The sequence below is a fragment of the Ambystoma mexicanum genome, chromosome 5q (genome assembly GCF_040938575.1).
Source record: "Ambystoma mexicanum isolate Mex_15411 chromosome 5q, UKY_AmexF1_1, whole genome shotgun sequence".
Lineage (NCBI taxonomy): Eukaryota > Metazoa > Chordata > Amphibia > Caudata > Ambystomatidae > Ambystoma > Ambystoma mexicanum.
In genome coordinates this window covers 1,143,319,444-1,143,463,622 of record NC_090933.1, presented here as the reverse complement: position 1 = coordinate 1,143,463,622, position 144,179 = coordinate 1,143,319,444, and positions in this window count along the sequence as shown.

Genomic DNA, 144,179 nt, shown 5'->3' with positions numbered 1-144,179 from the left:
CCCTCACAACACACCAATTTAATGTGTTTCTTGCATAATAGTTTTCTGTTTTATTGATTATGGCAGCCACTAATTACAAATGCATGCCATTCCTCAATTTAAGTTCAGGTCTTCAGAGATCCCACATTGCTTGAGAAAAGCCTTATTATGGTGAAAAGACCCAGGGGTTCAGTTTATGTTATCAATCCCAAAACACACATTCTTTGCAGTGTATCTCCCATTTTGGTTACATAGTTTGTAAACAGTGTTCCCTCAAAACACTATTAATTGCTTTCTAGGATTTTTAATTCTTGGGTTTTTTTAAAATGCTCTGTGATTTTTGTTCTCACTTTTGAAAGTCAGCTGCACTCAGTCACATCTGGAAAAAACATTTTAGAAATAATTTCTATTTGGATTAGACAGAGCTTATGATTGTTTCCCCTCACTTACTCACACACACTAAGATCCACCTCTTTGCTTTTATTGTCCAATTGAATTATCTGTGTCATAAGGGAAAGTGCCAGCAATGATCTAGCCCACCCCTGAGCAATGTAAAATGAAAACAAACTCGCAACATTTATTTTCTTTGCAACTCCCAGTATGGACATGTGTTTTTAATAGAACATATGCGTTAATATGTGCAAGAATATTCTGAATCCAGAGACATCATTTAATAAAGAAGAACACATTCAATCAAATAACTTACTATAAAAGCCCCATGCCCAGTGTGCCCTTAATTCTGGAATTAAAAACATTAGGGACATAGGGATTTCTAAGATCTCTGTTTTTATAAGATTCCCAGTTGAACTATGGATACAATTAAGACTTAATTGAATTAATGTTTTTTTAAAAAAAAAAGGAAATACTGTCCATATTCTTGAAGAGATTCCTTTTAAATGTTCTCTTGTAGTAGTGATGAGCAGTTTTTCTCCGGGTCAGGGTGTCTTCATCCTGGGTCCTCTTTATTGCTTTTTTGTTTTCTTTTTTGTTGACTCCTTTTGATCAGTCTTTGGTTTCCTTTTAACAAAGTAACTCCCCAGAGTCAACCTGGATCAGTCTCCAATCTAGAAACAAGCCCTTATTATTTCGCTAAGAGCGAGGAATAGAACACTGTTTGTTTAAAATAGGGCATGGATACAAAGCATATATTTGCTTCCTATTAAACATTGTTACATTACATTCTCATAAAATTCCATTTCACTGTTCCCCCTGATCGTATTCAAATCTTATTAATAACCAGCACAACTAAAGGTGCAATTTATTCCACTATTTGCCAGCCAGTTGAACAGGGATGACAGGTCTTCACTTAGTTAAAATGTATCTAACATTCTTCTATCTGATCCCCTTTCAGTATTGTAATTTTATAGGCAAACATAGATCTGTAATCTATAATTTAAAAACCTCCTTTCCAAGAAGCAGAAACATTCACTTCTTAGATTGCTTACTTAAGAATATAGAGGTAGACTCAGTCACCTAATTCGTGTTCCCTATTTGACACCTTCCGGACATAGTTTATCTTGGTACTGACTGTAGATATCTCCAGGTTTCATTGCATGTTGAAAGTGTTAACGCAGATTGAGTAGTAGAGGCAAAGGTTCAAAAGGACACATTTAGGTGGCTGAAGTTGAGTAGATCTCAGAGCCTTCAGGTAATCTTAAAACCCAATTGTGTCCAGAATCCAAATTTCTTTTTTTTAAAAAAACACAATTGTCTTGTTATATTGCTCTACCCATCATTAAATGTTGGACAGTGGGTGATAGGTAGTTTGACTCAGAGAATTTTCCACAACTTACTCATCAGCTCCCTTGTAGACTGACTATCACAGTTGGGCTCAGTCCTTTGAGGAAAGCTGAAAGAGTTAAGATGGTGTTGATCAATAAAGTTCCAATAGTTTTTGCCTTAGATTTTGGGGTCGGGGAGACATTGAATCCTCTTTTTAAATAGACAAGTTACAAGGAGCATGTACGTGTTACTATGCATGAAACAAATCATGTGCCTAATGAAGGCACCCTAGAAAATCTGACAATGGTAATGTCACCCTGCCATTTTGCAGAGGTGCCCTGTGTGAGTCAGCACTCAGTTGGAACTGAGCACATGCCAGATACATCCTTGAATATAGGTTTAGGTGGGGGCTCACAAGAGCCCAGCCAAGATGGCCAACTCTGAGTGAGCTCCCACTCTACTCTCAACTATCCAGCCAAATTCCTGCAGCTCTAATGCAGTGCTTATTTGGCAGGGTGGCCTCCTTGCAGAGGAACATACCAGGCAACTTCTGAGCCCTTTTGTATCTCGGATTAACACCAGATTCAGCTGCTGCTCCATGTGATACACGCTTTTCTGAGTGCGGCCTGCCGCCTTTTAATCCAGCAGCCATGCTTGAGCTAGGACCTGCCGGGGGCCAGAATCACAGGACATGGAGAAGAGGTGATTCTCACGACCAGGCAGCTGATCCTCTATGACTGCTGTCATAATGCAGACCAACTGAAAATGAAGACCCGAGCATGGGAGAGGCCTGCTCTCCCATTTGTTAGTCGCCGGAGAGAACCGCGGTGCGGTGAGGTGAGCGGCAAAGCTCATTAGGGCTTGAATCATCACTGGAGACAACATAGTGACTCGTTACTCATGTTGAGCCTCAGAAGTAGGTCATGCTGTAATCCATGGAGTGGTACATGAAGAAGAGATGCCTGGGAACACATTCAGCAGTGGTGTCTACTGCTGCAAAGTAGGGAAACCGGCACACTGCAGCTACAATCTTGACTCCCAGGTCAACAATGTACTGGTCTCTCATGCTGCAGTGCGGTCAGGTCTCTAGACACACTCCTGTTTGCTCGCCGTTCCTCACCCCGCATCTACTTGGATTGGGGTGACCATGGGCACTGCTGATTGGCAGTCTCATGCTGGTACTGTTGTGACTGCGCTGGGGGCAGATATTACGGCACCTCAGTTTTCTGGGGCGCGTGCCAACTTCGTGGGAAGGAGAGATACTATTGCAGTGTTTCAACAGCGATTTGCCAATTGCACTTCAATCAACCCAGAGTTGTGTCACAGAGAGAAAGATCTCAACCAGACGAGTTGTTGGCTGGTGTATCAGTATGTCAAGCAGATGTGACTTGTTCATGTCTTGATAATGACCTGATGATAAAATTGCAAACTCATTGTGATATTATGGCCCCTTGTAGGATTATTAAAAAAACTCTTATGAGAAAGAATCAGTAGTACAATGATGAACTGAAGACCCTTAAGGGCCATTTTATGGGAAGTATGAAAAAAGGTGGTTTAAGACCAGCAAAAATAAGTGACCATATCAAGGTGAAATATGCTTTGAAGATGTGTAAGGCCGAGATTCTTAAACCTAAATCTACATGTCTCCAAAAGCAGATACATCTGACTGATAACAGACCCAACGCTCTGTTTAGCTTAAACAAAAATTGTATCAACCCTTTGTGTATCAACACTAGTCTTCAGATGTCCCAAAAAGTGGTTAGTGATTTTAATATTTTCTTTTCAGAAAGAATTGGGTTGATAATAATGAATATAGATGCTCAATGTGGAAGGTTATGCCCCAATCCAACCTCTAAAGTTGCATCCCTGGGAAATCAGGAGTCATTGCCTAAACATATATTTTCACCAGTCAGATTAGATACTGTGACCAACTTGATTTGTAAGTTGAAATCTACTAATCATGTGTTGGATCCAGTCCCTACTTATCTGGCGAGGCAAGATGCATTGCCCTAACCAATGCTTCATTAACACAAAGTTGTGTACCACTAGAATTAAAGAGATCTATTCTCGCTCCTTTGCTAAAACAACCTTAGACTTTACAATACTGTTAAGTTACTGTCCTATTGCTGGCCTTCTGTCGCCTGCCATGGTTTTGGAAGAAGTTGTGACTGAACAATTCCAGAAGCTTCGTGAGGAGAACAACATTCTTGATCACTAGCAGTCTGCATTCAGGCAGGGCCATAGTACCGAGACGGTTTTAACTGCCGTGGGGGATGACCTTCTTGTGGCTGCCGATGATGATGATATCAGCATGCTTGTCATGCTGGACCTATCATCAGCATTCGACACATCAGATTTTAATGTCCTGAGATCTAGATTGTCATCAGTGGCTTGAGTATCTGATGAGGCATTAAATTGGTTTATCTCTTTAACTTACTGAGTGAGTTCAACAAGTAAAAGTCAGTATATACCTGTCTGACACTTTGTTGGTTACCTGCAGATTTCCTCAGGGTTCTTCCCAGTTCGATCTTTTTTATCATTCCTAGGCTGATGATACTCAGATCTTTGCTAGGCTAAAATATCCTCTGAAAGCATTAGAGTGAATTGTGCTTTGTGCTGAAAAATTTAAAATTGGATGCTGGAAAACAAGCTCCAACTGAATCTGTTAAAAACAGAGATTATTGTTTTTGGCTCCAAAACTAAGGTGGTGCATGCTCTAAATACTGTTCATGTCCAAACCTATTTGTGGTCTCAACCAACTATAATAAGAAAGTGAAAAATCTAGGCTACATTTGGCAGTCTAGCCTGACCTGCAACCTACATGTTAATCAGATTGTGAAGTCAGTCTATTTTCAGCTCAAACTATTAAAACCGTTGATGCCTCTGATCTTGGAGAACGATCGACCGAAAGTGATCGGAACATTAGTCAATGCCAGGATACACTACTCTAATGCCCTTCTGATGGGTATTTCTAAATATCAGCTTCAGAGCCAAAACATGGCAGTTCGATTGGTTTTCTACCGGTGAAAGTTGCTATTTGCTGCCTTTTTGAAAGAGCCTTCATGGTCTCCCATTGCAACAAAGGGTTGTGTTTGAGGTCTTCTGTATGGTCATTAAATGTATTCATGGCCTGGCCCCAGCTTATTTGCCATCTAAGATCAAAACGTACTGTCCTAAGTGTATGTTGCAATCAGCAAGACATGGTCCTTTGGCGGTTCCTTCCTCTGAAACGTCTACTTGGGGAGATAAAAGTTTCACCCTTACAGGTCCTCGAACAAGGAACTTACTCCCAGACAACTTAATACAAACTGATTCCTTGAGCATATTCAGGGTAAAATTGAAGACGCATCTGTTTCTGTAGAGTTGTTACGTTTTAGTACCTTTGCAATTTCGGTCCAATCTTTTGTTGAGTTATCATCTGCACCCAGATGCAGGATTCTGCTGGGTCCCTGTGGGGTAAACGCTATTTAAATTTACAAATCGAATCAAATTTATAAATCATAACCCTGTGATCTGGACCTGAGCCCCATCATTGAGCTTGTCAGCATGTGGTGAGTCAGACGACTGGCCCCATTCACATTAAGTGCCAGTTGTGATGGGCAAACTGTAGCGGTGTCAGACCAAGCTTCATTTTGCAGACTCTGCCCAGAGTAAGAAGGTTGGGGCACCAGTTCCCTTTTTTAAAATGTATTTGTATATTTATATAGCGCCGAAAGCCCTCGGGCATCAGGGTGCGTAACACAAATCATACATCTGACAAAGACCAGAACATAATACCAACCAACAACTGAAACAAATAGAAACGGAAAAAACACAACATTACAATGATATAATGACATAGTGTCCAGGCCTAACTGGGAAGGGCGAATCAAAGAGCAGTGCCACTGGGAGAGTAGAGTCCGTCTAAGGGAGCAAAGCAATTAGGCACTATTTCAATTCAATACAATTTTCAGGGCGGTAGTTGAACCTGCTTAATGTGAGCGAGAAATTCTATTTAACTACATTGGCAGGCTGCTAAACCCACATCCCAAGATGATACAGTCAGTGTTGCCACTCCGACACCAGTTAACAGTTAGTCCCTAGTTTGTATTTAAACCATGGCAAGATTATATTTTTCAGGGCTTCCCTGGATTCGTATTGATTGGTTTTAGGAACATTGGTGATAATCACATTTCGCGGGTCCAAGACAAAATTCCTTAATATTGTATCCGTAATATTGGCCATTTTCGCTTTCCTTTGTCGGCAGTCCTTACCAAGTGAAGACGTAGCCAGCAAAGCTGACTTGTTCAGTGGCGTGGAAACCGCACGTGATATGTTTTCCACTTGGCCAATTGCTGTGGAGAAAGTCTTCACCTGCAGAGGTACACCTTTATAACTTGACTCAATAGGGGCTGTTTGACATCACTTTTGCTGGTTATTCTTAGATGATGGGGAAGTTTGTGTGGAGTTTTCCTTACTCTCAGTTTCCAACATGTTGGACCTCTCTGGGTCAGGCAAATAGGAGGTGATACCATTGGAGCTCACTAATGCCACCCATCTCTGGAAATCCATAATGTTCAAACAAGCCCCGAGCTTCTGCATTAACTGTTCTTGAAGAAGGCGCCAGGGCTCTAAAACCTTGGCTGTCAAGAGCTGTGTGGACCTGGGCATTAATGCCAAAGAGGCAACAACATGTTCTTAAGAATTAGGCTCATTCTGGGAATCTTTGCTGATATTCAAAGGTTTAGAGCAGACAAGCTGTTCTTATTGCAGCTTCAGTCTGCGTTTAGCACTCATTGTTAAAAGGTCAGGCAGACAGTTGTTACTCCTACGGGGTGTCCGTACTGGTGACTGCATCAGGGGCACCACCCTGCCCAAAACAGTGGGCAGGGGACTAGAGGGACCTGTCCCTGTATCAAGCCTGTGTCCCCTCCAATGGGCAAAGCATTACCCTTATTAATGCCTGCCTCTACTCGGGGCTGTAGCCTGGTAACCGGCATGACTTGAAATGAAAAGCACATGAAAAAGTAAGAGGGAAAAGAAAAAGCTCCTCGGCTCCAAGTACCGAGCCGTAAATATGAACCTAATAGTGCACCTGTGAAAACACACCAGCATTAGCGGTTTACCCGTGATTCCATTGCCAGTGCCAAGTGGAAAAGGCTTGTGCACTGATACGGATGGCTGAGGGAAACCGAAATGCTCGGAGCGCTACAGGTCGTTGTCTGCTTACCACCCCAAGGAACAGGCCATCAGCAGAGAGAGCTGCAGCTCTAAGGGTCTCCCAGCGCAGGTGGGTCGAGGTTGGTTTGCAGACTAAATTAAAGCCCAGCTTCCAGCTCCCAGCAACGCTGGAGGCTGACCTCGCCGCCTGATTCCACACTTAGCTGTGGTCCACCGCAGCTGCATCCCTCGTCTCTGTGACTGCCATGACTGCTTCAGAGGAAAGCACCCTACATGGGGAGGGAGGACATCAAGCCGCTCCGCCTAGCACGGCCGCTTCCTACGCCCTCACTGGCCCTCATTGTTGCCCCCACAGGCATTGTTTGGGCGGCAACAATGAGAGCATTCAAGGGCTGTTGACAGTTTGGAACCACCTCCCGAGAACTCACCTGAAGCTATTCTGGACATCAAGGATATGTTTGCCCAACTACAGACTGGAATCTAGGCGTTAGATGCCAAGTTGGACACACTGACCTGCAATGTTGATCATATGCAGTTAGGCTTAACAAACACAGCGACAGACTGGACGAGGCAGAACATTATTTGTCTACTGTGGAAGATGAATCCTCAGCATGATCAAGAAAAATATCAAAACTAGCGAAAACACTCCAGGAAATATCTGAGATGCAGGAAGACTTTGAATCACGATCCTGTAGGAATAATCTCAGGATAATTGAAATTCCTGAATCGAAGGACCATGAAACTCCTTGTGGAATCTATCCTTCGCAAGACTTTAGGTCAAAATGGATTTTCAACCTCATTCATTGTGGAGAGGTCTCATTGGATCCCAGCAAAAGAAAACCTATCCCTGGAGCTCCAGCCCGACCTATCGTTGATTGGTTGCTTAATTACCCAGACAGTGACTTTGCTGTGCATCGTTCTAGGGTTTTTGGGGATCGTACGTATATAGGTGATGCAGTGAGTTTGTTCCCAGACTTCTCTAACAGGGTCCAAGCTACTAAGAAAACTTTCCTGGATGTCAAGAGGAGGCTGCGTGAGAAAGGCCACAAATATGCCATGTTCTTCCCCACCAGTCTCTGGGTAGAATATAGAGGGATGGCAATGATTTTTCATTCTCTGGAGGAAGTTGCTGATTTTCTGGATTTGTCACTTCAAGTTCAAAATCTTCCAAGGCTGGCAAACATCTGGGAGGATACTGTGCAAGATGCAGTGACTGATGATGAAAAGTATACCTCAAGCTTAGGGGCTGCTGATTCTATGATGCATTGTATCAAGCTTGTGGGCGGGGTGGTATTGGCTGGACCTCTATGTGGTCCTCATGCGATGATGCACTGGGGGTATTGTGTCCAGGGGATGGGAATTTAACTGCAGGTTGGGGTTGCCAGTGAGGGATGGGGGTGGTGAGCACCATGGTGATTAGCTTAGACATACATTTAGCAATGCAGGTGCTAGAAGGAGTGACCAAACTGTTTTCCCTTATTATTCCTCATGTGCTATGGAGCAGTTGAGCAGTGTTTGTAGATCTACTTTAACAATTATCTGTTGGGTCCTAAATGGCCAGTAGCAGGGTTCAGTGTATGACGTGGAATGTCAGTGGTCTTATTTGTCCCTCCAAAAATTGGAAAGTGCTGTTATATATGCAGAGACAAGATGTAGACATGTCTTTTTTGCAGGAGACAGACATCTCTCCCTCGTACGAAGCTAAATTTGCCAAATCCTGGGTATGCCATAGATATTTCTATTCTTTTTCCCTTTACTCAAGGGGTGTCTGCATTGCCATTTGTAGAGCACTGGGGTTCACTTATCTGACCCTGTAAAGGATACAGAGTGGAGGGTGCTTATCCTTTCTGGGGCGTTGCATGGTCCGGGAGTTACTTTGGTCAATTACTATGGTTCCAATACTGTCTCACTTAACACATTGGAGTGGGCTGAGACTTGCCTTTGGAAGTAGCAACATTATCATTTGGGGGGTGATTTCAATGCCGTTTTGGTCCCTGACCTGGCTAGATCAGTGGGAATGACCAGATCAGATACTAAGGCCACCCACAATATTCAGCAGATGTGCACCAAGAGTGAACTTGTTGATGTGTGGAGAGATCGGCATCGACTTGATAGAGGTTCTAAGTTTAGGTCTACTGTACATCACTCAGCATCTAGATTGGATTATATAATGGTTTCACAGAGGGGTGCTGGTAGGGTGACAGAATGCACTATATTGTTGCACCAAGGTTTTTTGCCTCGCAGGAAGGCGCAGTGAGAGGGCCCAATGAGGGCTGCCAGAATGAAAGAGGGAAAATGGGAGCAAAGGTCCCAATGAGAAGGATCTCTGTCTTACTGGCATTAAGGCAGAGAATGTATTGCGGATAGACAATTTAAGTATGGAGATTAAGCTGGCATTGGATTGGGATTTATCCCACGGAATTCAAGGTATTGAGACCTTCATATATGATGAGGAACCATTCTTTCAGACTGGCCACATGCCCCATTTAATCATTTATCCATGCATTTGAGCCCTGCAATGAGACGGCATAAAACAGTGATTTATGATAAAGGCACCATTTTTCAAGCGAATTACCAAATCCTTTCACTTAAGAAGTTCTACAAAGACTAATTAGGGATTCATCCCCAGATTCAACTAACTGCCTTGAGAACGACTGATGGGCGAAACAAGCGTCGGCTGTGCTTTCAATAAATCACCTTTCACATATCCAACAGCTTTATCCATATATATTTTCTGATAATGTCATGTGTTTTGAAATTCAACTTTAAGTATTGATTACTGCAATCTTGATCCATTTGACCAGTATAAGTACACAAGCCAACTGTTATTGTTCCATACCTTTGAGGCATTCAGGGGAACCTGAAGTGTATTTTCTGCTGCATTTATTACAAAACTCGAGGAAGATGAGCGTACTACTCATAGTTACTTCGCCACATTTTTTGGTATTTGGGTTTAAGCTGGGAGATGGCCAGCTTTTGCAGGAGTTTGCCCAGGAAAGGAGTGATATAGATCGGGCTGTAGTTAGCCAGAGAGGAAGTATTGGCAGAGAGCTTTTTAAGGAGAGGCTGCACAAGGGAGTGCTTAAAGAGAGAGGGAGAAGTTCCAGTGGCAAAGTGTGATTGCAGAAATTGGCCAAGGCTGGAGCGAGGCTGTCAATGTGGTCTTTGATGGTTCTGGAGGAGCAGGGGAGCACCTGCTTGGATGACACTTTCATAGATCGGACTTGTCTAGAAACAACGTCAGGAGTGAAAATGGGGAAAGAGGAGAAAGGAGGAGGATGGGAGAGGTGGCCAGAGAGTGCCAAGAGAGGCAGAGGGAGAGGAGGAGGAGAGAGAGGACATGATGTCCTGAGTTGTAGTGATGAAGTGAGAAGCCAGTGCTGTGCAGAGGACCTGGGAGGGAAGAGGAGAAGTGAAGACTGCCATAGGATTGGCCAGTTCCTTGCAGATTTTAAAGAGTTTGGCTGTGTTATTAGAGGCCGCAGAGAGGCACCCTTGGATGTATGATCTCTTCTTGGACAGGACAGAGAGTCTGTACTGTCTTTGGAGCAGGCGGCAGGGCAGTTTGTCAGAGGATCTGCCTGATGCCCTCCACTTCCTCTGAGCCACCCTGCACTTGCGTTTTAGAGTAGTAAGGTCAGAATCATACCAAGAGTTGCACTTGGAAGTAGGCTTCAGACGGATCCTCATGGCAGGGGAAAGTACTTCAAGAGTGTTAGAGATAGAGAGATGCAGATTAGAGAGGGCTGTGACAGAGTGTGAGTCAGCTGCAGGTATAGGAGTAGGAGAGAAAGTAGCAACGAAAGCCTCCACTGACACACGCTTCATGGGCCGGATGACGGAGAAGGTAGGTGGCAGTGCTGTGGTCGGCTTCACCTAGGGGACAGAGAGCGTCAGGTGGGAGGAAAGCAGAAAGTGGTCAATCCAAGAGAGAGGAATGGTGAGAGTATTAGAAAGAGGGATATCTGAGGAGATGAGAACATCGAGGGAGTACCCCGCAGAGTGTGTCGGGCCCGAAGGTAGAATAGGATGAGAGAGTTGCAGAGATTGCGAAAGAACACTGAGGAAGGGTCAGGAGCATCTAGTTGGATGTTGAGGTCTCCGAGGAGAAGTTGAGAGGTAGAGGCAAGGAGAGGAGAGGTCAGCCAACTCAGAGAGGAAGAGGGTGACCTGATCCAGAGGCCTGTAGATGGTGGCCACAGTCAGAGAGAGGCCAGGAGAGAATGAGAGCCTGCAGACCAGGCATTTGAAAGAGGAGTAGTCCTGCATAGGAATGACAGAAGCAGGGATCCACTCCTGAACGATCAGGGCTACTCCACCCCTGGGACGGTTGGTTCTGGGTTTGGAGAGGATCTTTTACCCGTCAGGGAGGAGAGTGTCAAAAGTCATGCCAGAGCTGGGTGTGTACCATGTCTCGTGAGACTGAGGACATCCGGATCAAGTTTTTGAGGAGTCCGCAGATGTCAGAGGAGTGTTTGACAGCAGAGCGAGAGTTGAGAGTAGAGACATGGAGCAGATTGCCACATTTTAAAGACTTCCATGGAGGGGTACAGGCTTGAGGTATGCCCTGCACAAGTGGTAGAAGGGCCCAAGATTGGGCAGAGGAGGAGGTGAGGGAGGTGGCAGTGGAGCCAGAGAGGTGTTGGTAGGAGTAGCAGGAGAAGGAAGGAAGGAAGGATGTTGATAAGACATGGGAAGTGCCTATCGAAAATGAGGAGATTGGGCTATGGGTCCTGGACCAAGAAGGTGCAGTTCAGGCAGACATAAATGATGGTCTTGGAGGAGTGGAAGAGGCTAAGAGGACCTCCCACCGAGTGCCACCATTAATGGGAGAGAACGAAAAAGGGGAGAGAACAGAGACAGTATGAGGGGTCCATAGGCCTGGAGAAGGAACAACAAAGAGGATGTTGTGAGGGTCTGTCTGGAGGGAGCACTGGTGTAGGTATCAGTGATAGGGAGGCCTGGGTTGGAGACCAGAATGTCCCTCTTGAACCTCTTCCTACCAGACTTAGTGAGAGGGATAGGATAGGAGATAGAGTAGCAGTTAGAGAATTTAGGGGAGAGTGAGAGCACCATAGAGGGTTTTGTGGAGGAGATAAGAGGAGGAAGCAGCACAAGTAGGAGGGGTGACACTAGGGATAGACAAAGGGGGGAGAATAGACGGAGAGAACAAGTACACTCAACAGAGAAAACCATAACACAATTAAGGGAGGACCAGAAGTGGGAGACAGTACAATAATACAATACTGTAGTAATCACTGGGGACCTAGTGAAGAAGAGGAGAAAAACATGCAAGGCAATACAGTAGTTTATACTACAAAAGTAACCCCTGGGGAGGACCTCACAGGCATCAGCCAGAATGATTTATTCTTTTGTCATCTAACTGAAACCTGGGAATGTTTCTGGATTATCAATTTATGAAGTTTCTTCAAGTTGGGTGGAGAGACTTCTATTTATAGTATCTACCTTAATGAATGATTCCCTAGTACTGAGGTAGTAACTGGTAACTTGGGAAGTGTAGAGAGTTGCTGGTCTGATACCATCAACATTATTTTAAAAATCTTCAGAAATTTTACGAATGGTATGATGTGTTAGGTCCATTGAAAAATGTTTTCAATTGGCCGCCATTTCTAATAAAGGTTTCTTGAGACAAAAAGCCACTTTGGCGATCATTATTGTCAACCAATATTCGAATGGTGTGATCTTTGAAAACTGATAATGGAGGCGGATGTAGATGAAATCCTTGTTACTGAAAAGTAATATTTAAGCTAATGAAAGCATCTTCATTAAGCAAGGTTTGTCCTTTTCTAATCTTGATCTTCAGAGTATATTGTTGGGTATTTCAAGCAATACTTACTTCTTCTTTTACTTGTACTTCGGCACCATATGGTAGCTGTTGAGCAGACTAAAATGCTTTATCAAGAACATTGAAACCCATTGGTTTTCCTCAATTCTGGACCAGACTTTGTTAATAAATGTAAATCAATGTAGTATGTCATTATGGATATAACAATTGTCATAAATATCCCCCCGTCTCACCTGTGATCGGGATCTCCCTTGTTCAGCCGCAGGACTCTTCCTGTGGGTGGTTTGGGTCTTGAATAGGCTCGCCCGAGCCTCGTCAGGTTGCAGAGCGTGTTCAGAGTTCCGGGAAGTTTGTGGTTCCAGGATGTCCAGGATTAGCGATAAACAAGCAATGTAGGGGGGAAGTCCAGGAACAGGAAAAAAGGCAAGGAAGGAAGTATGAGGATCAAGGAAGCAAATGTAGAGAGAAAACACACGTCGGTTCACTATCAAAGATAGCGTTGAGACGCACGGACCCGCAGGGGCGTGACCAATTTATAGTAGGTGCTACGACGTGAAAGCTAGTGCATAGCACGGAGCTTGGTATGCCCATGTTGGGAGGAACAAGGAGTACAAGCCCTTCGTGACAATGACCATGAGGTCCAGAAAGGGCAATTTTGCCGGGTCATGACAGCATGCCCCCTCCGAAGACTGGTTCCTCCAGGCTTGCCTGGGTGAATAAGATGGAATCTTCTGAGCAAACAAGGGGTCTTTAAATTAGAAACTGGTTCCCATGTTCTCTCGCTAGGGGGGTAGCCTTTCAACTCGACCAGATATTGTAATCAACCCCTTCTATACCTGGAATCACATATCCTGGACACCTCATATTCCAACTGGTCGTCCACAACAACAGGTGTGGGTTTGAAGGGTTTTCGAGTAGAACTAACGTAGGGTTTCAACAGGGAAGTATGGAAGACTGGATGTATCTTCTTCCAGGAATCCGGGAGCTTAAGTCGGAAGGAGACAGGATTGATGATCTCCTTTATAGAAAATGGACCATAATAGCGAGGAGCCAATTTGTTTGGTCGTGGATGTCGAGGTAACAGTTTCGAGGCTAGCCAGACTTGATCGCCAACTGAATAGGAAGGTGAAGGTCTTCCCTTAGAGTCCGCATATCTTTTGGTTCGAGTCTGGGCCTGTTCTAACTGATCCTTGGCCTCTCTTTGTAAGTCGATCAGCGTCTGAATCCAAGAGTCAAGGGTATGTACCGGAGTAGATTCTGGAAGAACTGATGGTAAAACAGACGGATGATAACCTTGACTGCAATTGAAAGGGCTGATCTTGAGAGCTGAATGATCTGAGTTATTGTAGGAGAATTCGGCTAAAGGTATAAGGAGAGACCAATCGTCTTGAACCTTGGTGGCAAAACAACGAAGATATTGTTCCAGGGTTTGATTTACTTGTTCTGTTGCCCCATTGGTTTGTGGATGATAGCCTGAAGAAAGGACACGTTGGATTCCTAGAACACGACAGAGATGTTTCCAGAATTGTGAAATATATTGAGGTCCCCGATCCGAAATAATCTTGGAAGGGTGGCCATGAAGACGAAAAATATGTTCCAGGAAAATTCCAGCAAGTTCTGAGGAAGATGGTAGTTTATACAATGGTGTAAAATGAGCTAGATGAGTGAACAAGTGAATGGTTACCATGATGGTTGTATATCCTCTGGAAGTGGTAATTCAACAATGAAGTCAGTGGCAATAACTTCCCAGGGTCTGGTTGGCAACGTAGGTTGTAGAAGCAGACCCGCCGGCCTCTGATTATCGTATTTGTTCTGACTACAAATTGCACAGGTCTTGATGTATTGAACTACACTGGACTTCATCCCTGGCCACCAGAACTGTCTTTGTATAAGACAGAAGGTGTTGGTTACCCCTCGATGGCCGGAGTGAAGAATCATGGCATAGATTAATTACCTTCTGTTGACGTTCTTTTGTCGGAATGACCACTGAATTGCTCTTGAATATATATCCTTCCTTGATTGTCAAACGCCAGGGATTTTTCTCGGATATGTCCTTCCAGAGTTCAGATGATTGAGTCTGTACTCTGATTTCTTCCAGGAGATTGATCGCTTGAGCTACAAAGATTGTAGGTGGAAATATTTTAGGATAGATCTTATCCTCCAAGGGAACGTAGTAGGGACGCCGAGATTTGAAATTGAGATTGAGCAAAGAAGTAGGCCCATCGAGCTTGTCTACTGTTCCTGCACTCCATGGATTGTACGACCTGAAGATTTTGATGATCAGTACAGACTTGAACTGGATATTTAGCACCCAGGGGTAGATGTCTCCATTCAGTGAAGGCATGACGAATGGCCAATAACTCCTTCTCCAGAACTGAGTAGTGAGTCTCACTGGTAGTCAGGGTCCGTGAAAGGTAAGCAATGGGATGTTCCAACTTATCATCAGATTCTTGTTTTAAAACTGCTCCTATGGCGTAATTGGAGGCATCTGTTTCCACTAGAAAAGGACGATTTATGTCAGGTTGGGCCAGGATGGGGGCCTGAGTGAATTATTTTTTCAAGTGTTGGAATGCCTTGTCTTGTGGTATAGACCAGTTGAATGGAACGTCTTTCTTCAGGAGATTAACAATGGGTTGAACGATCTCGGAAAAGGTGGGAATGAATTTCCGGTAGAAGTTGGCAAGTCCCAGGAAGGACTGTATTTGCTTTACAGATGTTGGGGCGGACCAAGCCAGTATGGCCTTCACCTTTGAAGGATCCATACTAATTCCTTCTGAACTAAGGACAAACCCCAGATAGTGAACTGATGTAGCATGAAACAAACATTTTTCTGGTTTGGCTAAGAGTTGATTTTCATGGAGACGTTGAAGTACTGCCTTTACATGCTCTTCATGTTTCAAGGAATCCTTTGAGAAGATCAATATGTCATCCCATCCAGATAGACGATAACATTGAGAAATAACATGTCAGAGAACACCCTATCCATAAAACGCTGGAAGACTGCGGAAGCATTAGTCAGACCAAAGGGCATGACTAGGTATTCAAAGTGACCAAAGGGTGTTCTAAAGGCTGTTTTCCATTCGTCTCCTTCCCGGATACGGATCAAATGGTAAGCACCTCGGAGATCCAGTTTCGTGAATATCACTGCACCTCTCACAGCTTCAAGGATATCCAAGATCAGGGGTAGTGGGTATCTGTCTTTCAGGGTGTGTTGATTTAGGCCCCGATAGTCCAGGCAAGGTCTGAGCTCTTTGGTATCCTTTTTAGGAACGAAGAACAATGAAGCACCAGCTGGTGATTTTGAAGGTCTTATGGTGCCATTCTCAAGATTAGTGTCTAGGTATTCCCGGAGGGCTCTCTTTTCAGGTTCTGAAAGGATAAACATCCTGCCAAAGGGAATCACTGCTGAGGGTTCAGTATCTATGGCACAGTCTTCGGGTCTATGTGGAGGTAAGGCTTGAACGATGGCAGTAGAGAATACATCAGCATACCCTTGATAGATCTCTGGAACTTGTACAATATTGGAAACCATGAGTGGTGTCTCTGGACACCTTGGTGGACTTTTAGGGGCTGTGACTGAGGCATCCAGGTTTAAACAATGGTTCATACAGAACTCTGAGCCCAGGAATAAGGATCCGGCCGCCAGTTGATATATGGATTGTGCCTTTGTAACCAGGGCATTCCCAAAACCAAGGGGTAATGGGCTGATTTTATAATGTCAAACACAATTCTTTCTTGATGATGATTTATGGAAAGATGGATCTCCCTTGTTTGCAGACTTATGGGTCCTGAGGAAAGAGGTCTTCCGTCAATCGCTTCCACTGGCTGTGAAAAACTTCTTGCTTCATACGGAATGTTATGACTTCTGACCCAATCTTGATCAATGAAGACTCCCATTGATCCGCAATCCACCAAGGCCAGTATGGGGTAGACCTTGTCCTTGGATGGCGATAAAAAGGCCTGTAATATCACCAATTTGTTTTGTCCAGGAGAGTTCAAGGACGGAATTGATGTGGAGCAAACATCGCTCTCCCGAAACCTTGCTCCATTTAGGATCGGGAGCTGGTGTTTCCCGAGCGTCGGGGAGGAGCCAGAGGACATTCTTTAACTAGATGTTTATCCGAGGCACAATACATGCATAAGCCTGTGTGTATTCTTCTTAACCTTTCCTGCGGGGAAATTGGTCCACGAAAGGCTCCAAGTTGCATGGGTTCGGAATCAGTGCTCGGTCTCTTGGCAGATTCTGTCCTTGTAGTATTCTCTAGGGAGTATCTTTGAATTGATACTTTATTCTTTTTCTTTTCGGCCTTTCTTTCTTGGATTCAAAAGTCTATTTGCATAGACAAGTCCAGGAGGGCCTGGAATGAACCAGGACGTGCCACCCTGGCTAGCTTGTCCTTAATCTCTTCATTTAGACCTCTGCAAAACAAAGTAAAACTGGCTTCCAGGGGCCAGTCCGCCTCTTTGGCTAGCTGTTTGAATCTGGTAACATAGGTCAACATGTCTTGGGATCCTTGTTGGAAGTCAAGTAGCTTTTCTTGAGCACTGTGAACCAGCTCTGGTTGTTCGAACATGGTCTTGAGTTCCGCGATGAACCCTTCATAATCATCCAGGAGAGCATCCCCTGAATTGAGTAATGGAGTGACCCATGTAAGGGCATTACCGGAAAGATGCGATATTTTGAAGCCCACCTTAGCCCTGGGAGTTGTGAAATAGTAGGGCTTAAAGGTAAAATGTACCAAACAAGAATCCAGGAATCCACGTAAGGTCTTTGTTGAACCGTCGTATTTATCAACCACTCCTCCCAATAATACGCGGTCCTTGTTCGCGGAGTCGCGTGACAAGACGAGCTGTCTTAGCGCCGCATTCTCGGCTTTTATATTCTGCATCTCTGTGGAAAGTTCTTGCATTCCGCGCATCAGGTCCTGAATAGCATTCTCCATGGTAGAATCCGTATTGATCGTTCGGCGTCTCAAACTGTCATAAATCTCCCCCCCGTCTCACCTGTGATCGGAATCCCCCTTGTTCGGCCGCAGTACTCTTCCTGTGGGTGGTTCGGGTCTTGAATAGGCTCTCCCGAGCCTCGTCAGGTTGCAGAGCGCGTTCAGAGTTCCGGGAAGTTCGTGGTTCCAGGGTGTCCAGGATTAGCGATAAACAAGCAATGTAGGGGGGAAGTCCAGGAACAGGAAAAAAGGCAAGGAAGGAAGTATGAGGATCAAGGAAGCAAATGTAGAGAGAAAACACATGTCGGTTCACTATCGAAGATAGCGTTGAGACGTGCGGACCCGCAGGGGCGTGACCAGCTTATAGTACGTGCTACGACGTGAAAGCTAGTGCGTAGCACGGAGCTTGCTACGGCCATGTTGGGAGGAACAAGGAGTACAAGCCCTTCGTGACAATGACCATGAGGTCCAGAAAGGGCAATTTTGCCGGGTCATGACAACAATCCAAAATAACATCTCTTACAACCCAGCAATTATGTGTATTTGTTTTGGTTTTCGTTGTGTGCGGAAGGCATGGTATCACAAGTAGACAATGACACAGGAGCTGCAAGTTTCAAAACCTTTATGGATCTTTTAAAAGGGGTTGGAAAACTCCTATCTTGCTGTGTACCTAAGATGGGAGTATTCTCGACCATCAAACAGAAAGAAAATACAGTCCTAGTCAGTCCTTAGTAAAAAATAAAATGGCCTATACTAATAAACCTAATGCCTGCCCTCTGTCTAATACAATACATGTATAAAGGGAATATGAAATGCAAAAAGGCAAATCAGTGTTCGAAAGAAATGTCAGTATGGCTGAGTAAACTCCCTTCCCCACTTTCAGGAGCACGGGGTAAGGTGGCACACTTGGACCTTGCGACACACTCAGGCTTTGGACACAAGGATGCAGTTTGTTTTGTGGACCAGGGCCCACTTGGCCTTCCATGAAAAGTCCCTAGTTTTTCTGCTGAACCTCTCAGCTTTCTCTAATTCCAGTCCAGGTTACCTTCTAGCTTGTAATACAGTTCAACAAAACTTTGTTTCCTTCTGGTTACCACAATTAAGTACAGGTTTCCCTCCGATGGGCTCAAATCTTTCAATCATAATTTGTGAGGGTTCCCTTCCCCAAGCTTCAATCACACCTTCATAGGCCTCCCTCTTTCGGGCTCAACCCTCCTTTCACTTTCCTTCCGCTGTCGAAGACTTTCGAAACTTTGAGGCTTTTGCTCTTACCTCGGCATGACCGGTTCAACCTTCTTTTCTCAAGCGTCACTTTTTCTCTCCTACACCAAGCCCTCTTGGTAAATGTAGTTTTAAGCACAGTACTTATTTCAAAGTTCAAAGATATTTCTCACATCCAGGTTTCCCTCTGCCAGGATCAAGCCTAACAACAGCTCAAATCCTGCATCTCAGTTTCTTTCTCTTCCCGCCACTTCTACGGCATCAGACATTTTACAGAGACTTTCGATTGGGCAATCTTCTTTCGCCAGACCACTCTGTTAGTTTGTATCTTTAATTTACAGTTCATTACAATGGTTTGCTTTCTCTCGCGTCTTATCGGCACATGCGCAACCTTCATTCATCGGATACTGTTGCCATCAATCAACAAAGATTTAATTTAACACAGACTGGACTTTCGTTGCTTTCATCAACTCACTGGCTGTGTTAATTCATTTTTTTCTTTCGCGGGCTTGATCCTAAAGTCAAAGCTGATACCACAACTACCACTGCACCTCCCCAACTCTGCCGTTCACCCGGGAAGGTGGCTGGTATCCTTGAAACACAAAAGCGGTTTTTCTCTTCTCTCTAGCTGGGCTTCTTTTCTTTAATATCAGAGTTTGTTCACTTAACTTCTCATGGGCCTCCCTCGGTCGGGCTTGGATGCCTCTTTTAGCTTCTCACACGGGTCTCCCTCAGTCAGGCTCGGACCCCTCCTTTACTTCTCTCATGTGTCTCCCTCAGCCAGGCTCTGACGCCTCCTTTACTTCTCACACAGGTCTCCCTCAGCCCAGACTCGAACCCTCCTTTTACTTTGTACTTGGGTCTCCCGCAGCCAAGCTCAGACACTCTCGCTTTGCACAAAAAGTTCATCTTTAAAAGATTTCTCTGGACTTCAAGTCCCATAATGCAATGTTTTTATTTCGATCCCACTCCGCCAGCTCCCCTAAAACAACATACTAGCGGTTTTGGGAGCTGCCGGTTTTAAATAGGATGATTCCTGATGTCAAGGTCCCACCACCTCCCACTCAAAGGCCTGGGCATCAGAATCTGACCCCAGCTGCCCCTGGTTTGGCTCCCTGTAGACAGAGTTCCCTTGCCATGCTGCAGTCTTCCCTGTAGTCACAGGCTCAATATTTTGGCAATCTTTCTTCCTCCAGACCCTCCATGGTCCCTTTAGCTGCAGTTCCTTCCTCATGGCCTCTGTGCTTCCTCCAGCATCCCCAGCTCGCTCAAAGTGTGCCTTTGTGCTCCACCTATTATAATGGCTGTGAGAATTAACAGGAGTCAGGTATGAGTGGTTTCCAAGCCCTGCCTGATTCTGTCTGACCTTGTTAACAGGAAGAAATGGAGGCTAACCATAGGAATCCATGATACAGTGTTATTAATGTGTAATCTTCATGGCTCTGACTTGCCGCTTCTTCGTCTAAGTGATTTTGGGAAAAAACAGTTGGGAGGAATTATGGGAGTTGTAGGAGTGTCTATCTCCTCAACACCACCCATAGTGTGATCGGACCACTTTCTGGTTCCCTTTGTGATCCATCAGGCCAAGCACATTACTCCTCCCCCGCACTGTTCCTCGACACAGCTGGAATAGGTCACTAACCACTAACATCCTACTGCAAGTCAGATTCCCCCTGCTCCCTGGCATCTATTGAAGCCTCCTTTATTGGTAAACAAAAAAATCTCCCTTCTGAGCCCTGGTTTTCAGAAAAGCTTAAAGCTTCTAAACTTAGATGTAGAAAAGCCGAGGGGAAGTGGCGCATTGACTAATCCCCGGAAGCCAGGCATATTTTTCGCCTTACCCTATCAGCTTATCGTAAATCTGTCCCTGAGGCTACAAAAGCATACTTTTCCCACAAGGTGGAATCAGCTATAAACCAGCCTAGGGCCCTGTTCGAGCTGGTACAGTCTCTCTCTGCCCCAACCAAAACCGGCCTCCAGGCTCCACCTTCTCAAGACCTGTGGGACTCCCTTTCTTCCTTTTTTCTCACCAAGATCAAGGACATTCGTAAGAACATTCAGGTGGGTGCCGGTCCTCCTGCCGCATCCCCTACCCCTATAGACTCTGTTCCGCCTAGCGACAACTGGTCTGATTTTACAGTTTTCTCTGAGCCTGATCTGCTAGCTGCAATTGGGCACCTCAAATCAGCCTCTCCGGCTGACCCCATCCCCTTGACCCTTCTCAAAGAAATCTCAGCTGATCTAATCCCTATGCTCACCACCGCTGTTAACACCTCTTTCCGGGAAGGCGTTATTCCTGGGACTCTTAAACATGCACTGGTGATCCCTCTTCTGAAGAAGCCCTCTCTTGATCCTGCTATACTTGCAAACTTCCATCCCCTTTCGCTCCTCCCGTTTAGTTTAGTTTAGTTTATTATTTGATAATGCGCTCCAAACTCTGGGGTAGCCGGGCGCAGCGGGAACAAGAATACTTACGCTTGGTTACATTCAGTGGATACATGTAGTGGATACATTGCATGTTATTACAATATTTACAGTACAAATATACGAAATGTAGCTATATTGCATCACAAAGGATGCGGTGAGATAGTCTATAGTACAGATTTCCGGAATATCATGGTAGTTGCATGCAGTGATCCAAGGACCTAATGCAGGGGAGCAGTTTGATGGGCGTCATTAGTCCAGAGCCAGCTTTTCAAGTTACATCTGAATCTAGAGTAGGGTTGATCAACTCTCAATGCAGAAGGGAGTGCATTCCAGGCACGGGCAGCTCTAACAGGGAAGCTTGCTCCACCTGCTTTTGTGAGTCTGAATCTGGGAATTTCTAGTAAGAGATGGTTGGAGGCTCTGGTGTGGTGACTAGAGGATTTTCTAGTCAGTCTAGCCAAGATATATTAGGGCGCAGTATTGTTCAGTCCTTTATGGGTGAGAGATAGCGCCTTGAGGAGAATTCTGTCGCTAATTTTTAACCAGTGGTGGTCTTTCCTAATATTGGATATATGCACTCTGCGGGGTATGTCCATGGCTGCTCTAAGAGCATTATTCTGCAGGATTTGCATTTTGTTAATGACAGTTTTGTTGGCACCTGTATATGGGGCATTGCAGTAGTCCAACTTGGACATTACTAAAGCGTTGGCTAGTGTGATACAGTTAGTTTTGGAAAGGTAGGGTCTATAGGCCCTGATTAATTTGCATGTGTAGGCTTTGGAGGAAGCCAAAGAATTTACTTGTTTTTTTAAAGATAATGTAGAATCAAGATAAAAACCTAGTATTTTTAGCTTGGTTAGCTCCTTGATTATGTTGCCATCTATATTGAAGGCAGTATAACTGGGGCTAAGTTTTTTGAGGTTAGAGTCGGAACCCAGGATCAGTATCTCTGTTTTGTCGTCATTCAGGCAGAGGGTGTGAGAGGCCATCCATGCCTGAATGAGGAGGTAAATCTTGTTTACTAGAGCTATGTCTTCGACAAAGTTGCCAGATAGTGGTATGAGGATCTGCGTATCGTCCGCATAATTAGTATAGGTGACCCCCAGTCTGTCAAGTTTATCAAAGAGTGGCTTAGTGAAGATGTTCCTCATGAAGTTGTTGGGAGCCTTGGTATCCCCACTTCTTTCCACCTTCCTTGAGACATCTGGGTTCTTTGACCTTTTTCAATTCGGCTTCCGCCCGGGAAGAGGAACTGAGTCTGTCCTTAACTCTGTAATGGACGACCTGGCTCGTCTGGTGGATCAGGGGGTAGTTGGAGCAATGTTGCTTCTGAATCTGTCTGCCGCGTTTGACACGGTGGACCACCCCACCCTGAACTCCCGCCTTCCCTCGGCTGGTCTGTCCGGACAGGTGCTGAGATGGTTCATGCCGTTTCTCTCTGACCGCTCTCAATCCATCTCCCTCCCTCCCGTTCGGTCCAAACTGATGGGGCTTGACTGCGGTGTCACTCAGGCGTCCGCTCTGTCTCCAATACTTTTTAATGTTTACATTCAACCCCTCCTGTCTTTCATTTGTTCTCATGGCTTCCGCTATTATTCTTACGCAGTCATTACTCAGATTCTGCTGCGTCTGGATCTTACTCACCCTGACACAGCCGCCCGCCTTAAGAAGTGCTGCCAAGATCTGGGGGCGTGGATGACAGCTAATTGGCTCAAGCTAAATGGAAACAAAACAGAGGTTCTGGTTGTGGGTACTCACACCACCTTTTTGTTTTAGACAAGTGATTTTTGGCCCACATCTCTGGGCCCTTTTCCCCCTCCGTCTCCCTCGGTCTGAAATTTGGGTGTACTTATCACATCTGCAAAGGCGGTCACTTTAAATTATGCATCCTGTGTAAGGTGCTCCCTTACATCCAGAAAAAACTTCAGGCACCTGTGGTAGCTGCCATGGTGCTGAGTGCAGTGGATTACTGCAACTCGTTATACTTAGCTCAGCCGTAGTTTATTGTAAAATGTCACCAGCTTCTGCAGAACGCAGCCGCCAAGGCTGTGCTGCGCCCCTCCTATGGGGCACACATGACCCCTCTGCTTAGACCGCTACACTGGCTTCCAGTGGAGAAGCGGGTGTTGTTTAAATCACTCTTTCTTGTTCACCACTCTTTCTCTGGCATAGGGGCATCTCGCTGCCTCCAATCTCAGTCAACTTACGTAGTGGCAGTACCCCGGGTGAGACTCTCTCATGTCAGCGGACAGGCTTTTTTGGTGGCCGCCACCAAAGCATGGAATGCCCTGCCTGCTGCCCTCCGGACCACCGCAGACTATCTTGTATTCCTCCGCCTTCTGAAAACTCACCTCTTTTAGCTCACCTTGACATGCCTTAACTTTACTACCAGCGCCATGATGCCTCTGGCGTACGTGCGCTCTAGAAATTCTGATAACATAACATAACAAGTGCAAGGGTTGCCAGGAGGCAGTGCAGATATGCCGCTGGGTGTGCAGGGATCTGGGCCCGAAGTCAGAGGGAAGCCAGATGCCCAGTGCAGAAACAGACAGAGATCAGCAGGGGAGAGGAAGGGAGAAGCCAGAAGCAAACAGAAAGGTCTTGAGGTGCTTCTGGAACCTTAGATGGTTCTCCTAAAGTTTCAGAGAGGCAGGAAGGCTGTTCCAGAGGGAGGCCCCAGCCGAGGAGAGAAATCTACCACCAACTCGTTGCTTCAAGACGTGACTGACCCTGAGGGTGTTGGAGGTGGAGGAGCTAAGAGCTTGAGTAGGAAGGTATTTCAGAAGAGAGAGTTGAAGGTATTGAGGACCCAGGCCCCAGAAGGAAAATGCAATGCAAAGGGTCTTGAACTTAATCCAGCAAGCCACTGAGTGCCAATGGAGAGATTTCATGGCTGGTGAGATACAATCCATGTGCTTGAGGCCAAGGACAAGTCTTGCAGTCCTGTTCTGGATAATTTACATAGGGTGGTGAGTAGTAGCAGGTAGATTTAGAAAGATGCTGTTGCAGTAGTCCAGCCTAGAGAGAACCAGAGCTCTAGGGACAGTGATCTTCTGGGCGAAGAAAAGGAAAGGAAGAATACCCCTGAGGAGGTGCAGTTGGTAGTTTGACTTCTTACAGATGTCGGAGATGTGTGGAGAAACAAAAAGCGTAGATTTGAAGATGACCATGAGCTTCTTAGCCTCACAGGTGTTAGCGGGGAGAGGACCAAGGGAGGCCAGCCAGAGAGTAACAGGAAAGGAAGGTGGAGGATTGCCGATAAGGAGGATCTCTGTCTTACTGGTATTAAGGCAGAGGTCGTTGGCGGCACACCACTCTTGGATTACGGACAGACAGTCAGATATGAGAGAGGGAGAGGTGGTGGCAGAGGGGAGTCTGAAAACGAGCTGAGTGTCATCCACATAGCACTGAAAATTGGAGCAGAGAGCAGCACTGCGCAGGGCGAGGGTTGCCAGGTATTGGTTGAAAAGCCAGGGATAGAGATTAGATCCCTCAGGAACACAACAAGTGGAGAGTGAGATAGAGGAAAGGAAGGACCCCAGTTGGGCTTGGGAGGGTCGGTTGGAGAGGAAGGCGGTCAGCCAGGCCAGGGCCTGATTGGTGATACCCAGGTTATCAGGGAGGCGGTTGAGCAGAATGGCATGGTTGACTGTGTCAAAGGAAGAAGAGCGATCCAGTAGGATGAGGATAGAGGGGAAATTAGAATCAAGGTTGGAGAACAGGTCTTCATGGATGTTCAGGAGAGCAGTTTCCATGCTTCTGGCTGCTCTGAAGCCAGACTGATGGTCATGGAGACAACCAAAAGAATCAGTATGAAGATTAAGCTGAGCGATGGCCAGTTTTTCCAGGAGTTTTCCCAGGAAAGGAGTGATAGAGATTGGGCGATAGCCTGGCAGGAGGGGCCATCTGTGGGTTTCTTGAGAAGAGGGTGCACAAGAGAATGCTTCAGAGGGGAAGGGAAGACTCCAGTGGTGAAGGAGTGGTTGCAGAAGTTGGCCAGGGCAGAATCGAGGGTTAGATAGTAAGGTTTATTTTTAAGTGTTCACTCTAAGACATTTCACTGTCATCTTATGCCTTCACAGATATGATAGTGATGTCAGAGACTTGAATGTGTTCGAGATGAATTTCCACTCAGCCAGGATTCTTTTAAGTCAGGTTACCAGTACCATTCAAAATTATATAATTAGCACTTCTTTTTAATGTAAGTGACAGCAGGTTTTTTACCCGAATACCTAATTTCAATAAGAGGCAAAAGCCTTCAAAGTAAATCGTTCCCCAGTAAGAAAGGTATACCCTAAGATGCCACGATTATCACTCGATTGGGAGTTGAACCTTGTTTCTATGAGAGTCAATAACTCACACTTCTCTGGCCTTGGGTAGGTGCAGAAAACCTCCTATCGTTTACTTCCAATTTACAGAGAAAGTGCAAATTAGTAGACAGTTCTGAATGGACCATCCACATGTTTGGGGTTTCATGAACTTGACCTTGCACCAACACCATGGAAGGTATCTTCCTCAAGTTAAAGTGGGTTGGTCAAGAGTTCTATAGTAGTGAAAATAAACCTTGAAATCACAAATGGAACAGTGGATTTTCACCTCTCCACATGTTTCAGGTCACTTCCTCTGCTTGGAGTGCGGACTCTAGAATAATTTGGAGATTAAGGAACATCTGTTTTTTTTCACTGTTTCAATTAGATTTACTATATTTTCTTTTTATTTTGTTAAATCTTTCTTTTGGATGTGGCAATCCGTATTGAAGACTTCTGGCTCTATCTACTCTTTCTCAAATCTGATTGTGAAGTAAGTGCAGTTGGCTGAAGAGTCAACCGAACAGCTTGCGGTGTGCTTGAAGCCTATCCACCTGGCTTTGGTTTCTACTTGACCCGACCGAGACAGGGGGGAAGAAGAAATCCTTGAAAATCACCAGGCTTTTCACTGATCCACAGGTAACTGCACAGGGGCCAAAGGAATCAGGCTAGTATTGGGCATTCCAAAGGTTATCAGCCCTTAGTTGACCGAACACCAACCCCTCAAGACAATCCTGGAGTTTTCCGGGAGGGTCAGTCTGAGGGAAGTCTAGCTGAAACAGTAACTCTGTATCATCAGCATTAGTATAGAAGAGGACTCCAAATTAAGTAATAAGATTGGCAAGGAGGCGGACATACAGATTGAAAAGAAGGGGAGAGAGGGCCGAGCCCTGCGGAACACCACGTCAGACCCCGAGTGGGCGTGAGGCAGCCCTGAAAAGAAATGGCCTGAGGCCGCCCTTCCAGGAATAAATCAAACCAGGCCAACAGGGAACTTGCTACCCTTGATTGCTCTATTTGGTTTAGCAAAGTGTGATGATCCACTGTGTCGAGAGCCACAGAGAGATCAAGGAGAATAAGAACTCCTGACCCTCTGCAGTCCTGGCAGAGATCTAAGTCATCCAGTAATGCTATCATAACAGATTTGGTATCCATAGTGGAACAGAAACCAGACTGAAAAGGATGTAAGCAGTGGTTGACTTCCAAAAATCTAAAAAACTGAGGAGTAATCACTGCCTCCATTAGTTCCATGATAGCAGGGAAAAGGGAGATGGGGCGATAGTTTGCAGCCTCCTGGTGGTTTAGATTAGCTTTTTTCAAAAGGGCGGCGACAGCAGCTTGCTTTAAGGAAGCAGGGATAATCCCTGTGGCAAAGGAGTATTAAAGGGCATTTTTAAATATAAAGACTGCTCTTTGCAGGAGAGTTTTTAGAATCAGAAGGGGAACAGCATCATATGGTGAGGCTGATTTATGGCCGCCCAGAGCTCTCACTACAGCTTCATCATTCACATGGTCAAGGTAGAATTTGCTTAGCTGTTTTTCGATGGTTGTTTCATTACTTGAGGAGCAAAATTGACAAAATTAAGAGTATGACTCTGCGGTGTTAAAGGAATAGTGCACTCAAAAATATTATTGTCCCGAGGGTTCGGGCATGTGTTTTTAAGCATACGTTGATCGATCGCACAAACATTTCCTATGCGCCTTACCGTAGTTTTACTCATTTTTAAACATGCAAAATGTGTGCTAATCTTATCCGTTGCTGCATCGCCCTAAACTGAACTGCCCTGGTGGCACTAAATCATATCCCCCGCCCCTGAGGCTGACATCACCAAATCTAGTGATATTCTCCGCCTATCTCCATGACGTTACTGGGCAGCATAGCCAAACGCACCCAGTCATCACCTACGTGTTAAAGGAATAGTGCGCTCAAAAATATTATTGTCCTGAGGGTTCGGGCATGTGTTTTTAAGCATACGTTGATCGATCGATCGTACAAACCTTTCCTATGCACCTTACCGTAGTTTTCCTCATTTTTACACATGCGAAATCAGGCAGCAGAGCGCAGCCATCTTGTGCTAATCTTATCCGTTGCTGCATTGCCCTGAGGTGAACTGCCCTGGCAGCACTAAATCATATCCCCACCCCTGAGGTTGAGATCACTAGACGTGTACCGCCCATTTCACAACGCCAATGCATGTCTCGTGTCAAAATTCTCTGCACTTCAGCTAATGACGTGTCTCCATGGAAATGGCAGGACACCTCTTTCCTCAATAAGTATAAAAAGACCGCTTCTCATCAGTCAACATGTGGGATGTTCTTACCCATGCATCCGAGCCCTACCTCAAAAACTGTGCAGTACTGGCATTGAAAACATCATGACGGCCAGAGCTTCCCAGAAAATGCCCAGGGAAGTGCATGAAGAATAGGCTGCCACTCATTTTTGCCGATGTTATGGGCACAGAAGGGCACTGCCTAAAACCACCATTGGACTACCCACACAGTAGTCTGAAACCATTGGGAATGGCAATGCTGATTGCCAAAAGCAACCTAGAATTTTGGGGAATTCATTTTCTTAAATCCCAAAAATGGTTGCATTACCAGTACTCACCACTATCAGAAAGCTGGCGTTTTAAAACAACACCAGATTTTTTTTTTGGGGTAAAACTGAATAGATGAACCCAAAGCAGGCCAAAGAAAGACTTACTGAGAGGTGGATACAATGTAAAGTTATATTCTGAAGTGACTTGAAGGTTTATAACAAGACTGGCTGAGCTGTGGATTTCAGCAGTTTAAGTAAATTTGGACTGAAAGACACTAAAAATCTAAATGTTTAAAAGAAATGAGTGACCTACTTTTGAGTGTCACATAGGTTGCAATTGTTTAAATGTCATAGTTAAACTTAGAATCAGCATTCTAGCTGCATATGTAAAATGGTTAGTTTTATTTGAATGCAGGAAACTGGGTAACTAAAAGTGACATTAGCTGGGGCCTGGCTTAAGGAACTAAAGTCTGCCCACCAGCTACCCCCGACAGGAGTTGAGACTTGCACAACAGCTGTGTTCCCAGGCCGACCTGCATTTTGCTGCTCCCACCAAAAGGGATATGACACTTCTCTGATTGAATTACCTGGGCTCTGCAGGAAATTGAACAAAGCCCTGTCCTGACTCAGGCAAATGTTTTATTATGGGGGCCATAAATGGCTTCCTCTTGAACAATGGGCCTTCCAGGGCCCAGGCAGATGGTTTATTGCAGGGGTAATAAAAATGGCTTCCTCTTGGCAGAAACTGGGAGGGGGAGAAACTGGAGACAGAGGCTGAGCTTGAAGAAAGTGGAAAGACTGGTTTCTGTACCATGTGACCTGAAAAGACACACCCCTGTAGCCAGAATATGGTCTTAGAAAAAGATGAATAGCTCATAGTACGGACTTGCCATAATTATTTAAATGATATCATAATTCTTGTGATTTTTCTGCCCACATTTTAAGAGGTTTTTAGAACCGGTGGCATGATCTGGGGGCAAGCTAGCAGTTAAGAGGGTATTACTTAAAATGTATGCAAGTTAAAAGTCTGATACTTCATCAAGTAATGTCCATACTCCTTGCGCACATGTGTATAAATTTGGGGTAAAGTCCGATATTACGAAACCAGTTAAAAAGTGCAAATGTTGCCATTTCTGAATGCAAGCTCCCAGGAAGAGCAGATTTGGACAGGGTATACCTCCTGTGATATGTGATGGGTGCATGTAATTTTAAACAAATGTGTACCTGTGCAAATATGTCTTTTGGGTCGAAATATAGATTGTGTGTAATTTGACAGGGGTGGGTCCTCTGTACCATAAACAGACCTCATCATGATGACACTTCATTTCATTCCCCCAATCAAGGGGAAGAGGAGGAAGTGGCCAATGACAAGTGGAGAGTGGTAGGGCCTAGGAAGCTAGCCTCTCCACCCATTTTCAAAACACATAAAAGCAGACAGTCAGGACAGATAGGGACCTTCAAATCCATTTGCTGCGGGACACTCTGCCGGGAAAATCCATACTTTACCTCCATCAACCTTCAGAGAGCCAACATAGAGACTTCAATCTATCCACATCCAGAGATCCAGACTTCAAATCTATCAATATCCAGAACCAGAGGCAGAGCAGAGCTGACCCAGACCACTGTTAGCAGAACCAGAGAGCTGACCCAGATCACTGTGAAGTGCCGAGACCAGACCAGAGTCCAGTCTAAAACCTGACCAGATCCGTGGCGAGGCCCATTTATTTCAAAAATATATTGTGAGTACCCAGCAGAACTGTGCAGAACCAATCTCTTAGTTAAAATAACATAATTCAATCTATTTTAATCTAAGTAGAACTGCCTCCTAACTGTCACCTGTCATTTGTAAAGCTGTCACCTGTCATTTTCTAGTTGCTAGCTGTCACTTGTCTTTTTGAAATTTCAAATCTGAAAAACGACCTTTATTTAATCGCTCATATCTCCGTGACCGTTTGTCCTAGAGACTTGCAGTAACTTTCCTCTGAAAGCTTTGAATCTTGGCTTTTCAACGAACCTAGAACCGCATTCCCTATAGTTTTGCCGCAATCGCGAAAAACGCACTCGCGAATTTGCCGCGATTTGCAAATTTCTCCACGTGTGAAAACAGAAGTTTTCTTGCTTTCCTTGCTAAAAATTCGTTTGTCTCTTAAGAACCATCCCTGAATCATTGCTAGAGTGAGCCTGGACTAATATTAACTAGATACCACTCACCCTGAACCTCTAGGGGGAATTAAAAGCATTTTAGCATATTTTTCACTTCATTGCCAGCACATGTAAAAGCATTTTGGGCCTGTGTTTAAAACTCCATTCTGTAGTCTAAGCTTGCTGGGGTGAACTGAATTACATTTGATTGCATTTCTGAGAACTGTGTGCTTTCCTTCCATTTCCTTGCATTGCATAAAAGGGGGGAGGGGATTGCCAGAGAAAAATGATTACATTGTTTTGTTGAAATCATATTGAGTATTTTCTGTATTGCATGTCATTCAACATTACATCCATCTGAACTTATATAAAGCATTCTCTACCACCTTATTCTTCTGTTCCTATTCACAAGTGTGCTAGTGCCAGACTATCCATTATTGATTACTGATCATATTAAGTGTGATATCCAAGTATTAAATTATTATAAAGTGTGATATATATATCTATTGTTTAAATTATCAAATAAACCTTTTAACTTGCAAAACAGAACTACTTCTTGGCTCAGTGGGGTCAGGGGGATTCCAAGAGAGGGGTGTTATATAGGGGTAGTCATCCAGAACGCATGAACTGCACATAAAGATATATCAATAAGGGTTTCCATTCAGTATCCCAGACTAGGCATTGACTTAGCTGTAGTGTTGAATTGAATCCTCTTACAAATTGGGGGCTCGAGCGGGACGTTTGGGTTAGATCTACCATTTGTGCAGATTAATACAGTGTGCCAGCTGACCAGATACACATATCCGGTCGGATCACCACGCTGTGTTACGCTGTAAAGCTCTCCTCAAAGGAACGCTCTAAGGAAAAGGTCTGTTTTGCAAAAATAAAATACAAACTTCTGTAAGTCAGGAAGGAACTCAAATTCCAGAATGACGACCTTAGTAGACATGAAAATAGCCAGAGAGCACTTCTTACATAAGTTATTTGTGAGAGGTGAGTGGACTCACCAGGACCGCATGGTCTGGTTGCAGGCCATCACGCAACAGGTCACGGAAACAGGGTCAGATATATGGAGAGATCAGGGTCCCTTACATGTGGCCCTGAGTGAACTATACATGGCTCCTAAAGCTAAGGATGAACAAGACAAGATGGTTAGGATAGCGGCATACCTGTACCTATATATGGGAGACATGCAGGATAAATGTACTGAAAGCCAAGTTCTGGCGAATAAGCGACAGATGGCGTTAGAGAAGGTCCAATCTGACCTGGTCTCTTCTGAGCAGAGGCTGCAGGGGAGCCAGGAGTCAGAAAATGAGAGTAGACAGCACATCATTAAAATAAAGAGGGATATGGACATCCTGCAACAGGAAAAGGCTGACCAGGATACCAGACTTCTGGCATTGCAGAAGGAGTACCAAGAAGGTTTGGACTCCCTACTGCAGAGCCAGAAAAAGCTGGAGCAACAGTTAGACTTCAATAGGGCATGTGCTGAGCAGGTAGTCACCCTGCAAAGCCACCTAGATAGGGAGACGGCAGAGAGCAATAAACTGATTTTGAAAGACCTGGATACCCAGGCAGAATTTGACCAGGAGCACCAGAAAGCTGGTGCCTTCCAAAGGCCAAGGGACGACCTGGCGGCACAGATGCAGGCTCTTAGTCAGGAAAGGGATACCTTAGGCCAGGAAGTCTGCCACTTAAAAAGGAAAATGGAAGAAAATCACCTGGCCCTCCAGGGACTGGGTGACCTCCAAAAAGAACACCAGAACTTGTTAGAGCACACCAGGAAGGTGGAGGATGCTCTGGCAAGAAAGGAGCAGGCCAATAGGGACACAGCTCAGGAGGTAACCCTCCTGCAGCAAAGACTGGCCCAGTGCTCCAGGACCAATCAGGAAACGCAGAGAGAGAATGAGGCTCTCTGCCAGCACAATGATAGACTCCAACAACAGGTAGCGATGCAGGAGAGACTGATAGAGTCTAGTAAGGCCTTAACTGAGGAACTGAAGGCGCAGGCTCTTGCATTGCAACAGGGAGCAGGGGCGGATAGAGATGAGGTTCGCTGGGAAAGAGAAACTCCTGAGCATAACCCCAGGAGCCCTAGTACCAGAGGCCTTTATTTCTCTCAGTCCCTGGACTCTGCCACCCCCATGTCCCCTGGCGCACATGAGCACAGGGCCACAGGGATGGCAGATTACTATCCAGCCAGAAGCATGGGGCTCATAGGCCAGTACCACCCAGGAATGGAGGGGCGGGCATCCGGGTATGGGCACCCAAGCACGGTGCAATTTGATGGGGAACCCCAGGTGAGTAGGCCCATTAAGGGCATCCTGAAAACCTCTGCCCAGTTAGGTCAGTGGGGGGGATACCCATCAAATCCTGGCAGCAAGGAGGGATCTGAAGACTCCTCTGAGCGGTACAGGACACAGGAGACCAGGTCCCCACATTCTGCCAGCCATTCCCAGGCTCGCAGAATCCGGGAAAACCTGGAAGAACAGACGGGAACCTCTGGGAGCAGTGCCTCTGAGTCAGAAGATGAATGGACCAGGGTTACCCGGACCAAAAGGGCCAATAAGACAAAAAGGGCCTTGCTTAAGGACCCCTTAAAGCAGATTAAGGCAATCAGGAGCGTCATCACGCCTTATCATAAGAACGCCAAGTATTCTGTTTGGGAGCACTTAGAGTTGTTTGAGCAAATGATGGAGACTTTCCATTTGAAGGACAGCCAAAGCTGTATTCAATATGTAAAGTGGACCTTCTCCCCGGAATACTCCAGTTTCTTTGCGGGGCTGGAGGACCAAAATCATTTAAGATGGTCCACCTATAAGGCGGCCATCTTGAAACATTTTTCTACTCATAGAAATCCTCAAGAGGCTCGCAAGGCAGCCTACAATTTACAATGTGGGGAGGATCAGGCCCCACAAGAATTTGTGCAGGAGTTAAAGCGTGCTTTTGCACAGACCACAAGAAGGGTGCGCACGGATAGCAGAGAATTTATTAATACGTTTTTCCATGCCTTGCCCAAATACATGATGACCCAGCTCGTGAGGGATTTTCACGAGAAAAGATCTTTAGACTGGGTCATTGAACAGGCGACCCGGATCTATGAGGTGCAGAAGCCAATAGAAAATGAAAATAATGCGCCCAAAAACCCCAAAGCCAACAGCACCCCTGCTGCTGCCAAGGTGGCAGAGGTAAAGGTCACCCCCGTTTTGGATTTGGAGATGGGGGGGCCTAAAAACCTACCTGCACCTAATAATGCTAGGCCCAGAAGGTCCTCGGGCCAGTCACAGACAGGGAGCCAGGGAGGCAGCCCCACAAATGGGGTCCCTCGCTCTCCTGATTATGTAAGCCCCCGTTACAAGGAAAACAGACCCATCCTGGGTTATGTGTGGACTCCTCCAGCCCAAGGGGGGGATCCAGCCAAGCACCTAACCCAGGGAACTTCCCTCCTAACTTCCCACTGGATGGCAGAAATTCTCCAAACCCTGGGCAGAACTTCTTCCCCAGGTATCCACCCAACTTCCAGCCCCAAAATCCTCCACCCTTCTTTCCCCAATTCCCTGAGCCCAGACAACCGAATCCGGGAGAGGGGAGGCCAAGGGTGGAGGGGTATCCAAATCTTCCCAACCAGGGGTACTACCAAAGAAGGGATAGCTACCCTTCCCGGGATCAGCCCAGGGGAGAAAACAGGGCCCCGTATCAGCCTGAGCGGGTTTCCCAGTTAGAGCGCCAGGTTCAAAACATGGCGCGGGATCTGGGTCACATACTGAGGGCTCAGCAGAACCCTCAGATCGGCATGCCGGCGCAGCACGCACCCAACTCTGGACCTGGTGCCCCAGAACAATGACGGGGGCAGCACCCCGATAACTCACCGGTTCCCAGGGAGGAGGCACAAAGGGAAGGGGGTGTAAAGCCTTGGAGGAAGCTTCCTTCCTCACTTGTAAACAGCCCCTGGAAACCCAGGAACCGGAAACAAAATCTCTTGCCCCTGAAAGTCTGCCTCCTAAGGAGCAGAGGGGGGGGGTAGGAGAAACAAAAGACCCAAACAGACTCAGTTTGAGGAGGAGGTACAGATCTTCCAATTTGAGGGAGAGGGATCCTCAGAGGATCCTGGGAAAAGGATCTTCTCCTTCAGAGAGGGGGGAACTCCTCCAAGAGAAAAATGGGTCCCTAGGGATGTAAATCCAGACTGGGGAGATGTGGAGACTGAGCTACCGCCGCCCACCATCTCATCCCAGAACCAACAGCAAGAAAATCCCCTGGTTCGAACCCATCCTGGTGACTGCCTCCAAAAAGGGGGGGGTGGCCCGGAACCGGAGCCAGGGGAACCCACAATGGCTCTGATCTCCAGTTGCCAACTTTTTCTTTCAGATTCCCAAGGCTCTCCACAGAATTCTGCCCAAATCTCTTCGCTAGCGATGTCCAAAACCAGAAAGTTAGCCCACCAGTTGTCCAAAAATGTGCATTATCTGTGCCCCCTTGAGGAGAAGGAGGGAAGATACTATGCCCCGGTACAAGTACAGGGGCAGGGTACAATTTTGGCACTGGTGGACACTGGATCTCAAGCTACCCTTCTGTCCAGAAGGGCCTTTGATGAACTGAATGCAGGAAGGGGAGGGAATTACCAAATTCCTCTCACCTCACTTCCTGGACAACTCCAGAACTTTGACAGGAAGGAAATTCCCGTCAAGGGGACGGCAGACTTGGACATTAAAATTGGGCGACACAAGTTGAAACACCCAGTCATAGTTGTGACTCCAGAGGGCACCCCTTGTTTACTAGGGAATGACCTCCTGAGAAGGTTGTCACCCCTAATAGATTGCGTAAACAAGGTCCTCTGGACCCAGACTAGCCGACCAATAAAATTAAAACAGAGTGTCAACCATGTTAGTTTAAACGGCACCTGCCACATGGTTGAACAAAAATCTGACCAAGTAGAATTCCACTTCCAGAATAGCCAAATTCCAGACGTGACAGTAATAGCAGTAGGACAACAGACTGGTGATGGAGGGTCCTCTCTATTTCTGAAAATCAACCTTCCTTCCAGTCTAAAGTGGTACTCCACGCTGGAAGGAAACACCCTGAGATTCTATACTAATCCACAATCAGAAACTCCCACTCCTATAGTCCAGAAAGATGTGAAATCAGCTCAGAGCCTGGCTGATATTCAGCAAATTGGAGAGCAGTTGTTCATCCCTGTTCAGTTAAATGATGGGAAGGACTCTGTTCTCACTCGAGTGTGCGTGAACAATGGTAAGAGCTTCATCAGCAAAGCCATGTTTCGCCAACTCCCAAAAGATCCAGCCATTCCCACATTCAAACTGATAGAAAAATGGGAAATGGACCTGGAAGCACCTAATTCCAAACATCTCCTGCCAAGCAGGTGTATGCTCAAAATCTCCATTGGCAACAAGAGCATAGTCCACAATTGTTGGGTCGTGCGAGACGTCCCTGCCGCCTTTTACTTAGGCAGTGACATTCTCAATCGCTTTGCCATTAGTTTGGACCTAATAAACTTCAAAGCTTGGTCCCGGTTAGCGGATAATCCCATGGGCTTTGATGATCCAGAAAAAGCATTTAGGTCAGCTCAATTGCTACCTTATGCAGTTGAAATTCAGATCAAAGAGGAAGTCACCATCCCAGAAAGGACCCGACAATTCTCCCTGGAAGTGAAAGTTAAAAGAGGACAATATTTGCAAAACCCTGATGCTTACATACATCTAAACGCTTCTCTCCAACAGCAAGGGTTGGGGGTAAACCCAACACCATTAGTCAACATAGAACATGACACCATTCCAATAGAGGTGGATAACAGCGACTTAAAGAGTATTACTCTAGCCGCAGGCACCATTATTGGAATGGCGGTTGATGACCGACATTTTTCCATCGATTTAGGTAATGAACTGTTAGGGCCAATCCCCAAGGATTGCTTTGACAGTGACAGTGATGACAATACAACACCAGACAGGATTTTTACCCGGCATGGGGGGAACTTCCTGGTGTACACTTCCTGCCCCTATGGTAAGGAAGATGTGACTTGTGACTTCAGGAGGGATGAGGTGATTTTCCAGGTCCATGAGGGCTGCCTTTCCCACCTGAAGCCTCCGGTCCAAATCAGCACTCTGACCAGGGACTTCTCCACCCAGCTGGAGGAGGCCGCTGAGATAGCCAAACCAGAAGTTTTTCCAGGCTTCAGGCAGATGGTGGAAGAGAGAGTCAACCTAGCTGATGCCTGTGTGACTCTGGAACAAAAGCAAAAGTTGAAACAAGTTTTCTTGGATTTCCAAGATCTCTTTGCGGTAGACTCATATGACTGTGGTCGCACTGACATCCACACAACAACAATCCCCACGGACCCTGGCATGACTCCAGTGTTTGTGAAGCAATATCGCTTGCCTCTCGCATCAATGGAGTCCCTTACTGAAATAATTAAGAACCTTGAGTCCCGGGGAATAATCCGTCCAGTTCACAGCACCTTCAATAATCCGGTGCTGGGAATATTGAAGCCAAACGGCCAGTGGAGACTCTGCGCCGACCTCAGGGAGCTCAACAAACGGGTCCATACTTCCCGATGGCCTCTGCCCTACATTGACCAAGGGCTGGCCCAGATCCAGGGGTCACAGGTATTCACTGCAATAGACCTGACCAATGGATACTGGACTGTGCCTGTCAGCAGGGAGGACCAATACAAACTGGCTTTTACCTTTGGGGGCCAGCAGTACACATGGACCCGGACTCCCTTCGGATACCTTAACTCCGGTAATGAGTTCAATATTTTCCTACATAAGGCCATGCCCGACCTGGGTGCGAGGGGTAACCTGGCTTATGTAGACGATGTCCTCATCAAAAGCTCAACTGTTGAGGAACACATAGCGGAGATCCGTTATGTTCTGACACAGTTGAGGGCCGCCGGAGCAAAACTTTCCTTTCAGAAAGCACAGTGGTGTAGAACCCGTGTTAATTTCTTGGGGCATGAGATTACTCCTCAGGGTCTCTGTCCCCAGGAAAAGAAAGTGGAAGCACTTCAGAAACTGCGGGAACTAAGGAGCCTCCTTGGACTGACTAATTACAGCAGAAAGTTCATTGAGGGCTACGCAGAGATCACCAGACCCCTGATTCATCTCCTGAAGGGGGGGTCAAGTGGGAATGGGGTCCAGAACAAGCCGAGGCGGTAAAACAACTCAAAAGAAGCCTCTCAAAAGCGCCTTGCCTAGCGTACCCTGTCAGAAACAAGGAGTTCTTCCTGGAGACGGGGTTCTCTAATATGTGCTTGACAGCAGTATTATACCAAAAGCATGACAAGGTCAATAAAGTAATCTCCTATGCGAGCAAAACTTTATCCTCTGTGGAGGAAAAATTCAACGATTGTGAGAAGGCACTCCTGGCAACGGTGTGGGCATTGAAGAATTACCGCCCGTTTATCCAGGGGGAACACATCATAGTGGAGACTCCACACCAGCCTCTGCAATATCTCCAAAGTGATAGAATCCGGGCCGGAAATGTGAGTAATTCCCGAATTACTTCCTGGATTCTGTCAATGCAAGGCTTTCCTGTGGAGGTCAGATATGGCCAAAACAAGAAGAGTCCCCTCGCGCAAGGTCTGGCTGACTTGCATGATTGTGCCAGAGAAAACTGTCTCGAGGACGAAAGTCTAAAAATAAAGGACAACATGGAGGCATACCTTAATTCCCCCCACAAAGTCTTTGAAGAGGACAAGTGTGAGGGAATGCCCACTGTCTATGTGGATGGATGCTCTTACCATGTTGACAACGACGGGGAGAAAGAACTGGTGGCCGGCGTAGGGAATGCATGGGTGAATGAGTCCCCAGAACACTCCGCTGGATACAAAATTGGTCCCCGAAGTAGTCAGGTGGCAGAATTGATGGCTGTGCATCAGGCCATCCTCACTGCTGTCCAGCATCAACTCCACGAACTGGTCATAATCACAGATTCGGATTATGTACGGAACGGGTTCGTGGAGCACCTGGTTAATTGGAAAACCAGAGGCATGTTATGTGCTAACAACAAACCCTTGAAACATGGGAAGTTGGTCCAAAACATTGATGATCTGGTCACCTCGAATGAATGACCATCTATTGGAAAAAGATCAAGGGTCATTCCAAAGTAGAGGGACCAGACAAAACTGGAAATGACTTAGCTGATCAGCTGGCCAAAACCGGGGCCATCCAAGGGGATCTAATTGAGATTGAGTCCCTGTTTGGGGAAATCCAGGTCACTGCTATCACTAGGTCCCAGACAAATGCTCACAACGACCTTTCAATTGCACAAAGGAGTAAGGAGACCCCTGATGCTGATTTAATTACAGCTCAGAAGGGGGATCCAATAATTGGTAAATTTTACCAGCACCTTGAGGACCCTGAGAACTTCCCCTGACGGATACCGATTACATTGGGAAAGAGGACCTAAGGGTGTTGATGAAATGTCCAAAAATGTTCCGGATCCAAGACGGTTTGCTGGTAAGGAAATCCAAAGCTGGCCACGATCAGTGGGTGGTTCCTACCTCATTCCGAAACCTGATGTTAAGTCACGCCCATGATGCGGCCACCGCCGGTCATAGGGGGTTTCACACAACATTGGAAATCTTAAGAGAGGTTGCATACTGGCCACACATGGGGCAGGACCTCGACCAATACTTGAAGGGGTGTCTGGTGTGTGCACAATTTCAGCCATCATCCCTCACGCACCGTGCGCCTCTCCAAAAGAGGGGGATGACACTGCCATGGTCAGATTTACAAATCGACTTTGTAGGCCCCGTGATTCGCTCTGCTAGGGGGAATAAATACATGTTGACTGTGACATGCTTGTTTACCAAGTGGGTGGAATGTCTCCCAGCCCCAAATTGCAAGGCAGATACTGCAGCTGCCCTGATGATTAACCACATCTTTTCCCGTTTTGGTCTACCTCAAAGGATTGAGTCAGACAGGGGTAGCCACTTCACCAGTGAAGTAATGACAAAGATGTGGGAGATACTGGGGGTCAAAAGGAAGTTACATATTGCTTACAGGCCAGCTTCTTCTGGGGCAGTAGAGAGATATAACCGAACTATTTTGAGCATATTAAAGAAGTTTGTGGCAGATTCTGGGCCAAGTTGGGATATCCGATTACCTCTGGTCCTAATGGCCATCCGATCTACCCCGTCATCTGCAACCAAAATGTCACCATTCGAGTTGATGACTGGACGCAAGATGGTGCTTCCTCAGCATTTGCTCTACAGGACCCAAGAGCAGACACTGTTAAATGCCTCCACAACTCATGAGTATGTGGAGAATTTAAGGAAACACCTTCAACATGCTTTTGCTTATGCTCAGCGGAATCTAGAAAGATCAGCTGATAGCATGAAGACCCTCTATGACCTGAAGACTTCCAGGAAGGAATATCAGGTGGGGGACCGGGTCTATCTATACAATTTCCAAAGGAACCAGGCCAAACAGCGAAAATTTTTGCCTACATGGAAGGGACCCTTTGAGATTATAGACAAAATCTCCCCTGTGGCCTACAAGATCCGCATCCCCAAAGGCGGTTTGGCAGAGGGGGAAGACAAGTGGGTCCACATAAACCAGTTGAAGTGTTGCCATCCCAGGCACACTCTGCAACAACTGGAGGAATCCTCTGGAATCCTAGAGGGTACTGTCTCAGATTAATTCAGTGGTGGGGAGAAATGTCCATGAATAGGTATTGCCGCTCTTCCTTTGTCGTCCTAGGAGAAAGAAAACCTGGAGACGGGCCAAGGAGGACGATCCGGAGACCGAGAGCAGAGACGCAAGGGGCCCGGGGTACCGCCCAATATTCCCATCAGGACCGGCAAGGAGAACCGATCGATCAGTACCGGATGGAGAAAAAGATGCTGAACTGTGCCATCTATTGGAAGAAGATGAGGAAACATCCCAGGTCTTGCGAGTTCCATCATTGAAACAGAATGGCCATCGCAAGAGGGGGGCTTGTGGGATGTTCTTACCCATGCATCCGAGCCCTACCTCAAAAACTGTGCAGTACTGGCATTGAAAACATCATGACGGCCAGAGCTTCCCAGAAAATGCCCAGGGAAGTGCATGAAGAATAGGCTGCCACTCATTTTTGCCGATGTTATGGGCACAGAAGGGCACTGCCTAAAACCACCATTGGACTACCCACACAGTAGTCTGAAACCATTGGGAATGGCAATGCTGATTGACAAAAGCAACCTAGAATTTTGGGGAATTCATTTTCTTAAATCCCAAAAATGGTTGCATTACCAGTACTCACCACTATCAGAAAGCCGGCGTTTTAAAACAACACCAGATTTTTATTTTTGGGTAAAACTGAATAGATGAACCCAAAGCAGGCCAAAGAAAGACTTACTGAGAGGTGGATACAATGTAAAGTTATATTCTGAAGTGACTTGAAGGTTTATAACAAGACTGGCTGAGCTGTGGATTTCAGCAGTTTAAGTAAATTTGGACTGAAAGACACTAAAAATCTAAATGTTTAAAAGAAATGAGTGACCTACTTTTGAGTGTCACATAGGTTGCAATTGTTTAAATGTCATAGTTAAACTTAGAATCAGCATTCTAGCTGCATATGTAAAATGGTTAGTTTTATTTGAATGCAGGAAACTGGGTAACTAAAAGTGACATTAGCTGGGGCCTGGCTTAAGGAACTAAAGTCTGCCCACCAGCTACCCCCGACAGGAGTTGAGACTTGCACAACAGCTGTGTTCCCAGGCCGACCTGCATTTTGCTGCTCCCACCAAAAGGGATATGACACTTCTCTGATTGAATTACCTGGGCTCTGCAGGAAATTGAACAAAGCCCTGTCCTGACTCAGGCAAATGTTTTATTATGGGGGCCATAAATGGCTTCCTCTTGAACAATGGGCCTTCCAGGGCGCAGGCAGATGGTTTATTGCAGGGGTAATAAAAATGGCTTCCTCTTGGCAGAAACTGGGAGGGTGAGAAACTGGAGACAGAGGCTGAGCTCGAAGAAAGTGGAAAGACTGGTTTCTGTACCATGTGACCTGAAAAGACACACCCCTGTAGCCAGAATATGGTCTTAGAAAAAGATGGATAACTCATAGTACGGACTTGCCATAATTATATAAATGATACCATAATTCTTGTGATTTTTCTGCCCACATTTTAAGAGGATTTTAGAACCGGTGGCATGATCTGGGGGCAAGCTAGCAGTTAAGAGGGTATTACTTAAAATGTATGCAAGTTAAAAGTCTGATATTTCATCAAGTAATGTCCATACTCCTTGCGCACATGTGTATAAATTTGGGGTAATGTCCGATATTACGAAACCAGTTAAAAAGTGCAAATGTTGCCATTTCTGAATGCAAGCTCCCAGGAAGAGCAGATTTGGACAGGGTATACCTCCTGTGATATGTGATGGGTGCATGCAATTTTAAACAAATGTGTACCTGTGCAAATATGTCTTTTGGGTCAAAATATAGATTGTGAGTAATTTCACAGGGGTGGGTCCTCTGTACCATAAACAGACCTCATCATGATGACACTTCATTTCATTCCCCCAATCAAGGGGAAGAGGAGGAAGTGGCCAATGACAAGTGGAGAGTGGTAGGGCCTAGGAAGCTAGCCTCTCCACCCATTTTCAAAACACATAAAAGCAGACAGTCAGGACAGATAGGGACCTTCAAATCCATTTGCTGCGGGACGCTCTGCCGGGAAAATCCATACTTTACCTCCATCAACCTTCAGAGAGCCAACATAGAGACTTCAATCTATCCACATCCAGAGATCCAGACTTCAAATCTATCAATATCCAGAACCAGAGGCAGAGCAGAGCTGACCCAGACCACTGTTAGCAGAACCAGAGAGCTGACCCAGATCACTGTGAAGTGCCGAGACCAGACCAGAGTCCAGTCTAAAACCTGACCAGATCCGTGGCGAGGCCCATTTATTTCAAAAATATATTGTGAGTACCCAGCGGAACTGTGCAGAACCAATCTCTTAGGTAAAATAATATAATTGAATCTATTTTAATCTAAGTAGAACTGCCTCCTAACTGTCACCTGTCATTTGTAAAGCTGTCACCTGTCATTTTCTAGTTGCTAGCTGTCACTTGTCTTTTTGAACTTTAAAATTTCAAATCTGAAAAACGACCTTTATTTAATCGCTCATATCTCCGTGACCGTTTGTCCTAGAGACTTGCAGTAACTTTCCTCTGAAAGCTTAGAATCTTGGCTTTTCAACGAACCTAGAACCGATTCCCTATAGTTTTGCCGCAATCGCGAAAAACGCACTCGCGGATTTGCCGCGATTTGCAAATTTCTCCACGTGTGAAAACAGAGGTTTTCTTGCTTTCCTTGCTAAAAATTTGTTTACCTCTTAAGAACCATCCCTGAATCATTGCTAGAGTGAGCCTGGACTAATATTAACTAGATACCACTCACCCTGAACCTCTAGGGGGAATTAAAAGCATTTTAGCATATTTTTCACTTCATTGCCAGCACATGTAAAAGCATTTTGGGCCCGTGTTTAAAACTCCGTTCTGTAGTCTAAGCTTGCTGGGGTGAACTGAATTACATTTGATTGCATTTCTGAGAACTGTGTGCTTTCCTTCCATTTCCTTGCATTGCATAAAAGGGGGGAGGGGATTGCCAGAGAAAAGTGATTACATTGTTTTGTTGAAATCATATTGAGTATTTTCTGTATTGCATGTCATTCAACATTACATCCATTTGAACTTATATAAAGCATTCTCTACCACCTTATTCTTCTGTTCCTATTCACAAGTGTGCTAGTGCCAGACTATCCATTATTGATTACTGATCAGATTAAGTGTGATATTCAATTATTAAATTATTATAAAGTGTGATATATATATCTATTGCTTAAATTATCAAATAAACCTTTTAACTTGCAAAACAGAACTACTTCTTGGCTCAGTGGGGTCAGGGGGATTCCAAGAGAGGGGTGTTATATAGGGGCAGTCATCCAGAACGCATGAACTGGACATAAAGATATATCAATAAGGGTTTCCATTCAGTATCCCAGACTAGGCATTGACTTAGCTGTAGTGTTGAATTGAATCCTCTTACAAACATCAGATTTGCTTTTCCAATCGTTTCACTGTCTTTTTTTGAGTATTCTGTGCCTCATTTCTTTGCTCTGGTCAGCTACCTTTGTTGCTCGTATTCCGTGAGAACAGATACTAGCACCATTAGTATCCATTTTTATTTTGTCCCATAATGGCAACAATACAGCCCTACCAGTACGAGCTGGAGTATTCCGAAGTGGAATTACTCAAAGGAGAAAGATGCAGAAACGATGGGTCTTCGCACGACAGTTGGGAGGACGAATCAACAGATAAAGAGCCCGAGACTAGTCGCATGGACGAGGTTTCCACCTGGTGTACCTGCAATCAGTGCGCTCTAATGCCAACCGAGGAGGAGATCTGCTCTGCCGAGAAAACTCTGGATGCTTGACCTACGTATCGGAAGGCGAGACACGGCCGCAATGCGTTACCGAGCTGCATGACTTCAGGGCAGCCTGCCTCACGCTGTCTGTTTTGAGGATTATGATGGTGCTTATGCACAAACTTCACGCAACAGTTCGCCCTCGCAATCCAAGTAACGAGTAAGTGTACGCTAGTTGTGATGTCACGTAGGCCAATAACATTTCATGGTTGTCTCCTATATTGTTGTAACTTTGATCTATTGATTTATGCCGGTCAAGTGGCACAGCGAGTAGAGCGCTCGCTTTGACATCAGTGCAGAGCCTGCGAACGCAGGTTCGAATCCCGGCAGCGCCAAACTCAGCGTTTCATCCTTCCGAGGTCAATAAATGAGCACCACACACCGTGGGTAATAATAAGCAGCGCTCAGATACCTAAGGGTTCGTAGCGCTATATAAATGCCAAATTATTATTATTATTATTATCTAATGTCAAATGAATGCAGTCTTGCAATTCTATACATCACTCGCAATTTGGGGAAATCATAGTGGTCTTCTTATGTTTATTTCATGTACAACCATGAAGCAATATTTCTTTGTGTCGCAAATGTAATGGAATGCATAATCATTCAATATAAAGTGCCTACACTTTAAAGCCCAAGTGGATTTATCCGTGAAGTAACATTTGTACTGGCAACAATGCCATTGGATACAAGATTGCATTTTCAACTAAGGTTTAATATACTTACATTGTTCATTTAAAAACAGTTTGTATCTTTCACTTCCACAGGTGGTACAGGCTGGTGGCCTATCGTTCATTTACATGGTGGCTTCATGTGAGGCTTGGACACCGCGTTCGACGAGTAATACCCGTCTGTGTTGTTGGTGCCATTAGAGACACATTCCCCAGTGAAAGTGGTCAGTACAGTGCTGCAACCCGAAGTTTATAATGTGGAGTACATTTGTGCCATCAAAGTCAGCAGCAAAATAAAATAAAACGGAACTTTTATAATTGGTTGTTTCAATTTCTCAGTGAATCAAGTGTGTCTCCATTCAGCATGTTCAGTCCCTTTCCTGCATGCCTCTTGGCCGTCTCCCCCCCCTACCGTATCAATGACTGTTAGCACCTGTGGATGTGCCCTCCCACGGTGGCTGGTAGGGGTTGGAACGGCCAAGTTGCCAAACACCATTTACACTTCAAAGATATCTTATGTGCAAGGGCCATTGTACACATGGCCTAGCCAGACCCGTGTCCCCATGCAGACTCCCCTGAAGCAGGCCGCGCCCCTACAATCCACATAAGTGTGTTTCTCCATTCAGCGCTGTTCCGGGCCTTGTCTGCATGCCTCATGCCCATCCATCCCCCCTCCATTATCAACTACAGTTTGCACCAGTCGATGTGCGCTGCCAAAGGTGCCAGGCAGGATGTGGGAACGACCAATATGCCAAATACCATGTACACTTCAAAGGTATCTTACACGCAGGGGCCATTGTTCACATGCCCTCCTCAGACCCAGTGTCTCCAGGCAGGCTCCCCTGAAGCAGACCCTGCCATTGCAATCCACATAAGTGTGTTTCTCCTTATAGTGGTGTTCTGGGCCTTGTCTGCACGCCTCATGCCCATCCATCCCCCCTCCATTATCAACGGCTGTTTGCACCAGTGGATGTGCGCTGCCAAACGGGGCTGGCAGGGGTGGGAACGGCCAAGGGGCCGAACACCATGTACACTTCAAAGCTATATTATGCACAGGGGCCATTGTACACATGGCCTAGCTAGACCCTGTGTCTTCATGCAGGCTCCCCTGAAGCAGGCCGTGCCCCTGCTATCCACATGAGACCATGCCATATACACGTCACTCATGCACATACACACCCACTTTTCTAATTCTTTATAAACCCCTTGATATTTATCATGAGAACATCTGTGAGCTCTGCAAGTCAACTCGTGAATGTGCTACCTGAGAACCTCTGTGACCACTGAGTGTCAGCTCATCATTGTGCTACCTGTGAACATCTCCCTGTTCTCCTGATGCTAACTACCCTGCTTGCTGAATCTAACTGTTGGTCAAGGTAAGGGCAGGTCTCTAATCATATCTCCTTGATCTCTAAATGTCTATTTCGAACGAATGTACCCAGTAGTGTAATGTTCATTCATCTCATTGCCGTTACCATATAGTTGAGTTTAATTTGTTCTGTTCATGATATATAGCAATTGTCATCAGTGTCAATTGGGATCAAAGAAGCATGTTTCATTTTGATGCATGATAGCACATTCAAGGGACGAGTAACATGTTATGATTTGCGTCACATCAATCAATTGTGTATGAAAGTTATCCACAGGTAATAAGATCTTTCACAAAATCGAATTCCATTTCCTGGTGTATTGGCTTGACCACCCATTTTTTGCTTCTTTTCATAAAGGCCATTGTGTAACGAAGCATCCCAAAGTTTCCAGCAGTCCTCGATGGTTCACACCCAACGTTCTCGTTATGCGCTAATACCGCTAGTAATATCCTATATTGCATCTCGTCTATGGCGAATAGCAATCTCTTGGACCTGTACTTTAGGCACATATTGTGGAACTCTTCAATTTCTCCAGTGTGACCAAATTCTGTGAGTCCCTTGAGATCTTTTGATAGAGTTTTATCAAACACGATCTTCTCAAGAGCTTTGTGTGGAGGTGAAGATGGAATTAACCACTTCTTCTTGTGTTCCTGCTCCGGCGACAAAGGTCCATGTGCACATTGGTGTAAATGTTGGTTTTCTGAACGTTGGAACAGTGGTGCATTAGTGACCACCATTTTTCTAGTAGAATTACCAACAGACCCACCACAAGTTTTGGAGCTCCACGAAAGATGGTTGCTGAAAGACTGGGACCACTGTAAAAAAAAATCAGAATGTTTTTTTTTCCAGTAGCTGAGATTTTTTTATTGATTGATTTGGCAACGTGCCATACATCAAATTGATGGCGAATATTTGGAAACTGTTGCCTCATGGTCTTGGCTATTGAAACATGTCTGTCCCTGGCTTTGAGGTCAATTTGCATTCCCCTCGATTAGAGATCTTCCAGGGATTTGATGAAACCATGTTTCTCCATGGCCACTGAGGATTTACATTCAGGCACCTGTACGACCACCGAACTCACAATTTTTTTAGTCTCCATGTCCTGAAAGTGGTATGTGCAGTACTTTGCTGAAAATCCGGGGCTGTCACAATGCCCATCGCCAGCTAGCCTGAACCGTTTGTCAGAGAATGTCCTTTCAATTGACATTTGTTCAATTCCAATAACAGGGAATAAATATTCACGTTGATATTTGTAGTACTGTGTTTTAGAAAGGAACTGGAGTCCCACAAATTGACAGAAACTGGACAACTTATTAAAAGTAGAGCCACTGAAAGGTAAAGCTGCTGCACACAGTAGATTTCCAGTTGCCACTTTCCCCAGCATCGGTTGAGCGGACCATGAAAATTTTGCATGGAGCAGATCACAGGTCACTTGTATTTTCATGTTAGTGCCGTGTGATACACAAGTCACATTCAACAATGGCTTCTCGCATACTTCCCCCCTCACTGGATGGACACATTTCATCACCAGTATAATCTCCATCAGGCAGCTGTCAAATACAATGTATTTGGGCTCCTGTATTAGACTATCGTCCTGCATGAATGTGGTTTGTGACTCAACTGTGGTGGACATATCGGCCGAACAGGACGCACTGTAGTCGAGATATTTGGCAAGTTCCTCGGTCGATTGTGTTGAGGCTTCAGTCTGTTAATTAAGCTTGTGTTATTTGAACATAAATCAGAGAAAATATCAATGTCGATTGTTTTTTGGGTGGCCCTTTTTTTTGCTGGTGTCAATTGTGTCAAGTGGTCTGCGAGTAATTCAAAAGCATCATCATTATATTCAGTTTTTTCTTCATCTTGCGGAGTTCCTGCATTGTAGCAATGGTCCAACAACACTTTGCTGGCTTCGCCGGTCACATTCAATTAATTTTCTGGCCATTGGGCATAATCATCTTGAGTCTGCTTATTGATTTGAACACTCTGTGCCTCAAATAATAGTTGCTCCATTGTGAAATCAGTTTGGCAAGCAGCATCTCTGGCTTTAGTAGCTATCTGTGTCATCAAAGTTTATTTACTCCTGGGCCTCTAGGAGATGGGTTGTGAAAACCTGTTCAATGTAAAACCAACATACAGTATATAGCACTTTAGATTTAAAATAAAGCATGTTATGAAGACACCTGCCCAAAACACTTTTTGTAATCGCAATTGTTTGCTAGTTACCGTTGTTTTCTTGATTTTCTTTGAAACTGTGTTCTTTACTGTAACGTCTGCACCAGCGAGTTGGTCCACCACCTCGGATCCACGTGCCTCCTCTTCTATTTGCCAATCTTGTTTACATGCCTAGAATAGAATATTGATTAAAAAAATGCCAATCTTATATGAAATCAAATTATTTCGTTGCACACACAGCTTACAATGATACCCTCGTACACTGTGTGCGTTATGTAGTCAAAATATACATTTCAAATTGCACCTGATTGATGGCTAGTGGACTTAGTCATAGATCACTGTGCAAAACCCACTGATTGTAATGTTGCACACAAGCGTTTTGCAAAAGATGCTCGTTTCTAATAATGTCACTGTCTAATAGCATCAGATGTACGATATACTTTCATTCAAGGGAACTGTCAGTACGCATACCTCAGGCTCTGGATCAGTTTGAAAGGATGATGTAATTGTAGTCGAAGTACCAGCATCACCTTGTAACACAGTACTTGTTTTAGTATGGATGAAAAAAGTGAAATTGAACACACACAATGGGATGCAGACAATGGTACATATTAATAAAAACCCGTAAATGAAACATTATGTAAACAAACAACAGGATTCATAAACTTTATCATATTATCTTTAATTCGATGCAGAATACATTTCCGGAACTGAATAGCAAAATAAAACTACCTGATACGCGCTCAAAGTTGTTGTTGATTCCAGGAAAGACATGGATGCACAATCTTGCTCCTTCATGTTCAGTGCATTGTCATGGAGTTGTAAAGGGGAAATTAGATTTGAATTAGAAATGCTAACCTAAAAGAAAAAGACATGTAAAGCAACTGATTAAGAAAGAATTATGCTTATTTCCAAGGGCACTATAGCATAGTTATCTGTTTCCATAAATAGTTTTACATGATGCTCCTAAAACCAGGGACAGATGTATAGCAAAATGGGGTTTAGTCATAAAGCAATACAATCTTGTAAATATGAAAAGTATTATAAGGGACATTTTCACCTAAAATACCAATCCGTCCATGTAGTTACCTGTTCAGTACCCCAAGGCCTACAGCTAAATCATGAACCGTGACTCACCTGAGGCAGCGTGTGCATGAATAGAGTTGGCATTGTATTTGGAAGCAATTTACAAGACATTCTGAGTCAGTGCTTCTTTGTGTACTGTGATTGGTCATACATATTTGTGGTAAAGTGCAGGCTTCAGATGCGGAATTGAACACGCCTCAAGTCTGCCAAGACAACCTGGGCTCTACTTTCAAGCTCGTCTGGCGCAAATCTGCAATATCTGACCCATTCTCTTATTAGATCTGTATTCCTCGGGAATATATGTATTATTGTGCCTTTAGGTTTCTTATGGGTCTTAGAATGGCAACTGTAAACCATACAGGCAGGCACTGTTGAAAATTCTGTAAAAAAAAAAAAGTCCACATAATTAAATAACTATTTTGCATAAAAGTGTGAGAAAGATGGAATTATATCATACATTTTTCTATACAATCTATGTTTTGGTCACCGAAGCAAAACCTGTGTAGCGTAGCTGCCTGTATTATAGGATACTTTTCATACAAGATTATTATTATTATTATTATTATTATACACAATTGATTGATGTGACACATATCGTAACATGTTACTCGTCCCTTGAATGTACTGTCATGCATCCAAAGGAAACATGCTTATAGACACGGTCCACGAAGGATGCAATTCGATCCCAATTGACACTGATGAAAATTGTTATATATTGACATTAGAACAAATTAAACTTCAGTCAATGGTAATGTCAATGAAATGAATGAACATTACACTACTGGGTACGTTCATTCGAAATAGATAGACATTTAAAGATCAAGGAGATATGATTAGGTGACCTGCCCTTACCTTGACCAACAAACAGTTAGATTCAGCAAGCAGGGTAGTTAGTAGCAGGAGATCAGGGAAATGTTCACAGGTATCACAATGACGAGCTGACACTCAGTGGTCACAGATGTTCTCAGGTAGCACATTGACGAGTTGACTTGCAGTGCTCACAGAGCTTCTCTTGATAAATATCAAGGGGTTTATAAAGAATTAGAAAAGTGGGTGTGTATGTGAATGAGTGACGTGTATATGGCATGGTTTTATGTGGATAGCAGGGGCGCGGCCTGCTTCAAGGGAGCCTGCATGGAGACACGGGGTATGACTAGGCCATGTGTACAATGGCCTCTGCACGTAAGATAACTTTGAAGTGTACATTGTGTTTGGATGATTGGCCGTTCCCACCCCTGCCAGCCCCTTTTGGCAGCGCACATCCACTGGTGCGAACTGCCATTGATAATGGAGGGGGGATGGATGGGCATGAGGCATGCAGACAACGTCCGGAACAGCGCTGAAGGGAGAGACACAGTTATGTGGATTGTAAGGGTGCAGCCTGCTTCAAGGGAGCATGCATGGAGACACAGGGTCTGGCTAGGCCATGTGTACAATGGCCCCTGTGCATAAGATACCTTTTGAGTGTAAATGGTGTTGGCACCTTGGCCGTTCCCACCCCTGCCAGCCCCCCCTTGGGAGGGCACGGCCACAGGTGCTAACAGTGATTGATTCTGGAGGGGTGGATGGAGGGGCATGAGGCATGCAGGAAATGGCCGGAACACTGCTGAATGGAGATACACTTATGTGGCTTGCAGGGACGTGGCCTGCTTCAGGGGAGCCTGTCTGGAGACACTGGGTCTGATGATGGCATGTGAACAATGGCCCCTGCGCGTAAGATACCTTTGAAGTGTACATGGTGTGTGGCACCTTGGCCGTTCCCATCCTGCCAGCCACCTTGGGAGGGCACGGCCACAGGTGCTAACAGTCATTGATAGGGTATGGGGGGACGGACGGCCAAGAGGCATGCCGGAAAGGGCCAAAACACTGCTGAGTGGAGACACACTTGATTCACTGAAAAATTGAAACAACCATTCATAAAAGTTCAGTTGTATTTTATTTTGTTGCTGATTTTGATGGCACAAATGTACTACACATTAAAAACTTCAGGTTGCAGCACAGTATGGGAAAATCCTGGGGGAATGTGTCTCTAAAGTCACCAACGACACAGGCGAGTATTACTCGACAAACGCGGTGTCCAAGCATCCCATGAAGCCACCATGTAAACGAGCGATAGGCCACTACCCTGTACCACCTGTGGAAGAGAAAGATGCTAACTGTTTTTAAATTAACAAGATAAGTGTATTAAACCTTAGTTGAAAATGAAATCTTGTATCCAATGGCATTGTTACCAGTACAAATGTTACTTCACGGATCAATCCACTTTGGCTTTAAATCGCGCACCGATTGCAGGTACACCAGGTGGAAACGTCGTCCATGCGACTAGGCTCAGGCTCTTGATCTGTTGATTCATCCTCCCAACTGTCGTCCGAAGCCCCATTGTTTCTACATCTTTCTCTTTCAAGTAATTCCGCCTCAAAATACTCCACCTCGTACTGGTAGGGCTGTATTGTTGCCATTATGGGACAAAATAAAAATGGATAGTGATGGTACTAGTATCTGCTCTCACAGAATACGAGCAACGAAGGTAGCTGACCAGAGCACATAAACGAGGCACAGAATACTCAAAAAAACACAGTGAAACGATTGGAAAAGCAAATCTGATGTTGTCTGATGAGAAGTGGTCTGTTTATACTTATTGAGGAAAGAGGATTCCTGCCATTTCCACGTCATTAGCTGAAGCACAGAGAATGTTGACACGAGAAGTGCATTGGTGTTGTGAAATGGGCGGTACGCGTATAGTGATCTCAGCCCCAGGCGCGGGGGATATGATTTAGTGCCGCCAGGGCAATTCACCTTAGGGCGCTGCAGCAAAGGATAAGATTAGCACAAGATGGCCACGCCCTGCTGCCTGATTTCGCATGTGTAAAAATTAGAAAAACTACAGTAAGGTGCATAGGAAATGTTTGTACGATCGATAAACGTATGCTTAAAAACACATGCCCGAACCCTCGGGACAATAATATTTTTGAGCACACTATTTCTTTAGGCTGAAAATATTATGGTCCAGTGCCATAGAAAGCTCGATGTACTGTGCACATGGCCAGGAACAGTACTCTCTGGACAACAAGAAGACAGTGCAGCAGATATGTGCGTAGAACAAGAGGTCTGTATTACCAACCTAGCTGCAGCATTTTGCAGGAGCTGGAGGCAGCGCATTAGGTAAAGCGGCTGAGCTAAATAGAGGGAATTGCAATAGTCAATTGTGCCTTACACTTAGACCCCTCACAGACGCAACTGGTTTGAGAACAGACCAAGAGAAGACAGACAGAATGAGGGAGAGGAAGTGCAGTTGGGAGACCCAACACCTTAACCTCTGTCTTGCCCCCTTCAACTTCTACCACTGTCACGCATCTCCTAACCCATGGCCCCCAGGCACCCCTGCAGCTGAGATGCTGGACCCGGACAAGACAAGTCCAGCCGAAAGATTATCTGGGTATCATCAGCAAACGAATAGCACCGGATGCTGCACAAGTGGACAAGCTCAACCAATGCTGGATGGGTATGATGAATAAAGTGATGGACAAGGCAGACTCCTGAGGAACACTGCATGATAGAGGGAGAGAGGAAGAGCGAAAAGGAGGGAGTGAAAAAGATTGACCCCGGACCAATAGAAAAGACTTGAACCAGCACAACACCTGCCCGGCAATCCCATGTATTCAGAGGGCAGAGGTTAAAAGAGGCAGAGAGGGAAAGGGATTAGCAAAAACATGCCCAGCACTACAAGTTCAACTTAATATAAATTGCCCTTTTTAACATTAGCAAATAAGGTGGCCATCTTAGAAATGTTCTTTAATGTAGAAACAAAGCTGAATTCTGTTACTTTGGAGTAATTGCAAAACATAACACACAAGCATGCATCCGAGAATCAAGTTGTTTCAATCTTTTTTTAAACAATATTCTTTCTTTATATATATATATATATATATATATATATATATATATATATATATATATATATATATAAACTCGGAGGATCCTCATTCTCTCACCAGGCACCGAAAACCTGGAATGACCTACCTAAGAATATACGGAACACAACAAAACACCTAGCATTCAAGAAACTCCTCAAATCATGGCTCTTCACAGCGTACCCACAACAGCAACGCACTAGAATTCCCACCCCGTTAAACAACGATGAAAATAACACCACCCTCGGTCACTCCCAAAATGGACATACACAGAACCCAAAGAAAGGACCCCACAACAGAGCATAAGATATTATGGGAAATAGCCACAAAAGATAGTCACCATAGACTGATCACATACTCAGACCGAGACGAAAGCCCTTAAATGACTCACCCACTGCCTCCCGGCAGTACCATATCCAAACCCCCAGCAGATACATTTAGATAGAACGTTTGTGAGAGGAGACCACAACACCAGCTCCAGCACACAAGGAGGAGAATAGACACCCAACCCACATTAATCAATCCATCAGCATTAGAACACCTACAGAGCTTGCTAGAATAGAACGGCGAGGAGCAATTAGAACACTTACCGAGCGTGTTAGAACAGCACAGGGAGCACCTCACCCAAACCTAAATCCCTACCAGGCGTAACTCCTTCACCCACCCTGATGAGATTGAGAGGATTGGTGAGCACCACACTCGGACAGAGTTCTGAATGTTAACATGTTAAACTTCATAGAACCCATTAAAAAAAAACTCAGCACTTCTGCAGACTTATCTCACTCAAAAATCTCACACAACCATCTCTCGCACAACAACCCGCATGCACTTCACAACACCGCAACAACACATAAGCCGCACCAACAGCACACGAGGACTGACATCGATCCGATACTCACACCAAAGCTCTGCACCCGGTGTATACCGAGTTGAAGCTGACAACAGAACACCACTCCTCTCACTATCCTACTCGCGCTTCACCTACTAACCCATCCCACCTTCTCGTTTGCAGACCCGCCAGAGTGCCTGGGGACCAACTCCATTGGTGTTGGTGCGCGGTACAAATACCTTTAACATTTAACATATATCTTACCACCTACATCACGTTTGTTACTCTATATCACTTTATATTAACAATGTTATCTTGTATCTAAATTATAAATGTATATTTGAACATGGTTATATTGTGCACCACAAGATCGAGAGTTAAAGATGGAGTAACAATATTGCCCTGTGGCCGCCTGTATACCTGCACTGCTTCAACCCTGCACTGTCTTTCTTCTCTTTCCACTAGGGATGCTGGCGGTGCTATCCAGCTTCAGGATGACACAGATCTACATTTATTTTCTTGCAAACTTTAGGTCTTGCACTGGCACTCATAGTATGGATGACAGTGTTGCCCAGTTATACGGGCTGAGGGTGGAAGGGCAGATGACGGCTTGTCAGTTTCATCGAGCCATTGCTGCTCAGGTACCTGCTCGAGTTTGTCTCCATCCCAATGTTCTGTTTCAAGTCAGTCTCCATCACCTTACTCTGCCGCTCTTGCATTTTGTGTCCTGCAGCTGTCTGTCGTATGCCCCCGCTGTATTGGCATCTGTAGTTCTACAAATGTAATGCTCTATCTGAAATCCCTTACTTGAAAAATCCAGTCTGATACGTCTGATAACACCCGACTGGTTTGTGCCATTGAGTGGACAAAGAGAGATAAGACAGTGCTGTTTGGGCATCTATGTCATTTTCACATGTGAGGCTACATGCATAGCAATGCAAAGAAAAGGGGGACTTTGTGAGACACGCACACAGACAAGGGTCCCCTTCTCATTTTGGTTCTCATTTTGGTTCTACATCATATCATCGACAGTCATTTTTTGACAGGTGTTTTTATAAAAAATGGTGAAAAAGTCATCAAAATGTTTTATTTTTTATTTTTGGGGGTTCCCCCCAAGCACCTGCCTCCTTCACCTATTTGTTACTGTGACTGGTCCCGACCCACCCAACCTTTTATATGCCCTTTCCCACCCACTCAAACATGAGTTTTGTCTGCAAAGTTTTTTTATAAAAAGACCTGTAAAAAAAATGAAATTACGTCGTACCCTTATTCCGTTCTGTATACAAGTGAAATGACACTCTTTGTAAAAGGATTGCAGTGGAGAAGGTGTTGTGCTGTGTAGATTTACACTGAGAATGTATTTGTATCTGACACTTTATAATGTAAGCATTCCTTTGTTTTACCCGAAAAAGTCATTGACAACAGATATTATTGGCCCATGTTAGAACTTCACATTACTCTTAAATCAATGTCTGTCGTTGATAGCCCAGAGCAGGGTGAACATGTCTGTGATTGCTGAATGGCTTTACAATATTTGACTTACAAATGCACATTTAAAGAGCGATTACTGTTAGATGTGTGATGGCAATAATATGTTCTGTATCGTTTTATACATGTCCTAATGATGCATTCTAAAGCTAATGTTTTTATATCGAATTGCAGCAGACATTAAACCTCCTGAGCTACCTAGGTAGCATTCTGCTTTAGGACATGTTGTATGTACGCTGACACTGTGCAGTCTCATTAGCATTGATATTGATATTTTATTTCTATCGCGCTCGTACACAAGTGTTTCAGAGTCCGACAAGGCAAGGGAGGGGAATAGGGGAGAACAAAACAGCGATCTTACTAGGCCCATTGACATTGAGAACATGCAAGTGCATGGGAGAGGGGAAGGGGAAAAGTGCATGGAAGGGGGGAGAAGTGGAACGTGTGAAGCAGAGGAGAAACAGATAAATAACAATAAATAAATAATAAAGGCAACAGTGGTAGTGCAGCCAGCAATTTGCAAGTGCTAGGTTTAAGGCAGCAGACAAGGTAGGTCTGATAAGTGCAGGAAGAAAAAGGAGGTGGTCTGGAGGCAGTGTGGGAGGGTGGCGGGGTGAGCAGGTACCTGGGACTGGAGGACAGAGGGTGGCCAGGTGCACGTGCCAAGAGAGAACAGATCAGCAGTGTAGAGGGGGAGTGAAGGCAGAAGAAAAAAGGAAGGTCTTGAGGTGCTTCCGGAACAGAGATGGCTCTCCTCAAGTTTTAGAGTGGCAGGGAGGCTGTTCCAGAGGAAGGCCCCAGCTGAAGTTAGAGATCTACCCCAAACTCGTTTCTTTGAAAAATGACTGACCCTGAGGGAGTTGGAGGTAGAGGAGAAAAGAGCTCGAGAGGGGAGGTATTTGTGGAGGGATAGCCGAAGGTATTTTGTACCCAGGCCCCAGAAAGCCTTGTGGACAATGCAGAGGGTTTTGAATTTAATCCTTGCATCGACTGTGAGCCAAAGGAGAGATTTCAGAGCTAGAAAGATACGATCCCAGGGCTTGAGGCCAAGGACAAGTCTTGCAGTCCTGTTCTGGATTATTTGCAGAGGGCGGAGAGTAGAGGCAGGTAGATTTAGAAAGACGCTGTTACAATAGTCCAAACTAGAGAGAACCAGAGCTTGGGATACCATGAGCTTCTGGGGGAAGGAGAGGAAAGGCAGACTACCTCTGAGGAGGGGCAGTAGGAAATTTGACTTTTTAGAGACCTCAGAGATGTGGGCGGAGAGGGAAAGGGTGGAGTCAAAGATGACCCTGAGGTTCTTAGCCTCAGGGGTAGGAGGAGGGTCAAGGAAGGCCGGCCAGAGGTTGAGGGGAAAGGATGGTGAAGATGTGCCGATGAGGAAGATCTCTGTCTTGCTGGCATTCAGACAAAGATCATTGGCGGCACACCAATCTTGAATGGCAGTTATGCAATCAGAGATGAGAGAGGGAGAGGAGGTGGCAGAGGGCAGCCTGAAAATGAGTTGAGTGGCATTAGCGTAGCACTGGAAATTTGAGCAGAAAGTGGCAATGCAATGGGCGAGAGTTGCCAGGTATTTCATCTTCACCAGGATGACAATGTGCAGTCTCATTAGCATTTGATCTTCAGTCACACTGACACTGCGCAGTCTCATTAGCATTTGGTCTTCAGCCACACTGACAGTGAAGCTCATTAGCATTTCAACTTTAGTCACACTGACACTGTGCAGGCTCATTAGCATTTGATCTTCAGCCATACAGACAATGCATCTCAATAGCATTTCAAATTCAATCACCCTGTGACTGCAGTCCAATTAGCTTTTAAACTGCACAGTCTCAGAGCATTTCATCTTCAGTCACACTGACACTGTGCAGTGTCATTACCATGTAATCTTAAGTCACACTGACACCCTACAGTCTCATTATCATTTCATCTTCAGTCACAGACAATGCATCTGATTATCATTTCAACTTCAGTCACGCTGACACTGTGCAGTCTCATTAGCATTTCATCTTCAGTCACATTGACACTGTGCAGTCTCACTAGCATTTGATCTTTAGCCACACTGTCACTGTGCAGTCTCATTAGAATTTGATCTTCAGCCATACAGACAATGCATCTCAATAGCATTTCAAATTCAATCACCCTGTGACTGCAGTCCAATTAGCTTTTAAACTGCACAGTCTCAGAGCATTTCATCTTCAGTCACACTGACACTGTGCAGTCTCATTAGCATTTGATCTTTAGCCACACTGACACTGCAGTCTCATTAGAATTTCAACTTCAGTCACCCTGAGATTGCAGTCCAATCAGCTTTTAAAATGCATACTCTCATAGCATTTCATCTCCAGTCACTCTGACAATGTGCAGTCTCAGCATTTCATCTTCAGCCACGCTGACGGTGCAGTCTCCGCATTTCATCTTCAGCCATGCAGTACTCCTCAGTCTCATTAGCATTTCATCTTCAAGCACGCTGAAACTGCGCACAAGCTCAGTTAGCCAGAACAGTGCAACTGTTAACATCTCTGTGGAGGCAAAGTGAACTTTTGCCCCTTCTGCTAAAGAACTAAGGGGCCGATTCATGGAACAAATGTGCGCCGAAAATCTTCGCGCAAGCAGGCGCAAGCGGAAAAAAACAGGCGCATGCGCACGCCTGCGATTCATGGAAGTCCCTGCGCGTGTTCACCTCGGGATGTGCGCTAAACCCGTGCACGGCGCACAAGTCACTGCAACATCCCGAAAGGCGTGCGCGACGCGCACAGTGAAAGCGCACAACCTCGGCGCATACACCAGAAAGAGGGCGGGACACGGGGCGTAACGCGCGGAATGGGGAACAACGCGCGAAAATAAGGGCTTAACTGGGGATGTACTGCAGGGAAGCAGACGGAACGCCCACACGCACTCGAACCACACGTATTCATGGAATCGAATAGGGCAAAGCCACGCACAGCCAAAGACACGCACAAGCTGAAACACGTCCGCCACACGAAGGCAGGCGGTAGCGTCCCAGCGCAGCACAAAAGTGGCAACATACAGCAATTGGGCCTGTGCGAGCGGGGCACGTGTATTGCGGGGGTGTGCGGGAAGTTAAATACACGATTGAGCGGGGTACGTGTATTTCGGAGGTGCGCGGGAAGTTACACACGCGATTGAGCGAGGTACGTGTATTTTGGGGGTGCGCGGGAAGTTACACACGCGATTGAGCGGGGTACGTGTATTTCTGGGGTGCGCGGGAAGTTACACACGCGATTGAGCGGGGTACGTGTATTTCGGGGGTGCGCGGGAAGTTACACACGCGATTGAGCGGGGTACGTGTATTTCGGGGGTGCGCGGGAAGTTACACACGCAATTGAGCGGGGTACGTGTATTTCGGGGGTGCGCGGGAAGTTACACACGCGATTGAGCGGGGTACGTGTATTTCGGGGGTGCGCGGGAAGTCACACACGCGATTGAGCGGGGTACGTGTATTTCGGGGGTGCGCGGGAAGTTACACACGCGATTGAGCGGGGTACGTGTATTTCGGGGATGCGCGGGAAGTCACACACGCAATCTCATCAGGGTACGTGTATTTCAGGGTGCGGGGGAAGAATCCCACGCAACATCAGCAGGGTACATGTATTCCAGGGGTGCGCGAGAAGTTCCACACGCAATTCCATCAGGGTACGTGTATTACAGGGGTGCGCGGGAAGTTCCACAGGGGATATCATCAGGGTACGTGTATTACAGGGGTGCGCGGGGAGCAGCACACGTGAATTGCACGTGTGGGTCCTCCCAGGTGTTCCCTCTACACCCTCCACAGCCCCTGCAGGTGGCTCACACCACAGGGGCCTACCCAGCACATGTCATGCAGGCACCCCATCCACCATGGCCATGCCCACCAGCCAACCCACATGTCAACTTGCACTACTGCCCACCAACGCATGTCCCTCTGCACCCCCAGCCACCAGGGGCACCCTCCACCAGGCCCCCACCCATGTCTCCCACCACCCCCACCGCTTAGCCACCAGGGGCACCCACCACCAGGCCCCCAGCCATGTCTCCCACCACCCCCACCCCCCAGAAGTGCAGGGGCAGCCTCCACAAGGCCGCAACCCATGTCTCACACCACCCCCACCCCCCAGCCACCAGGGGCAGCCTCCACCAGGCCCCCACCCATGTCTCACACCACCCCCACCCCCCAGCAGTGCTGGGGCAGCCTCCACCAGGCCCCCACCCATGTCTCCCAGCACCCCCACCCCCCAACCACCAGGGGCAGCCTCCACCAGGCCCCCACCCATGTCTCCCACCACCCCCACCCCCCAGCAGTGCAGGGGCAGCCTCCACCACGCCCCCACCCATGTCTCCCAGCACCCCCACCCCCCAGGGGCAGCCTCCACCAGGCCCCCACCCATGTCTCCCACCACCCCCACCCCCCACCCCCCAGGGGCAGCCTCCACCAGGCCCCAACCATGTCTCCCACCACCACCACCCCCCAGCCACCAGGGGCAGCCTCCACCAGGCCCCCACCCATGTCTCCCAGCACCTCCACCCCCCAGCAGTGCAGGGGCAGCCTCCACCAGGCCCCCACCCATGTGTCCCAGCACCCCCACCCCCCAGCACTGTGGGGCACCTGCCAGCAGGCCCCCACCCATGTCCAACTCATGTTCCCCACCACCCCCATCCCCCAGCCACCAGGGACAGCCTCCACCAGGCCCCCACCCATGTCTCCCAGCACCCCCACCCCCCAGTAGTGCAGGGGCACCCACCACCAGGCCCCCACCATGTATCCCAGCACCCCCACCCCCCAGCCACCAGAGGCAGCCTCCACCAGGCCCCCACCCATGTCTCCCAGCACCCCCACCCCCCAGCACTGTGGGGCACCTGCCAGCAGGCCCCCGCCCATGTCCAACTCATGTTCCCCACCACCCCCACCCCCCAGCACCGTGGGGCACCTGCCAGCAGGCCCCCACCCGTGTCCAACTCATGTTCCCCACCACCCCCACCCCCCAGCACTGTGGGGCACCTGCCAGCAGGCCCCCACCCATGTCCAACTCATGTTCCCCACCACCCCCACCCCCAGCACTGTGGGGCACCTGCCAGCAGGCCCGCACCCATGTCCAACTCATGTTCCCCACCACCCCCACCCCCCAGCAGTGCAGGGGCACCCACCACCAGGCCCCCACCCATGTCTCCCACCACCCCCACCCCCCAGCACTGTGGGGCACCTGCCAGCAGGCCCCACCCATGTCCAATGCATGTTCCCCACCACCCCCACCCCCCAGCAGTGCAGGGGCAGCCTCCACCAGGCCCCCACCCATGTCTCACACCACCCCCACCCCCCAGCAGTGCAGGGGCACCCACCACCAGGCCCCCACCCATGTCTCCCAGCACCCTCACCCCCCAGCCACCAGGGGCAGCCTCCACCAGGCCCCCACCCATGTCTCCCAGCACCCCCACCCTCCAGCACTGTGGGGCACCTACCAGCAGGCCCCCACCAATGTCCAACTCATGTTCCCCACCACCCCCACCCCCCAGCAGTGCAGGGGCACCACACCAGGCCCCCACCCATGTCTCCCACCACCCCCACCCCCCAGCAGTGCAGGGGCAGCCTCCACCAGGCCCCCACCCATGTCTCACACCACCCCCACCCCCCAGCCACCAGATGCAGCCTCCACCAGGCCCCCACCCATGTCTCCCACCACCCCCACCCCCCAGTCACCAGGGGCAGCCTCCACCAGGCCCCCACCCATGTCTCCCACCACCCCCACCCCCCAGCAGTGCAGGGGCACCCACCACCAGGCCCCCACCCATGTCTCCCAGCACCCCCACCCCCCAGCACTGTGGGGCACCTGCCAGCAGGCCCCCACCCATGTCCAACTCATGTTCCCCACCACCCCCACCCCCCAGCACCGTGGGGCACCTGCCAGCAGGCCCCCACCCATGTCCAACTCATGTTCCCCACCACCCCCACCCCCCAGCACTGTGGGGCACCTGCCAGCAGGCCCCCACCCATGTGCAACTCATGTTCCCCAGCCAACATGTCATCACAATCTAGATCCCTGGTCCCTATGGTCAGCCTCCAAATGCAAAACACCCACCCGAGTATTGCATCCACCCACTCATAATTTGCAATTACATCACAGAACACCAATTGCAAGTTCCGAAACAAACACATTTCCCTCACATACACCCAATGGGTGTCAGTGAATCTCAAAACACATATCATGAAATGCATGAAACCAATGAGATACCACACATTGAAGTTCACCAAAAAGAATATGTATTAAAGGAAACATAAATAGAATAAAAAATGAAGAAACAGAAACGTGAATGTACAAAAATGAAAAGAAGCATGTCTGTTAAAAAAAGCAAAACCAAAAATAAAATTCCAAAGTAATGTTGTCCAAAGTCAATGTCCACAAAACAAAATCCAATGGGAAATAAAAAAGAAAGCCATTGCTCCACGGTTAAAAAGTGAAAAAAAATAAAATCCAACTGTGAACTATGTACGTGGGAACAAGCCAGGGTCCATTATCCCAACAAAATAAAGGAAACCTATCTAACTACACTAACTAATAAAATAAACTATATAAAAAAATGTGGCCAATGTCCGAAAGGTCCAAATAAAATCAAAACAAAAATGAAACCTAACACTACCTACATAACTATGTACAAGGGCAGCGGGCTAGTTTCACGGCTCACTTGTGGATGTCCCGGGCCAGGGCATCATCGAACTCCTCCTCAATGTCCCAGAGGCGGTCTTCCTCCATGGCCCCGAGGGTCCGCAGGGCTGTCGACGTCTCAACCTCCAAACCCCTGCGGATTGCCTCGAGGCACTCGGCCCGCCTCAGGGCCCTCCGCATGGAGTTCTCTGCCCTAACCATTGTGAGCCGTGCCTCTTCCGCCCGCTGCCTCTCCGCATCTATGGCGTGGCCCAACCGCTGCCACACGGAAGACACTCTCTGTCCTGGGTCCTCCTGCCCTCCGGCCGATGCCAGCCCCTCCGATGTTGAAGGCCCCGAGCCTTCATGGCTCCCACCACATTGCTGCTGCTGCTGTGCCTCTGCCCGTGCACTGCTGCCTGCACATCCTCCGCCGGCTGGGGTGCAGTCGTAGATGTGGCCACCCCTGCTGGACGTCTGACTCCCGACTGTGGCAGGGATGCCTCCTCCACCAGCCTGGCCGCACCGTCAGAGGCAGCTCCACAGGGCACCCAGGTGACTGATGGGTGGGAAGATGGCACAGAGGACGACTGGCGCGTAGGGGGTCCAGTTGAGGAGGGGGTCGGAGCAAGCCCCATCAGACGGAGGAATCCAGCCTGGGTGACCTGTCCTAGCAGGCTGACGTGGTCAACGAGCCATTCGAGATGACGTGCAGTCTCTTCATGAAAAGACTGCAGGTCACCTCGCATGGCCCGTTGACGCAACGCCACACCAGCCAGGACAGGCTCAACCCGGACCTGGATAGCCACGTCCGCAGGCAGAGGAAGGCCAGTTGACGTGAGCTCATCCCCTGCCTGAAAACGGGTCTGGACGTAGGCATCCCTGCTGGTGCAAGATGATGCAGGGACAGGATCAGGGACAGGATTGCACACAGGCACCTCCGCGGCGGCCTGTGCTGCCTCCTGTCCCTGGTCCTGCACTGCACCACTAGCACCAGTGGGATCCCCACCTCCAGACCCCGTCTCTGGTGCTCGCACGGCCTCCTCCTCCACCAAACCCCCCACCAACCTGGATGACTCCGTGCCATCTTCCCCTGTTGGGCCCTGTGGGGTCCTAGCTGCCCATTCGGCTGCCGAGGAGTCCAACTCCAACCTCCGCCTCTTGGACCTCCCCCCGGCAGCTGCGGCCTGGGACGCGGCACCGGACTCCTCACTCCCCGACGAGATGACAAAATGGGAGGGGAGCCGGGCCTTGCGTCTCCGGCTGGCAGTGGGATCCCCGCCGCTGTGCTCCACAGCACCTTCTCCGCCCTCTTCATCAGTTGACGCTGCAGACAGGGAAAAACAAAACACAGGCATCAGGGCACTGTACAATGGACACATACACACATGACAGTTGTACATGAGTGGCATTGGCAAACCTCAGACATGTCATCACAATCCCCAACACACATGTCATTACAACTCGCACACATGAGCCATACCACAGCCATATCGCAACTGCCACCACCATCCATACACATACAACAGCATGAGCAGCCAAAGCTGAGCCAGACATCACATGCAACACAGGAAGTGCACCACACATGTACACACACCACCACACTTGCATGCATGTGTACACCTCTGCCAAGTGTCGCACTGTTCAGACGGGCATCCATGTCACATCTGCCAATCAGGCTTCCACATACTGCTGTCACATGCATCCATGTTGCATCACTGTTGCACTCTTGTCAAATACACACACATGCACATGTACACAGTGCTGATACATGCAGCCGAAAACAACATACATGCGTGACATCACGGACATGTCTACTTACATACACATTCATCCAAACATGTGTGCCCACACAACTGCATTTGGCATGCAAGCCTACACACACAAGCACCATCCATGTCTCACACATCACAGCCCTCGCATGTGTCAGCCCCACGGCCCTGTACACCCCACCCATACTCGACCCCATACAAACAGATGTGCAACCTGCACACTACTGAATAATCACCACACGCACTGCTCCCAATCAGGATGCATGTACACTCACCACTCGACTCCAGACAGGTCTGCTTCTCAAGGACCTGGACGTGGAGCGCTAGGGATATGCGTTCCAGGACCCTCATCTGTTTTTCCGACAAGTGGCCCCGGCGCGCCTTGGCATCCGCTGCCTTCAAGAGGCGCCGGGCCTTGTTCAGGGTCCTGGACCTGAAGTCCTCCCAGCGCTTCTTGACATGTTGTAAGTCGCGGACTGCCACCCCCTCCGCGTTGATGGCAGTCATGATGTCAGTTCAGATCCGAGTCCGCCTTCCTTGTCGGCGCGGGAACTTCCGAAGAGGGCATCATACTGCCCCAGGACTTGCTCCACCAGGACACCAACTTCGGTGGCACTGAAGCTGATGCCCCTCTGCCTCTCTGGCCGGGGGTTGTCAGTGGTCCCAGATGGTGTTTGCCCCGACATGACAACCCCAGAGGCAGGAGTGGGTGGGCAACTGGGTCCTGGGGCTGGGCTGTGGAGCGATGGAATCCCAGTCGGGAGTCTGCGGTTCCAGCAGGGGTGGTCACAGCAACAGCACCCCTGGCTGATGTGCAGGCAGCAAATGGCAGGGCACGTGGGCAGCAGGCAGTCAGGCAGCAGCAGATGGCAGGTGGGAGCGTGCTCGGGGCTCTGGGGGGCAGTAGTTCGGCCTTCTGGGCAGGAGCGTGGTCTTCCGTGTGCATACGCGTGGCCAGCTTGATACGGAGTGATTTGGCACGTGAAAAATCTGCACGTCAGCGTGTAATTCGAGGAAAGGCCCTTAGCGCGTAATCGCGTCTGCACGCATACGCATTTTCATTGGACAGAAGGCCCCTCAAGCGCAAGCGCCCCTGTGACGTGACGCGTACAGACGTGCATGGGCATTTCAGCGCACGTGAAAAACTGCACGTCCGCGTGTAATACGAGGAAAGGGCCCATACGCGTAAGCGCGCGTGGAAAACTGCACATCCGCGTGTAATACGAGGAAAGGCCCTTAGCGCATAAGCACGGCAGCACGCATATGCGATTTCATTGGACCAAAGGTCCTTAGCGCGTGAGCGCGTCTGTGACGTGACGCGCGCAGGTGTTTCCCTCATTGCACATGATGACAGAACACACGTGGATTTCCACCAATCGCGTGTGAAAGTGCCCGGCACCCCGGAACACACGTACCCAGGCTAATCGCGTGTGGAACTTCCCGCGCACCCCGAAACACACGTACCCAGGCCAGTTGCGTGTACGCTCACTCCCCTCCGATCACACGCGATGACACTCAGACCGTATCCGAATACGGGAAACCCGCGCACGGCAAAAGACGTGCACAGGCGTCAACGCGTCCGCCCACACCAAGGCAGGCGGAGCCGTCCCCGTGCACAGCATAAAAGTGCGCGCAAACAACAAACGCGTATATACAGCTACGATGAATGCCCCATTTGTCGCTGCACTGATCGTGGGACACCGCAGGAGGAGGAGAATAGCCAGGGCACGCATTTTCGCACCACGGACAAGCCTTTTTGGGATGCCTGACGACCAGGTCTATGGCAGGTATAGGTTTCCACCCCATATCATCCTAGACCTGGTCAGGGAGTGGGAAGATGACCTCACATCCCCCACCCTTTGCTCCCAAGCATTGAGCCCCTTGGAGAAGCTGCTCAATGTCCTGCATTTTTTGGCCACTGGGTCATTTCAAATGCTATACCACATGTGTCCACCACCACTGAAAATGTGACCCCCAGTGTAAAATCTGTGATTAGCAATTCTTCTACCACCACTTTGAATGCTAGTGTGCCAAATGCTATACCACATGTGTCCACCACCACTGAAAATGTGACCCCCAGTGTAAAATCTGTGATTAACAATTCTTCTACCACCACTTTGAATGCTAGTGTGCCAAATGCTATACCACATGTGTCCACCACCACTGAAAATGTGACCCCCAGTGTAAAATCTGTGATTTGCATCTCCCCTAACACCCAGAGCTCAACCCCCCCCTCCACAAAACCCTCTCTCATCATGAACCCCCTCTCAGGCACCACTGAACCCCACATGAAATGCGCCATGATTAACGCCAGGTCCATCAATGCCCACGCCCTAGACATACATGACCTCCTAACCTCCCACAACCTAGATCTACTCATGATCTCAGAAACATGGCTACATGATGCCTCCGGCCCGGCACTATCCCTCGCCCTACCCCCTGGCTATTCCATAACTAGACAAGACCGCCTCTCCAAAGGTGGAGGTGTAGCAATTATTGCCAGAGACTCGCTCTCTATCAGAAAGATAGAGAAATCCCTGACCAACAACAACTGCGACTACCTCCAAGTTAAAATAACCCTCTCTCCCCATTGCACCATTACTGTGCACACCATTTACCGCCCCCCAGGCCCAACAGGAGACTTCCAAGCCTCTCTCATCCACCTCCTCTCTGACAACCTCAAAAAACAGTCTAAAGCCATTTTCCTCGGGGACGTCAACCTAGGGCTCCGGGATAGTAAGGACGTAGCAGCCAAATCCCTTGACTCTGCCCTCAATGCTCTAGGCTACAAGAACACCATCCTTAGCCCTACTCACACTCAAGGAAGAACGCTTGACTGGATAGCACAGCATAACTGCCCACTCATCATTACAGGTAACAATCCCACCCCGTGGTCCGACCACCACATCATCACCTTTAGCATCCTCACCACTATCTCCCCTGCTGCCCCCTTGCCCCAACCGCTCCCTCCTTGCCTCACCAGAAGCTCCCGCCAGCTCACCAAGGAAAGGCTACTGCCCTTCCTCCAAGGCCCAGCCTTCAGACCACCTTTTTCATCAGACCCAGAAACACTCGCAACAACCTATGATACTGCCATTAAAGCAGCTATCAACTCCATTGCCCCTCTCAAACCACGCAAATCCAAACCCACTACCCATTCCAACTCTTGGTTCACACCTGAGCTCCTCACACTCCGCAACGAGAAAAAAGCTGCACTCACACAGTGGCAAACGTCCCACTCTGAAAAAGACAAGATGTTCTTTAAAGCCCTATCCACCAAATACAAAAAGGCAATCACCCAAGCAAAGGCCAAATCCTTTGAATCCAGAATCTCGGAAGCCCAATCTAGCACCAAAGAAATCTTCGCCATTTTCAGAGAGCTCGAGACACCCACTCCCGCCCCCCAGAATCTCACCAAAGACAAAGACTGGTGTGACAAAATACAAACGGCCATGCAAATCAAATTAAGCCTCCTCAAAAGCAAAATACTAGCCACTAAACAAGCCCTACCCAGTAGCCATATCCCTATCCCGTCACACGCCACGGATCCCCCCCTACCCTTCTCCTTCAAACCCATCCAAGAAAAAGACATCATCAACATTATGAGGAACATCAAGCCCTCTAACTGCAAAGGTGATGCATGCCCAGCCTCCATTATCAAAGACTGCACGGAAGCGCTAGCGCCCTTCCTAACAGCCTTCGTTAATGCCTCCTTTACCACAGGGAAAGTCCCCGCCTCCCTCAAGGAAGCTTGGGTCCGACCTCTCTTGAAAAAACCAACTCTCGATCCCACCTCCCCCAACAACTACAGACCTATCACCACTGTCCCATTCCTCCTCAAAATATTGGACAAAGCAGCCTACTTGCAGGTCCAGCATTTCATTGAAGAGAACAAACTCCTTGGACTCCGCCAATCTGGCTTCCGCCCTAGACACGGGACCGAAACCGCCCTACTTGACTTGAAGAACCAAATGGACGATGCTAGAGACATGGGTAAACCAGCACTTCTCCTACTCCTTGACCTATCCGCGGCATTTGACCTCGTGGATCATGGCGTCCTTTGCCACCACCTTTCCTCCACCGCCAAATTCTCCCCAGAGGCCACATCTTGGATCACCTCCTTCTTACAAGACAGAACTATGCAAGTATTCTCTGACCTAGCCGCCGCATCCCCAACTACTATACTTTGTGGTGTACCCCAAGGCTCCTGTCTCTCCCCCACCCTATACAACATCTTCACACGACCCCTCTTCCTCATCCTCGACGCTATGGGCATCTCATACACCAACTACCCCGACGACACCCAGATCCTCCTCACTCTCACAGGTATCTATGACACCGACTCCCTGACCCTCAACAACCTCTACAACACCATCCAAGCCTGGATGGCCGACAACGGACTATGCCTCAACTCTGACAAGACGGAACTCCTCCTGGTAGGTTCCCCCGACACGCTAAAAAACCTAGATGTCCAATTTAGCCACTTCACCATTGACTCCATTAAAATCCCGGTCTCCGATTCTGTCAAAACTCTGGGAGTCTACCTGGACTCCAGCCTATCCATGGATAGACAAGTCAACGCAATAGCATCCGCAGCTGCATATCATGCTAAACTTATCAACGCAATCAGGCCCTTTCTATCCAAAGAGAACTGCACCAACATAGCCAGAGCCATCACCGGCTCCAGGCTAGACTACTGCAATGTACTCTTTCTTGGAACCTCCAACAAAAACTTAGCGAGACTACAAGTAATACAGAACAATGCTCTCCGGGCAGCCCAAGGCATTGCTAAAAGAGAACACATCTCTGAAGCCAGGAAACTAGCCCACTGGCTCCCAATAAAGGAAAGGATCTTATTCAAAGCCCTGACACTGACCCACAAGTGCATTCACTTCACTGCTCCTGCCTACCTTTCTCAAAGGATCCACCCTGTCTCCACCACCAGGCCAACCAGATCCCCGTACACCAACATGCTCTCTGTGCCACTAGTGAAAAGAGTAAAAGCGGGTGGGTCCAGCTTCCCCTACCTCGCGCCCACCCTCTGGAATGCCCTAACTCCCACCATCCGTGGCGAGGACTCCCTCACCACCTTCCGCAAAACACTGAAAACTACCCTCTTCACATAAGGACCGACACATCAGCACAAATTCTTATCATTTAGGTTTGTAATTATAGCCCAAATGCTATATTTGTAACAACAGTATGATTTCCTGTACTACTCATAATGTGTCAACAATCGCTATCATATGTACCATGTAACTAAGTTATTGCAAGTAACAGCGCCTCAATGCCCCTGGGCTGCTTGCGCGCTATATAAATTTAAATAAATAAAAATAAAAAAAATTTCAGCGGACCACTGCCATAGTGGGGGGGGATCTCACAGGCCACGCAGTCACGCTGCCTACACCAGGTACTGGCAATCATGACAGCGCGCCCCTCAGTCCGCAGGCACATATACATGCCCAGAACACCCGCAGAAAGGCAGGCCGTTGTCCTGGATTTTTTCAGGGTGGCACACTTCCCCAAAGTGCTCGGTGCCAGAGATTGCACCCATGTGGCCCTACGTCCACCTAGGGCCATTGAGCACATCTACCGAAACCGCAAGCACTGGCATTCCATCAATGTACAGGTGGTTTGTGATGCAAAGGGAATCATCACCTCTGTCTATGCAAACTACCCTGGCTCCACCCATGACAGTTTCATATACACAATGTCCGCCCTGAGCCGGGCTATGGAAGCAGGGCAGCATGGCGACACATGGCTCCTAGGTCAGTACAAATGCCCTTGCACATGCATGCAAGTCACACACAGACAAATATCCAAACCCTAATAATCTCAACTATTATCACCTCCCCAGGGGACAGTGCCTACCCTCTGAGCAACCACATGATGACGCCAATCCGGAACCCCACCACACCACCCCAGGTAAGATACAACGCCGCCCATATTGCAACCAGGGGCATAGTGGAGCGCACATTTGGAGTGCTCAAGTCACGTTTCCGCTCCCTTGACCGCTCTGGTGGGCAACTACTCTATGCACCACCAGTAGTGTGCAGGATCATTGTGGTAGCATGTGTCCTGCACAATGTTGCGACACAGCAGGGCGTCCCGGTGGACATGGTGGTGCCCCCACATCCCCAACCACAGGCACAGGCGCTGCCCATGGGAGGGGACAGGGCACGCTGCGAGGAAGCCCGGACCCAGCTTGTGGCCACATTTTTCACCTAAACTACCACCCCTGCGGACTGCACACAGGCCTGGCACATACCAGGTGACAATCGATGATGACAAAGAGACAGTTAACTGTCACAACCCTACCAACCTGAGATAGTTTCCATGGAAGTGCCACATCGTCTGCATCCCTAGCTACTTAAACACAAGCTATCCTGTGTGACCAAAAGGCACACATATGACATATGACATGATATGGGCCATACACAAGTATTCCAAGGCGCAATGAGGCAGGGAGGGGGGAACAAGGGAACACAGAGAACGGTACTACTAGGCCAGGTGTCATTGAGATCGTGCAAGTGCAGGGGTAGGGGGAATGGGAAAAGTGCAAGGGGAAGGGTGGGGGGGAGTCCAGTACAGGGGAAGTAGCCCAAAAAAATAATACATAGGTCACCTGGTGGCAACTACAAAGGTAAGTGCAGACAAGTGCTGGGAAGGGAGGGCTGTAGGGATAGAGAGACAGTACTGCAGTGCAGGGGTTGCCAGGGAGGCAGTGCAAGTGGAGAGTGGCTGGGCCAGGGACCGAGGTCGGTGAGAGTGGCCCAGTTGCAGCTCCTGTGCAGTTCCAGTGGAGAATTCTGCAAGGGAGAGGCAGACAGTAAGCAGAAGCAAAGAGGAAGGTCTTGAGGTGCTTCCAGAACTGGAGATGATTCCCCTCAAGTTCAAGTCAGGCCGGAAGTCTGTTCCAGGTGGAGGGCCCTGCTGCGGAGAGAAATCTACCCCCAGCTAGTTGCTCTGAGAAGCGGATGACCCGGACATGCAAGGTGTGCATCACACACACCTGCAAAACAGGCCATGGCCATCACTGTCATGTCACTCAACCCCCCCCAAACAGCAACATGACATGGCACGCAATACCCATACACCAATGCAGTAACGATAAGGTACACATTGCCATGTTCTAAATGTACAATGGCATCGGACACTGGTGCCTGACCCGGAATCAGATGAAATGACAGACCAACAAAATCTCCCACCCAAAATAAGTCATTTCCAAATGCATTACAACAGTCGTAGACGTAACATCACAATGAATGCCTTTCTACATGCACATTATGCATTGCAAAATCAACACTGCAGCTCATGTGTGCAGTGTCCTACTCCTGCAACACACTGCTCAGCGCAGAGCACAGTGAACAGCCATTGTGTGTGATGCACACCCTGAGCATCACATCTAAGTGACAGACCACGTCAAACATCAAATTAGGCATGTACTGGATCCATGATCGGTCACAGAACATGTGCTGCCGGGACACAGTGGGCACCAGAAGGCAAACAGTGTACACGTGGATATGCAAGGGTGGGAGTACATGTAGTGCATCAGAGTGCAAGTGTGTGGTTCTGCAAGGACATGCACTCCACATATGCATGTGCACTCAAGTGACCATCAGTGTTCCCTACACATCACATGTGAACATCCACCATGTGTACACCCCAGCATGTCAAACCACAACTATCCCCTCGCACCTGAAAGGAAAACGCAACACATTAACAGGCATTGATCAGCAGAACACAACATGTACATAGGATACCACCATTACTATGTCAGAGTTCCCATCACACTGCAGGGCAAGGCAACTATCAACAACAACCCCCCCCCTCCCTCACAAATGACCATGACCCACTGAACAACTGCACCTGGGTCATGGAGCCTCCAAACCTCAATTCCACCTGGCCACAGGATCACCTTTACCCTTCGTCACCATCTCCCACCTTGTGTGTAAAAAGATGCCTGAACCCTCAGAATCCACACTCATTTCCAAAATCACAAAATCCAAGGCATAAAAACAAACCCGAACACCCTCCAGTAGATGACTTGACGTAGCAGTACCTCACAAAGGCCAAGTACTACCACAATGATGCAACAACCAAGGTAGCACAGCAAAACAATGTCACGACAGGATGTGAGACATGTGTGGTACATGACATAGGATGATGCACCATGAATGGATGTGTACTGTCACAGGTCCCCTGTACAGGCGCGGGAGTGTCACGAAACAACCACCCCCACCATGTCCCGGGTGCCTGCAAGGTCAAACTCACACAGGCCCCTGAGACCCTGGTGGGGAATGAGGTTCAGGGATATGCAGTCGGGACAGGTGTTGACACACTGGATGACTAGAATGAGTGGCAGGAGAGGGGAGGAGGAATGGCACATGAAACTAGGGAATGCACGAAAATGTACAACCTGCATGAACACATACACAATCCAAACAAACTTGGACATCATTGTCATGGCCTTCTGTAGTCCAGGCTCAGGAGTGGTATGAACCAACCACCCCCTCTAGGGTTTTGGCGCCTGCAAGTTCGGGGCTTACACAGGCATCCGCAACCCCAGTGGGGAAAGAGGGTCAGGGAAGGTTGCTTGGATAGGCACGGGAAGCAGGAACACCGGGTAGAGGGTACAGGTTTCAAAATTGCATAGGATCACGGGTGATTAGGGAGAAAAAAACATACCAAATTGAACCACACATACATCCATGCATCAGTACACTCCCCAGCAAGCCTATGCAGAGCAGTTCGTAAGAAAAACAACAAGACACTTAGCTCTGGTTTTGAGTGCTGGCCTCCTGCCTGCGCACTCTCAGGTCCGGTTACAGGAGCACTGCAATGCTGCAAAGAGAGCCACAGTCAACAACCTGTACGTGCCAATTACACAAAAACACAACACCAAACATGCCCCATAGCAACAAACTACTCTACAAACAGACAATCTGGTGTAGATGCTTCGTACCAATATATAACATCACCCCTGTGACGGGTCATACACAGTCAATGCAGTAAGGCAGCCGCTGGTGGGTGCGTGGCAAATGGAACACCAATGTGTCACAATTCACACAACATGCAATGTTCCCTGGGTAAGCAGACAGACCCATATAGCAAGCCATGACTACAGAGCAAGTTGCGTACCACCATGACCGAAACAAAGTTGGCAGTGCATTTATCATGAAGTACGTGGAAAACACATGCACTGCACCCGAGTATGTCCCTTGCTGTATGTCCCTGTGAGCTGCCCCTTTCCATGTCTCGGAAGGCTACATGGTTGATACAAGTGCCTCAATGGACCTTGGTGTACCGGAGGGTATGTGCCACTGCCCCTGCATGTGTCCCAGACAACCCTACTATCAACAGCCATCAGTCCACAAACACATCTGAGCTGCATTGTGTGCTTCAACACCAATATTCGTCTAAGCTCACCCTCAGTGCTGTGACTAAGCCTGCATGTGCAACTCGCCTGGTGCAAGCTTTGCTGTGTCGTGGCCCCCCTGTGATGCTCACCTTGCCTGGAGTTCCTTGGAACATATCAGCAGTTCTAGGATGTGGGTCTGCAATCACTGTGCCTCTGCTTGTGCACACATGTGCATGTGGGCACCAACAAACGGGTCCAGAATTCCGTCGTCCAATGGGCCATGTCTGCTGGCAAAGGTGCTCTGGAGGCTCATCCCCCTGCAGAAAGGGCATGAAACACATGATTAATGCTTCAAAGTCATCTGTGTGTGTCTCATCAGGCATCTCATTACTTGACCATGTCAGAGAGTCACATCACAAATCACACCATCAGTCTGTCTTTCACCTCCAATGTGTGGAACACTATCTACAGCATGAATTGCAACAAGCACATGTACAGGAAAGATATGAAACATACTACACAAAGCATAGCAATCAATGTCCACATTAATCATGACACACCCCATCTAGCAAAAGCTGAACAGTGGACAATGACACCTAAATCATCCCCACTAGGGGTGTCAACTCAAGTCACACAGCACCAGACATGCCACAGATATGACAGTCCAAAGCCCTTGTGTAAAATGCTGTAACACCGAACCATCCTTGCGAGCCCATGGATAAGAGAGGCAGGAGTGGCATATGTGAATCAAGGACCCCAAGCAGCAAACACATACACAAGACAACCATGAAGGGCCCAGCTGGAACAGACAGTGGATGCCTTCAAAAGCCACAAAGCACCGCACCGTCACATGAAAGCACAATAGACTAGCAATTTTAAACTAACTCAACTATTAACTAATTACACTAACTATGGAAAACCTACATTACCTATTTAAACTAACTATCAAACAGAAACTTAACTAACTAAACTAAAAGAAAAATCAAAAATGGCCACATACGACCCGGGGGGAGGGGAGGCACCCAGGAGGGGGGAGGTACAGGGTGCTGCTCAACATCCACATGCGATGATGCTGAGCCAAAAAAAAAATCCTCCATGGGCTCAACGCCTGCACAGCACGACCTATGTGGGAGATAGATGGTCGTCCGAGTCTGGCTCATCCTGGAAAGGCGGACGTGGCACAGTAGCCTAGCCACGCCTAGCCACAGCTTGCCCCTCGTCGGCAGCAAGTCTGCTGGATGGGTGAGCCTGGTTCTGTGTGGCGATGTGACGTAGGTCTGCATGCAGAACCTCACGTGATACACGTGCTTCCTCTTGCAAGGTAGCACGTGTAACACGGAGTTCCTCCTGCAAGGCCTGGCTGGACAACCGCTGCACCTCCCGGCAAGCCTGTAGCTCAGCCGAGATGGTACGCTCAAGCTGTGCAAACCTCTCCTCTGCCTGCTGCCTCTGGGACATCATAAGGACACCCAGAGTGGATCTGAGGGAAGCATACTCCTCCCTCAGGGCATCCATGTGCGCCTCTGCGTGAGCAGCAATTGCTTGACGCAGAGATGACATTTCAGCCTGGCGTGCCCTGTCTGAGGCCGCCATGCCCAGCCTGAGCAAGCGGGCTGTGGACTGTGCCGCCTGCTCCTGGAGAAGCACCTGCCTAGCAGTGGGGAGCACAGATCGGGCCACACGCTCCATGCTCTCAGCGATGTTCTCCATTGCTGCCCCCTGCCGTTCGGAATTGGCAGTCATGTCTTGCTCCCACTCAGTATACAGCGGTTGCGCGCGGCGACCGCGTTGCCGGGCTTGACCCCTGCGGGACCCAAGGACCGGGGGTCCTCGCTGTGTTGGCACCGCCTGCGGCTGCACGACTACATGCCCCCGTCGACGTGATGTCCCAGGCACATCAGTGACTGGTGTGGAGGGTGACCCTGCGTCCCGATCCACCACGGGCGGAGGAACCAAGACTGTCTGATCCCTCAGTGCAGGTGTCGCAGACAGAGGAGTGTCCACATCAGAATCACTCACCCCTGACACATGGACTTGATGCTCATCCAACTCAACATGGACGTCAGAGTCGTCATCAAGGCTGGACTCATAGGCAGCCAGAGACAAGATGGACTGCAGCACTTGGGGGTTTTCGTGGCCTACCACCCCACGACCCCCACTAGTGCCGGGTTGATGTGGTGTTACCAACCCTGTGTCTGGCATGACAACACCATCCTCCGCCTCCATTGCGTCATCACCTGAAAAATAGAGAGAAAAAGGTCAATACACATGTCAGAAGCACACGACACACACACACACCGACAGCAAAGGCATCCGGCAGACATGTGACACACAACATATGACCTGGCATGAATGCTGGGTCTACTTTGAATAGCTTCTGTGATCAGACCTGTTGAAAGGTGGCAGTTTCCATGGAAGTGGGTCTATGCAGTGCAGAAATGTGTACGCCACTCACTACCTACATGTACAAGCACTACATGGTGTGTGCCAGGAAATGTGAAGGCAGTGCAATGTCAAATTCAGACATCACGTGCATTGTGCATTCAATGTGTACCATGTCTAGAAGCCAAGCACCCCTCCACCCCAGTACCAAAGTAGGGATGCCTAGCATGGTATCAAAAGGCTGACCATACACCTGTGTATTGACAGGCAGTGTTGACTGGCATCAACAGCTTAATGTGATTCAAATTACAACACTGCAAATGATGCTGGGACAGTGGGCAAGACACATGATGGAAACTTCGGAGGCCGCCCACGTGTGAAGAAGACACAACAAGAGTTGGACAGAGTCATTGGCCATTGAACAGGCTGAGGCCTGTGAGCCACACAGATTGTCAGAGCCTAAACATGTGTGCAACGCAGGACTGAGCCACAGTTCACATGGGAAGGCTGATGAGATGGCAGGCAATGTATGTAACCAAGGACTTATATTACAGTGATCATCCAGTCAAGGACACATAGGGGCATGCGTGCAATGCACATGGAGCATGAATGGGCACTCATGTCCCTGCGGGACATCTGACCCATGCACAGTACAAGTGAGATACCCTGCATCGAGTACTAAGGCTCTACCACACGGCATATGTCTGGCAGATTCTACGCTGGAAGTTAGCATCTACACAGGACACATGAACAAGAAAGTACACATTGGCAAGATTGAAGCAGACCAGTGCAAAGGTGGAACTGGGGTGCAGAGTGGCGGAGGAGGGGCAAGGGAGCATGCCTACATGGAGTCCCGCATGCAGGCAGAGGAGACATGCATGACGGTAGCATTGCATTACTTACACATCAGAACCATGTACACGTCACATGTAGCAGCAATCATGCACAACACATCCCACAAGTGAAACACACACGTCCTCAACAAACACGCATCAACACTCACTGGACTGGGCATCAAAGTCCAGCTTCTCTCCCACTCCTTCGACCAATTCAGGTGGTATGAACTCCGCAACGAGAGCCTCATGCGGAGTGAGTTCTTCCTCCTCTGGTGCAGGCCCACCGCCAGTCACCAGAGTCAAGTTGTAATTTGAGGCACGCTTGGCCTTAGTGCTGCGCTTGATGTCATTCCAACGCTTTTTGCACTCCTGCGCCGTGCACACCTCATGGCCGAATGAACTGACATGTTCCGCAACATGCTTCCAGTGGGAGTCACGTTGGGCAGCCGTAGTCTGACTATTGGCACCCACTAGCATGTCACGGCTGTGGCCCCGCACGTAGTCCACGAGGAAGTCCAGTTCCTGCTTACAGAAAGGCTTCTTCCTCGACGTGCAGGAGGTCGTGGCTGTGTGTGGGGTCCCAGCCTGTGCTGCAGGTGCAACCTTCCTCCTCTTGGACTGTGGCGCAGACCCTGGCTGGCTAATGCCGCTCTGACCAGTATGGCCAGTGGGTTCGGTGGATTGAGCCAAGAGAGTGGCAGGTGGAGGGATGACCAAAGGCCTGACTTGTGTCAGTGGCAGCTGGGTGCCCACTAATGGACCCTGCGCCGCAACATCAGCTGTGGCAGGGTCATTGACCGCAACGGTCCTGGTTGGCAGACTCACAACCGGGGTGCTGTTGGGTGCATCTGCCCCTGCACTTGCCAACACCCGGCTGTTCGGGGCAGCAGATGACATGACTGCCCCAGGGACACGTGTCTTGGTCTGAGCAGCCCGGCCTGCCCCTATGGTTTCCCCCCTGGCCTGTTGGAGATCTACCAAGGGCTCTTCAAGTACCAACGCAGCCTGCGCTGGCAGACCCTGAGCCTGGGTGGCGGTGTCCACAGCTGTACCTGCAGCTACCACTACCCTTGGGCCCGTGGCAGTCGATGGAACGGACTGCCGGGTCATATGGGTGCCAGTGCCAGATGCAGGAGCTGCATCCCCCGGAACCACAGGGGGTGGTGGCATGGCTGCACCGACACATGGCACAACATTGTGCTCAAGTGGCGCACCCCTGCCTCTTCCCCCTCTGTGGCTGCCCTGGACACAGTGGAGTCCCCCTACTCCCTGGTCACCACAGCCACGTCCCCGACCACGCCCGCCACGAGGAGTACGCCCAGCTGAGGCGCCCCTCACCTTTGGTGGCCTCCCAACCATGGCACAGATGTAGTAGTGCTGGCACAGATGGAGTGGTGCCAATGGGAGGTGTACACCACAATTGACCTGGGCAATTGGGGTGAAGGGGGTGGGAAGCAAGATGTTAACAGCCCCCCTGCACCTGCAAGGCTGTATGTGACCCCGGTGATGTGGTGACGGGTCACGCAATGCTCAGGCACCCCAAAACTGCAGTAAAACCGTGCACGCAACCCTGCAGCCTACGTGCGTGGATTCAACCTCCCGCAGTACGCGGTGGCACCCAGTAACACGAATAACGCGTACGCGTGGGACACGCAGGCTACTATGACATCGAAAATGGGTGCGATACACAGGGGCACCCGCAGTGGGAAAAAGAGCGTGTGCGACTCACCGTCTGACTAGCGCGATGCAGAAAAACACGCGTAGCCAATACCCCCGCCAAAAGAAGAGATACGTCCTTGATAGCTGTGAAGTTGTGATGGCGCGCGAAACAACAGGAAGCAGTTACACACGTCGGTCTCCACGAAAGGCACGTACAGCGAACTGCTGGGCCCGCTCACCTTTAACGCGTGCTGAGGGAAACGGACGCGTGCGTCACGTCACTTACGCGCATGGGCCCTTTCCTCATATTACATGCGGACGTGCAGTTTTTCACGCGCGCTTACGCGCATGGGCACTTTCCTCGTATTACACGCGGACGTGCAGTTTTCCACGCACACTTACGCGCATGGGCCCTTTCCTCGTATTACACGCGGACGTGCAGTTTTCCACACGTGCTTACGCGCATGGGCCCTTTCCTCGTATTACACGCGGACATGCAGTTTTTCACGTGCGCTGAAATGCCCATGCACGTCTGTACGCGTCACGTCACGGGGCGCTTGCACTTGAGGGGCCTTCTGTCCAATGAAAATACGTATGCGTGCAGACGCGCTTACGCGCTAAGGGCCTTTCCTCGAATTACACGCTGACGTGCAGATTTTTCACGTGCCAAATCACTCCGTATCAAGCTGGCCACGCGTAAGCACACGGAAGACCACGCTCCTGCCCAGAAGGCCGAACAACTGCCCCCCAGAGCCACGAGCACGCTCCCACCTGCCATCTGCTGCTGCCTGACTGCCTGCTGCCCACGTGCCTTGCCATTTGCTGCCTGCACATCAGCCAGGGGTGCTGTTGCTGTGACCACCCCTGCTGGAACCGAAGACTCCCGACTGGGATTCCATCGCTCCACAGCCCAGCCCCAGGACCCAGTTGCCCACCCACTCCTGCCTCTGGGGTTGTCATGTCGGGGCAAACACCATCTGGGACAACTGACAACCCCCGGCCAGAGAGGCAGAGGGGCACCAGCTTCAGTGCCACCGAAGTTGGTGTCCTGGTGGAGCAAGTCCTGGGGCAGTATGATGCCCTCTTCGGAGGTTCCCGCGCCGACAAGGAAGGACGGACTCGGATCTGGACTGACATCGTGACTGCAATCAACCCGGAGGGGGTGGCAGTCCGCGACTTCCAACATGTCAAGAAGCGCTGGGAGGACTTCAGGTCCAGGACCCTGAACAAGGCCTGGCGCCTCTTGAAGGCAGCGGATGCCAAGGGGTGCCGGGGCCACTTGTCGGAAGAACAGATGAGGGTCCTGGAACGCATATCCCCAGCGCTCCACGTCCAGGTCCTTGAGAAGCAGACCCGTCTGGAGTCGAGCGGTGAGTGTACATGCATCCTGATTGTGAGCAGTGCGTGTGGTGATTATTCAGTAGTGTGCAGGTTGCACATCTGTTTGTATGGGGTCGAGTATGGGTGGGGGTGTACAGGGCCGTGGGGCTGACACATGCGAGGGCTGTGATGTGTGAGACATGGATGGTGCTTGTGTGTGTAGGCTTGCATGCCAAATGGAGTTGTGTGGGCACACATGTTTGGATGAATGTGTATTTAAGTAGACATGTCCGTGATGTCACGCATGTATGTTGTTTTCGGCTGCATGTATCAGCACTGTGTACATGTGCATGTGTGTGTATTTGACAAGGGTGCAACAGTGATGCAACATGGATGCATGTGACAGCGGTATGTGGAAGCCTGATTGGCAGATGTGACATGGATGCCCGTCTGAACAGTGCGACACTTGGCAGAGGTGTACACATGCATGCAAGTGTGGTGGTGTGTGTACATGTGTGGTGCACTTCCTGTGTTGCATGTGATGTCTGGCTCACCTTTGGCTGCTCATGCTGTTGTATGTGTATGGATGGTGGTGGCAGTTGCGATATGGCTGTAGTATGGCTCATGTGTGCGAGTTGTAATGACATGTGGTTTGGAGATTGTGATGACATGTCTGAGGTTTGCCAATGCCACTCATGTACAACTGTCATGTGTGTATGTGTCCATTGTACAGTGCCCTGATGCCTGTGTTTTGTTTCTCCCTGTCTGCAGCGTCAACTGATGAAGAGGGCGGAGAAGGTGCTGTGGAGCACAGCGGCGGGGATCCCACCGCCAGCCGGAGACGCAAGGCCCGGCTCCCCTCCCGTGTTGTCATCTCGTCGGGGAGTGAGGAGTCCGGTGCCGCGTCCCAGGCCGCAGCTGCCGGGGGGAGGTCCAAGAGGCGAAGGTTGGAGTTGGACTCCTCGGCAGCAGAAGGGGCAGCTGGGACCCCACAGGGCCCAACAAGGGAAGATGGCACGGAGTCATCCAGGTTGGTGGGGGGTTTGGTGGAGGAGGAGGCCGTGCAAGCACCAGAGACGGGGTCTGGAGGTGGGGATCCCACTGGTGCTAGTGGTGCAGTGCAGGACCAGGGACAGGAGGCAGCACAGGCCGCCGCGGAGGTGCCTGTGTGCAATCCTGTCCCTGATCCTGTCCCTGCATCATCTTGCACCAGCATGGATGCCTACGTCCAGACCCGTTTTCAGGCAGGGGATGAGCTCACGTCAACTGGCCTTCCTCTGCCTGCGGACGTGGCTATCCAGGTCCGGGTTGAGCCTGTCCTGGCTGGTGTGGCGTTGCGTCAACGGGCCATGCGAGGTGACCTGCAGTCTTTTCATGAAGAGACTGCAAGTCATCTCGAATGGCTCGTTGACCACGTCAGCCTGCTGGGACAGGTCACCCAGGCCGGATTCCTCCGTCTGATGGGGCTTGCTCCGACCCCCTCCTCAACTGGACCCCCTACGCGCCAGTTGTCCTCTGTGCCATCTTCCCACCCATCAGTCACCTGGGTGCCCTGTGGAGCTGCCTCTGACGGTGCGGCCAGGCTGGTGGAGGAGGCATACCTGCCACAGTCGGGAGTCGGACGTCCAGCAGGGGTGGCAACATCAACGACTGCACCCCAGCCGGCGGAGGATGTGCAGGCAACAGGAGGCAGTGCACGGGCAGAGGCACAGCAGCAGCAGCAACGTGGTGGGAGCCATGAAGGCTCAGGGCCTTCAACATCGGAGGGGCAGGCATCGGCCGGAGGGCAGGGTGACCCAGGACAGAGAGTGTCTTCCGTGTGGCAGCGGTTGGGCCACGCCATAGATGTGGAGCGGCAGCGGGCGGAAGAGGCACGGCTCACAATGGTCAGGGCGGAGAACTCCATGCGGAGGGCACTGAGGCGGGCCGAGTGCCTTGAGGCAATCCGCAGGGGTTTGGAGGTGGAGACGTCGACGGCCCTGTGGACCCTCGGGGCCATGGAAGAGGACCACGTCCGGGACATTGAGGAGGAGTTCGATGATGCCCTGGCCCGGGACATCCACAAGTGAGCCGTGAAACTAGCCCGCTGCCCTTGTACATAGTTATGTAGGTAGTGTTAGGTTTCATTTTTGTTTTTATTTTATTTGGACCTTTCGGACATTGGCCACATTTTTGTATATAGTTTATTTTATTAGTTAGTGTAGTTAGATAGGTTTCCTTTATTTTGTTGGGATAATGGACCCTGGCTTGTTCCCATGTACATAGTTCACAGTTGGCTTGTATTTTTTTTTCACTTTTTAACCATGGAGCAATGGCTTTCTTTTTTATTTCCCATTGGATTTTGTTTTGTGGACATTGACTTTGGACAACATTACTTTGGAATTTTATTTTTGGTTTTGCTTTTTTTAACGGACATGCTTCTTTTCATTTTTGTACATTCACGTTTCTGTTTCTTCATCTTTTATTCTATTTATGTTTCCTTTAATACATATTTTTTTTGGTGAACTTCAATGTGTGGTATCTCATTGGTTTCAAGCATTTCATGATATGTGTTTTGAGATTCACTGACACCCATTGGGTGTATGTGAGGGAAATGTGTTTGTTTCGCAACTTGAAATTGGTGTTCTGTGATGTAATTGCAAATTATGAGTGGGTGGATGCAATACTCGGGTGGGTGTTGTGCATTTGGAGGCTGACCATAGGGCCCAGGGATCTAGATTGTGATGACATGTTGGCTGGGGAACATGAGTTGCCCATGGGTGGGGGCCTGCTGGCAGGTGCCCCACAGTGCTGGGGGGTGGGGGTGGTGGGAGACATGGGTGGGGGCCTGGTGGTGGGTGCCCCTGCACTGCTGGGGGGTGGGGGTGGTGGGGAACATGAGTTGGACATGGGTGGGAGCCTGCTGGCAGGTGCCCCATAGTGCTGGGGGTGGGGGTGGTGGGAGACATGGGTGGGGGCCTGGTGGAGGCTGCCCCTGGTGACTGGGGGGGTGGGGGTGGTGGGAGACATGGGTGGGGGCCTGGTGGAGGCTGCCCCTGGTGGCTGGGGGGTGGGGGTGGTGTGAGACATGGGTGGGGGCCTGGTGGAGGCTGCCCCTGCACTGCTGGGGGGTGGGGGTGGTGGGAGACGGGTGGGGGCCTGGTGGAGGCTGCCCCTGGTGACTGGGAGGGTGGGGGTGGTGGGAGACATGGGTGGGGGCCTGGTGGAGGCTGCCCCTGGTGGCTGGGGGTGGGGGTGGTGTGAGACATGGATGGGGGCCTGGTGGAGGCTGCCCCTGCACTGCTGGGGGGTGGAGGTGGTGGGGAACATGAGTTGGACATGGGTGGGGGCCTGCTGGCAGGTGCCCCACAGTGCTGGGGGGTGGGGGGGGTGAGGAACATGAGTTGGACATGGGTGGGGGCCTGCTGGCAGGTGCCCCACAGTGCTGGGGGGTGGGGGGGGTGGGAGACAGGGGTGGGGGCCTGGTGGAGGCTGCCCCTGGTGACTGGGGGGGTGGTGGGAGACATGGATGGGGGCCTGGTGGAGGCTGCCCCTGGTGACTGGGGGGTGGGGGTGCTGGGAGACATGGGTGGGGGCCTGGTGGAGGCTGCCCCTGCACTGCTGGGGGGTGGGGGTGGTTGGAGACATGGGTGGGGGCCTGCTGGCAGGTGCCCCACAGTGCTGGCGGGTGGGGATTGTGGGAGATATGGGTGGGGGCCTGGTCGAGGCTGCCCCTGGTGACTGGGGGGTGGGGGTGGTGGGAGACATGGGTGGGGGCCTGGTGGAGGCTGCCCCTGGTGGCTGGGGGGTGGGGGTGGTGTGAGACATGGGTGGGGGCCTGGTGGAGGCTGCCCCTGCACTGCTGGGGGGTAGGGGTGGTGGGAGACATGGGTGGGGGCCTGGTGGAGGCTGCCCCAGGTGACTGGGGGAGGTGGGGGTGGTGGGAGACATGGGTGGGGGCCTGGTGGAGGCTGCCCCTGGTGGCTGGGTGGTGGGGGTGGTGTGAGACATTGGTGGGGCCTGGTGGAGGCTGCCCCTGCACTGTTGGGGGGTGGGGGTGGTGGGAGACATGGGTGGGGGCCTGGTGGAGGCTGCCCCTGCACTGCTGGGGGGTGGAGGTGGTGGGGAACATGAGTTGGACATGGGTGGGGGCCTGCTGGCAGGTGCCCCACAGTGCTGGGGGGTGGGGAGGGTGGGGAACATGAGTTGGACATGGGTGGGGGCCTGCTGGCAGGTGCCCCACAGTGCTGTGGGGTGGGGGGGTGGGAGACATGGGTGGGGGCCTGGTGGAGGCTGCCCCTGGTGACTGGGGGGTGGGGGTGGTGGGAGACATGGGTGGGGGCCTGGTGGAGGCTGCCCCTGGTGACTGGGGGGGTGGGGGTGCTGGGAGACATGGGTGGGGGCCTGGTGGAGGCTGCCCCTGCACTGCTGGGGGGTGGGGGTGGTGGGAGACATGGGTGGGGGCCTGGTGGAGGCTGCCCCTGCACTGCTGGGGGGTGGGGGTGGTGGGGAACATGAGTTGGACATGGGTGGGGGCCTGCTGGCAGGTGCCCCACAGTGCTGGGGGGTGGGGGGAGGTGAGGAACATGAGTTGGACATGGGTGGGGGCCTGCTGGCAGGTGCCCCACAGTGCTGGGGGGTGGGGGGGTGGGAGACATGGGTGGGGGCCTGGTGGAGGCTGCCCCTGGTGACTGGGGGGGTGGTGGGAGACATGGATGGGGGCCTGGTGGAGGCTGCCCCTGGTGACTGGGGGGGTGGGGGTGCTGGGAGACATGGGTGGGGGCCTGGTTGAGGCTGCCCCTGCACTGCTGGGGGGTGGGGGTGGTTGGAGACATGGGTGGGGGCCTGCTGGCAGGTGCCCCACAGTGCTGGGGGGTGGGGATGGTGGGAGACATGGGTGGGGGCCTGGTCGAGGCTGCCCCTGGTGACTGGGGGGGTGGGGGTGGTGGGCGACATGGGTGGGGGCCTGGTGGAGGCTGCCCCTGGTGGCTGGGGGGTGGGGGTGGTGTGAGACATGGGTGGGGGCCTGGTGGAGGCTGCCCCTGCACTGCTGGGGGGTGGGGGTGGTGTGAGACATGGGTGGGGGCCTGGTGGAGGCTGCCCCAGGTGACTGGGGGGGTGGGGGTGGTGGGAGACATGGGTGGGGGCCTGGTGGAGGCTGCCCCTGGTGGCTGGGGGGTGGGGGTGGTGTGAGACATGGGTGGGGCCTGGTGGAGGCTGCCCCTGCACTGCTGGGGGGTGGGGGTGGTGGGAGACATGGGTGGGTCCTGGTGGAGGCTGCCCCTGCACTGCTGGGGGGTGGAGGTGGTGGGGAACATGAGTTGGACATGGGTGGGGGCCTGCTGGCAGGTGCCCCACAGTGCTGGGGGGTGGGGAGGGTGGGGAACATGAGTTGGACATGGGTGGGGGCCTGCTGGCAGGTGCCCCACAGTGCTGTGGGGTGGGGGGGTGGGAGACATGGGTGGGGGCCTGGTGGAGGCTGCCCCTGGTGACTGGGGGGGTGGGGGTGGTGGGAGACATGGGTGGGGGCCTGGTGGAGGCTGCCCCTGGTGACTGGGAGGTGGGGGTGCTGGGAGACATGGGTGGGGGCCTGGTGGAGGCTGCCCCTGCACTGCTGGGGGGTGGGGGTGGTGGGAGACATGGGTGGGGGCCTGCTGGCAGGTGCCCCACAGTGCTGGGGGGTGGGGGTGGTGGAAGACATGGGTGGGGGCCTGGTGGAGGCTGCCCCTGGTGACTGGGGGGGTGGGGGTGGTGGGAGACATGGGTGGGGGCCTGGTGGAGGCTGCCCCTGGTGGCTGGGGGGTGGGGGTAGTGTGAGACATGGGTGGGGGCCTGGTGGAGGCTGCCCCTGCACTGCTGGGGGGTGGGGGTGGTGGGAGACATGGGTGGGGGCCTGGTGGAGGCTGCCCGTGGTGACTGGGGGGGTGGGGGTGGTGGGAGACATGGGTGGGGGCCTGGTGGAGGGTGCCCCTGGTGGCTGGGGGGTGGGGGTGGTGGGATACATGGGTGGGGGCCTGGTGGAGGGTGCCCCTGCACTGCTGGGGGGTGGTGGGAGACATGGGTGGGGGCCTGGTGGAGGGTGCCCCTGGTGGCTGGGGGTGCAGGGGGACATGCGTTGGTGGGCAGTAGTGCAAGTTGACATGTGGGTTGGCTGGGGGGCATGGCCATGGTGGATGGGGTGCCTGCAGGACATGTGCAGGGTAGGCCCCTGTGCAATTCATGTGTGGTGCTCCCCGCGCACCCCTGTAATACACGTAGCCTGATGGAATCGCGTGTGGAACTTCCCGCGCACTCCTGAAATACGCGTACCCTGCTCGGACGGGCCCAATTGCGTGTGGAAATTCCCGCGCACCCCTGAAATACGTGTACCCTGATGGAATCGCGTGTGGAACTTCCCGCGCACCCCTGGAATACACATACCCTGCTGAAATCGCGTGTGAAACTTGCCCCGCACCCCGAAATACACGTACCCTGCTGAAATCGCGTGTGGCACTTCCCGCGCACCCCTGAGATACGCGTACCCTGCTCGCACGGGCCCAATTGCGTGTGGAAATTCCCACGCACCCCTGAAATACACGTACCCTGATGGAATCGCGTGTGGAACTTCCCGCGCACCCCTGGAATACACGTACCCTGCTGAAATCGCGTGTGAAACTTGCCCCGTACCCTGAAATACACGTACCCTGCTGAAATTGCATGTGGCACTTCCCGCGCACCCCTGAGATACGCGTACCCTGCTCGCACGGGCCCAATCGCGTGTGGAAATTCCAGCGCACCCCTGAAACGCACGTACCATGCTGAAATCGCGTGTGGAACTTCCGCCGCACCCTGAAATACACGTACCCTGCTGAAATCGTGTGTGGCACTTCCCGCGCACCCCTGAGATACGGGTACCCTGCTCGCACGGGCCCAATCGCGTGTGGAAATTCCCGCGCAGCCCCGAAATGCACGTACCATGCTGAAATCGCGTGTGGAACTTCCCCCGCACCCCGAAATACACATACCCTGCTGAAATCGCGTGTGGCACTTCCCGCACACCCCTGAGATACGCGTACCCTGCTCGCACGGGCCCAATCTCGTGTGGAAATTTCCGCGCACCCCTGAAATACACGTACCCTGCTGAAATTGCATGTGAAACTTGCCCCGCACCCCGAAATACACGTACCCTGCTGAAATCGCGTGTGGCACTTCCCGCCACCCCTGAGATACGCGTACCCTGCTCGCACGGGCCCAATCGCATGTGGAAATTCCCGCGCACCCCTGAAATGCACGTACCATGCTGAGATTGCATGTGGAACTTCCCCCGCACCCTGAAATACACGTACCCTGCTGAAATCGCGTGTGGCACTTCCCGCGCACCCCTGAGATATGCGTAACCTGCTCGCACGGGCCCAATCGTGTGTGGAAATTCCCACGCACCCCTGAAATGCACGTACCATGCTGAAATCGCGTGTGGCACGTCCCCCGCACCCTGAAATACACGTACCCTGCTGAAATCGCGTGTGGAACTTCTTGCGCACCCCTGAAATACACGTACCCTGCGGAAATCGCGTGTGGAACTTCCTGCGCACCCCTGAAATACGCGTACCCTGCTCGCACAGGGCCAATCGCGTGAGGTACTTCCCGTGCACCCCAGTGATACACGTAGCCCGCTTGCCGTGCTGGTACAGGGTTAGCGCAGCCCTTTGCGCTGGATTGGGTATATTGATGGCTTTTCCCTGCGCGAGAGGCGTTCTTGGGGGCGTAACTGGCGCTGCTGCAGGGTCGCTGCGCCACTGTGCGCCACGGCTGGTTTTGGTGGCTGGAATCCATGAATACGCTGTGCGCGGAAATGGATTTTGGCGCACGCGGCTGGCGCAGGGATTCGCACGCGCACACTGTGCGCCTGCCGCGTGCGCCACTTGTGCGCTGAATTCTATGAATTACCCCCTTAGTGTATTTCCTCCTTTCTACCCTTACCATTAATAACTCTCTCCTGTTAAATGGTCTACAATCAAGAAGAAGGCTTGCATGGAACATTGCTATGGATTATCTGTGGAAATCACTGAGTGGGTACTTTAGGATAGACCTTTGAACTGTCATGTTAAACTTGTAATGTGTGGGTAAATTGTGGCAAAAGTTGAGGCATTGGGAAATTCCATCATCGCTGTTGGCTATATTGGAGTATATACATGACGACAGCATAATACAAGTAAGGATAGATGTGGAAGGCATTTTGACTGATGCATTAAGGACAATTAGAGGTCTGAGACAAGGGTGCATATTGGCACTATGGGCCTCATTGCGAGATGGGTTGTAGCCATGGAGCTATTAGCTATTAACTATTAGCTCCATGGCTGCCTCCCATACCGTGCCCGTGTCCGGTCTCGTTCAATGGGGACTTACCGGTCTAGTCCGACCCTGGCAGGACCGGTAAATCCCCATTGAACAAACCATTCCCCATTTCCATTTGACCCCCCATAGGGCTCAATGGGAATGGGGAGGGCACTAATAACGGGCTCGCAACTTGCAAGCCCGTTATTAGCTCCCTGCTCCCTTAGCGGGACATGTAAGGGACATGTGGTCAGACCACACATTCCTTATGGTCCCCGCCAAGGGACCTTGGAATAGGGCAGTAAGGGATTACCGGCACCGGTCTCCTTACTGGTGCCCGGTATCCCTTACCGCCCAGGTCGTAATGACCCCCTATGTCTTTTCAATTTGTACCTGGCCGATTTAGATGTTGTATTAAAAAAGGTGGCTTTTATCAGTACCAAATTTGGCGGAAAAGGGATTAGTTGGATAGCATACGCTGATGATGTTGCTTTGCTTGATTCAACCCCGATTAGACTGCAAAAAAATGTTGACTGCCTTAGGGGAATATGCTACTGACAGTGGGCCTCATTCCGAGTACGGCGCTAACCAATGGCGCTATTAACGCCTTGGTTGACGCCGTACCCGGACCGGCAGCGCCTTGGTGGTTGGCGGAATTACCGCCCCATTCCAAGGTTGGCGGGGCGGTAATTCCCCAATCCCCATTTACCCTTCCCCATTCCCATTCTTGCCCCATAGGGCATAATGGGAGTGGGGAAGGCGTCAATTACGCCACCGTAAATTACGGTGGCGTAATTAACATCAAGGTCCCTTAGCGCCATGGTATTTAACGCCTGCTAAAAGCAGGTGTTAAAAGCACCATGGCGCTAAGGGAACTCGGAGTATGGCGGTAAGGGATTACCGCCACCGCTCTCGTTAGCGGTGGCCGCTATCCCTTACCGCCATACTCGGAATGAGGCCCAATGAGTTGATTATTAACAACAACAAAATATCAAGTGTGGTCCATCTTGCTAAACCTTCTAAAAGATGGGGTCGTTTTAAATGGACAATTGACAATATTCAAATCCCCCAACAAGTGAAGTTGCACACCTTGGTTTCTTGATCCTAGCACAACCTAATGTTATCTTGAGTAATATTGAGAAAAAACGTTGACTTACTGGTGTATCAAATGAAGAAGATATATGAGGCCTGATCACAACTTTGGCGGTAACGCCCGCGGTATTACCGCAGGCGGTATTAGCCCTACCGCTGAACTCCTCGGCGCTAATAGCACCGTATCACGAGTTTGGCAGAAATGTTAATCCCCATTCCCCATTGAGCCCATTTGGGAATGCCCCATTCCCCATTGGGCTCAATGGGGAATTTTCACGCTCTTACCGCCGGGGGATTTCCTGCCGGTGGTAATAGCACGAATTTTCGGCGGATTTCCCCCCAGCTCAGAGCTGGGGCGAAATCCGCCGAAGTCCTGATTTGGCAGACCCTTAAATTCGGCAGTAATAGCACTACCGCCGGATTTAAGGGTTACCACCAAAGTTGTGATCAGGCCCATAATAAGTATTGTGAGTTCTCAATAAAGCCTTTGATACAATTCTACATAGGAAAAGTGGTACCATCGATTCTGTATGGCTCTGAAATAGAACCAGTCTGTTATGGGATATCCTGGGAAAAATTAAAGGGTAGAATTTGGGAGCCGACATTAAATCTTCCTCCATCGGTCCCTATGTCATTGTTACGTTTTGAACTGGGCTTGCTATCACTTCAAGCCTGGTTCTACTGATTGATACTAACACTCTATGCTAATATAATGACTCCTATATCTGGTACTGTATATGAGGATTTGCATAGTGTCTTAACTAGTAAGTCTTCTAATATATTTACTGTATCGACCAAAAAGTTGAAAGCATTTTGACTAAAAGTGGATGAAGTATGCAGGATTTGAACTCTAACCCATTATGGGAGAAAAGGTGTCTGCATAAAATTGACTGGATCGAAACAGTGGACAAGACGAGTAGCTTTCTCCTACATTCTACATTTTCAAGTGGCGACAAAACGTTGGGGGTGTTGTACCCAGGTCTATTCTTCCAAGAACAATTTCTCTGATTTGGCCTAAACTTGTTACTGACTAGGGAGGTTTTGTCAACCCGATCTTCTAATTGTGATTATGATCAAGCTCCATGTAGGTTCTGTAAAATAACTGACATTGTACAAACACTAAGGCATATATTAGTTGAATGTTCTGCCCTCATCGATATCAGAAAAAAATGTCAGCCTTTTTTTGTAAGAAGCGTTTTTTTTTCTCCTCCAGATTATGGGAAAGGTTAAATACTGGTAGGGAAACCTTTTTAACTACGAAACTATTAAGGATGTTGAACGACATTGGACCTTTTAGTTATATATACAGAAAAAATGAAGTGGTATTATGAATGCTGTCTGTTTCCTTCTCAGATGATTTTATTTTATTTCTCTTTGAATGTGTTATTTATGAAATTGTATATTTTAATCATGATTTGCAAATTGTAAGTACATTATTTTTTGTAAGTTTATTTGAAAGATTTGAAAGATCAGATTTTGATCAAAGCAAATCAATAAATAAAATTTTAAAAAATGTGTGGGTTTGGTTAAGGTGCAATTCAGGGTGACCGCCAAGGTACCCGACGAAGGAGGAAGACTCTGGTGATTACAAACTGTTAATTTCTTCTGCTATGTATTTGTTCATTCATTGTTTTAAAGGTAAAGCAACAAAGGGTGATATGAAAAACACAGTAAAACGCTTTTTATGACAAAATTCCATTTGAGGTTTTTTAGTAGGCCTTTTTACAACCGTTAAACTTAATTTACTTTTTCGTGTTGTATATTATCTTGATGCAAACCTTTTATTTTCTTAAACCTACCTACCCTGAACTTGCAAAATGTCCCATTTTCAGTAACTACAAATAGTTTGGTGAAATGTTTACTTAAACCAGTTTGGCCTTTTGACCTTTATTTGATTTTGCCCCCCTATATGGATTTCTATAGACGCTACTAGCTACACGTGATTTTGGAGGGTGCGAGGGTGCGCATGCATAATCCTGCAACACTGAGTCTGTCGCACCAGTCCAGCTAAGGAGGTGCAGCTGGTTCTTTAGACTTCCAGACTGTTGTCCCTCACCCACATCTATCCTCCCTTTGCATGTTACTACGCATGTCTGCATGCCAGATCCCAGAGCATGTCCTTGCCTGGGGCAGAGGTTGGTGGGGAGCTGTGCACCATTCCGGTGCATCTGAGGAACAGTTTCAAATTAAACTGAGTAAGCGTTCTGCTGAGAGTAATGACTTCATTGGAGTTGTAAACCTGCTTCTCGTATGATAAAACCACTTCCAAGTCATGCACACTGGGTTCCGCCCCTTTTATTTGTCAAACTAGCCATCTTTCAGAATAAGTTCTAGGAGACATATATAGCCATTGGGACAGCGTTTGATTGTGAGGCTTGGGTTGTTCTGTATTGGGCTTGAAAAGGAATCTTCGTGCAGCTTTCCCATAACAATGCTCACAAGATCAGCTCATAGCTATGTTGGAAACAGCCTTTCCGCGGTTGTGGGCCCCGATACTGCATGGAGTGGGGCTTCAGCAAGACAACATTTGTCTGAGCAACGCTCAATCTTGTTCTGGGCCAATTACTCCTCAACAGATGACGTTGAACAAAAGTACATTATTTAGAGCCTTGTACTGGTGAACCTAGACAGGGTGGGTGATCAAGTGGGTGTGGCGATATTGTGATGCTCTGCCCCTCCTGTGCTCCCTCAGGGAGGATGATACTCGATACATTTTAAAGGTCTCTAGACTGGTGGCGGTCTTAATTTCCAGGGATCAGGTGTTCTGTGAACTGTACCAAGGGCATAAACACACGAAAGCCCAAACTGTTGGCATTGCCAGTGCTTGTGTGTTTTTATACTGTGCAGCTTCTGACTGTATATTCCAAATGAAACTGTGAACCGTGGCAGTGCTGCTGGAGACCCAACACTATTGGCCTTTACGCCCAGTGCATGCACTACACTGTTGGTAATTGACTTCGAGCAGCATCAGGGATCCACCTGCGAGATTGAGGTCTTTGAAAGTACAGGCAAATGTTTCAAAACAGAGAGCTACAAGGTAGCACAACAGGTTAAGTGACGGTTGCATCACAACATTTCTATCTTTTCTGGGGATAGGGCGATCAGGCAACTTTGTGGGGCTGAAATAAAGATGTAATCAGTTACAAACGAGTATATCAAGCTTGGCAGAGTAAACAAGATCCTCCAAATGGGAATGGCTTATCTATATGGGATGGCAGTTTCCCAAATCTCCCACATAGCTGGCCTCCGAGTGTGCTTCACCGTGAAGTAAATTGCAATAGCATCTACCAGCAGTGCTAACACTGGGAAAGTCAAGCTGGGTCCAGGGGTGGTAATTCCAGTTTTGATCAAGAATGTGTGCTTGCTCATTACGGAAGAAAACATATTCTTTGGGACCACTGCAATAGCTGTATGTATTCTTTATTACTGAGCCTTCAGCCCACAACAGCATCAACCAATTACAGCTTAACAGGAAACAAAGTAACCTTGGGGACCATCCTGTTGGGCCTCCACAAAGGAACGCGCACCCCTGGATTGACAATCTTTTTTCTTCTTTAGCCTTTCAGTGGGCCAAGGAGTGGTGGCTTTCCCTGGTGCCTCTTCTGAATCACAGGTGAAAGTGCTCTCATGCTCGCCCCCTTATAAGTCTACAGTGTCATCTGCTTTCTAAGGGGCCCCAGCAAGGACATTTCTCGGATCTCGCCACAGGTCCTTGCCAGGGGTGAATCAGATCTTGATCTGCTTGGTCTTCTAAACTAATTTTCAGTCTGAGAATTGGATTACAATTCATTCAGGTTTACATTCCAAATCACCTAGTGAATAGCTACTCCCAAAGTCCTTCCACAAGGGGTTGTGCTCATCCCACTATTTTCATTATCTAATCCTCTCAGATGTGTCCTGTTTACAACAAGATAAATGCTATTCCCCCTAACACTGAAATGCTGCCCTGTTGCCTGACAGGTGTATTGATGACGTGACCCTATGCACGGGTATTTTAATTTCAATATAATGATGTTGGGGATAACATGATATTTTAGGAAGTAAAAAGCTATTAATCATTCCCAATGAGGGGACTCGGGGACTTTTTGCTCTGTAAATAAAAATATGTTTTGATGCTAAAACAGATGTTATTTTTTTTATCATAGTTCTTTGGACCTACACATGCATGACAATTAAAACAAGAATGTTACAGTAAGGAGTTTCTTCAGATCAGGAAGTAGCACTATTAGATTTCCTCCCAGTGACACATCGCTGCTGATCCAAAGAGGTGCGTGTGTGTGTGGGGGAAGGGGGACCTGCGTGGGTGTGGGGGGTGGTTATGGGGGTTGGGAGCCTGGTCCATCAAATTTTCTATTGAGAGCATTTTTTACTCTGTTTTGTTTCCTGTTGGGAGTAGTAGCCAGTTACATTTCTGAGTAAAAGTGGCTAGCACATTGCTTAACAGTATGGCTGCCTGTATTGTAGAAACTGTACTATCACCATTTTCTGCAAAAAGGGCTCTGCTCTTTCTGTTGCAAATCTTTCTCGACACGCAGTTAGTCATATTTTATTAGATACATTCTCTCACGAAAAAGATCTACGATTTAACATTTTTAAATGTTTGGGCACTGAAAGCTCTTATTATTATTATTATTATTATTATTATTATTATTATTATTATTATTATTATTATTATTATTATTATTATTATTATTATTATTAAGTAATTATGGTAGGGCGCAATCCCTCAAAGGCCTCGGTGCGCACAAGTAAAATATAATTAGTATCACTGTGTATCTACCATTGAGTTGGTTGTGACTTTCAGCGATCGAGGTTTGCAGCTCAACATGCATGAGTTGTAGTTGTAATACACACATACATGCAGGGAAGTAAAGCGGCTAGCCTCATATGGCCGAATAACAAAATAAAGAACTATGTGCCTAGTTGTAGCCCCGTCGAGCCATTTCTGCATATCTATGAAGCGAAAGCATGCTCTGTCCTTTTACCCGGCACAGAGCTTTGTCGACTAATGAGAGTGCTCTCTGCTGGAGAAATCTAAGGCCCATTTTTTGCTCAAAACCCTTGATTTGTCTTTGACGAGTTGGTGCTGCATGTGTGCCGTTGCCCATAAATGTATATTTCAGCTGTAGCCTCTGAACGATGGCATAAATGCATTGTCAGATTCTGTCTAATCTACATGTATTTATTGTTTTATTTAAAGTGCATTTGGTAGGCACTTATGCAACAAATGAATTGTGTTTCAAATCGCCCACAGGGCAACAGGGAGGGAACATGGGATTGAAAACAAATTATACACTGGAGGATAAAGACGGACCTACTAGGCCTTGTGAGCATTCAGAGCGTGCAAGTGCAGAGTGAGAGGAGGAGGTGGAGGGTAAGTGCTAGAGTGCCTGTGCTCATGGGTGAGCAGCAGATGTAAGTGCTCAGTGTAGTAAGTGCTAGAGAGCGTTGAGCTGCAATAAGTAGGTAAGTGCAGGCTTACATTGGCGTAGGCCAGTGGGTGCTAAGGCAAGTGCTGAGTGTGGGCAGCGGCTAAGGTGATTGGGTGTGGGAGGCCAGGGCCCCAAAGGAGCCATAACGGCCATGGTCACCAATGATATAATAAGATAGGTTATTTATAACGCGCTTATTAACAAGAGGTTTCTAAGCACGAATCCGGGATCGAACCTGTGTTGCTCTGTGTCGTCTTGCTTCCAAGGCGAGCACATTGTTGCTGAGCTATCCTCCAGAGACAATTACAGTGACTTTGAGGTTAGCAGAGGAGGGTAGAAGGGAAGGAGGAGGTGAAAAGGAAAGTCTTGAGTTTCTAGAATTTCAGGAAGTCTGGCTCAAGACGAAGAGGAAGGGAGATGCTGTTCCATAAGAGGGAGCCCGCTGAGGAAAGAGATTGGCCTACGGCCCTCTCTTTAGCGAAACACTTTACACACAGAGAGTTACCCACAATAGCACTGGCGGGTTTTAAGTGTCCCTTTTAAACTCTGTGCTGCTTAAACTACAATCCCTCAATGTCTGTGTATAAATGCAGGAATGGGTGGACAGGTTCAAGGAGCTTTCAGATATCCCCAATGAGCCTGTTATTCTGGAATGGAAGGACAGGTTCAAGGAGCTTTCAGATATCCCCAATGAGCCTGTTACTCTGGAATGGAAGGACAGGTTCAAGGAGCTTTCAGATATCCCCAATGAGCCTGTTACTCTGGAATGGAAGGACAGGTTCAAGGAGCTTTCAGATATTCCCAAAGATCCTGTTAACACGCTGGAATGGGAGGACAGGCTAAAGGAGCTTTCAGATATTCCCAATGATCCTGTGAACACGCTGGGATGGGAGGACAGGTTCAAGGAGCCTTCAGATATTCCCAATTATCCTGTTAACACTCTGGAATGGGAGGACAGGCTCAAGAAGCTTTCAGATATTCCCAATGATCCTGTTAACACGGTGGAACAGGAGGACAGGCTCAAGGAGATTTCAGATATTCCCAGTGATCCTATTAACATGCTGCAATGGGAGGACAGGCTGAAGGAACTTTCAGATACCCCCAATTATCCTGTTATGCTGGAATTGAAGGACAGGTTCAAGGAGGTTTCAGATATTCCCAATGATCCCGTTAACATGGTGGAATGGGACATCAGGCTCAAGGAGCTTTCAGATATTCTCAATGATCCTGTGAACAGGCTGGGATGGGAGGACAGGTTCAAGGAGTTTTCAGATATTCCCAATGATCCTGTTAACACGCTGGAAGGGGGTGACAGGCTCAAGGAGATTTCATATATTCCCAATGTTCCTGTTAACATGCTGCAATGGGAGGACAGGCTCAAGGAGCTTTCAGATATCCCCAATTAACCTGTTATGCTGGAATGGAAGGACAGGTTCAAGGAGCTTTCAGATATCCCTAATGAGCCTGTTACTCTGGAATGGAAGGACAGGTTCAAGGAGCTTTCAGATATCCCCAATGAGCCTGTTACTCTGGAATGGAAGGACAGGTTCAAGGAGCTTTCAGATATCCCCAATGAGCCTGTTACTCTGGAATGGAAGGACAGGTTCAAGAGCTTTCAGATATCCCCAATGAGCCTGTTACTCTGCAATGGAAGGACAGGTTCAAGGAGCTTTCAGATATTCCCAAAGATCCTGTTAACACGCTGGAATGGGAGGACAGGCTCAAGGAGCTTTCAGATATTCCCAATGATCCCGTGAACACGCTGGGATGGGAGGACAGGCTCAAGGAGCTTTCAGGTATCCCCAATTATCCTGTTACGCTGGAATGGAAGGATAGACTCAAGGAGCTTTCAGATATTCCCAATGATCCTGTTAACACTTTGGAATGGAAGGACAGGCTCAAGGAGATTTCAGATATTCCCAATGATCCTGTTAATATGCTGGAATGGGGTGACAAGGATGCCTCTGGGCTGTAAGTGAGCTATACAAATATTAATAAATAAAGGATCTTTCTGTCACGATTCATGCCCCTGGCCATCATGGCCAAACCAGCCTTTCGGTTGGGGCCAGGTTACAGGATTCCATTTTGGCCTCAAGGGCCAGAAAACACCATCTTGGAGCCAGTCCTGGCGCCTTTGGCGCCAGGCTCATACTGTTTTGGGAACGACAGCATTTGGATTGGGGATTCAGTAAACATGGAGGCACTCACATAGCTCAGTTCCAAAGAACTGAGCTATGCGGTCTAGTGTTTCAGGTATGGCTGGGCCTGGGACTACTTTACCTGGAACTACTTTACTTGGGCTATATAAGCCACACCCAAACAGCAGCACATGCCTCACGTTATTCTGCAGTCAGCAGCGTAACGCTCATCGTGTCCACTTCTGATCTCCAGTGTTTCTTGCATCCTGCCACGTGTTGAATCCTGTATCTGGAAGAAGAAGAATACCATTATTCAGCGCTTACCTGTAAGTAGCAGCTTGGCTTTGGTCTTGAATCTTCCATCTTCAAACTACCACCAGCTACTCACCTGAATACACACGATCCGAGGATTCTTCATCACGACGCCGCATCCAACTTTGGAACGCTGCATCAACCTGAAAAAGACAAAAATAGACATTATTAGTGAGCGTGTACTCAAGGCCACGCAAGGACAACGAAAACCACTTACCAGGTGTAGTCCCTCCTTGATCTCGGAACATCAAAGCGGCCGGAACATCATAACGACCTGCAAAGGAAGCAGCGCAGGCACAGCTCAGCAAAAAGAAAAGGCAGGAAAGCGCTGCACATTGCGCATTCACTTACCTTGCTGGGATTCTCATCCTATACAGCACGGCAACGCCAAAACTCTCCAACTCATCTGAGGGAAATAAACTAGAGACATTAATAACAACAACAAGGCAAAAGAGGAAAAGGGAAAGATAAAAGACTGTAAAACAGTAGTACCTACCTCATCGAGCAAATCAGAGTCACAGCAGGCCTGAACCAGAACACAGGGCAACGCACCAGTGAAGCAACTAGGTTGCAGAACGCCCACACCTCCAACGCGCCCCTGCACAGAGACTCAGGACGGAGAGCACACCATACCTAATATTAAGGTGAGGAGAGAGATTAGACTTAAGGGAGGATTTCGAGGCTGAGGGATGTGGGAATCAATCCAAGAGAGACATTTAAGCCTTATATCCAGTTCTCCTGTATTGCAGGCGCTATCCGCGTCCAACACACCATCACGGGAGAAGGTCTGAGAGTGCTAATCTTCCAGCCAGGGCTGAGTGGCTTCCCCATGGATATCAGGTGAGCGTAACAGAAAACATATTTTGAAGCCTTATATAACTATCCACCTGGACGTCATGGAAACATCACAAATCGACCATTTAGCGCAGTTATTGGGGCAGCTACGTGCCGAAGTACATTCAGCCAGGCAAGAAACCAACACCCTTAGGAGAGAAATGATAGTTACTAGATACTGAGGAATTGAGCAGACAATTACTCCATCACAGGCAGGACAGGACGGACCCCTTACCTGGAAGCGTTCCACCAGTGACAACACCAGCCAGTCCGGTACAAATAACTCTTCCTGGGAGAATTCCTTTAGCCTCACCAGAACTTTTTGCGTGGGATCCAACGAAGCATGCAATGTTCATGAACCAATGTAGTGTTCATTTCCTTTGTAGACCCGGTGCTTTTCCTAATGACCAGTCACGGGTTGTCTTTGTTTTATCATATCTGAGTGATATTGTGTGCTCTGTCCAAGGAGCGTTTGACTGCATACTAACTTTGTTTTTACAACACCAGCACTGCGAGCGAGCAAGGCGTGCTCTAGCTCTTGCTGGATTCTGCTTCCTGGAGGAGGCGGACCCGGAGGCCAGCATGTGACTGATCATGTGACTTACTATCTACTTCTCCCCGACACATCCGCCCGAGCGGTGTATTGTATGCTCTGTCCAAGGAGCGTTTGACTGCATACTAACTTTGTTTTTACAACACCAGCACTGCGAGCGAGCAAGGCGTGCTCTAGCTCTTGCTGGATTCTGCTTCCTGGAGGAGGCGGACCCGGAGACTAGCACGTGACTGATCACGTGACTTACCATCTATTTCTCCCCGACACATCTGCCCTTGCGGCGCTAAGCCCGTCGGAGCAAAGGGCGCCGACTGTTGGGCGACTGTTTGGCGCTGGAGGTGCACGACACGAAGGAGGAGGACTAACACCATAAACCCCCTTACCTGTGCATCCATCCATGTCGTGGGCGGTGTGTGACGTGAGCTATGAGTATGGAGTCTCTGTCTGTATTACGAGATACGAACACCGCCTCCCCGCTTACGAGAGCTCGATTGAGACGGCTTCACTCAGCTCCTGCGAGATGTCAACCAGAAAAGACACCAAATCTGGACGGTAAGAACAGTACTAATAATATGATTAAATGCAGTGATGTCAATGAAGTCAAGATATGTAGTATATTTTCATCACTTGCCTTCATTGACAAAGGCATGTGGAACACTAGCCCCGATCCCTGATGGTTCTAACCCACCTCTAGTTCTTCAAGCACCTCACGCAACCCAAATTCAATCTGCTGCTATGAGTTCGGATGACGGTAGCGAGGCCAGCGTCCCCCGAGTGGGCACACCAACTGGCCTGTCTCCAGTGACTCCGTTGGTTCCCGACTTTGTGGTGGGTGATGTACTCAATGTGGCTGCCCAGGTTGAGCTGAGGGAGTGTTCGACACTGTTGCCTGGGGCCACTGAAGAAGGTAAGCAGCAGTCGTCCTCCCTCCAGCAGCATTCGGTTAATGCTCACAATGCCCTTGAGGTGCATTTAGAAGAAGGTGAGAAGGGGACCTGGGAAAAAAATCAAGAGAAATCTGCCAAAGAAATTGAACTAACTTCGGATAACAAAGAACTAGAAATTAAGATGCCGTGTTGCTGTGGAGGGGCTTGTGCCCTGAGTGCAACAAACTTAAGCAACTCGGCGGCAGGACATACCCAGATTAAACAATGTAGTTCTACGGAAATGATGCTGCTTCATACTAATGCCTCAAACACACATGGGAAGCTGTCAAAAACACTACAATCCCCATTGCAAGCTCCTGTAGAGATCGAGGTAGAACCACAAACTAAAACTATAAATATAGGAGGAACAGATAATGTTGACCAAAGTGACTTAAACAATGCACTATTAAAAAGGTGCCATAAGCAGCCATTAAATACTAACACAAACTTTAACCCAAACCTGGACAGCGAGGTGTTTGTGCCAGTAGATGAACTGACCTTTGGTACATCCCAGTTGGAAAACTTGTTGGAATTACCGTCTGAAATTCCAATGATTAAACGGCGTAACTCGTTGTTCTTGGCAGACAAAATAATTGCTGATTTAAAAAAAATCAATGCAAAGCTCAATGTTTCAAAGTCTCAACAATCGGTGAGAGAATTAACAAACAACACAAATTTGACTCGCCCAAATAAGCGAAGAAGAATTGGATTTAGTACCAGTCCTAGCTCAGTTGCTTTCTCACAGAAGCGAAAGACTGCAAATGTTACCCTACATGAAAAATGAAAATTAATACATAAGGAAGCTATCATTACAAAAAGGAGTGGGCAAAATCTAACTCCAAATAAGATCTCAGACTCCTCTGATACAACCAATGAGAGTACTACTGAATCGGATTCCTCACTTGCCGAAAGAGAGTTTCCGAAAATAAGAAGACAGAACCGTATAAGGAACCAAAAAAGGACAAATAACCAGCAAGATTCCCAGATGGATTGTTTCAAATTAGTCGATCAAGTGATTAATCAGCTTCGACCAAACATTATTTCTGCACTGACTATAACCTAAAACAAGATGGTCATAGAAGCTTCGGATGACGACGAAGAAAAGAATCTGGGGGAGTTAGCAAACTTGTCTACATATGACTCTAAGAGTTGCGACTCAAGCTGTGATGACGAAGAAGACATAGAAGACAAGATGATGTCCGACTGGCATATGAGTAATTATCAGAAAAAAAACTCAAACAGAAGGAATGACTCAGATAAGAACTTGTACAATAGAGTTGACACCAGAAAAAGAACACCAAAAAAAGTAGTTGAAAATCTACCACCAGAAGACATAGAAGTTGTACAAAAAAAGTACTTGACCCTTGATGAACGATGGGCAGCAAATAGCAGTAAGCAGCGACAAACTGCTACTTCTATACTGGTCATTCAACCAGAGTTGAAAATGGAAGATACTTGGACAAACAAAGAGACCTTAATCGGAGGAGATTGGCCTCCTAATAATAAAAGAAGTGGAAACGACTGACATAAAGATTCAAGAGAAAATTGGAGAGACGATAAGAAAGTGCCTTTTATAAAACAAAAGCTGTCTGCACAAAAAAAAGATCAGGACATAGTCTCGAATTTCTGTCTCTTACTTGAAAGAAATCGCCAATCCGATGATGGACTCATCCTAAATCGATATAATGTACTACAACTCTTGAACTACTTACCACAACTTCGTTCGATAACCCACGAATGATACAAAAACTGTTGAATTAATAAATGATACGATAACAGATCGAGTATTATTGCACATCTATTCAAGAGCGATTAGGGACATTATGGTAGAAAACACCAATGCATTGATGGCTTTAGGCTTCGGAATAAGTGAACCATGGGGTGACTCTTCAAATATAAGAAATTGACCACAGTCAGCTCAGCAATCTAAAAGCAAGGGGGCGAATGGTAGCGAAAGATCAATTCCTGTAAATACAAAGGTTCGCTTTGTTGAAAATGACAAAGATATTGAAGATGAAACTGACTTAATAAATGATAAAGTCAGTTTTGAACCAAAAAAACTGATCAAAATCACTCTTGCATGTAAAGATTCAGGGGATTGTAACCAAAACCCCATTAATAAAACCGAAAACAGAGAGAATAATTTGGAAAAGTGGCGTTGGGTGTCCGCTGCTTTGAACTCTCAAAATACAAAATAATGCCAGGCCAAAAGTAATTTAGAATCAACGCTGATTGGTTCCTGGAACACACGTGGTTTTATGCACTTGTTTAACAATAGTCTGAGAAGCATCGGAAATTTACATGTAATTTATCTCCAAGAGACATGGCTCTTGAATCAACCGAATGTTGAAGGCTATGAAATAGCATGGAATCCGGCCATTAAACAAGCCAAAGGCAGGCCAATGGCCGGCCTTCTAGTATTGGTAAAACGAGAACAAGGCCTGAGAATATTAAATTCCATCAATCTTACATCATACATTCAATATGTGATTATTGAATTAGAGAAAGAGAATACAACAAGAACGGTTAATAAGCTACACATAATCAATCTATATTGGCAGCATGAAGCGACCGATGAATGGGAGTACATGGACGGGGTGGGGGATCTTATTGACTCAATATTATCTAGTGAGAAGAATCCAAGGATAATACTCTGTGGCGATCTGAAAATAGAGTGCCTAAATACACAAGTATCAGCCGAATCGGACAGGGCAAAATCGCTCCTAAAAAAAAGTCGGCTGGCCGTTTCATGGGCAGAAGAGATGGAGGCCCGAGAAATGACCATCTTAAATGGAAACGTTAAAGGAGATATCCCTCCTAAATCGATTTGGCAAAATCAAAAATGTGAGAGGACTCTTGATTATTTTTTTGTGTCAGAAAATTTGATGAGAAATGTATCCGAGCTTAATGTAATCAAGATGCAACAGAGTGATCATGACCTAGTCCAAATCACTCTCTTAGAGTGACGTTGACTAAGGAAGAAAGATGGAAGTGCGATATCGTTATTACATCCGTGAGAAATCATCTGAAAATTAAAGAAGGACAGATTTTGAACATGGCTGAACAGTTATCAAGTGAAAATGCTACTAGAGATGCTGATTCAATAGAATATCCTGCATTATTGAGGGAATACACTGAAATCCCCAAGGAAGTAAAGAACAGAAATTTTAAGCAAAATCATGTATATGATAAAGCAATTGTGGAAAAAAACTGTGAACTGCAGAAAACAATCAGGTTTATATCGAAACTGCGAGCGTCTAATTACTTAGACCAAAAAAAGAAACCACAAAACCAATACAAAAACTGGTTGCATTCACATAAAAGTATTATGATCCAGAACGATGCTGAAAACATGTTACAAATTCTAACAAATAAAAACACTCGCTCTTTCTGGGAAATAATCAATAATATGACCATCCCACAAGGGGATATCCAGAACATCATGGTAAGCGTAAAAACCTGGATAGAGCATTTTGGAAAGCTGTTTGCTAAAAATAAAGATACATAATTCCAAGACCAACAAAATGAATTTAATAAATGGGACATTACTATTGATAAAATGAACATCCTGGAAAATATCAGAAGATTAAGCTCGTCAAGGGCACCTGGTCCTGACGGTCTTACAAAACAGATGCTAAAACTCCATCCAGAAGCATGGGCAGAATTTTCTGACATGTTGTTCAGAAAAATCATGGCTGATAGAAGAATTCCCAAATCCTGGAAATCGGCTATTATCGTGCCTGTTTTTAAAAAAGAAATAAGAACTGATCCAAAAAATTACAGGCCGATTGCACTGCTGGATGTTATAGGGAAAATCTTTGCTACGCAATTATTGATCCATTTGACACACTGGATAAAAACAGCAGAAGTTGCCGATATGCGTCAAACAGGGTTTGTCAAAGGTGTCGGCTGTGGTCTAAATGTATTATTAATTAACCTGTTAAAGATGTAGGCCATAAGGACAAAATCAAGAGTATACTTGGCCTTCGTAGATTTGGCTCACGCATTTGATTCTATTGATCGTGAGCTATTATGGAGTAAACTTAGTAATTGGGGGTGTCCAGACAGTTTGCTTGCTGCCATCAGAGAATTATACTACGGAACAATGATAAGGGTCAGACTGGACCAACTGGGGACGCTTTCGTCAGTGATTGAAACCACCAGAGGGGTAAAACAGGACTGACCCCTAGGAACAACATTATTTAGTACATTCATTTCAGACATTGGGCGAACCCTGGAAGCTACAAGATCATTTGACCCAAAGATAAATGGACATAAATTGGGATATATCCTTTATGCAGATGATATTGTGCTAATTGACTCGACCCCAATCGGCCTACAGAGGAAATTAACAGCTTTGAAGGAATACACTGACGCGAATGGTCTTGTTATCAATCCAACGAAAACAGAAATATTTGTTCTCCAAAACCTCGTAGGAGCTAGTAAGTCAAAGAACTTTACTTGGAAAATTGATACAAAATCTATTCGACTTACTTTAGAATCACAATATCTTGGAGTCATGATAAATTCACGGTTAAATGACGACAATATGGTCTAGAAAATAAGAAGGACATGTAAAAACCTGGCTGCCCAGGGATATATTGTGAACAAGAAATATGGAAAGTTCACAACAAAGCCAGTAATAGAATTTTATCAATCTAAAGTCATCCCTGCACTAATATTTGGTGCTGAGGCAATGTTGGGTTGCCCATCTGAGATCTGGCCTTTTTGTGAAAATTCTTTTTGGAGTAAGGTACTAACATTGCCTAGAGGAACACCAACTGCCTGTATCAGATTTGAGTTGGGATTGATATCTATTAATGCAAAAGTCACATGCAATATGCTATCAACATATAGAAAAGTCATGGCAGCTGACGACCATCCACAATACCAGGTTTTGTAGACTAATGTAAAACACCACGATAATTCAATTGTGAATAAGTGGAAACAATCCTGTGAAACCATACTGAAGCAATTACAAGATGACTCCATTTTATTGATCCAAAACCCGAATGCAGTAAAAAAAAACTGTAGGATCAAGATTGGTGCGAAACTCAAGATCAAAGGTCACTCCACAGATGTATGGACCAAGTCGCACCTGAAGCCTAGCCATGAACGTTCTTCCTAAATACTTACAAAAATGTCCATGCTTTAAAAAAAAAGGCAGACGTTTCTGAAGTTTCGAATGAACCTGCTTCCAACTAAGGCAGTTATGAACATAAGGAAAAAGGAAGAAGACCCTGAACTAGAGTGTCGATTTTGTAAAACTGAGAAAGAGACACTAAAACATCTAGTGCTATACTGCAATAAATTACAAGACGAAAGGACTCTCCATCTAGGTCCCGAAATGCTAAAAAGACCGTCCTTGAATGATGATGACTGGTGGATTGTGCTTTCAGAGGGATCTGATGAGAAATTAGTCTTCGCTTTAACATTTCTTTTGGAAAACATAGAAAATAAAATGTTAGAACATCAAATAAGCTGAAATTGTCAAAAGTTATGATTGATGAAATTAGCTTGAAAGTATATATTTAATAATTATACACACATTTTAATGTTACTCTTGAAAGTGAATCTTAAAGTAAGTGATGAATTGTAAACATTTTAAAGGTTTGTAATGAACTATAAAAAATAAAAAAAAAAAAAATAATAATAATAAAAAAAAAAAAAATTAAAAAATATCTGAGCGGCAGTGCTGCAGATTGGTCTGTACCATTAGTAAGTCAGGATGATCAACTGCTACGTGACTTTAGAGGTTTTCAGCAGGAAATGAAGAAATTGTTTGCTCGACATACCCAAGGACAAGCATTGGATAATGAAATTTTGTCCCTCCGTCAAGGAAACCGAGACGTGTTAGCGACCTTTAACAGGTTAGTTGTTGAAACGGGATGGCCTGAAGAGAAAAGAGCCACATTATTCCACCAGGGTCTACAGGGAGAATTAAAGGACGTCCTAGCACAAGAGGTTAATCCACCAAGAGACTGTGCAGAGTTCATCAATCTTGTTGTTCAGCTAGATCATAGGCTACAGGACCGAAAGGTCGATCGGATGAGATTTGACACTCATGCCATGTATGTCTGGTCAAAGGACAATGTCTCACGTTCAGCGGAGAACACTGTAGAACCCATGCAAATCGGAGGGGTACGGGCTCCCTTAACTAAGGATTAAGGAGACAAAAGGAGGCAACAGCTATTATGTCTACACTGCGGAAAGTCAGGCCATTTCCTCAAAGTATCTCCAATAAAGCCTCCGAGGAGAACTGTTGGAGCTACAGAAAAGGAAGATGACAACAAGGAGACGGAAAACTACCAAGCCCGGCAAGCATAGAAGTCCGTTTGTCTAGAGAGGAGAATGAGCCACAGACCTCACACTATGCATTACCTGTGATTTTGATCCATCACCAACATCCATCGCGGATGCATGCCGTAGAAGCATACATAGACAGCGGAGCAGTTGGAAACTACATAGACCAAGATATGGCAGCAGAGATAGGGCTTCCCCTATTCAAAAAGCTGACTACTGAAAAGGTCACCACTGTTGATGGTACTGAAATAGCTTCTGGTCCAGTAACCACAGTACAGCAGTATTAACCCTTCTGTGGCAGGAAGGACACAGGGAATCTATTGCTTTCGACCTCATCAAGGCTCCTCAATTCCGGTTGATTTTAGGGATGCCATGGTTAGTAGCTCACAATCCTCAAATAGACTGCCGTGCAAAGAAGTTGGCCTTTTCCGACCACTGTGCTCTCACTAGCTACCACAGAGAAAAGCAGAAAACGGATTCACAGACAGCTGTTCAGGGAATAGCAACAGTAGTACTGTGGGTTACAGCTACTCTACCAAGCGAATACAAAGATTTTCAAGACTTTTTCAGAAAGAACAAGCCAATACCCTGCCGCCACATAGGCCTTATGATTGTCAGATCAATCTCATACCCGGTGCACAAGTCCCTTGTGGTTGAATCTATGCACTCACAGAACCAGAAAACCTCCATTTGAAATCTTATCTAGATCAGTACCTAGCTAATGGGCTTATCCACCGGTCTAAATCACCGGCAGCCAGTCCCTTATTCTTCGTACCAAAGAAGGAAGGGGACTTGAGAACTTGCATCGACTATTGCGCACTGAACCAAATCACTGTAAAAAAACGCTATCCGCTGCCTCTAATTCCGGAACTGCTAGATCAAGTTAAGGATGCCCAGATCTACACTAAATTGGACCTTAGGGGAGCATCCCATCTCGTTCGTGTTAAGGAAGGAGACAAATGGAAAACTGCCTTTCGTACCAAGTATGGCCTGTACGAATATCAGGTAATGCCCTTTGGACTTTGCAATGCTCCCGCTGCATTCCAGTATTTTATGAATGATGTCTTACGGGAACTAATCGACGTGTGCGCTTTGGTTTATATTGATGACATTTTAGTATACTCCTCTTCTAAACAAGATCATGTCAAACATGTTCGTTCAGTCCTGGCCAAACTCCATCAACATCAACTGTATGCTAAACTTGAAAAATGTTCATTTCATGTTACTGAAGTTGGTTGTAGGTGACTTGTTCGAAATACAAAGGATCGAATGCCTTTTTTTCGTCATGAAAAGTGCCGAAAAAAAATGTTTCGAATTATTATTTTAGTTTTTATTTATGGGGGTTTCCCCCAATCCCCCGTTTTCTTTTTTTTTTAAACTTTTGTATGCATACTAAACTAACAAATATATAAATAAATAAAAAAGCATTCAGAATGTTTTTTTTCGGTCCTTTTGGTTTTGGCGATCCTTTTTTTTCTAAACTATGACTGGACACCACTGAAGTTGAATTCCTCTGTTTTATCCTCATCCAAAAGGGATCAGGATGGATATGCACAAAGTAGATGCCATTCTTAATTGGCCGTCGCCAACTTCGTTCAAGGGAATCCAGAGCATGCTGGGCTTTGCAAACCTTTATCGCCGATTCATCCCAGGCTTTTCTCAGATAGTGCACCCGATCACGTCATTGTTACAAAAAAACAATAATTAATTCCAATGGACAGAAGAAGCAGAAAGGGCTTTTCTAGAACTCAAGAAAAGATTTACTTCCGCCCCAATTCTTTGACAGCCTCGCCCAGATCTCCCTTATGTGGTGGAAACGGACACCTCTAGCATGGCAATGGGAGCAGTTCTTTCACAAAGGGATCCCGATACCGGCCAGCTGCACCCTGTGGCCTTCTGGCCACACAAATTCATGCCTCCAGAACTCAATTATACTATCACTGACAAAGAACTTCTAGCTATCAAATCAGCTTTCAAGGCTTGGCGACATTATCTCCTAGGTACCAGACATACCATCACTGTGATTACTGATCATCGAAATTTTCAATAATTAAAAACTGCAAAAGCTCAATCTTCACATCACCTGCGATGGGCACTTTTCTTTGCAGAACATGACTACGTGATTACATATCGACCGGGAGTCCGAAACGGAAAAGCTGACGCTTTATCCCGCATGGGTATTGATGAGAAAGTATACACAACCCCAGATCCAGTAGCTATCATTCCGAATGACAAATTATTAGGCCTGACAACAACACTAACCCAAAGTGAACTCCATAGCAAGATCCAGCTCTTAATGAATCCCGAGACCTTACAAAAATGGAGTACTCAAAACGACCATCACATAATTAAGGATCAACTGCCATATTTCAAAGATCGTTTATATCTGCCAAGTAAAGAATTACAAGAGCAAGTCATTTCCGGTTATCATGACTCTTTAATGGAAGGTCATCCAGGAATTGCCAAAACCTTAGCCAAAGTGAAAAGAAACTATTGGTAGCCAACATGGCGCAAAGACATTATTCACTTTATCCTTACCTGTGGTGTGTGCGCACAAAATAAATCTCAAAACCAAAAACCAGCTCGTCTCCTACAAACCTTGGAAATTCCACCCACACGTTGGCATACACTTTCTCTCGATTTAATCATGGATTTACCTCTGGGTCAAGGATTCAACACCATCTTAGTGGTTGTAGATTTATTTTCTAAGATGGCACACTTCATTCCGTTTAAAGGTCTTCCAAATGCATCCAGTCTGGCGAAGGTGTTTCTGGAACATATAGTACAAATACACGGTTTTCCTTCTGTCCTGATTTCAGATCGAGGTAGTCAATTTGTATCTAGCTTCTGGAAGAAGTGCTGTTCAATGGCCCAAATTGATATTCGATTATCCACCAGCCATCATCCCCAAACGGATGGCCAAACGGAAAGGACAAACCAGACACCCAAACAATACCTGTGTTGTATGTTACACCAAGTTGAAGAAGCTTGGCATGATTTAATATGGATAGCAGAATATGCCTATAATAATTCCCTGCATACCAGCATGGGGCAAACTCCTTTACATACCCTACATGGTAGGCATCCACGCACCTCTGAATTAGATGCTCCCAGGGCTCTGGAGATGCCAGCGGTGAAAACCTTATATACAACCATTACTCAAACCTTCAAAGAGGTAACTGGACATTTACTTCAAGCTAAAGAAAGACAAAAGAAATTCTCTGATCAACATCGCAGAAAGGCTCCTGATTACCTAGTTGGAGACGAAGTCTGGTTAGTGTCAAAACATGTGCCAATAAAAGGAACCCGGACCTTTCGTCCACAATATCTTGGACCTTTTCACCATTGAGTCTATAATAAACCCAGTAGCTGTTAAACTAACCCTGCCACCAAACATGAAGATCCATCCTGTATTCCATGTATCACTCCTAAAAACTGTGCAACCTCAACCTCGAGTTACAACACCACCAAAACCAATACGGGTAGATAGAGAACCGGAGTTTGAAGTTAAAGACATCCTGGATTCAAAATACACTATATCTAAACTATATTATTTAGTAGATTGGAACCGATATGGTCCTCAGGACAGAACATGGAAGCCAAGTGAGAACATCCACGCACCACACTTGGTAAGCCTTTCCATCAAAATCATCCAACTAAACCAGGGCCAGGCAGAAGAACTACCGTGAGAGGGGCCTTCGGGGGGAGAGCTGTCACGATTCATGCTTCTGGCCATCATGGCCAAACCAGCCTTTCGGTTGGGGCCAGGTTACAGGCTTCCATTGTGGCCTCATGGGCCACAAAACACCATCTGGGACTCTCCTGGAGCCATTTCGGGCGCCTATGGCACCAGGCTCATACTGTTATGTGAAGGACAACATTTGTATTGGGACTTCAGTTAACATGGAGGCAATCACAAGCTCAGTTCCAAAGAACTGAGCTATGCGGTCTAGTGTTTCGGGTGTGGCTGGGCCTGGGACTACTTTACCTGAAACTACTTTACTTGGGCTATATAAGCCACACCCAAACAGCAGCACATGCTTTGCGTTATTCTGCAGTCAGCAGCGTAACGTTCACCGTGTCCAGTTCTGATCTCCAGTGTTTCTTGCATCCTGCCACGTGCTGAATCCTGTATCTGGAAGAAGAAGAACACCATTATTCAGCGCTTACTTGTAAGTAGCAGTTTGGCTTTGGTCTTGAATCTTCCATCTTCAAACTAACACCAGCTTCTCACCTGAATACACGCGATCCAGGGATTCTTCATCACGATGCTGCATCCATCTTCTGAACGCTGCAGCAACCTGAAAAAGACAAAAAGGGACATTATTAGTGAGCGCTCGCTCCAGGCCACGCAAGGACAAAGAAAACCACTTACCAGGTGTAGTCTCTCCTTGATCTCGGAACATCACCGCGGCCCGGAACCTCATAATGACCTGCAAAGGAAGCGGCACAGGCACAGCTCAGCAAAAAGAAAAGGCAAGAATGCGCTGCGCACTGTGCATTCACTTACCTTGCTGGGATTCTCATCCTATACAGCATGGCAACGCCAAAACTCTCCAACTCATCTGAGGGAAAGAAACTAGAGACATTAATAACAACAAAAAGGCAGAGAGGAAAAGGGCAAGATAAAAGACTGTAAAACAGTAGTACCTACCTCATCAAGCAAATCGGAGTCACAGCAGGCCTGGACACGAACACGGGGCAACGCACCAGTGAAGCAACTAGGTCGCAAAAAAAACACCTCCAATGCGCCCCTGCACAGAGACACAGGACGGAGAGCACACCATACCTAATATTAAGGTGAGGAGAGAGATTAGACTTAAGGGAGGAATTCAAGGCTGAGGGAGGTGGGAATCAATCCAAGAGAGACATTTAAGCTTTCCAGTTCTCCTGTATTGCAGGCACTATCCACGTCCAACACACTATCAAGGGAGAGGGTTGGAGAGTGCTAATCTTCCAGCCAGGGCTGAGTGGCGTCCCCATGGATATCAGGTGAACGTAACACTTTCAGATATCCCCAATGATCCTGTTACGCTGGTATGGAAGGAGAGGGTATAGGAGCTTTCAGATATTCCCAATGATCCTGTGAACAGGGTGGGATAGGAGGACAGGTTCAAGGAGTTTTCAGATATTCCCAATTATCCTGTTAACACTCTGGAATGGGTGGACAGGCTCAAGGAGCTTTCAGATATTCCCAATGATCCTGTTATCATTCTTTACTTGATTCCTAGGAAGCAGTGAACAACATCAAGTGCATTCAGTACCTGAGTCAAGTGTTCCACTGCTGAACTATTCATCCTGAAACAATTACACACTTATTAACTAGTTGGGTACCACTGAACAAGTTCTGCAGATGATGAAATGCACCACAGATCTATATGAGGTTGTGCATCTGTAGCATCATCCTGAGAAGCACGCTTGGGAGTTGGTATATACCAGCAAGGGAGCGCCCTTAGATCACGGTTCCTATGTGGGGATCCAATGATCCATGTAATTGCTACCTGGAATATGCTTCACAGTACAGTAGAAATATTTAATTCACCTTCTGCCAACATCCGGGTTTCAAAGTACTTGGAATGCAGGTCCTCGGAGGTAGGGGGTACAATAATCACCACTGTTGTAATGTGTTGATGCTTACAAGGGGACGTTTCTTGCATAATGGAATACCACACTGAACAGATCCAAGTCAAACAAGTAACTGTCCTGTAGAGTGATCTCCTTGTGTTCACCGGATTGCGCACCACATACTGGCCGTCCTTAGTTCAGTCTTGGCTTTACTGCTCTTCCTTTATTTAAAAATACATGAGTATAATACAAAAATGTAATTGTCCTTTTTATGTATGCACTTGACAAAACGGTTGTTCCTTAATACATGTTTATGATTAACACAGATATATAATTATATAATAACTCTCTTCTTTAATCTCTCGTTACTATTTACCTTTGTCCTCAACAGTTACCAACCAGATCCCAATGTCATTTGATTTTCTTAGTCTTTCCCTTGCCTCTCCTCCCAAGACATGTGTCCTGCTCTTCTCAATCAAAATCATCTGCGCTTTAAACACTCCCAGGCGCTCTGTGCGGTCCTGGATGTTTTTTCCTAGTCGATATCATCTGCGCTTTAATCAGTTCCACACTCTCTGTTCGGTCCTGGATATATTTTGCTAGTCTATAGCATGTACTCTTTAATCACTCCCAGGCTCTCTGTTTGGTCCTGGATGCTTTCTTGCCAGTCCAAATCATCTGCGCTTTAATCACTCCTAGGCTCGATGTTCGGTGCTGGATGCTTTCTTGCCAGTCCAAATCATCTGCCCTTTAATCACTCCCAGGCGCTCTGTTTGGTCCTGTCCTGGATGTTTTTTTCCTAGTCCATATCATCTGCTCTTTAATCACTGCCAGGATCTCTGTTTGGTCCTGGATGCTTTCTTGCCAGTCCATATCATTTGCTCTTTAATCACTCCCAGGCTCTATGTACATTCTTGGATGCTTTCCTGCCAGTCCAAATCATCTGCGTTTTAATCACTCCCAAGCGCTCTGTTCGGTCTTGGATGTTTCTACGTAGTCCATATCATCTTCTCTTTAATCACGCCCAGGCTCTCTGTTCGGTCCTGGATGCTTTCTTGCCAGTCAAAATAATCTGCACTTTAATCACTCCCAGGCTCTCTGTTCAGTCATGGATGCTTTATTGCCAGTCCAAATCATCTGCGCTTTAATCACTCCCAGGTGCTCTGTTCGGTCGTGGATGTTTTTTGCTAGTCCATATCATCTGCTCTATGATCTCCCCCAGGTGCTCTTTTTGGTCCAGGATGTATTTTGCTAGTCCATAGCATCTGCTCTTTAATCACTCCCAGGATCTCTGTTCGGTCCTGGATGTTTTTTCCTAGTCCATATCATCTGCTCTTTAATCACTCCCAGACGCTCTGTTCGGTCCTGGATGTTTTTCCTAGTCCATATCATCTGCTCTGTAATCATCCCAGGCGCTCTTTTCGGTGCTGGATGATTTTTCCTAGTCCATATCATCTACATTTAATCGGTGCTATGTTCTTTCATCAACAGCTTTTTTTTCAAAAGGGGTTTTTTATTAAACGATTTTGCTGGAAAAAACCCATTGAAAAATGTCGTTTTTTATTTTTGGGGGTTCCATCCAACCCCCCTATTGCTTTTTTTTTACTATTCCCGACGCCCCAACCCATTATATGCCCCTTTCCATCCATCCCCCGCCCCCATATTTTTCAATTGGTTTTTGGGCGAAAACTTTGTTAAAAAAAAAACAACTTAAAAATAACCGTCAGTGAACGAACAGTATACGCTTCAATCACTCACGGGTTCTGTTTGGTCCTGGATGCTTTCCCCATCGAATTCCTTCTTTTTTCACTCCTTCGGTGATCTCTTCCTCAGGTGGCTTTCTACCTCTTTCATCTCAGCATTGTCTCACAGATCCTTGTGAATTTGGGAGAACAAACTCATCTAAACTGTGATTGCATTCAAATTTTTAGTGAACATTAGAATATACTTTATGGTAGCAGGCATTCTGTTTCATTCACTTGGGAAGCCAATAATATTATTAAGCACCTCCGTGCAATGTGCAATTTTAAGCTGCTGTATACAATATTAAGGACCATTAAAGATTCTTGCAGGGTCAAATCGCCATATTTGTAAGTGATCAATTTGCATTTACCATTCATACTGCTGTGTTTTAACAGGTTTACAATGAAAGGTTGAGGAACATGTCCCTGTCAAGCGGGGTTGGAGACCACTCTCAACCTGGAGGAGGAGGCCTACCAGGGTTTCTGCTAGAGCCAGTACTGCCCTAGAGGTCGGTGAAAACGCTGGGCTGGTCCCAGACTCTGTCCCTTCTACCTGTGTCGAGCTGCGACTGTCAAGTGACATTTGTTATTTTTACATACCTGCCGTGCCCTGTTATGACCAGTGTTCTTTCTCATTACCAGGACTACAACTGCCAGAGGTCATTGCAGCAGAGGAGGAAACGCACAATCCAACAGTGGGAGAGGCTGATCGGAACAGAAGTGCTGCTGAGCGATACCTGCTGCAGACTGATAATCAGGAAATTCCACGCATGCAGAACTCTGAGGAACAAACATTGGAGGAGGGGCACTGTTTCAGAGACATTTTAAAGGCTTGAATCTTTATGAGATGACCGCATGGAATGAACAAGCTAGCGATTGGCCTGGGGATCCAGGTAGGCACCAGCACCAATGGTAAGGGGCAGAGGAGCCTAGAAGGGGGAAATGGAAACAGGGCAGTGTGGGATTCTTGGGAGAAGTAGTGGAGGAGAAGGTGGACTGAGAGAACAGGCAGGGGAAGGACAGTGCAGTGTGGAGGAAGATTATTGAGAGTGTGTCAAGCTGAGGTATTGGTTGGCAAGAGAAAGTGGTATTTATAAATTGTAAATTGTAATTGTGTGTAGTGCTTCAAAGCGCTTCAGGGCAGAAACTAGAGAATACAGTAATCATTCTTAGGCCTTGAAGTTTCCGAATGATCAAAACAGAAAAACTAGCATACTAGGCCTGACGGCATTTCTCCTAGTGCACATGCATGAAGTGTTACAGTTGCGACCAAGCTAGTGAAGGGGGGCAAAAAAAGGGGGGCAGGACAGACAAACTTACTAGTCCTAGTACATTTAGGTCATGCATGCATACAGACGGAGGTGCGAGGAAGAGGGTGTGGGGGGGAACAAACACGTCCAGTCCAACAGGGCCCTGGGTTAAGTGCAGAGCGGTTGCCTCGCTCATGGAGCAAAAGCAGGAAGTGCAGTAATGCTGAACATAGTACAGTGGTCGGAGGCAAGTGGAAAAGCTGAGACCTGTACGGCTCTGGAGGTGAGCCAGGCAACCAGTCAGCAAAGACTGAACAGAGCTGGGGAGGAGAATGGGGAGGAAGGGTGGAGAGAAAAAGAACAGCAGTTAGCAGGGGAGAGGGAGAGAGAAGGAGGAAGAGAAGAGGAAGGTCTTGAGGAGTTTCTGGAACTTGAGGTGCTCCGCCTCAAGATGGAGAAAGGCAGGGGGGCTGTTCCAGAGGGAGCCACCTGCAGAGGATAAAGATCTACCCCCAAATCTCTGTTTGTGAAAGCGGCTCACCCACAGAGAGTTGGAGGACAAGCTGAGGACTCTAGAGGGAGAGTATTTAGGAAGATAACATTGTAGATAGTGCAGGCCACAGCCCCAGAAAGTCTTGTGGATTATGCAGAGGGTCCTGAACTTGATCCTTGCAGCCACGTGGAGCCAGTGGAGGGATTTCAGTGCTGGAGAGATGCAGTCCCTAGGCTTCCGGCCAAGGATAAGTCTTGCGGTTCTGTTCTGGATGAGTTGAAGAGGACAGAGAGTAGAAGTAGGAAGAATGAGAAAGAGGCTGTTGCAATAGTCCAGTCTAGAGAAAACCTACCTGGGCTCTCGGGGTGGTGAGCCTCTGGGGGAAAGTGAGGAAAGGTAGAATACCTCTGAGGAGGTGCAGTTGGTGATGGGACTTTTTAGAGATGTCTGAGATGTGAGAAGAAAAGGAGAGCGTGGAGTCAAAGATGACCCCCAGACTTTTTGCCTCATTGGTAGGTGAGGGTGCAGGGCCGAGTGAGGCCCACCAGTGTAAAGGGGGAAAGCGGGTTCTGGGGTCCCAATGAGAATGATCTCAGTCTTACTAGCATTCAGGTAGAGATCGTTAGCAGCACACCAATGCTGAATTGCAGATAGACAGCCAAAGATGAGCAAGGAAGAGGCGCAGGCTGAGGGTAGCCTGAAATAGAGCTGTGTGTCATCCCCATAACACTGAAATTTCGAGCTAAAGGTAGAAATCCTGTGGGTCAAGTGGGCCAAGTGGGCCATGAAGATATTGAAGAACCAGGGGGGCAGGCTAGATCCCTAGGGGACGCCACAAGAAGAGAGAGTGATTAAGGAGATAAAGGACCCACGTTCCACCTGGGAGGGCCGGTCAGAGAGAAAGGAGGTAAGCCACACCAGGGCCTGATCTGTGATGCCCAGGGTTTCACAAAGACAGGTGATCAGGATGTTGTGGTTTACTGTATCGAAAGCAGAGGAGAGGTCAAGAAGAATGAGGACAGAGGGATAGTTAGAGTCAAGATTTGAGAGCAGTTCTTCAAAGGTGTTCAGCAGAGCAGTTTCCGTGCCTCTGGATGCTCTAAAGTCAGACAAATGGTCTTGGAGACAGCCAACAGATTCAGTGTGGAGGGTAAGTTGAGTGATAGCCAGCTTTTCCAGGAGTTTTCACAGGAAAGGGGTGATGGAGATCAGGCGAAAGTTTGCCGGAATAGATGGGTCGGTGGAGGGTTTTTTGAGCACAGGATGCACAAGAGAGTGCTTGAGAGTAGAGGGGAAAACTCCAGTGGTGAAAGAGAGGTTGCAGAGGTCGGCCAAGGCTGGAGCAAGAGTGTCAATATTGTCCTTGATGGTTTCAGAGGGGCAGGGATCCACCTGTTTGGAAGAGGCTTCCATAGACCGGACGTGTCTAGAGACCTCCTCAGGTGTGACAGGGAAGATTGAGGAGAAACAAGGTGGAGGTGTGGGGGTTGGCCAAAGTGGGCCCACAAGATGTTGGTGCAGGAGGGGGAGTGGAAGAGAGAGAGGATAGGATGTCCTGTGTTTTGGTGGTGAAATGTACAGCCAGGGCTGAGCAAAGGGCCTGCGTGGATGCAGAAGTGGATGTGACTGCTGTAGGGTTAGCCAGTTCCTTGCAGACTCTGAAAAGTTTGGCCATGTTGTTGGATGTCGCGGAGATGTGGGCTTCAATTAAGACTCTTTTCTTGGAGCGAATGCAAAGTCTATATTGCCTTTGAAGAAGGCAGCAGGTGTGGGAATGTGTGTGTGGTCAGAAAAGAAGAGTGTATGAAAATATGTGGGAGTTTAGGGGAGTGAGGCTAAGTGGGAATGGGATTGAGAGAGTGAAGGCAAGGTGATGGTAGAATAAGAAGAGGTACAGTGTAATGTGCTTGAAGCAGAGACTAGTGGGAGCAGAAAGTATATAAGGGTAGAGCAGTAGGGAGGGAGGGATAATAGCAGAAGATGGAACTAATACAGTCTACATGCACTCTCTCTAGTGCAAATGAAGAATAATATATTAACCCTATGTGTTTCCTTCAGCCATCTTTCCAGTAACTTCTCTTATGCTGTGATTTCAGCCACAACAGTATGATTGTTTGCCTTTTCATCCAAAGCTTGCTTTTCGCAGCTAGACATCATGCATGTTCCTGTACAGTGACCCATCAGCAGTGGTCGAAGTGGGGTAAACATAGTAGTGGAACTGTGGATTTTGTTGAAAATTTGGTCTTGTTTCCAGTGGCAGCTGGTGAATGTTTCAAATGGGTGGGAATAAACATGTGCCATGAATACGTGGGAACGAACGAGCATAACGAGGGAGACCTAAATAAATGAAGAGGGTTCTGAGGGGTACTTCCTCGAGACATTTTGAACATTTTAATAATGGGTTAAATGGTGCATTTAAAAGCACATGTTCTGAGAAGAACTGGGTAAAATGCTATACAGTTTACAAATAAATTTCTAGGATAAATCATGAAAAATCTATTTGGTGCCAAGTCACCAACAGTGCACAGGAGCATTTCCCAACCCATTTTCAGGATGCTGTTTCTCACTACAATTAAATATTCGCCCATTGTAAAAAAAAAGTAATTTAATGCGTACTATGCCCATACATGTCCATGCTGGCTAAACCAATATATGCTAGTATTTATACGTAAGAACGTACTAGTGTTTCCTTTACCTTATTACCAGTAAAGGTACTATAGGGAAACATGTCCATACGGGCACTTGATACATGTCCAGATTGTCTTCACCATGTTGGCTGGTGCGACAACATAGGAAACACTCATCATGTTTGCTTTGACCTTAACACCAGTTTAAGATGGCATGCCACAGTAATAAAACATGTCCGTGCTGTAAGCACAAATTACAAATTCTCACAACGCCCATATTATGAATTCTCTTGATTGAGGCTATGCCCTCTTAACAAAGTTCAAAATGCCATGCCATAGTAAGAAAACCTTTCCAGATTGGCCACGCAAGAACACCAGTATAAAATGCAATTCATGATAAGAAGTCATGTCTCAGCTTGATGCAGACATACTAATGGCTTACTGTTAAGGCATTGCCTTCTGTTAGCCTAATGAACCATCTCTTAAAGAGGCTCATCATTCACAGGCAGAGTTTGTCCTGTTTTGACCTCAGTATTGTTATTTATAAAAGATGGAAGTATTTGGGAACTCCCAATTTTTGCAGGCAATACACAGTGCAATATATCTGGGATTCATTCAATGCATTGTGTTAAGAAAATGTAAACATCCATATAAAATTATTTTCTTTTTGGCGTGCCAAACTAGCAAATATCATAACTGTAAAGTAAACTTTAAAAGTGGAGTTTTTATTAATTATCGCTTTTAATGTCTAGTAATATTAAAGAATTTGGTAGGTCACAGAAACTGCAGGCCCCGAAAATTCCATGTCAACATCAATACTACATGTATTAGAAAAGGCACTCCTAATAACAAAAAAGCATGTGAAAAAGTAATTTCCTTAGGCTTTTCAAATCCCTGTTCCATCAAAGGGCACCAATGGTAACAGGTGAAGGCCACTCAGCGGAACAGTGTTTGCACCTGGTGTGCTGAGAGCTCAGGAACTCCCTGCAAGTCTGTCCCTTCTTTTGTGCTGCAGGGTGGGCACAGAATGGGATATTATGGACACTCCGGGAGAGGGGGAGAGGGTTCTGTTTTACCCAGCAAAGGCTGCAAGAGCCCTACATTGCGATAAAGTGAAGGAAATGCTTTCTTTGTCACCATCGGCAGCCGTTCAATGCGCAGGCGTGGGCCAAGGCTAAGCACTATGGTGTGAACCTCATTTTGCTGCAGCTGAGTGCTGATTTATAGAGTTCTCCTTCTGGACTTTTATTTGAAAAAGAACCGTCCCGGAGCGGGTTCTTTTTCAAAAAGAAGTATAGGACTGGGGACACTAGAAAAACAAAAGTAGAGGCGCATCGCTCCTAGCCACTCCTCCTCACTTCGATCCCTGCCCAACAGGTCCTCCATGTCAATGATACTTGCAAATGATCCACGCAAGATCTGCCCAGGTTCTAGGTCCATTACGTAAATAATGCCTTTAGCACCTATTTTGTAACCAACTGCTGTAATCTGAGCCTCTTATTTCAGTCATCCTTTTCTGAATGTTTGTTGGCAACACCAGTTCTTCTGTTTCATAAGGCATCTCTCACATTAGTCGTAATGTTGGGCATAGCCCCCCTGCCCACTTTTGCCGCATGATCGCATCAGAAGGACAGTTTTTACCCCTTATGGAACTATGTTGCCTATTTGAGCAGCGCCTTTGAGTCCTTGCCTGCCTTTATAGATTTAAAGCAGGCAGACAAACTGTGTTAGGGCTACTGCCTGAATGTCTGTATGTTGCTCCTGCCCTATTAATGCGTATTATTCTTTCTTGACCACTTTTGGGAGCTTGCGGGCCTTCTTCAGTAGATCACTTCTCTGTGCCGGAAGGAAAGCCAGCATTCGCTTGGGCCTCCCTGGGACAAGTGGTTGGCTTTGCCTTGGCTTGGGTTTCAAGCCAATTGCTGTTGAAAACACAGGTCTTCTCGGTCTAAAAAAAAAGGGTTTTTAAATCTTGCCTGGTTGAAGGTTTGGCAGTGACTGCCTGACATCCCGCCACATTCTCCAGAATAAAGATTCACCATCTGCACAACCCTTACTCACTATCATGAGAAGCACGTCTATCCGGAGTCACAGAGAGTAGGGATTGGGTGGGGCCTTTCAAATACCTTTCTAATACATCTTGGTGTGATGAGCAGCACACATAAATGAGAAGCTCTTTAGTTGGAAACGAGCAGATTGGGAGTGATATACTGGGGAATAGAGCATTGTCTGTGAGAAGTTCTTCTGTTAACTGTGAACATTAAGTGCTAAGGAGTGGATCAGCGCCTTTGTTCCTAAAGCCCCACAACTCCATTTGAATCTCAAATCTTTAGGCTCTTCCAAGAAAATTAAGGTATGTCACAAAATCAGTTCCCCTTTTCAATCCGTCTATTTATTTCTATGATGCCTGCTGATTTGACACACACAAAAAAGGCCTTTGCTTTTGTGGAAATTCATTCCCTCCTCCCCGAAACATGAATAATAAACATGTTTGTATACAACAATGACAACAAACAGTTGATGTTGTCGCACTATTTATTTTGTCAGTTTGTGTCTTTCAGTGTTGAAAGTACAGTTACAGTGGAGATAAGATTGTTTTATGCTGGGAATACCTTGCATTCTGGCACTTGTAGTTTCAATTCTGGATGGTAAAGCAAGGCCACATTCACTCTTTGCTGTGTGCCGGTTTGGGAGAGAGGAAGCCAAGTAAAGGTTATGTGTTGTGATGGTGGGGATGCAGGGCAACATGCATGGGGGTTGTGTTATTGTAGTGGCAGGATGTTGGTTATGGGTTTGCTTTTGTGGGGAGGCAAGACTCAGTGTATAGGTCACATGGTCTGGGGCTTGAGGAGGCAAGATGTCAGATATGGGTCTTTTTCCAGCTTGAGCACAGCATTTAGAGACAAGCAACACCCTTTGGTTCGGCTTTGGCTCACTCACTTCTACCCATGAATTTTCACACTTCCCTCTTCTATACTTTCGTGTCTAGCAATGGGTCCTTCATCTCACTCCATGAGTCCCTCCTTTACCCCTGAAAGAGTCCATATTCCTCAACAAGGGTTCTGCCAACATCACTCCGAGGACGGCAGAGAGAACACCCTTATCTCAGGCCCCCTTCTTCCTGGATTGCACTGACCCACTGTCAACTCGTTGCTTCCTCCTTCACCTGCCCGATTACCAGCAGACTGACTCAGAATATAGGAGTGATTACTGATCTTCGTGAGTTCCCCTAATGTATCCTTAGGGTTGGTTCACAGTTACTCATTTGATTTCTGGAGCTCATATTAGCCCGCCTCAATCAGGCTACAGTATGTTCCTCTTTGACTCATTTCATCCCTGATGCATCACCTTGCTACTCTTTGGCTGCTGTTTCTTCACAGCTTTTTTTTTCTTCTCTGGGACGCAACTTTCTCCACTCCTATGGCTACACCCATTCCCCAGGCCTTGGGTCACCATCTCAGGTCTTGGATGGGCAGTACCTAGCAAGAGCTGCGTGCACCATTTCCTCAAACTCTTCAACACCTTCTCATGTCATGACTGGGCTTTTCTTCCCTTGATTAGGTCTCAATATTGGGGTTTTTGGATAGAGCAGGAAAGCGGCCATCTTAGCTGCACTGTGTCTATCCATGCTGTCGGTCCGAGACCTTTCTTTCGATCTTTACTTTTTGGAGGGGTAAAAAGCAACTCACGGGCCATATTCGCCTCCAGCGGAACAGGTGACAGATTTTCAAGATATCCCTCATTAATATTCATGAAAATAAAATGATTCTAAGTGTATGCAATTTTTCTCATGAATATTAATGAGGCATATCGTGAAAACCTATCAGGATTGCGGCCCTCGAGGCATGGAGTTGGACAACCCATGTTGTTCTTCAATGTAGTACATGTAATGCTGAATTCAATCTATAGTCACACTCAAGCTCTACAGTGGCTCCCTTGTCTTGCCTTCTAGGACACCCCAAAAAGGAATAACACAATCATTACTTTATGGGGGAAGCCTACTTGAATACTGATATATTAAGCAGATTCTTAATCTTCAACATAAACAGCCCCCACACCCTCTTTCACATCTGTGTTGCAATTAATAGAGAGTGGGATAAGATTTGGTTAGATCAGCGATATTTAAGAATATCAGTATTAATACAAATTATAGAGACCATCTTTATAGTGAATTCCATGAACTGGATTGGCGATTGGCACATACCTAATCAAGGATGCGAACCTGTGACCAAATGATAGTCGGAGAGTAAAAAAGCCACATGTCAGGAAAGTGACATTTCTGCTCAGTCCTGAGCCTAGTAAACAAGGCCTTGTTGTTGATTACGGCATGTCATGTGATGGCAGTGCCAGCCTGGAACGGGTGCCCGAATGTTTACAAGCAGATTTTTTTTAAAAAGTCTCTTTGGAGCAAAGTGTCAAAAATAAATAGCCTGGGTAATTGCAGTCACACTCGAGCATTCTCTGGTGCTTGCAAACTTTCCAAATAAAAGGCCGTCTCCTTGTTAAAACGGGGGTCAAACTGGCTAATCTTTAATGAAGTCGTTGACTCTATCTGTGCTTATCTGGTATAAGTTTAACTTGTTTTGCATAACTCAGTTATAAAAGTGGTGCGGCATTAAAACACAATCTCACAGGTGACTTCACTCATTGATTTTATTAGGAGTATAATTAACTAGAGCGGCTAACAATTTGGACCACAACAAAGGGCACCTGATATTCTTTTGGGGACTGGACGAACTGTAAAGTGCCATGCACATTTGGGAGAAGGTTAACAGATGTATAGTATAGCACGAAAAGGTTTCGGATCTAGGATTTGCAGGCTTTGCAGCCTTTTTCAAATATAAGGTAGAATGTCTCCCAAATGTGAAATCCATTGGATGAATACTACGGGGATTCTATGACAGCAAGAATAGGGGCAGACTTCCATAGTCTGCGAAAAGCATGTAAGGGATTAAATATGCAGCAATAATGCACACAAACTTTGCCCTGGTGCAAAAATGCATTGAAAATGCATCTTGTTTTGCACTAGGGCAAATTTTACCCTGGTGCTTATAACATGCCAAACTACACTTGTCATGATGCAATGGTTGTCTAAAATGTCCCAGTGTTTTTAAAAATAGGGCAAACGTTGCCCTAGTGCTAATACCATGCAGCTTTGCACTTGCGCTGGCCACTAGTCTTCTTTCCATCGGGCCCAGATTACAGAAACTTTGCAGTTTTGCACGGTTTTAGCACAAAGGCAAAGTTTGCGCCAGTGCAAAAAACATTGGGGCCATACTAGTAGCCCTTTTCCCCCATGAAAAGAGCCATTTTGCATGGCATAAGCACTAGGGAAATATTTGCCCTCGGGCAAAATCCTATTTTTTCAATGCATTTTTGAACCAGGGCAAAGTTTGCCCTAGTGCTAACATGAAATGGTATTAGCACTAGGCAAAATTTGCCCTGGTAAAAACAAACGCATTGAAAGTACATATTTATTTAGATTAGGGCGCAATTTTTGTCCTCTTACTAAAACCCTGTAAATTTTACTTATCATGGTGCTAAGGATTTCTATTGGCACCCTGGAAGGTGGCGCTGGCCAATCGGGATGCCCTGAACGTGGGCTGTACCCTATGGCATAAGTCCACGTTCCAAGAATCCTGAATGCTGCTGGCCAGTGCCACCTTCCTTGCTTCTCCTTTCCTTCCAAGGTGCCCACTCACCTCTGCGCACCCGTGCAGTTTCCTATGTGGGTGGTGTGGTAAGAGGGAAAAAAAAAACGTTACTTTTCGGTGCTGTGTGGTATGGTGCCGTAGTGTCACAGCTCTGTTTTCTCTGTTGATGATGAGATAGATGGTCATCAACAGAGAAAAATAACTTGGAAACTACAAAGCCGCGCAGCACAGAAAGGTACGTTTATTTTTTTATTTTTAAATGAAACACTATTAGCACCCGCGTAGAAAACTAAACGGGTATGAATGTCCCTTGACTTGCCACTAGCAGGGCTGTCTGATCTTGTATCTCAACATCGTCAGGAGCAGTATTTGTGTGCCAGGGGTGGTGGGTCAATCGTCCGCCTGGTCATCTGAAAAACATTGCATGCTGATAGTCATCCTCTTCCTCCTGCATCGGCTTCTCACCCACAAGTTCATCCATGCCACCTCTTCCTCCTGCTAAACCTATCCCACCTCTATGATGGAGACTACAATTTCTGTTGGGGCTGCTGCGGTTGAGCGGGTCGAACCAATACTGCTACCAAGGTTCACTGTGGGCGTGGGCATGGGTGTGTCAGCCGCAACTGGGTCTGCACTGCTGTCACTGGAAGGTGTTGTGTCTCCTGAGGTGCAGACCATGTGTCTTGCCATTGCAGGATGCTGCTTCTTGCCCCTCCTTCTCTGCTGCTTGGCATGTGCCGCCTCATGGCTATTGGAATTCTGGGATGTCTTGCATGCATGGGCAAAAGCATACATGCATTGCATCATCTTGTGCTCAGGCGGTATGTTGGTATCTCTGTGTTTGACAGCACCCTACATATATATGTATGTCTGATGGGTATTGAAGGAAGGTAAGTGGTTGTGAGCATGGTGTGGGAAATATGTTGGTTGATATGAGTCCTTGTTGCACCTGTATGTATATATGTACATACGTTTGAAACACAGGGCACACTCATCTTGTCAATATTGTACCTGCCAACTCTTGCAGTGTTTTCCTTCTAGCACTTTCAAGACTCATGCTCTCTTCTGGAGGGCAGTCTCTGGTGTTCATGAGTAGTTCATCTGCCTATCAGTGCAGGGAATTCTGGTCCTTATAGTTGCAATGTTCAGGTGTTGAGAGCAGACATTCCCCCATTACTGTAGTAGCTGAACCTCAGTGGTGGGTGGGAGGGGGGCTTACAGTGCAGCATTCCTAAGTGGGGTAGAGTGATCCTGATGCTGCCCTTATGGAGTCCAGTACTCCCAAAATGAATTGAAATGCAGAATGAAGGGTGCTCTCCAGTACTCGACAATGTACCTGGCAACTTCTGTGGTGTTGTCTCTTCTGGCACTTTTAAGCCTCGTGCTCTCTTCAGGAAGGCCATCTAAGGGTGTTGATGATTAGTTTATCACCCATCAGCGCAGGGAATTGTGGTCCTTGTAGTTGCAATGTTCAGGTGTTGAGAGCCGACACTCCCCCATTACTGTAGTAGTGGAATCTCAATGGGCGGAGGGAAAAGCTGACAGTGTATTATTAAGTGGTTGTGCGCTTGGTGTGGGGGATGTGTCAGTTGACATGTGTCCATGTTGCATCTGTATGTATATATGTATATATGTTTGTTGATGTGCATGTATGTGTGTGCATGGTTTGCTTCTGTATGTCTGGATTTGTGTCCTGTATTATGTATCTCCTCTATGCCTGTGACACTTCACAATTCCCCAGTAGGAGCATCCTCTGCTCCTACTGGGGAATTGTGAAGTGCCACAGGCATAGAGGAGATACATAATGTGTCAGATCTCCTCTCACCAGTGCTGTCTTTGACTTCCTGTGCCTTTGATATTTTCTTACACAATGGGTTCCTGTGCCTTTTCGGGCTCTCCCCTCTGCAGCTGTGATGGGGTATATCACTGCTGGGGAGAATCCTGTGGACCCCCCCACTAAAACCCTGCCTAAAGCCTCCTCCCAGGGGGCCAGGGGAGGGCAGACACTCTCCGATCCCAATCCTGGAGGTGGTGTACTGCGGCAGGATCACCTGGGTGGAGACAAGGCCCAGGGTAGTGGGGTGATTTTTACATGATGAGACATGGTATTGTTAATTGCACAATAGTAAGATTATTCCCAGAGACATTATATCATCTTGTCATTCAGATGAATGTCAGTCTAGGGTTAAAACCAAGCCAGTAAAATCTAGCACAAACATATTGAAAGATCCTAACTTTTCAGAACCATTCTTTTATGCCCCTAAAATTCCATATCCTCCACTCTACCAAAGGTATGCCAATAGGAGTGGCAAACCCATTACTTTCTCTGCCCCATCTGTCTCTAAAATGGTTAAACATGTTTTCACCTACTATAATAACATCAAAGGAGAATAATCTTTATTTAATCCTTTTGAAGATGTTGAGAAATTGATCGTTCTACAAAGGACGCATGTCCCAGAATCCCTCAGGTACTATGAAGACGAAGAGGGCTAAAGAGACATGCAGGAGCTCAGGTCAGGCAATTCGTTCTAAGGGCCTGTACCTGAAACAATTAACCCACCTGAGGGACATAAAAGACTGCTGGAGGGGGGAGTAGTAGAAATAAGCTGGAGCGGGAGTCGGAAGGTCAGTAGTAGCAGAAGCAGAACGAGCAGAGCATGAGGCCTGCAGTTCACAAGGAAGTGTGACCACAGAAGGGAAGCCAGAGTAGGAGAAGGGCAGATTTCATCTGCAGACTCTGAGTTGTTCTTGTGCTCACAAACCCTGTTTGGCGGTGACAAGGAAGAGACTGGAGGAAACAGACAGCCTTTCCAGGGGTATTACCCAAATTGGTCGTTTACAATTGTTCGAATGAACAATTGACCGAATTTAAAGGGTCACAATTGACCTTTTCACAATTGACCGAATATATATATATATATATATATATATGGGTTTTGGGGGGTTTGGCGTTGGGTGGGGGGTTTGGCGTTGGGTGGGGGGTTGTGGGGGGTTTCCCCCCACATATATGGTACAATTGACCTTCACAATTCGGTCAATTGTGAAAAGGTCAATTGTCATTCAAGCAGTTGTAAAACGATCAATTCGTATACAACCTTTCCAGGTGTGCCTAATTGCTGTGAATGCAGGACTGAAGTCATGTATCCACCCAAGGCCCGTGTGCAGAAGTAAGCTGATGCAAACTTTAGAGTAGAAGTCTCTCCTTTGATGAGGCTGGTCAGAGACACCCGTGCAGCAGAGGGGTGTGGGTCCCAAGAGTGCCTGCAGCAGTATTAGTTGAAGAAACGAAGCCGAGAAGCAGAAGCAGCCTGCAGTTGCAGTGATTGTGGAGTCAGGAAAGTGAACAACCGTACTCCAAATCAACTAAAATACCTTGCCGGTAACAGTAGCCAGATTTTTTAACACTTCTGTGCATATTTGAGCAGGAGAAGACATTCATAGAACTGGGAAGTCCAATTAAAACGGAAAATGTAACACACAATAAGATATCAAAGCTGAAACACCCACGCATTGTAAAATCCTTTTCTTTTCCCATTGTGGAACACAACTCAATGCCGAGCAACCGTGTGCATCTTGTTAATACAGAGAAGGCTGCCGGTAAAGCTAATGACTTTTAATTGACTGTTCCGAAGCGTTACAAACACAGTTTTCACATATTGAGAAGTTACGCGTGAAACATTGTGTCCCAAATACCTTGGAGGCTAAGAAGCTGACCGAAAATTGGGGAATGCGTAACTGTGAAGTGGCAGTTGAAAGGCAAAACAAAATTATGTGTGCCTAATGTAGTTTTTATTGGATAACTGATCTTTTGTAACATCACAAGCAATGAAGCAGAAGTTATAAAAGCAATAGTAGCTGAGCAGAGAACAAGTACTACCAATGCCAATAGCCCAATCCCTATTATAGCATATCCAGCTCATTGAAGAAATGAACATTATTGTTTAAGAGTTGTTGAAGCTGTGTTACCTCAGAGACTTCCAACACTAGGGGTGAAAAAGGTTATCCAAGGTTGGAAGGAGTGGCACTATAGCCTTGAGATAGCCATTGGAGAAAATGTGTCATTAAAGCTAGTTAAGGGAGCTGGGTACATGTTCAACAGAACTGTAGTAGGCAACAACAAGGCTGAAGGAAAGGCAAAGAAGTCTTGTTGGAGTTGAATAAATATTTTAAAATGGTAGCAGTAGGAGAATAATTTTGGTTGGTAGCTACAAGGCAGAAGGAAAGGAAAAGAGGCTTCCCTCTCTTACCACATGAGAGAGAAGAGTGCCTTGCCAACTTGTAGAGGTTGAAGAAGTCTTGAGGAAGTTGCCTAACCATATAAATTGCAGTGCTGCAGAGCAGCAGAACTGTGATCGAAAATACAATTGTCAGAACTGTTGTAATTGAATGAAGCAGAAGCCAAAAGCTAACTGTGGGGCAAGGGAGAGTGCTCTCACAGTTTCTTCAAGGGAGTTGCTGGAGAGAGAGCAATTTCTAAGCAGAAGCATCCTGACAACACAGTATATAGCAGATGCCCCAGAAGTTGCAAAACAAAAGAGTTGTTAAGCAGAAGTGGTACTTCTGTATCTAACTTTGTTCATCTTTTCCTGGAGAGAGGCTATCCAGGAATCCCATTGGTACTTTTGTTGTCTTTGTGGTACTTTGAAAGGAGAATCTTTTCATCCAGCGAAGAAGAACTGCTACCAGTGGATTTTCGTTTTTGTGAACTTTGTTGTTTCTTTGGAACTTTTCAAGAATTTCCTTTTCCTTGGCAGATTTGACTTTGGGACATTCTGGGGGAACATGATCTGCTCAGAACAAGTAGAAGTCATCAAAGGCACTATTTGTTTGGCAACATTTCATTTATATCGTTTTCATTTATATTTAATTGTTTATGTTGTTTATTGTGAGGGTTAGTTTTGTGAATGCTGGAGGTTTTCCCTCAGATCCTAGAATAATTAGGGAATTCCCTTGTAGATTAGGTGTCGTTAGGGTTTATTGTTTATTTTTGTTTAAAAAAGAATGTTGAACCTTGAGAATACTAAACAAAGTCTTGAGGCTCGCATTGCTGACCCCTCACATTGCCCTCCAGGGAATTATTGCTGGAGAACTGTAGCAGTGGTGGTGGCAGCATGATATCTGGTGGTGATGTGACTGACACCGGAAGGTGTTGTACGGCACTTTTGGTGGTGCTGGTACTGACACCAGAAAGTGATTTATGCCCAGGCTTCTATCGTTCGTGTCAGTATGTCCAAAGTCAGACACGGCCATGCTGTTGTGGTTTACATTGCAATACCAAGGCGGTGCAAAAGTCATGATCTGGCAGCACTCTGTCATTCTCCATCAGTGGATGACAGATTGCCCTATTGTTTTAATTTGTTTTAGTGGGGTTTGGAAGAAACTTCAATGGCTAAATCTTGTAGCTAGAATACGCTTCAAGACTCTTTGCCTGGCCCATAGATGCATTCATGGAAAAGCCTCCACCTACCTAATGGAGCCGCTAAAACCGTATGATCCTCCTAAACAACTTCGCTCCACCTCAGGCAGTCTATTGGACGTTCCTAAATTTAAAAAAAACGGAGATTTGCAGCGATTTGTTCCCGTTCTAACAGCGCAAGACTGGAACGGCCTGCCATTATCTCTCACTTTGGAGACAAACTACCTGGCTTTATGAAAGGTCTAAAACACATATCTTTGACTGACATCTACTGACTCCTGCTTAACAACTGGTTTTCGGTTGTGGACATATTTGTACGGATGTCTTGTCTCTCCCAGTCTCTTATATATGCAGCTCCCAGATGCTTGCGAGCTTTGGTGCTTTATGAATAAATAAAAAGAAGTAAAATAAAGCCTTGTTCCATTATTATTCCCTGAGGGGTACTTAATACAAATAATTCATCATATCAAGAAGAGAGGAGGTTGTATACCAGTGATGTATGAATGTAATCTAAATGTCTCTCTCTTTGATCAGCTAGCGTGGGATGACTTGTCACAAGTGGGTCATTTGAATATTTGGATCACACCCACCAGTTCATTTAAAATTATGTTAGGATATAGACCCCTGGGATCAGCTAAGTTGTTTTTGGAAACATGTGATCTTTTCCTGTCATCTACAGGATGTAACATAACAAACTCATTTGTTTAGGTGATTTCACTCCTTTTCACGTCCAAGGCCATTGTCTAGACCCAATTTTGGTGAGGATCTAGACTGGTGATGGTAGGACCATGCCAGTGTTATGGCCCAACCATTTACTGAGGATGTTCTTTTTGACTTGCCCTAAGAGAAGGAAACCACTTTCTAATGGTAAGCAAATAGTGCTATCCAGTATGCCTAAACATTTAGCAGGAATATCAGGATTGGAAGTAAGGAGGGTTCTAGCCTCTACTGATCTATCATTAAAATGTAACAAAGCCTTTGCCCAGGGGACAACGGCTATGGATAACATCTGGTCTAAAGCGGCACCTCTTAGGCCAAGGAAGCTTACGGAATAATATATGTCCTTGTTCTGGTATTGGTCTGGCCTCCAAGAGGAAACACTACAGAGCATTGGAACAGAAGTGGAGGAAATATAGAACTTCAGATTGGGCATTCAAGGTTAAATTTGCTTTAAAAGAATATGAAGTGAATATTTGTAATGCCAAGTCAGTATTCTTACATACTAATTCTTTCCTGTTATTCCCAACTTCTGTAACCTGACTAGTACATCTTCTTCCATCAAACCTTCACTAGCTCAAGGAAATACATTCAACTTGTTTGTTCGGAACAAAATTGAATAAACCCAGGAGAAGATTCCATTGAATATGGAGGAGGCTGCAGAATTAGCTATCAGTCCTCTTGAACAAATGGGTGCGATAGGGGCTGAAGACTCCCATGGTGTTAAAACTATATTTGATTTCAAGGCAGTGTCTGAGGATACTTTTATGACTTTGTTGCAGGCACTTAAACCTACTAACGACCTACTATTTGTCTTACCAGCCTGTACAGCACAGCGACTGGTGACATATATCTCTCCATTTATGATGCAATTTGTGAATGGTTCCCTTTTACAAGGAATAGTCCAATTGCATCTAAAAAAGTCAATTACTACACCCCTATTGAAGAAATCAAATTTAGATCCAGAAGACCTTAAATATTACTGCTGGTAGCTGGATTACCATGACCAGGCAAGATCTTGGAAAAGGTGGTTACAACCCAGTTGCAGGAATATTTGGGGAAGCAGGCCTTACGAGGCCCGTTCCAATCAAGTTTTAGGCCCAGATTTGACACGGATACATCGCTAGTGGCGGTTTGGGATGAGCTTCTCGGAGTGGTGGACCAAGATGATTTGTCTTTGCTAGTAGTGTTGGACATTTCCACAGCATTCAAAGCGGTAGATCACTGTCTTTCTAAGACGGCTTAGGGAGGTAGGAAATATCTCTGAACACTCAATTAAATGGTTTTGGTCTTTCTTATTGGAACACCAGCAACAAGTGTGGCTGGGTGGGTTTATCTCTGACCCACTACCTCAGGGTTGCAGAGTTCCTCAGTGGTCATCTTTATCTCCTATGTTGTTTAACTTGTACTTGCAACCAGTAATGGGCATCTTAAGGAGCCACAAAGTCAACTTTCAGTCATATGCTGACTATACACAGGTGTTTATTAAGTTTGGAGATCTGTGCGAGTCTTATCTCAGAATGGGCAGTGCCTTGATGATGTCAGCAAATGTATGTCCATGAACTGGCTACAACTCAACCCAAGCAAAACAGAAGTGGCCTTATTTGGTCCTAATCACCTTCTTAGTGCTGACAAGTGCCCCCACCCACCATGCTTTTTGGGCTCTAGGCTGAATTTTGCCACCAAGATTAAAAACATTGGTTGTATTTGGCAGGACAATTTGGGTTGTGAAGTTCAGGTAGGAGCCAAAATGCAGTCTGTCTTTTACACCTTACGCTTACTGATGCATGCCCTTCCTTTTGTGCCTTCTGAAGACCATGCCACCATAGTAGGAGCCCTGGAGAATTCCCATTTGGACTATTGTAATTTCCTTCTAGCAGGCATTTCGCATAAACAGTTGCTACGGTTGAAGAGGGCACAGAATGCTGCAGTTAGACGAGTCTTTGGAGTGGCAAAATCTTCCCCTATTTCAGCTTTACGTCGGTTGCTTCATTGGCTGGTGGTGGGGGATAGAATCGATTTTTAGATTTTATGCCACATTTATAAATGCCTTAATAATCTTGCACCACTATACTTGATGGAAAAAGTGACTAGATACCTACCTTCCTGCAAACTGCGTTTATCGGATAAACTACTTTTGGTGATTTCATCATCTGCCTGTGTCTCCAGAGGAGACAGAAGATTCGCAGTATACGGTCCTAGGCTATGCAATAGCCTCCCATGGGAAATTAGGAAAAAGGAGACTCTCTTTTAGTTCGTAAAGCTCTCAAACCCCATCTCTTCAAATAAACAGAAGAAAACAGGATAAAGATGTTATGTATACCTATGTCTGAGATTACAGTGTACACAGTTCTTTGATCCAACTGTGCCCAGATGTGGTTAATTGTTTATAACACGCTCCATACCCAGAGGTTTCTAAGCACGGAACCGGGGATCGAACCAGTCTTGCTCCGAATTGTCTTGCTTCCAAGGCAAGTACGTTGCCCCTGAGCTATCCATCTGGTGCACATAGTGATATCCTTCTGGCCTCCCGTTCAGTGCGCTATATAAATACCACAATCACAATCACAAGGCTTTGTCAGGAGAACTATGTCTGTCTTCATGTCACACTTTAAATTAGCTCTATTTTATTGAATAAAGATTTGTGATTTGTGTTCTCCTGATTTTGGTTTAGTGTGATTTGCAATTTTATACTTTAAGGGCTTCATCAGGGCCGTGGTGGTATCCCGGTGGTAATTGCACCGGGAGGCCGCCAACGCTATTAGTGTTATCACAACTCGGTCTAGCGCAATTTATGCCAGATCCTGAGTTGTGGTGGCACTGTAATTCCACATTTCTTTCGAGTCCATAGGACTCTATGGGACTTTTCGGCACTCTTACTGCCGGTGGTAATAGTACGGGCGGTAATAGCACCGAAAATGCGCAGAAAGCTGGAGGGGAATCTCCAGCTTTCCTCCAAAACTTGGGATTGGGCGGAGCGGTAATGCAGCAATAATAGCATTACTGCCACATTTCTGCTCCTCTGCGCAACCCTGGATGAGGCCCTAAATCTATCAAGAATTAATCATATTAAGTAATTTGGCTTCCATAATATTTGGCACAATAAAAGGGCTTAGCTAATAATCACATGTGGGCACCCATAATTCTCAGTCAGAGAGACTGAAACCTCTTTACCAAACATTAGGTATAATTTTCTAAGACCCAGAGGAAAACAACCACCAGCTGCCATGATAATTCTTGATTATGTTATAGCGGATGGCACTGTAACCACTGCATTACCTAAAATTAATTGCCACACCAGGCAGCAAAGCCTTGAAACAATGATGTAGGTAACATTGCAAACCCATCCCAAGAAATCATAGAGCAAATCCGCAATGGAGATAACATCAAAGGGAACTAATTACCAGTGTCTCAATCGCATAGCACTGAGTTCTGTTAAATCTAGAGTATCAACTTACTAGCAGTGAAGTAAGACAACAAAAGGCTAAATTAGCCACGTATTTTGAAAGCCATAGAGCAAACCTCAATAAAAAAGAAAATGTTACTACAAATATGCTGAAATTCAATTCCTGGCAGCAGATGCCTACCCCAAAAAATAAATATGAAATTGACCTGATCAATAGATACTGTAGCACTATCCCAACAATATCATTCGGAATGCTTCTGGAACTACAAAACATTGTTTTGATGCCATTGCAGTTAGAGATGTCTAATCTTCATTCACAGACTTTCCATATGCAGGAAATCAATTTAGGGGCAAACAAGGGAGCTTGGCAGGGAGTCACAATGTTCTAGCAAAATCTGCAAAGAAAGGGTTTCAGAGATGACCTCAAATAACTGTGACGAATCGAGGGAATGTGTCCCTTCTCCCCAAGGTGCATTCCCCCCACCTGGGAGGCTAGGGAGGTGAGCCAGTGGGACCTCACTGGGAGGAACAAACTAGACCATGTCAAAGAATGGTAAATATGGGACTGTCTAATATCCAAAGCAGTGTCAAGTCCTGAGACTTATATTTTATGTCATCACCACGAAGAAAACGAAAATGTCTCTTTAATTAAAACTCTCCAATCGACTGGGACCAGGAGGTTGAAGAGATTGTGCAGGCCGAATGAGGCTGAGAGAGAGGAATGCTTACACAGGCAGGGGAGGCCCCCTGGGAGCATAGGATCTGCAGGAGATGGAGCTGGAGAGAACTGCAGAGCCTGGGATGTTCAGAAGTGCTCTGAACACAGGAAACAAATGCTGGAAGATCAGTGTGCACAGGAAGCAAGAAGCAGAGAGAAGTGGAGCCCAAAGAGGGATGGTAGCATGACCACGAGGGTGTCGAGGTGGGCAGGCTGCCTGGCTGACAGTGCCAACAGCATACCAAGTGGTAAGAGGCAAACGCTCAGGTCTCTCATCGACATACCGAGATGCCAAGCAAGTGAACCGCAAGGAGAAGACGCTGGTGGAAGAGAGCTGAAAGAGAACCTAAATGAAGGAGATTACATGCCCGAGGTCCATTGATTTTTGTGGACTGGCAAAGGTCAAAGAAAGTAATCCTGAAAAAGGAGAGGAAAGACAAAAGTCTGCAAAGAGAACTACAGGAACTGATACAGAAAGTAACAAGATAATATTTGAAAATTGAATATTAACAAGAAACTCTAAAGAATAAAGAAGCAAAGTCGAGAAGCATTCATCAGGAGAAGGGCGTCCTTCTCCTGACCTTAATCTGCTAGAATAGTGGTCGGGTCAGTTAGCATTATGTAGTATGCACATCACTTACTGCAATGATGGTCCCCATTATTAGAATGTTAGATATGTAATGGAACCTGAACAACATGTAGGTTCTCGGTTGGGCAGTTGATGGGACTTTACAGGTTGAGAGCTAACCTCAGTGCATTCCAATGTACGGCTCTCCTATTTCCCACCTTATTCTGACTCTGTAACTAAATAAACCAAGTGTCCTTTTGTACCTTTTGTACTGCCTGCCTCCTGACTCTTCCTTGCAACTAAAGTGACTTCCCCAAAGTATAATGACACTTCACATTAGTTTGGATAACAAACATAGTCCTTTGGACATTTACTGATGACTGATGAGCACCTTAGTAAAATATGTAGGGAATACCCCAAAGCGATACGGAAAGTTAGGCGTCATTCTTATTCTTTAATAAACACACATTAGAAATGTCCTCAGAGTGTCTGTGTCCTTCTTCTGATCCACCGCATTACACACAAACTCCCATGGATAGTTCAAAGGTCCATTGATTTTTGTGGACTGGGCACTAACTGCTGTCACTCTTGCTCGCGTCGAGACACAGTAAACCCATACCTTACTAAGGTATCCCTACTCCCCAGGTTAGTATCTACTGATTATTATCACCTACTGTCTAGGTTCTGCCTGTTTGATGTGATAGACTGTAGGCAAATAACTTATCTATTTGATTCCCTCAGGGACTTCCTAGGTGTGACTTACTTTGCTCCTGGGCTAGTTCTATGAGTCTTTTGCCGATGCCTTCTGGACTGTTGCAATATTCATTAATATTTTGTGACAATGCCAGTAAACTGGCATTGTCAAGTGAGGGTGAATACCCAACTCAGCGGGGAATGGAGTTATACAGCAAGATCCAGAGCCAGAAATACCCCTGAGATGGATACTGGCAGTAGAGAGTGCCCAAAATGCCAGTATGTTATTATGGAGTTCATTGTCTGCTCCATCCTTGCCTCGACACGATACTTGCCAGTGTTTCTTCTTCTTTTCAGAAATCACAAGACAGGTGTAGAAAAATTGCAAACAAGAAGAAATGCTGCAACGAGAGGCAACAACCTTGCAGAATCCCGACTGCAGTGGTGATCCCTAGCAGTGCGAGTGTGAGAGAGAGAGGCCCTCTGCTGCCGCTCTCAGACGTAGCACAGAGACAGGTGTCCTAGGACTGCCAGAATCCTGCAGCAAGCCCACACAAGAGGCCCCACACAACCAGCAGATGCCAAAATGGCAGGAGCACCCTCCCTCCCCGGGGCCGAATACCTAAGAATATCTAATATAATAACCCGTAATATGCACCGGGACACAGAGGCTAATCACAGAGAGGAAGGAAAATATAAGGGAAAAACAGGAAGCCAGAAGGGTGGAGGTGAAGGATGATGAAGAGATCAGCAAGAAGAACAGTAAAACCCTTGGTCCTTCACCACTGTTTGGAGTGATTATCGTGCCATCTGTGGCAATGTTGATCTTTTCACTAAGTGGCAATTCCTGATTTAATGTTCTGTGGTATATAATCCCACCCTACAATCCCACCCTACAACTCTGAGACAAGAAACAAGCTGTAAGTATAATTAAAACACAAACTTATTAAAATAAGAGAAAATCAAAGGTGGTACCACTACTTTATGCAGGGGAAGTCACAACAATCAGATATATGAATGTTGAGGATTTATATAAACAATTAGTAAATGCCTGTCGGTGGCAATCTCATTATGAGGTGTGTGGCGGTTCAGAAGAAGAACACAGTCTCTGGTTTCCATCTCACATTAATTATTTATTAAATGAAAGGTGAACATTTCTACATTTCCCAAAGTTAGGTTAAAGCCTATCTATCAAAACTAACTAGGGTGGTAGCCCAAATCAAACTGCTGATCATATCAATAATTTAACAATTAAGGCAAAGGAGAATGATTCCCTTCTGTTGTGTGCTTTCGCAGCCAATTCAGTTGAATATCATATCCCTTGGGAGTTCTTGGTGAATACAGCTATTAAATCATACAGTTCAGATATTCGGTCTCATTAGGAGTATGGAGGTACGGTAACAAAGGTGCCGGTAAGGCACCGGCACCATTGGTACCGCACTGCCATACTCCGAGTTGTGCTCGCGGGTGCCTGACAGCCCGCCAGGTGTAACCTGGCGGGCTGTCAGGCACCCGCGAGCACAACTCGTGGATTCACCAGCACCGTTATAAACAGTGCCGGTGCATCCGCACTCCCCATTCCCATTCAGCCCTATGGGGCCGAATGGGGATGTGGATTGCGTCCACACCGGCACCCGTGAATGGGCAATTACCGGCCTGCCACACTTTCTCTTTTCCTTTCTTGTCATTAAACTAAAGATCCTCTCTCTTTTTAATGTCCACTTCTTTCCTTGATTGGGATATGTCTGAAGAATCAAACATTGATTTGTTGGCCTTTCATTCACTCTCATTGGGGTATCTTAATCGGTACTAGGCTAAGTCCTCCAGCAATGATTTTTAGGGCCTCATTATAAGTATGGCGGTAAGGCAACAACCACCATACTATGAGTTGGTGGATGTTGCCTTACTGCCCAGGTCGGACCTGGTGGGCAGTGCAGCACCCGCGAGCACAACTTGTGGATGCACCGGCACTGTTATGAACGGTGCCGGTGCATCCGAGCTTCCCATTCCCATTCAGCCCTACGGGGCCGAATGGGGATGGGTAGTCCCTTATTACCGGCACCCGCGAATGGGCAATTACCGGGTCAGCCACACTCGGCATGACCCTGTAATTGACCATTCGTGGGTTCCGGATTTTTTTCTGTCGTATTACAGGCATGGCTACCTCCAAACTTGTAATGAGGCCCATTATCTTTCTAGTCAGTACACCCATACACTGTGTTAAGCAATCACTTTTCTGTTCAAATACACAACCTGCATTTTTTAACCGTTGCAAAAATTAGGGGTTTCCTTTTAAAAAGTAAAGGTTGGAAATTATGCATTATTGTACAATATTAAACAAATGCCTATGCTTAAGTCAAGCACAGAGTTCACACAGGTGACAGTAAAATGATGTTCAGAAGCAAGCACAATTTTCCCTCCCCGTCCCTACACATCACAGGTCTGTGGGTGCTCAAAAGATGCAAGCGTGAAATAGAACATAGAGAAGTTAAAATGGTGAAGAGTAAATCTAAATGCGCACGTGCATCAAGAAACTTGTGAATGGATACCCAAAGCCATACAAGGGTGAGAACAAAAACTGTTTGCCAAAGGTACACACTGTTTTACAGCTGTAAAGAAGATGCCCTGTAAATATCTATCCATTCAGCCAGTGATGCTGGAAATTCATTTGAGGGACAAGGTCCCATGTCCTTGTCCTGTACCCCTTTTATCATGAGTGTTCTGTGTTATTATCTGCGCAGGAGTCCATGTGGGACTCCTGGCAGGGCAGCTCTTCCTCGGTTCGGTTGTGGTGAACAGACCCTTGGGATAACCTTATGGCACCCATGGGTGGAGGTACAACCCTGTACCCCTAGAGCAGGTTATGGGCTGGTGGTAGCTCCATGCTGAATTTGACAGGTGCTCTGACTATCCTCCATTTTGGGATACCCATGCACTGCCATTGGAATCAGTTGATTCCTGATAGGAGACAGGCCCCTGTGGCCTCTTGCTTTTTATCGCCTGTTACCTTGTTTACCCTTCCCCTGCCTGGCTGTTGGGTGGAAGTTCCATATATGGTATTGTGGGGAAGTCCAGGCCAGACTGGCTAGAGCCTTCCCGGTGACTGTATGTTGAGGGTACACCCTTGGGGTGGGACCTGGGTGAATGGAGTGTGTGCCCAATATACTTCCCACATTATGGGTGTCTGCTTTCTGGTGTGTAACACAATAAATGAGACAGCCCTGCCCGAAACTGATATGCATGCAGTGTGGAGTGCTGAATGGCTAGGTGCTTGTCCCAATCCACATTCCTTGTTGTGAGTGTCTGGATGGAGAATAATGGCCTGAATACACTGTGAGCCCGATTGGCTGCCTGCCTGCTGAATGCCCTGATGAATGATTGGCTGCCTGAGCCTGGCTCAGCAGTGTGAATGAGAGACAGAACAGCATATCTGGGGACCTCTCACTTACTGGAATTGTTCAGAAGCTGAAGTCGAAACTTGATGCTTACCTTGAAGCCCAGCTAGAAGAAGAAGGCTCTGCTGCTGCTTTCCTTCGATGCAATACGAAAGCTGTCATGTCTCCAAGAACTGATCCAAGAGAGGACCTGGCTAGGAGACCTCTTCCCAAGCAATGAGGGAACATCCTGCACCAGAATCCTTCACCAAGGCACCCTGGAAGTCGCTCATCAAAAGGCTGCCGATCAGAGACGGCCGAGGAATCTGAAGTCAAGCACCCGGACATGGAATTCCATTGCCGTCGACGACCATCATCTTTGACCGGAGCTGCAATGCTCCATTGCCTAAGACACTTGAAATCAAGGACTCCCTTGCTCATCATTGGCGACCACTTTGTCCCGCCAGAGAAAGTCGCTGTGAACCGAGGAGAATCTGCTGGTGGGTTTCCCGCCACCCGAAGTCCACAAAGACGCTGACGAAGATCTGAAAGCCAACCGCCGACTACTTGAAACCATTGCTGGGCCTACGTTCTTCATTGATTCTTTGCGGCAACAAACTATGGTTGTCAAGGTGCACCGCATGCCTCATCTTTGCAGGACGTCCATAACCGATCATCGACGAGCACCGCAAGGACCGAACCGGCTGCCTCGATAACATTGATCACCCCTTTCTTCGATGAATCTCGACGATACATGGCTCCTGCCTTAAAGGGGGTTCACTCAAGAAGGATCCGCCGATTACCCATCGTCAAACTCTGCTAAACCAGGTACATTAGGGTAGTAGAACATTTGTAGAAGGATATACGACTCTGCTAAAAAATATATGGACTTTGCTTGTCAATATACTTTATTTACAGGTTGCCCAGGTGGGAGGATCATCACACAGAACTGTGTCTAGAGCAGTGGTATTCAAACTGTGGGTCGCGACCCCCTAGGGGTCCGCGGGTGCATCCCAGGGGGGGCCTGAGAGCTCAGCATGAAAAAAGATTTTTTTTTTTTTTTTTTTTTTAGATTGGAAGAAATGGGCAGGGGTGGCCCACATGGGCGGGCTGAAGCATGAAACTGTCTCAGGCAACAATGAAAAAGTGGCCCACAGTTGTAAATGGATATTCATTCCTTTAGTAACAGACTGGGCCTCATTACTACTATGGCGGACCAGTAACAACGGTGCTGGTAAGCTACCGGCACCGTTGCTACCGTTCCGCCATAGTAAGAGTTGTGCTCGTGGGTGCTTGACAGCCCCCGCCAGGTCTGACCTCAGCTCGTCGGATGCACCAGCACCGTTATTAACGGTGCCGGTGCATCCGAGCTCCCCATTCCCATTTGAGCCATATGGGGCTCAAATGGGAATGGGGATCTACCGGCACCTTCGAAAGGGCAATTATCATGTCCGCCTAACTCGGCATGACCTAGTAATTGCCCATTCGCGGGTGCCAGACCCGGATGCAACTCCAGTGGCAGCCGTGCCGGTTTTACCGGCACAGCTACCGCCAGAATAGTTATGAAGCCCACTGTTTCAATAGTACCCAAAGGGGTGCTTTGTGTTAAAATGTAAGTAAATTGTGATATATTCAGCAACAATGGTCAACATTACTAACTGCATAGTTAAGTAACTCATCAAAATGGTCCACATTGGCCAAAATGGTGGCCCATTTTGATTGGCCCAAACTAGCATTTTACATTTTTGGTACAGGCATTGCCCTATAGGCCTGTCCGAGCCTGGCGGCTCATCCATAATGGCAAGAGGCGCCCACCCAGTGGCCCCTCACCCATTATGGAGGAGCTAAGGAGCCAGCCCAGTGAAACAGTGAGCACTCCCTCAGCTGCTTTATCCAGCTAATGGAGTGCTCCTGGGCTGGCTGAACTGTCAAAGGGAAACACTGTTTCCCTTTGACAGTTCAGTTTAGTTCCCCAGCCGCACATGCTCACTGAGCCATGCAAGTGCTGGGGCGTTTTGCTTCGCCAGCATTGCATAGCTCATTGGAAATGCTGGCTGGGGCACTGCATGTCTGTATGTCCGAGGGGGAGCTCCTGCGCCTCCTCGCACATACGGACAGAGCAGCTGGAGCAGGCCGTTTCAGCACCCACACACAGGCCAATGCAGAAGGTACGTTTATGTTCATTGTTTTTATTTAAACATGTGTATGGATGCGTTATGAGTGAGTGTATGGTGATGGATGCTCATGTGAATGATAGAGTGATTGCTGTATGAATGTGCAGCGCCTTGCATATACACATAATCATGTTCATTGTGTTAGGACCAGTGGGGCCCAGGGGACAGGGATGGTATCTTTTTACCGGACATCTATCATTCAAAACCCTCTGCCTTGTCCACAAGGCTTTCTGGGGCCTGGGTCCAAAATACCTTCAGCTATTCCTCCGCAAATACCTCCCCTCTCGAGCTCTTCACTCCTCTACCTCCAACTCCCTCAGGGTCAGTCGTTTATCAAAGAAACGAGCTGGGGGTAGATCTCCGTCTTCGGCTGGGGCCTCCCTCTGGAACAGCGCCCTGCCACTCTAAAACTTGAGGAGAACCATCTTTCTTCCTGCACTTATCAGACCTACCCTGTCTGCTGCCTTAAACGTAGCACTTGCAAAGTGCTGGCTGCACTACCACTGTTTGTTGCCTTTATTATTTATTTATTGTTATTTATCTGTTTCTCCTCTGCTTCGCACTTTCCACTTCTCCCCCCTTCCATGCACTTTTCCCCTCACACTTGCGCGTTCTCAATGTCACTGGGCCTAGTAAGATCGCTGTTTTATTCTCCTCTGTTCCCCTCCCTTGCCTTGTCACGCTCTGAAACACTTGTGTACGAGCGCGATAGAAATAAAATATCAATGCCTGCCCCCTGGACTCCCAGCAACAATTGCAAACTGTTTGGCTATTTACCCATTTTTTGTTAAAAGTATGCTCTACAATGCAACATTTTAACCTATTATTTAAAAAAAAATTCACAGGGGGAAACCCCCCCGAACCTCCCCTTAATGCCCCTCCACTTAAAAAAGATTCACCAGCCGCCACTGGCCCTCAGACTGTGTTGGGAACGGGATGGGGGAACCGAGGGACTATGGTGGGAGCACAATGGGCGGGAACCATGGGATAGTGATGGGAGCAGAGTGGGGAGAGCCCTGGGTGTGTGATGGGGTGGGGAGAGACCAGCGACTGGGTAGGAGTGGGATGAGGGAGCCCAGCCACTTTGATGGGAGCAGGTGACGGCGCGCAATATATACTGTCCATTTGGCATTTCTGGGGGGTCCCGACCTGCCCAAATTTTGCTCAGGGGGGCCCTGGCCAAAAAAGTTTGAAGACCACTGGTCTAGAGGTAGGGGCCCAATTTTCTGCCAATTGCTTAACCAACTTGTTTTCCTCCCCAGTCTATTGTTGATGCCTTTTGCTATTGATTTGAATGACATTTGAAACTGTCAGCAGTTGGTGTATTTTAATAGAGTTAAAGAGTAATTGTGTACCACATAGAAATTGTACATTCATCACTATAGTATTGCTTGAGCACAAAGTGTGTCATTGTGATTGTGTATATAACTTGAACCTTATTTACATAAAGAACTGTGTTATCACTAACATAGTGTGTGGACATTCCTTTGTGGGGGCTTGGGACTACACTGTGCTTACGAACCAGCCTGCATCACCTCCTGAGAGCTAAGCCTTGATTGCTCATCCATTTCTACCAACAATAGAGAATCTTGGCTGGGGTCTCTGTTCTTCTACTCTACCATATAGAGGGCAGAAGTACAGATAACCCCCACCAGTCCTTTACACAGCTTGCTTTACAGAAGCTGTTCAGCGCTAAACAGACAAATGGCATCCCTGCTGGGTTTATCATGTGTCTTTGATGATATTGTACTGCACGTTCAGTACGACCAGGAGAACCAACTAAAAGTATGTCACAATGCAAAACTCTGATGTTGATAAGTAATCTTTAAATTCATTATATTTGAAATACAAGGTAGGACATTTACTGTGACAGCAGGACATCTAGATCTATACCCACACATCACATCTCAAAATGCCCATATGTATTGTACAGTCCTATGAACTCTACGGAGTTAGCACACATTTTAAATTACGTTATATGCAAGCTGTCAAGACCCATAGTCTAAACCACACCCAGAAAGGTAATATTGTCTTGGAATGCCTAATCCATTGCTCAATTTTACTCTTGGAGCGTTGGGTATTTTGGACAATGGCACACACAGTAATGATGTAAACAATATGTACCACTTAACACTCTATTAAAAGTACCCACATTGTGCAACTACAAGGAAGGTGTTGCTTCCCACACATGAATGTTTAGGGTCGCCCTATCCATTATACCATTGTGAGAATGCACAGTCAAAGATTCCAAGAACCTTCTCCAACTGTCTTTACTCTACCGAGGTGTTTATGCCCAGTTAGAGTTTACAAACTTCACTTGATTTTGTCATATTTTAATAGCGTTCCAGTATAAGAAATTGGAGATAGATCGGCTGCAACAGGTATCTTGCCTTATTTCCATTTTGCCTCCTGCTAACAGCAGAGCTGTAACCAGGAGAAGGGGGTTACGTTCTTTTTACTCAACATTTGTATAAGTTGTGCCTGTACCACTTGCATATATTTCATATATAAACTTTACCATTTGACAAGACCGGATGTAGAAATTTAGTTATGTTGCAATACTATTGTAGACCAGTCTAGGTGCTTCTCAGAGTGACAGCAGGCAATTTGTGAGAGAAACCAGATATTAGTATTAAAAACAAAATACTTCATTCCAACCTTCTCTCACTTGTGTCCAATTGGCAGACAGTTTATATTCTGATCGCTTCCTCTAAAAGATTGTTTTCTGACAATTGAACATAGCAAGTACCTCCAGTGCGCTCAACTGTAGAACACACTGCCTTCTCCAAATCTTGGGCAGCAGAGATCTGAAAACACTCTTGCAACTAACATAATAAAGAGGATGACGGCTTGAATGAATAGCGAGGAAGCAATAACGTTCTTATTCCTGCAACGTTAAAAACACCTTTATAATGTTATGGAGACAAAATGGGGGACAAAAAGGGGTGAAGGGTCATAGTATGAACAACACAGATGGAGTTGGTTGAAGGGATGGAATCTGGTGAAGATGTAGAGTCTGGCAGAGGTTGAGTAAAGTTGGGGGCGTCCTACTTTTACTTGGGCCTAGGGCAGCAGAGAGCCTAAATACGCCACTGGAAATGATGTAAATATGTCTATATAAATGGCATTTTTAAATGCAGCCTTTCTCTGGTACCAATAGTTCTTTTTGATACTGTTGATACTGTGGAAAATCAACTGTTTCAAACTTGCTGATTGACTGTAAAGAATCCAATTGTATTTATATTTTAACGGAACATAGTTTGATTATATTGATCGATAAGCTGAAAGGTTGTCATAGAATTGAGAATGCTACATAGAGTTGGGACTGTATTATTTAGGATTAAATATGTTAGTATTACTGCATTTGTGTGCCACCTGTGATGTGTGATTCTGTCACTTCTCCCCATGGGGTGGGTGGGGTGAGCACACTAAGCAAAACCCTCCCTATGAATAGAGGCAAGCTGGACCTCACCGGGAGAGACTCTTCCTCTGGGGACAAGGACTCCCATTCCAACAAAGAACTCCCTAAGGGACATGTCATCACCCATCTTCAGAAACATCTAATGTAAGAACATGTGAAGAACAGACTAGGGCCCATTCCCCATTGAGCCCATTCGGGAATGCCCCATTCCCCATTGTGCTCAATGGGGAAAATTCGTGCTCTTACCGCCAGCGGATTTCCCGCCGGCGGTAATAGCGCACATTTTCGGCAGATTTCCCCCCAGCTCAGAGCTGGGGAGAAATCCGCCGAAGTCATGCTTTGGCGGACCCTTAATCCAGCGGTATTAGCGCTACCGCTGGATTTAAGGGTTACCGCCAAAGTCGCGATGAGGCCCAAGATCTCTTGTTTTACTTATAAAGAAACATCTATGTGGTACTGAGACAAAGTAGATTATTGGAAAAGTACAGAGTCTAGCTCAAACACAAAGTAAGATCTTTGACACTATGCCGAGGAAGACCCACGGCAGCGTCATAATCTAGGACGTGGCAACCGAAGAGGAGAAAGAGCCCTGGAAGTTTGAATCAGCATGAGTGAGCAAGCTGAGAGGAACATGGACACACAGCATCCGAACAGAGAGAGAAGCCACAGTGCAGCCTCCTACATGTGGCGCTGGAGGTGAGAGAGGACGTGGAAGACTGAACTGGTCGCAGGGCATCCCGAATTTGAGAGATTCCCTGAACTGCTCCGATACCATTTCTCCCAAGGTATTTCAGAGTGGGCAGACCAATGGGGAGACAAAGAAACCAGTAACCATCCTGACAAGGGAAGAAGTGAGACCTAGAATATCGGCGAGCCCAGTGACGTTATCCCTGTGTAAGCCATGTAATGGGGAGAACAGGAGACACAGTAGGATGACTGAAGGAAATAACAGGGTACCCAAACTAGTACCAGCCAAGATAAAGTCGCACGAATATACAAATAGAGCAAGAAATGTTACTGCACCACACAAACTCGTTTCAGTATAGACGAAGACTCAATAATAGACATTGGGCCTCATCACGACTTTGGCGGTAACCCTTAAATCCGGCGGTAGCGCTAATATCGCCGGATTTAAGGGTCCGCCAAAGCATGACTTCGGCGGATTTCTCCCCAGCTCTGAGCTGGGGGGAAATCCGCCGAAAATTTGCGCTATTACAGCCGGCGGGAAATCTGCCGGCGGTAACAGCGCAACATTTCCCCATTGAGCCCAATGGGGAATGGGGCATTCCCGAATGGGCTCA